The 144,179-nt window shown below is 43.7% G+C and overlaps 2 protein-coding genes and 1 pseudogene across 2 annotated transcripts; 1 reads left to right on the plus strand and 2 right to left on the minus strand.

Moving 5' to 3' along the window:
- Positions 1 to 42,271: 42,271 nt before the first annotated feature.
- On the minus strand, positions 42,272 to 44,979 carry LOC120031841 (pyrin-like). The gene is made up of 2 exons (XM_038977660.1): positions 44,974 to 44,979; positions 42,272 to 44,708 (listed from the first exon to the last, which is right to left on the minus strand). The coding sequence occupies exons 1-2, from the start codon at positions 44,977 to 44,979 to the stop codon at positions 43,887 to 43,889; spliced, it is 828 nt and encodes a 275-aa protein (XP_038833588.1). The 3' UTR covers positions 42,272 to 43,886.
- A 1,798-nt stretch (positions 44,980 to 46,777) lies between these two features.
- LOC120031744 lies at positions 46,778 to 50,164 on the minus strand (annotated as a pseudogene).
- A 3,193-nt stretch (positions 50,165 to 53,357) lies between these two features.
- Positions 53,358 to 114,185, plus strand: LOC120031842 (voltage-dependent calcium channel subunit alpha-2/delta-1-like). Its single transcript, XM_038977661.1, has 34 exons — positions 53,358 to 53,375; positions 53,761 to 53,779; positions 56,625 to 56,756; positions 58,233 to 58,302; positions 58,494 to 58,544; positions 61,579 to 61,678; positions 63,985 to 64,143; positions 65,285 to 65,395; positions 65,998 to 66,076; positions 66,334 to 66,383; positions 66,640 to 66,729; positions 71,850 to 71,930; positions 73,339 to 73,422; positions 73,537 to 73,611; positions 77,077 to 77,148; positions 77,260 to 77,331; positions 77,427 to 77,488; positions 80,970 to 81,046; positions 86,714 to 86,774; positions 87,378 to 87,475; positions 90,599 to 90,680; positions 90,931 to 90,993; positions 91,541 to 91,656; positions 91,828 to 91,899; positions 95,496 to 95,563; positions 95,646 to 95,684; positions 95,875 to 95,946; positions 98,028 to 98,183; positions 100,749 to 100,801; positions 101,213 to 101,268; positions 101,710 to 101,833; positions 105,395 to 105,507; positions 108,377 to 108,459; positions 110,048 to 114,185. Exons 1-34 carry the CDS (start codon positions 53,358 to 53,360, stop codon positions 110,168 to 110,170), a joined length of 2,781 nt encoding a protein of 926 aa, XP_038833589.1. The 3' UTR covers positions 110,171 to 114,185.
- The last annotated feature ends 29,994 nt before the right edge of the window (positions 114,186 to 144,179 follow it).

Genomic DNA, 144,179 nt, shown 5'->3' on the forward strand with positions numbered 1-144,179 from the left:
AGTGAAATAATCTGTCTGTAAACAATTGTTGTAAAAATTACTTGTGTCATGCACAAAGTAGAATTTCGAACCGACTTGCCAAAACTATAGTTTGTTAACAAGAAATTTGTTAGAAATTAGAAAAACGAGTTTTAATGACTCCGACCTAAGTGTATGTAAACTTCCGACTTCAACTGTGGGTCAGAAGTTTACATACACTAAGTTGACTGTGCCTTTAAACAGCTTGGAATATTTATATATATATATATATATATATAAAATCCCACCAAATTAATACACTAGGCCTTTATTACTCCTGTATGAGTGGAGAAAAATGCTTGCCAGCAGAGTGGAGAATAATTCTCCACAGCATGGAATGTGAGTGTGTGTGTAGAGTCTAGTGAGTGTGCATAGAGCCAGTACAAGAGAGTCAGTGAAAAAATAGCAATCTCTATGTGTATATATACTGAACAAAAATCTAAATGTGACATGCAACAATTTCACTGACTTACAGTTCATATAAGGAAATCAATCAATTGAAATAAATTAGGCCCTAATCTATGGATTTCACATGGCTGGGCAGGGGTGCAGACATGAATGGGCCTTGGAGGGCATAGGCCCACCAACTGGGGAGCCAAGCCCAGACAATCAGAATGAGTTTTTCCCCACATTTGGGCTTTATTACAGACAGAAATACTCCTCAGTTTCATCAGCTGTCTTGGTGGCTGGTCTGAGACCATCCCGCAAGCCGGATGGGGAGGTCCTGGGCTGACGTGGTTACACATGGTCTGCGGTTGTGTTGCTGGTTGGACGTACTGCCAAATTCTCTAAAACAAAGTTGGACGCAGCTTATGGTAAAGAAATTAACATTCCGTTATCTGGCATCAGCTCTGGTGGACATTCCTGCAGTCAGCAGGCCAATTGCATGCTTCCTTAAAACTTGAGACATCTGTGGCATTGTGTTGTGTGACAAAATTGCACATTTTAGAGTGGCCTTTTATTGTCCCCAGCACAAAGTGCACCTGTATAATGATCATGCTGTTTAATCAGTTTCTTGATATGCCGCACATGTCAGGTGGATGGATTATTTTGGCAAAGGAGAAATGCTCACTAACAGGGATTTAAACAAATTTGTGCACAAAATCTGAGAGAAATACGCTTTTTGCGCGATTGGAAAATGTCTAGGATCTTTTATTTCAGCTTATGAAACATGGAACCAACACTGTGCATGTTGTGTTTATATTTTAGTTCAGTATATTCTAATTGACTGATTTTCCTTCTATGAACTGTAACTGAATAAAATCTTTGAAATTGTTGCAGCACATTTGATTGTTCCGCTGATCATCGTCTTTTCTCTTTGATCATGCATCAAGTATGAATTGAAACAATGATCATATTTTGGGGCAAAGGTTCCTTACTAAGGATCCCCTCTTCATTCTTTCCTGTCTAAATAATGGATGAAGGGATGGATATGAGCGCTAAACGTGGGGAAACTAGTAGTCTGGATGTACTGTCTCAGAGGAGGGGAGAGGCTGGAGAGGCAGAGAGGGGAACACAAAGAAAGATATATCCCATGGGATTTATGTGTTCAAATTCACTTCAGATCTCGTCAACATAGATATTTTTCAGATAATTAGTTAAGTCTGTTTCCTCAATTGAATTCAGAACTGATTGAATTGATCCAAATTTTGCTCCAATATTTATTTGGCACACATAGGAGATTCACCCCAGATCCATAATCTAATCAAATATGGATTGGATACAGACATAGTTGTCAGGTCGACTTGTTTGGAGGGATGTTGAATCTTCAGAGCTCCTGTGTGAGAGTTGTAAATAATTTACCAGCCTGAATTTAAACGGTGGCTCAAAGCATTTAGTCCTCATTCAGAATTCAAGCACTTTGCTAGAGCTTTTAACAAAGTCAGAATTTATTTAACAACGTAACCCAAGGGGGTGTGATCATGCTGTGGATGACTGACCTTTTGAGTGTGTGTGTGTGTGTGTGTGTGTGTGTTGGGCTCCAACAGGCACAGTTTTGTTGGCATTTGTGTTAATCCTCACCAACACGGTCCATTCTTCCTGTCACACACACACACACACACACACCTGCATGAAGTCTCAAGTTTTTGTCCTCACAGCACCAGCAACTAAGATACACACCTAAAGCATGTTTCACATTTTCCTCTCATTGCATATCATATAGTACGTCCACATGACACAATAAAATTCACCTCTTCCCCCTTGCCACTCAGAATACGGGGTCCAGCCTGCCTGACAACCGTCGCTGAGATCCTCAGATAACAAGGCAGATACTTTTGTTAAACAGAAAACCCAAACCCATGGCAGCAGATCCACAAGGTCTGCCATTAGAGGTGGCTGTATAGTTCCCTTAATGAAAAGCACCTTTAGTCCATCTGCTTTCTCTGTGAGAGCTTCCCATGTCTGGACACACTGCCATCAGACACAGAACTGCACCACCTATCACACCTTCACACACAAACATAGACATGGCTAAAGGTCAATCAGACATAATCCCTAGCTGTATATTGTCACTTTCCATGTTGTCTGTAGCTTGTGAGGTGTGGAAACACTGTTGCTTTTATATATTTTGTTTTGTTGCTTTTTGTGTGATGTTGCTCTGTCTGCGTGTTACATGTTGCTTGTTCTATGTTGCTCTGCATGTGCTCACTACTCATTGTTTGTCTGTATTGTAATTATTTAAATAACCTACCCAGGGACTGCGGTTGAAAATTAGCCGGCTGGCTAAATCAGCACTCTTATTGAAATGTTGATTAATATGCACTGTCCCTGTAAAAATAAACAAATAAACTCAAACTATGGACATCGCCATGGCAACCACGTCAAACGGCGAGCTCACGCTCGCCTCAGTGTGCGCACAAGTCTCAAGTCACTCAGTATAATTAGCTGTCTGAAAAGACACCACTGTAACGGATTTCATTATCAAAACTTTGCATAAACATTGCAACACACCAGTTCATTAGGAAGAAACAGAGAGAGAAGGAGCTAAGCTCCAAATACAATTGTCTTTCATTCTGCATGAGAGGCGAACGTTGATCGGGTGTTGGCTCTTCAGGAAGGATCAGAGAGAGGTTTGAATGTGTCTGCACTGAGAGAAATGAGTGTCACAGTTATCACAGTAGGTTTTCCACTGATATATGTACAGTGAGGAACTCACCATGAGAGATCACGTTATGTGTTGTCAGATCTGCCCCATAATTGTCAGCCCAATAGGATTCAAACAGCTTAATTCAGACTCTTAGAGGAGGTGCTTCCACAATAACGTGATTTGTACCACATTCAAGTTAAATGAATGGATTCTTCACACATCACACTAATCCCATTCCATTCCTTTTTCAAGCTTTTTAAAAAATGATATGAAAACAAGCTTTGCTTTTATACTTACAAGACCATCATGCTTGATTGAGTGAGCTGTTTTGTCTTGCAGTAATGTGGTGCCTGCCTGTATTTCCTTAAACCTTTATTTTAGCAAGACATATCACTTTCATTGGTCAGTAGGTGTCCAACATAACAACAGGTGGTTGTGTGTTGGACACAGTCACTCATATATAGAGGTCTATAGAGCCTGTTTCCAATCCTGATCTATATAACCGTTAGCTTAGCTGTGTAATATTGACAAGCTCAGAAACACTTGTTTTACAAACATGGTCCTGTTTTATCAATGAGCAGCAGTCCAATCCCTGTACCTTTTGCAGAATATCAGTCTGTCCCTGATGTTTTTCCTGGAGAGAAGTGGCTTCTTTGCTGCCCTTCTTAACACCAGGCCATCCTCAAAAGCCTTTGCCTCACTGTGCGTGCAGATGCACTCACACCTGCCTGCTGCCATTCCTGAGCAAGCTCTGTACTGGTGGTGCCCCGATCCCGCAGCTGAATCAACCTTTGGAGACGGTCCTGGCGCTTGCTGGACTTCCTTGGGCGCCTTGAAGCCTTCTTCACAACAACTGAACCGCTCTCCTTGAAGTTCTTGATGATCCGATAAATGGTTGATTTAGGTGCAGTCTTACTGGCAGCAATATCCTTGCCTGTGAAGCCCTTTTTGTGCAAAGCAATGATGATGGCACGTGTTTCCTTGCAGGTAACCATGGTTGACAGAGGAAGAACGATGATTCCAAGCACCACCCTTCTTTTGAAGCTTCCGGTCTGTTAGTCGAACTCAATCAGCATGACAGAGTGATCTCCAGCCTTGTCCTCATCAACACTCACACCTGTGTTAACGAGAGAATCACTGACATGATGTCAGCTGGTCCTTTTGTGGTAGGGCTGAAATGCAGTGGATTTTTTTTTTGTGGATTCAGTTCATTTGCATGGCAAAGAGGGACTTTGCAATTAATTGCAATTCATCTGATCACTCTTCATAACGTTCTGGAGTATATGCACATTGCCATCATACAAACTGAGGCAGCAGACTTTGTGAAAATTCATATTTGTATCATTCTCAAAACCTTTGGCCACGACTGTACACTGCGCACCTCCTCCAGGACTGCGGCGCAGAGACGCAAGAGAGTGAACTTCACTGAGTACGCCCCATTAGTTTGCACGAAATAGATTTTAAAAAATCTGTGATCGAATCAGCATGATATCAAACCCTTTTCAATGCAACAAACCAAAACATATCTAACTTTGCAAGATTGAGCCTGTGATTTTGTTGTAGCCAGAGCAGAACGGAATATAATTATATTGGTGGGGGTTGCCCACGAGCGGTCTTTCAATCACCGGTGAGTGTATGCGCTTTTCAGATCAGAGCAAAGCCGCACGTGTTGTGTTGATGTGTTGATATTCTTTGCTATTTAGCGAGTTATTAGCACAGTTATAGATCATTATAGGTCAGCAATGTGAAGTTACTGCTTCATACAAGAGCACAACATGTGTAGGCTATATTTTAAGCTTGGGTAAAAAGTGTATGTCTTAAAGGGGTAGTGTTGTATTCTGAGACAGGCTTGAATATGCAAATAACCCAATAGGCAGAGGGGTAGCCTACATCGTCTAATTCTCCATATGGAAATAATAGTTAATTTAATTCATATAAAATGGTTTCTTGCATCATACAACACAAAACAATGCAATTTACAGTCACATATTTGGCCCATGGTGTTAGAGACCAAGTAAAACATCATGAATTAATGGCAAGTCCTTCATAATCTAAAAACGTTTTTAAAAGTCTAATGCAGTGTAGGCTTGCATTAAACACCACATATAGGCTACTGTAGGATATATCATAGAACTCAAAAGCTATTTCCATGTGAAAATGTTGTGGGATTTGCTCCATTGGTTTTGTTGGTAGGCCTACATTATGCTCAAATAGCCACAATAGCCTATTGGCTAATGTCTAAAACTGTAAGGGAACAGCCTCAGTGTTCACTGTAAACGTGTGCCGGAAGTTGCACAAAATTCTCACAACGTTCAAGTTTCCGCTCACCAGATCAAACATTTGCTCAATGCCTCCCAAAAATGTAGGGAACATTGCACTTCACCCTAAAAACATTACCCCTCCCTCTATACTCCATCTCTGTCAGTACGCTGTTCAATTTTGTCCATCAATTAGTCTTAGCTTTGATAGGGTCAGCAGGCCCACAAAGCTACAAGAAGCCCAGGGGAAGATGCAAGCCAATAACGCTAGCAGCGCTAAACACATTAGCTTTAGAATAGTGTTAGCCGCCTCAATGTATTCAGCGACGGACAGAAAAAAGAAGGTGCTTGCAAAGCACTCTGGCAGGCTTTTTAATTATGCACTTGTGATATCATTGTGTAGAGGAGATGATGTGATGCTAACACAGCCCTCTCATTGTAGCCAAATGGGGAGACTTAGCGTAAGCGTGTGGTAGCATCATGCAGTTCACCCAGCCTGCAGCGATAGCGTGGCAAAGAAAGACCGCATAAGTTCAGTGCATTTGTCTTTGGGATGCCAGGATCCAGGTCGTGTGGTTTTCTGAGCCAAAGAAAAGGGGACACTTGGCCTGCAGATCCGAGTTCTGATAGATACAGCACTTAAACACAAACTGCCATTGTGAAGATTGTAAGATCTCTGCACCCTGTGATTCGTCCTCAAAGGAAGCTCATTGTTTTGTTTTTCTTTGTTTGATTTTCTTGTTACTATCTCATCTCACTAACCCCCCACTTCGCCTTTATTCAATTAATTTAACTTATAACATTTATGGGTGAGGTTAATAACTCCCTTTCTGCAGTACTAGTAGCTAGTGACTGGAATTAGATTCCATATTTCCCCAGGGGAAATGAGTGTTACAGTGTGTTTCTAGACCAGTTTGAGATGAAAAGATGATCCTCATTAGAAACCCATTAACCTAGTCATTAGTGCCAGATCTGGGCCAACATGGAGTGGGGGGGATCTAATTTGAGCACAATGACGTCTTATACTGTGACACCCCCAGCCTCGTTTCACACCTGGGGGTGTCGAGTGAAAATGTGTTTGTTTAGATTTTCAGTCTAAAATAACTTCCTGTGTTGACGGCCTTACTAGTGGTTGTAGAAGTAGAGCCAATTGTATGAATTAGCCATGATAAGGTGAGCCAATTGTATGAATTAGCCATGATAAGGTGAGCCAGTTGTTTGAATTAGCCATGATAAGGTGAGCCAGTTGTTTGAATTAGCCATGATAAGGTGAGCCAGTTGTTTGAATTAGCCATGATAAGGTGAGCCAGTTGTTTGAATTAGCCATGATAAGGTGAGCCAGTTGTTTGAATTAACCATGATAAGGTGAGCCAGTGTTTTGAATTAGCCATGATAAGGTGAGCCAGTTGTTTGAATTAGCCATGATAAGGTGAGCCAGTTGTTTGAATTAGCCATGATAAGGTGAGCCAGTTGTTTGAATTAGCCATGATAAGGTGAGCCAGTTATTTGAATTAGCCATGATAAGGTGAGCCAGTTGTTTGAATTAGCCATGATAAGGTGAGCCAGTTGTTTGAATTAGCCATGATAAGGTGAGTCAGTTGTTTGAATTAGCCATGATAAGGTGAGCCTGTTGTTTGAATTAGCCATGATAAGGTGAGCCAGTGTTTTGAATTAGCCATGATAAGGTGAGCCAGTTGTTTGAATTAGCCATGATAAGGTGAGCCAGTTGTTTGAATTAGCCATGATAAGGTGAGCCAGTTGTTTGAATTAGCCATGATAAGGTGAGCCAGTGTTTTGAATTAGCCATGATAAGGTGAGCCAGTTGTTTGAATTAGCCATGATAAGGTGAGCCAGTTGTTTGAATTAGCCATGATAAGGTGAGTCAATTGTTTGAATTAGCCATGATAAGGTGAGCCAGTTGTTTGAATTAGCCATGATAAGGTGAGCCAGTTGTTTGAATTAGCCATGATAAGGTGAGCCAGTTGTTTGAATTAGCCATGATAAGGTGAGCCAGTTGTTTGAATTAGCCATGATAAGGTGAGCCAGTTGTTTGAATTAGCCATGATAAGGTGAGCCTGTTGTTTGAATTAGCCATGATAATGTGAGCCAGTGTTTTGAATTAGCCATGATAAGGTGAGCCAGTTGTTTGAATTAGCCATGATAAGGTGAGCCAGTTGTTTGAATTAGCCATGATAAGGTGAGCCAGTTGTTTGAATTAGCCATGATAAGGTGAGCCAGTGTTTTGAATTAGCCATGATAAGGTGAGCCAGTTGTTTGAATTAGCCATGATAAGGTGAGCCAGTTGTTTGAATTAGCCATGATAAGGTGAGTCAATTGTTTGAATTAGCCATGATAAGGTGAGCCAGTTGTTTGAATTAGCCATGATAAGGTGAGCCTGTTGTTTGAATTAGCCATGATAAGGTGAGTCAGTTGTTTGAATTAGCCATGATAAGGTGAGCCTGTTGTTTGAATTAGCCATGATAAGGTGAGCCAGTTGTTTGAATTAGCCATGATAAGGTGAGTCAGTTGTTTGAATTAACCATGATAAGGTGAGCCAGTTGTTTGAATTAGCCATGATAAGGTGAGCCAGTTGTTTGAATTAGCCATGATAAGGTGAGCCAGTGTTTTGAATTAGCCATGATAAGGTGAGCCAGTTGTATGAATTAGCCATGATAAGGTGAGCCAGTTGTTTGAATTAGCCATGATAAGGTGAGCCAGTTGTTTGAATTAACCATGATAAGGTGAGCCAGTTGTTTGAATTAGCCATGATAAGGTGAGCCAGTTGTTTGAATTAGCCATGATAAGGTGAGTCAGTTGTTTGAATTAGCCATGATAAGGTGAGCCTGTTGTTTGAATTAGCCATGATAAGGTGAGCCAGTTGTTTGAATTAGCCATGATAAGGTGAGTCAATTGTTTGAATTAGCCATGATAAGGTGAGCCAGTTGTTTGAATTAGCCATGATAAGGTGAGCCAGTTGTTTGAATTAGCCATGATAAGGTGAGCCAGTGTTTTGAATTAGCCATGATAAGGTGAGCCAGTTGTATGAATTAGCCATGATAAGGTGAGCCAGTTGTTTGAATTAGCCATGATAAGGTGAGCCAGTTGTTTGAATTAGCCATGATAAGGTGAGTCAGTTGTTTGAATTAGCCATGATAAGGTGAGCCTGTTGTTTGAATTAGCCATGATAAGGTGAGCTGAGGTGTGTAATGTACTCTCAGTATATGTTGTGTACGGTGGAGGAGTATGGTGGCTTTCATGCTCTTAAGACTTTCATGTCCGTGATCAATGTTAATGTACATTTGAACCATTCTTTCTTTCTTTCTTTCTTTCTTTCTTTCTTTCTTTCTTTCTTTCTTTCTTTCTTTCTTTCTCTCTCTGCTTGCCACAAGCACTATGTCAACTCCTTAATTGAAAGGAAATATGTGTTAAAATTCCAACTCTATTTCTCTGTTTTTTTGTCCAGACACTGGCATCCGCTGCAGAGGATTTTCAGATGTGGCATCGGTGGAAAAATGATCCTGAGGTGAGTGAGTGGTTGTGTAGATCAACATTATTAATATCCTCATTATCTCTGGATGCATTACCTATAGAAGCCTTGAACTCTATAAGAAGAGATTGATTTAATTCACGATCATGTATGATTGTTGTAATTGCCAGCAGCTTACCACCCTGCATCCCACTGCTGGCGTGCCTCTGAAGCTAAGCAGGGTTGGTCCTGGTCAGTTCCTGGGTGGGAGACCAGATTCTGCTGAAGGTGGTGCTGGAGGGCCAGTAGAATGCATTCTTTCCTCGGGTCTAAAAAACAATATCCCAATGCCCCAGGGCCAGTGATTGGGGATATTGCCCTGTGTAGCGTGTCTTCTTTCGGATGGGACATTAAACGAGTGTCCTGACTCTCTGTGGTCACTTATCGTAAGAGTAGGGGTGTTAACCTGGCTAAATTCTCAATCTGGCCCTCATACCATCATGGCCACCCAATCATCCCTATCTTCCAATTGGCTCATTCACCCCCATCTCCCACTGTGACTATTCCCCAGGTTGTTGCTGTAAATGAGAATGCATTCTCAGTCAACTTACCTGGTAAAAGAAACACATTGGATGATCATTTTTGTATAAAATCTCATTAGATTGACAATAGAGTTTTAATAGCGTTCAATTAAGTAGAATTCAATTACATTGCATTGGGACACATTCAGAGCCATGCACACACTGGGTCTTACTCTCTCAAATTCCCATTAAGCCAGTATACAGTGCATTCGGAAAGTATTCAGACCCCTTCCCTTTTTCCACATTCCACATTAGTCTTATTCTAAAATGGATTAAATAAATGTTTTTCGTCATCAATCTACACACAATACCCCATAATGATAAAGTGAAAACAGGTTTTTAGAAATGTTTGCAAATGTATTAAAAATAAAAAACATGAATACCTTATTTACATAAGTGTTCAGACCTTTTGCTATGAGACTCGAAATTGAGCACAGGTGCATCCTTTTTCCATTGATCATCCTTGAGATGTTTCTACAACTTAATTGGAGTCCATCTGTGGTAAATTCAATTGATTGGACATGATCTGGACAGGCACACACCTGTCTATATAAGGTCCCACAGTTGACAGTGCATGTCAGAGCAAAAACCAAGCCATGAGGTCAAAGGAATTGTCCGTAGAGCTCCGAGACAGGATTGTGTCGATGCACAGATCTGGAGAAGGGCACGAAAACATTTCCACAGCATTGGAGGTCCCCAAGAACACAGTGGTGTCCATCATTCTTAAATGGAAGAAGTTTGGAACCACCAAGACTCTTCCTAGAGCTGACCGCACGGCCAAACTGAGCAATCGAGGGAGAAGGGCCTTGGTCAGGGAGGTGACCAAGAATCTGAGGGTCACTCTGACAGAGCTCCAGAGTTCTTCTGTGGAGATGGGAGAACCTTCCAGAAGGACAACCATCTCTGCAGCACTCCACCAATCAGGGTTTTATGGTAGAGTGGCCAGACGGAAGCCACTCCTCAGTAAAAGCCACATGACAGCCCGCTTGGAGTTTGCCAAAAGGCACCTAAAGGACTCGCAGACCGTGAGAAACAACATTATCTGGTCTGATGAAACCATGATTGAACTCTTTGGCCTGAATGCCAAGGGTCACATCTGGAGGAAACCTGGCACCATCCCTACGGTGAAGCATGGTGGTGGCAGCATCATGCTGTGGGGATGTTTTTCAGCGGCAGGGACTGGGAGACTAGTCAAGATCGAGGGAAAGATGAATGGAGCAAAGTACAGAGAGATCCTTGATGAAAACCTGCTCCAGAGCACTCAGGATCTCAGACTGGGGCGAAGGTACACCTTCCAACAGGACAACGACCCTAAGCACACAGCCAAGACAATGCAGGAGTGGCTTCGGGACAAGTCTCTAAATGTCCTTGAGTGGCCAAGCCAGAGCCCGGTCTTGACCCAATCGAACATCTCTGGAGAGACCTGAAGATAGCTGTGCTGCGACGCTCCCCATCCAACCTGACAGAGCTTAAGAGGATCTGCAGAGAGGAATGGGAGAAACTCCCCAAAAGCTTGTAGTGTCATACCCAAGAAGACTCGAGGCTGTAGTCGCTGCCAAAGGTGCTTCAAAAAACTTTTGAGTAAAAGGTCTGAATACATACTGTATGTAAATGTGATATATCATATTTATTTATTTTTTATAAATGTGCAAACATTTCTCTAAACCTGTTTTCGCTTTGACATTATGGGGTATTGTGTGTAGATTACTGAGATAAAAAAAGATATATATTTTTTAGAATAAGGCTGTAACGTAACAAAATGTGGGAAAAGCCGATGGGTCTGAATACTTTACGAATGCACTGTATATGAACACGATTCCAATAACCTTTTCTTCTACTTGAACTCACTCCCCATCGGACACATTTCTCTACTGAGCAGCCTGGCTCTGCACTTGATTAGTAGGCCTCATCATGAATTATGATGCACTTCCTCAACTCCCCATGTCCAAACGTTCTTTGTCCAAGCCACAACGTTTTTCTAATGAATTAAAATTGTTAATTTACTTCTTCTACTTAGTAATGCGAAAGCCACTCACTTTCGGCAGCCATATTGAAAATGACAAATGACCTGTTTATACAGTGGGGCAAAAAAGTATTTAGTCAGCCACCAATTGTGCAAGTTCTCCCACTTAAAAAGATGAGAGAGGCCTGTAATTTTCATCATAGGTACACTTCAGCTATGACAGACAAAATGAGGAAAAAAAATCCAGAAAATCACATTGTAGGATTTTTAATGAATTCATTTGCAAATTATGGTGGAAAATAAGTATTTGGTCAATAACAAAAGTTTCTCAATACTTTGTTATATACCCTTTGTTGGCAATGACAGAGGTCAAACGTTTTCTGTAAGTCTTAACAAAGGTTTTCACACACTGTTGCTGGTATTTTGGCCCATTCCTCCATGCAGATCTCCCCTAGAGCAGTGATGTTTTGGGGCTGTTGCTGGGCAACACGGACTTTCAACTCCCTCCAAAGATTTTCTATGGGGTTGAGATCTGGAGACTGGCTAGGCCACTCCAGGACCTTGAAATGCTTCTTACGAAGCCACTCCTTCGTTGCCCGGGCGGTGTGTTTGGGATCATTGTCATGCTGAAAGACCCAGCCACGTTTCATCTTCAATGCCCTTGCTGATGGAAGGAGGTTTTCACTCAAAATCTCACGATACATGGCCCCATTCATTCTGTCCTTTACACGGATCAGTCGTCCTGGTCCCTTTGCAGAAAAACAGCCCCAAAACATGATGTTTCCACCCCCATGCTTCACAGTAGGTATGGTGTTCTTTGGATGCAACTCAGCATTCTTTGTCCTCCAAACACGACGAGTTGAGTTTTTACCAAAAAGTTCTATTTTGGTTTCATCTGACCATATGACATTCTCCCAATCTTCTTCTGGATCATCCAAATGCTCTCTAGCAAACTTCAGACGGGCCTGGACATGTACTGGCTTAAGCAAGGGACACGTCTGGCACTGCAGGATTTGAGTCCCTGGCGGCGTAGTGTGTTACTGATGGTAGGCTTTGTTACTTTGGTCCCAGCTCTCTGCAGGTCATTCACTAGGTCCCCCCATGTGGTTCTGGGATTTTTGCTCACCGTTCTTGTGATCATTTTGACCCCACGGGGTGAGATCTTGCGTGGAGCCCCAGATCGAGGGAGATTATCAGTGGTCTTGTATGTCTTCCATTTCCTAATAATTGCTCCCACAGTTGATTTCTTCAAACCAAGCTGCTTACCTATTGCAGATTCAGTCTTCCCAGCCTGGTGCAGGTCTACAATTTTGTTTCTGGTGTCCTTTGACAGCTCTTTGGTCTTGGCCATAGTGGAGTTTGGAGTGCGACTGTTTGAGGTTGTGGACAGGTGTCTTTTATACTGATAACAAGTTCAAACAGGTGCCATTAATACAGGTAACGAGTGGAGGACAGAGGAGCCTCTTAAAGAAGAAGTTACAGGTCTGTGAGAGCCAGAAATCTTGCTTGTTTGTAGGTGACCAAATACTTATTTTCCACCATAATTTGCAAATAAATTCATTAAAAATCCTACAATGTGATTTTCTGGATTTTTTTTTCTCATTTTGTCTGTCATAGTTGAAGTGTACCTATGATGAAAATTACAGGCCTCTTTCATCTTTTTAACTGGGAGAACTTGCACAATTGGTGGCTGACTAAATACTTTTTTGCCCCACTGTATATATATATTTTTTTTACTGCCTCTATGTGGGAGAACTCCATTGCCTCCTATTAGCTTGAAACTAACCTGGACCGTGTCATTATAACCGCCTCCAATACTCCTTTTAATGTCTCTTCTCCATTAAAAGTTAATCATGTCTGATTCCTACACGCTCACGGGAAGTGTGTGTGTGTGTGTGTGTGTGTGTGTGTGTGTGTGTGTGTGTGTGTGTGTGTGTGTGCTCCATCTGTGCACATGCGTGTGTATGGGACAAAGTAGAAACGTGTGGGGAACAAAGTAGTATCTGCTTCATGCTGCCGTGGTCTACTTCTTTGAGGCTTGGATGTTTGACTGGATGGAGATGCTTGGCTAGCTTGGATAATTATCCCTTGGCGAAGAGTCATTAGTGTGAGAGTCCAGCGTTTTCTGTAACTAACGAGCAAATATTAGCGCACATGTTAGTCTTGCCCAATTAAGCCTGCACCGATGAAAGGACTCGGAGGTTGGCTTTTTCAGATTGTTTATGTTGAGCTAGCTAATTGATCCCAAGTGTGTGTGTCAACCAGGCAACGACAAACGAGGCTGAATGTAGATTTCTCTATTCATTTCAGTTTCTTTAACCGCTGGCTTTCTCAGGCAATGTTGCGTGTCGTGAGGAGTGTCTTGGCTCCATGTGGCTCTTGCACGCGCTCAGTGAAAGTGTTAGGAGGAGAGCTCCGTGGTCCAGTCTGTCAGACAGCTGTGGTGTGACTACAGTCCGTTCCTCACCCCCCTCCTCACTCCTTCTCAATCCGTCCGTCCAACATCGCGGTTACAGCGTAGTCCTCCGTGAACCGGCCCATGTCCTTGCTGCACCCGTGGGTGCGTGTGTGTGTACGTGCGTGTGTATGTGTATTTGTGTACACAATCTGGTGTAGGAGATCAAATATCCCTGCACACACGCCTCATTTCTGTATGAAAGCCCAGAAGACGTCCTCCCTCCCTCAGGAGTTACATCACTTAAAAACATTTACCCCAGAACTCATTCACATCCATGCACGTAGATCACACACACACACACACACACACACACACACACACACACACACACACACACACACACACACACACACACACACACACACACACACCTAAGGAGGTGGGGAGTGTAGCCACAGTGCTTCAAAGCTAACATGAAGAGACCTCCTCATGATGGCTGTCAGGCCATCTTAATGTTGTGGAGCGACACACTAAGGTCACACTGTTTCACCCCTCAGGGATCTGAGTATATGAGAGATACAGTAGAAACTAAGATAGACAGACAGAGTGTGTATATGTGTGTGAGCTTGTGTGTAAGCTCTGCAAGGACTGCAGCCTGTCTCTCAGGAGGTGAGCAGATGCTGGAGCACCGCTGTCAGAACTGTCTATCGCTAACACCTAGCTCATCGCTAATGGCCTGGCGCTAACTATCGAGCCTCACACCACCAGCAGATCACAGGTGGAGGAACCGGCCTGTGTTTTATGTAGCGTTAGCCCATGTTGCAGCCCCGGGGGTGGCAGGCAGGTGGTGCTAACCAGTGAACCGGCTCCGTGTCCCCAAGGCGTCCATCTGTCAGCTAGGCTGGATAGGCTAGCTCGTTAGCGCCTGGCTTGCTCGTGCTCTGACAGGAAGCTCGCACAGCGGATGAAAGAGAGAGTTGGTTACAACACTACTGATGCTTTTGTGTCAAACACACACACACACACACACACACACACACACACACACACACACACACACACACACACACACACACACACACACACACACACACACACACACTGTATTAGGGGAGTACACACACACACACACACACACTGTATACACTGTATTAAGGGAGTACACACACACACACTGTATTAGGGGAGTACACACACACACACACACACACACACACACACACACACACACTGTATACACTGTATTAAGGGAGTACACACACACACACACACACACACACACACACACATACTGTATTAGGGTAGTACACACACTCCTACATGTGAGACACACACATAGTCATACGCAGAGAGTGAAGAAGTGCTTGAATTCACAAAATAAGAAAAAGAATACAACCACACTGAAGAAGGGAAAACAACATGAAATAGGAACACAGTTTCCACACGACTCTAACACTGTCTGAAAACTTTACAATGCACATTGATTTAAACCCCTACCAAAGACCTGCTAATGTTTATAAATCTGTGTTTTTCACATCTTTCTATTTCTCTCTCTTTCTCTTCCCTCCCGCCCTTTCTCCATAGCCTGATGACATCCATTACTACTATGCCAAAGAAAACGTGAGTACATTTCTACTGTTACTTCCTCCATGTATAACATGTGTTGTGAAGAGACTTGATCTGAGTCATATTGAGTCTGTATATTCAACAAAATCCCACCTGCACCCTCTGTCTTTGTAGCCGTGGTTACTAAACCTGTTGTAAAGCGCATTGATAGCCTTAAAGGATCCCCCCACATCCCCCAGCTGTGGCCCAGGCTCTAGAGCCCTGAAAAGACACAAAAAAGTTGCTACAGTACGCTAGGGTTAGTGTGTGTATTTGTTTGCATGTGCTTGTTCAAATGAGTGTGCATGCATGTTATGTCTAGTGTGTGTGTGTGTGTGTGTGTGTGCGTGCGTGCATGTGTGCGTGTGAGGGATTATCTCAAGAACACGTATCTGTGCCTGTGATATCGTCTGCATCCCTTGGCCTCTGAAGTCATCTGTCTGATTTGATACTGGGGATCAGATAGTAATTCCACAGGGGGTGTGGTGATGGAACACATGCAGGCAGGCACACACCTCTCCTGAACAACTGATGTCATTCTGGCTTTGACAGGCCAAGACACAGGAGATCAGTACTGTCAGGCATCTGAATACACGCCAATATTATTCACAGCCACAGGAGATGGAGCAAGCGCCACACAGACACACGCATGTGTTATCATACAACGCACCATAATGCAAAGTGACAGACACACACACACACACACACAATACTTTGTATTCACCAAATCCATGCAGTATACTCTCCATTGACCTCCAATTTGCGTCAATAATATCTCATTCCTTTGGTCTTTTTCCCTTATAGCTGGACTCAAATGATACAGAGGTCAAGAAGCCAAACCGGCTTTATCCAGAGTTTAAGGAAGACGAGCAATTTAGACGCCTCATCTCCTACAACACCACAGCAGTCCACATACCCACGGACATATACGAGGGCTGTGAGTACACACACACACACGCGCGCATTGTACAGTATTTATAGCATGTTTCCATGACATTTTGGTCAGTCAGTTTCTCAGAATGTAGTAGTCAGCTGATGGTCCGGCCAATGCTTGCAGTCTAAATTTAGCCCTGCCTAGCCCAACCATTGGGCAGCAGACCTGGCCTCCGAGTCACCCCGGTCACCAGCTGCTCCTCGCTCTCCCACCCACAACCTCATGAGAGAATCACATTGAATGTCAATGAAACTGCCATGATTTTTTTTTCTTGTGTGAAGCTTGTGTGGATACTTTCTGGGTCTTTCTCAGTCTTTCTGCGTCCGTGTCTTTCTCTAGTCTTAATTTTACTCCATCATGCTCTTCTTTAATGCTTGTCTGACCCGCCCTCGGCTCGGTCTGTCACTCGTCTTACCACCCTCGGCTCGGTCTGTCACTCGTCTTACCACCCTCGGTTCGGTCTGTCACTCATCTTACCACCCTCGGCTCGGTCTGTCACTCGTCTTACCACCCTCGGCTCGGTCTGTCAATCGTCTTACCACCCTCGGCTCGGTCTGTCACTCGTCTTACCGCCCTCGGCTCGGTCTGTCACTCGTCTTACCGCCCTCGGCTCGGTCTGTCACTCGTCTTACCGCCCTCGGCTCGGTCTGTCACTCGTCTTACCGCCCTCGGCCTGGTCTGTCACTCGTCTTACCACCCTCGGCTCGGTCTGTCAATCGTCTTACCACCCTCGGCTCGGTCTGTCACTCGTCTTACCGCCCTCGGCTCTGTCTGTCACTCGTCTTACCGCCCTCGGCTCTGTCTGTCACTCCTCTTATCGCCCTCGGCTCTGTCTGCCACTTTTTCTTTAACACTCACAATTTAACATATTATCTTTCATTGCTTGTCTGCCTCCTCTCACTCGTTCTCTCCTCTTTCTGCTTTAATTTCAATCTCTTTTATACTAGAACAGCTGGGCCTTGAGGGAGGCCCCGCTACAACATTCTAACAGTGTAATTAACACATTTAATATATGCTATTGCGAAAATAATAGTTTGGTTGTGTTTATGAAGATCTAAGGTACTTTTATTTCATTAGTTTGTGACTAGGCTATGTGTAAAAACAATAAAACATAACATTAAAATGTTCAATGCATTTTATTAATGGAGTGCCTTTGCTACAATTATGAAACAGAAGGCGTATGTGTTGGGACACGCTAACAGCTTATTTTTATAACAACAACACAAAAAAAATACCCCAAAATACAACATTCACCATGACGCATGGACAGTAAGACACGAGGTCAAATGATAGAAACATCAGTATCCTAAACATCATTATAAGTGACAAGTGTGCTTGAGAAACAGTAAAAATTATAATGAGAAACAGTGAGCATTATAATGAATATAAGTGTCAATAAGACAGCAGTAAAAAATAGTCAATTATTTATACGTTGGATACCATGGTGAATTTCTGTTTCTTTGTCATCAAAATGGAGGTAATGCATGATCTCTCTGAAGCGATCCCATGACATGGTTTCTCCAAAGAAAAGTATCTCATACATGTCTGACCAGAAGCTTTCCATACACTCGCTCTTTCCACCGAATACTCCACGGACATACAGGATTGAAATGAACACTTCCAGCTCATCAACAGACAGATCCCAGGCAGTGTGTCCTTGCTCCGTGTGCATCTTAGCCACTGTACAGTCTCTGAATGCTGTAGCATGTACATGTCACATAAACAACGACAGATGGTGAGTGCATTGCTGATGTTGTTTTTTGCTTGAGATGTAGAGCCTGCTATCTCAGTGATGACATTTTGTGCAGATAATCAGCCCGTAGTATTGTCACCGGCTAGTTCCATCTAAATGGTGTCGTCCCTTCCTCTCTCCTATCTCACTGTTTCATTTGGTGGTGGCGTGGGCGTGCACCACATTCTTGCTTTTTTGCTTAGGCCTCGGAGGTGTCTATGTTCATTATGCCACTAGGTGTCTATGTTCATTATGCCACTAGGTGTCTATGTTCATTATGCCACTAGGTGTCTATGTTCATTATGCCACTAGGTGTCTATGTTCATTATGCCACTAGGTGTCCATGTTCATTATGCCACTAGGTGTCTATGTTCATTATGCCACTAGGTGTCCATGTTCATTATGCCACTAGGTGTCTATGTTCATTATGCCACTAGGTGTCCATGTTCATTATGCCACTAGGTGTCCATGTTCATTATGTCACTAGGTGTCCATGTTCTTTATGCCACTAGGTGTCCATGTTCATTATGCCACTAGGTGTCTATGTTCATTATGCCACTAGGTGTCCATGTTCATTATGCCACTAGGTGTCCATGTTCGTTATGCCACTAGGTGTCTATGTTCATTATGCCACTAGGTGTCTATGTTCATTATGCCACTAGGTGTCTATGTTCATTATGCCACTAGGTGTCTATGTTCGTTATGCCACTAGGTGTCTATGTTCGTTATGCCACTAGGTGTCTATGCCACATTATGCCACTAGGTGTCTATGCCACATTATGCCACTAGGTGTCTATGCCACATTATGCCACTAGGTGTCTATGTTCGTTATGCCACTAGGTGTCTATGTTCATTATGCCACTAGGTGTCCATGTTCATTATGCCACTAGGTGTCTATGTTCGTTATGCCACTAGGTGTCTATGTTCATTATGCCACTAGGTGTCCATGTTCATTATGCCACTAGGTGTCTATGTTCATTATGCCACTAGGTGTCTATGTTCATTATGCCACTAGGTGTCTATGTTCATTATGCCACTAGGTGTCTATGTTCATTATGCCACTAGGTGTCTATGTTCATTATGCCACTAGGTGTCTATGTTCATTATGCCACTAGGTGTCCATGTTCATTATGCCACTAGGTGTCTATGTTCATTATGCCACTAGGTGTCCATGTTCATTATGCCACTAGGTGTCTATGTTCATGCCACTAGGTGTCTATGTTCATTATGCCACTAGGTGTCTATGTTCATTATGCCACTAGGTGTCTATGTTCATTATGCCACTAGGTGTCTATGTTCATTATGCCACTAGGTGTCTATGTTCATTATGCCACTAGGTGTCTATGTTCATTATGCCACTAGGTGTCTATGTTCATTATGCCACTAGGTGTCTATGTTCATTATGCCACTAGGTGTCTATGTTCATTATGCCACTAGGTGTCTATGTTCATTATGCCACTAGGTGTCTATGTTCATTATGCCACTAGGTGTCCATGTTCGTTATGCCACTAGGTGTCCATGTTCGTTATGCCACTAGGTGTCCATGTTCGTTATGCCACTAGGTGTCCATGTTCGTTATGCCACTAGGTGTCCATGTTCGTTATGCCACTAGGTGTCCATGTTCGTTATGCCACTAGGTGTCCATGTTCGTTATGCCACTAGGTGTCCATGTTCGTTATGCCACTAGGTGTCCATGTTCGTTATGCCACTAGGTGTCCATGTTCGTTATGCCACTAGGTGTCCATGTTCGTTATGCCACTAGGTGTCCATGTTCGTTATGCCACTGGGTGTCCATGTTCGTTATGCCACTAGGTGTCCATGTTCGTTATGCCACTAGGTGTCCATGTTCATTATGTCACTAGGTGTCCATGTTCTTTATGCCACTAGGTGTCCATGTTCTTTATGCCACTAGGTGTCCATGTTCATTATGCCACTAGGTGTCCATGTTCTTTATGCCACTAGGTGTCCATGTTCATTATGCCAGTAGGTGTCCATGTTCGTTATGCCACTAGGTGGTATGTTCTCCATGTCTTCACACTGAGCTCACTCTAGGCTAAGGCCTATTCTAGGGATATGTGTTGACTCCCTCCTCTTAACACTAGGTGAACGTCCCTATGTGGATAAAAAGTTTGTGCCTATTTATTTTTTATTTTTTATAGGGGACAACAGTGAAAACCACTCCAAACAGGGAACAGTGTGATCTATCATGATCTGTTCCCAGACCAGGGCTATTTCTGTAGGCTTTATCTAGAGAAGACTGGATGTCACAACACTCATTGATCCAGACTCAGTTTCAGTTCCAACAGGGTCGTGGTGTGAAAATGAACAGGAGGTGTGATTTGTGGGAATTATGATGGTGTTGATTGAGGTGATTTAGATGGCCTGGTTTTAGCTGTGTGTGTGTGTGTGTGTGTGTGTGTGTGTGTGTGTGTGTGTGGTGTGTGTGTGTGTGTTTGTGCACGTGTGTTTGTGTGTGTGTGTGTGTTTGTGCACGTGGTTCTGTGTGTGTGTGTGTGTGTGTGTTTGTGCACGTGGTTCTGTGTGTGTGTGTGTGTTTGTGTGTGTGTTTGTGCACGTGGTTCTGTGTGTGTGTGTGTGTGTGTGTGTGTGTGTGTGTGTGTGTGTGTGTGTGTGTGTTTGTGCACGTGGTTCTGTGTGTGTGTGTGTGTGCGCACGCGCACGCTCCATCAGTGTGTTGGTAATAGTGCAGGGAGGCTGCTGTGTATTGTGTTGCTCTGAATGACTAGAATGGGGGTTGCATACCTGAGGTTATGGATGTATTTATTTGTCATTTAGTTACTGGCTCAGATAGTGTGTAGTGGGCCAGTATAAGGTGAGCTTCAAAAGTATTGGGACAGTGACACACTTTTCGTTGTTTTGGCTCTGTACTCCAGCACTTTGGATTAGAAATTATACAATGGCTATGAGGATTAAAGTGCAGACTGTCAGCTTATATTTTGGGGGTATTTTCATCCATATCGGGTGAAACGTTTTAGAAATTACAGCACTTTTTGTTCATAGTCCCCCAATTTTAGGGGACCAAAAGTACTGGGACAAATTCACTTGTGTATTAAAGTCGTAGAAAGTTAAGTATTTGCTACTTTAATACACATATGTGAATTTGTCACAATATTTTTGGTCCCCTAAAAGGGGGGGAGGGACTATGTACAAAAAGCTACCACGTCTCAGTCTCACGTCAGAATTAGACTTTCATCCGTTTCTTAACCCTCAAATTTCGAAGTTGTTGCAAACGTCAAATTTCGAAGTATTTATAAGGTGATAATTTCAAATCCAAATTGCTAGAGTACAGAGCCAAAATAACAACACGTGTCACTGTTCCAATACCTTTGGAGCTCACTGTATAATCCTGCATATGATGGAGGTATTGATGAGTCTTTAGGTCTGTCCGTCCATCTACAGACGTGTTGATCATTATCATGCACAGGACGGATGGATGGACGAACGCGTCCAGATATTTTTACGAGTGGGAATGAGCAATGATGAAGGGGGGGGGGGGGGGGGGGGGGGGGGGGTGGGAGCGGGTAGGACAGGGAGGGGGAGTGGGTCCAGGAATGATTCATCCCTCTCTTTTCCTCTCGCTCTGGTGGTCTCATTCGCTCTCTTTCTCTGTCCCCTCTTTTTTTCGCTTTCTCCCTTCTCTTTCTCTCCTTTTCACTCACACATTTCCTCTCTCTAGCTTTCTCTCACTGTGGCTCTGAGGGGCTGATGGGGGATTTAGCGACGCACCCCACAGTCACAGCCTGTCTGTCCCTTCCTCTATTCGTCCGAATGTTTATGGCGGCGATCTTCTGTGTTACTCATCCCTCTATCCCTCTACCTCTACCTACATTCCTCTATCCCTCTACCTCTCCCTACATTCCTCTATCTCGCCACTTCTACCTACATTCCTCTATCCCTCTACCTCTCCCTACATTCCTCTATCCCTCTCTCTCTCCTAGGATGGGCTGCCACATCAATGCTACTTCAGCCGGCTGGTGCTGTCATCGTTGCCATGGAGGTGTGTGTGTGGGCGCCAGAGTGGGCTGGGTGGTGTGTGTGTGTGTGTAGATAGGCGGGGTGGTAAGTTGATTACAGGACATTGTCTAGACTAGGCCAAGTGTCCTTGTGGGTTTGATGGCTGAATCAAGGTTTGATGAGGTGTCCCACCCTCCCTCTCTCTTTCAATCTCTCTTTCTCTCACATTCTCTATTCTAATGTATCTTTTTACCCATATTTTCCTCCTTTGACTTTCACACCCCTCTCCTTTCTCTCTTTGTTTTGGTTTGTTCACTCTATCCATCACTTTCTCCATCTCTTCCTCTCTCTCTGTCTCTTTTCCATCTCCCCCCTCTGTCTCTTCGTCTTTTCCCTATGTCCCCCCCTCTCTCCGTCTCTTCTCCATCTCCCCTCTCTCCATTTCTTCCCTCTCTCCCCATCCTTCTCTCTCCCTCTCTTCCTGCTCTCTCTCTCTGCTCTCCAGTTCAGTCTAATAATAGCAGGGTGTAGAGGCTGTCACTCCTCCACAGTGGGGCCTGCTGATTGGAGCCTTTCTCCCTGCTGATTTGGTGTGGGTGGGGAATAGGGACATGTGTGTGTATATGTGTGTTTGTGTGTGCCTATTGGTATGGGTTTGAGATTGAAAATGAGTGTTTGTGTGCACGAGATTGAAATAGTATATGTGTGTGCATTTGCATCATGCAAGTGTGTGTGTGCGTGTGTGTGTGTGCGTGTGTGTGTGTTCTCACTCATTAGGAGGATTGGCGTGTGTAGTATGAGTGTTGGAGGCTCAGTTTGGAAATGGAACTCTGACTCGCCTGATGCCCGTTAGCGTCAACCCTGTGTGTCACCTGTCAACTCCATACATACACTGGCCCAGACGAGCTCAGACACTCTGAGGGTGTGTGTGTTTATTAGGGTGTGTGTATGAGTATGCAACAAAAAGTGTGTGTGATCTGTCTGTTGTGATGTCACAGTCCCTGTGGCAAAGTTCGTAGTGTACAAATATTTTTCCTCTGCTCAATACATTGGGCTTGTCGTCTGTTAAGCTGAGAAGAACACATTTCTTTCTCTCCATATCTCTCCCTTCTGTTTATCTCTCTCTCCCTCTGTTTATCTCCATATCTCTCCCTCCCTTCTCGGTATCTCTCCATCTCTCCCTCCCTTCTCCGTATCTCTCCCACCCTTCTCTATTTATCTCCATATCTCTCCCACCCTTCTGTTTATCCCCATATCTCTCCCACCCTTCTCTGTTTATCTCCATATCTCTCCCACCCTTCTCTGTTTATCTCCATATCTCTCCCACCCGTCTCTGTTTATCTCCATATCTCTCCCACTTTTCTCTGTTTCTCTCCATCTCTCTCTCTCCCTTCTCCGTATCTCTCCCTCTCTTCTCCGTATCTCTCCCTCCCTTCTCTGTATCTCTCCATATCTCTCCCTCCCTTCTCTGTATCTCTCCCTATCTCTCTTTCCCTTCTCTGTATCTCTTCACATCTCTCCCTCTCTTCTCCGTATCTCTCCCTCTCTTCTCCATATCTCTCCCTCTCTTCTCCATATCTCCCCCTCATCTCTGTATCTCCCTCTCTTCTCTGTATCTCTCCATATCTCTCTCTCCCTTCTCTGTATCTCTCCATATCTCTCTTTCACTTCTCTGTATCTCTTCACATATCTCCCTCTCTTCTCCATATCTCTCCCTCCCTTCTCTGTATCTCTCCCTCACTTCTCTGTATCTCTCCATACCTCTCTCTCCCTTCTCCGTATCTCTCCCTCTCTTCTCCGTATCTCTCCCTCTCTTCTCCATATCTCCCCCTCCCTTCTCTGTATCTCTCCATATCTCTCCCTCCCTTCTCTGTATCTCTCCCTATCTCTCTTTCCCTTCTCTGTATCTCTTCACATCTCTCCCTCTCTTCTCCATATCTCTCCCTCCCTTCTCCGTATCTCTCCCTCCCTTCTCTGTATCTCTCTCTCCCTTCTCTGTATATCTCCATATCTCTGTATCTCTCTCTCCCTTCTCTGTATCTCTCTCTCCCTTCTCTGTATCTCTCCATATCTCTCTTTCCCTTCTCTGTATCTCTCCATATCTCTCCCTCACTTCTCTGCATCTCTCCATATCTCTCCCTCCCTTCTCTGTATTTCTCCATCTTTGACACAATTGGCCCTCTGACTTACGGAACATTCTTATTTTGAACATCTTTTGGTGTGTTCACTGGTCACGATGGCAACACCCACCCGTAGCACGCGCTCCAGCAGGTGTATCTCACTGATCATCCCTAAAGCCAAAACCTCATTTGGCCGCCTTTCCTTCCAGTTCTCTGCTGCCTGCGACTGGAACGAATTGCAAAAATCTCTGAAGTTGGAGACTTTTATCTCCCTCAACAACTTTAAACATCTGCTATCTGAGCAGCTAACTGATCGCTGCAGCTGTACATAGTCCATCGGTATATAGCCCACCCAATTTACCTACCTCACCCCCATACTGTTTTTATTTATTTATTTACTTTACTTTTACTTTCTGCTATTTTGCACACCAGTATCTCTACTTGCACATGATCATCTGATGATTTATCACTCCAGTGTTAATCTGCTAAATTGTAATTATTCGCTCCTATGGCCTATTTATTGCCTACCTCCTCATGCCTTTTGCACACATTGTATATAGATTCTCTTTTTTTCTTTTTTCCCCCTACTATGTTATTGACTTGTTTATTGTTTACTCCATGTGTAACTCTGTGTTGTTGTCTGTTCACACTGCTATGCTTTATCTTGGCCAGGTCGCAGTTGCAAATGAGAACTTGTTCTCAACTAGCCTACCTGGTTAAATAAAGGTGAAATAAAATAAAAAGTGTGTCTGTATGTAGTTATTTAGTTAGACCGGTAAGCAGCACCAGAAAGGCCTGAGCACTAATTTGAGGGGATCTATTATCATGTTTGGCAACAATGGTCATCTCACAGAGATTCTATTAAATTCTCGATGTAATTCAAAGCCACGTAGTGTCATGTAAATGCATCATAGTGCAGAAACCACAATGACCCAACTCTCTCAATACATGGCTCTGATGTCATTCCCTTGGGCCAGCCTTGGGCACGTGTGGGTTTCCCTTACTTACCCTCCTTAGAAGCAGAATGATCCTTATTGTGGCCTTGGGTCCTGATTGGTCAGCCCGTCAGGTGGTGTGTACAGTCTGTGTGTTGGTGGTACCAGACCCAGTCACAGTGGACTTTGACAGATGGTGCCTTGGGCAGAGATGCCCAGGATGAACGAAGTAGCTTTAATAACAGTGTTAACACATCCCAGAGTGAATTAAGTAGCTTTAATAACAGTGTGAACACATCCCAGAGTGAATGAAGTAGATTTAATAACAGTGTTAACACATCCCAGAGTGAATGAAGTAGCTTTAATAACAGTGTGAACACATCCCAGAGTGAATGAAGTAGCTTTAATAACAGTGTGAACCCATCCCAGAGTGAATGAAGTAGCTTTAATAACAGTGTCAACACATCCCAGAGTGAATGAAGTAGCTTTAATAACAGTGTTAACACATCCCAGAGTGAATGAAGTAGCTTTAATAACAGTGTTAACACATCCCAGAGTGAATGAAGTAGCTTTAATAACAGTGTTAACACATCCCAAAGTGAATGAAGTAGCTTTAATAACAGTGTGAACACATCCCAGAGCGAATGAAGTAGCTTTAATAAGAGTGGGAACCCATCCCAGAGTGAATGAAGTAGCTTTAATAACAGTGGGAACCCATCCCAGGGTGAATGAAGTAGCTTTAATAACAGTGTGAACCCATCCCAGAGTGAATGAAGTAGCTTTAATAACAGTGTGAACCCATCCCAGAGTGAATGAAGTAGCTTTAATAACAGTGTTAACACATCCCAAAGTGAATGAAGTAGCTTTAATAACAGTGTTAACACATCCCAGAGTGAATGAAGTAGCTTTAATAACAGTGTGAACACATCACAGAGTGAATGAAGTAGCTTTAATAACAGTGTGAACACATCCCAGAGTGAATGAAGTAGCTTTAATAACAGTGTGAACCCATCCCAGAGTGAATGAAGTAGCTTTAATAACAGTGTGAACCCATCCCAGAGTGAATGAAGTAGCTTTAATAACAGTGTGAACACATCCCAAAGTGAATGAAGTAGCTTTAATAACAGTGTGAACACATCCCAGAGTGAATGAAGTAGCTTTAATAACAGTGTGAACACATCCCAAAGTGAATGAAGTAGCTTTAATAACAGTGTGAACACATCCCAAAGTGAATGAAGTAGCTTTAATAACAGTGTGAACACATCCCAGAGTGAATGAAGTAGCTTTAATAACAGTGTTAACACATCCCAGAGTGAATGAAGTAGCTTTAATAACAGTGTTAACACATCCCAAAGTGAATGAAGTAGCTTTAATAACAGTGTTAACACATCCCAAAGTGAATGAAGTAGCTTTAATAACAGTGTGAACACATCCCAGAGTGAATGAAGTAGCTTTAATAAGAGTGGGAACCCATCCCAGAGTGAATGAAGTAGCTTTAATAACAGTGGGAACCCATCCCAGGGTGAATGAAGTAGCTTTAATAACAGTGTGAACCCATCCCAGAGTGAATGAAGTAGTTTTATTAACAATGTGAACCCATCCCAGAGTGAATGAAGTAGCTTTAATAACAGTGTTAACACATCCCAAAGTGAATGAAGTAGCTTTAATAACAGTGTTAACACATCCCAGAGTGAATGAAGTAGCTTTAATAACAGTGTGAACACATCCCAGAGTGAATGAAGTAGCTTTAATAACAGTGTGAACACATCCCAGAGTGAATGAAGTAGCTTTAATAACAGTGTGAACCCATCCCAGGGTGAATGAAGTAGCTTTAATAACAGTGTGAACCCATCCCAGAGTGAATTAAGTAGCTTTAATAACAGTGTGAACCCATCCCAGAGTGAATGAAGTAGCTTTAATAACAGTGTGAACACATCCCAAAGTGAATTTTTTAAAATGTATTTTATTTCACCTTTATTTAACCAGGTAGGCTAGTTGAGAACAAGTTCTCATTTGCAACTGCGACCTGGTCAAGATAAAGCATAGCAGTGTGAACAGACAACAACACAGAGTTACACATGGAGTAAACAATAAACAAGTCAATAACATGGTAGAAAAAAGAGAATCTATATACAATGTGTGCAAAAGGCATGAGGAGGTAGGCAATAAATCGAATAATTACAATTTAGCAGATTAACACTGGAGTGATAAATCATCAGATGATCATGTGCAAGTAGAGATACTGGTGTGCAAAAGAGCAGAAAAGTAAATAAATAAAAGCAGTATGGGGGGTGAGGTAGGTAAATTGGGTGGACTATGTACAGCTGCAGCGATCGGTTAGCTGCTCGGATAGCAGATGTTTAAAGTTGTTGAGGGAGATAAAAGTCTCCAACTTCAGAGATTTTTGCAATTCGTTCCAGTCGCAGGCAGCAGAGAACTGGAAGGAAAGGCGTCCAAATGAGGTTTTGGCTTTAGGGATGATCAGTGAGATACACCTGCTGGAGCGCGTGCTACGGGTGGGTGTAGCCATCGTGACCAGTGAACTGAGATAAGGCGGCACTTTACCTAGCATAGCCTTGTAGATGACCTGGAGCCAGTGGGTCTGACGACGAACATGTAGCGAGGGCCAGCCGACTAGGGCATACAGGTCGCAGTGGTGGGTCGTATAAGGTGCTTTAGTAACAAAACGGATGGCACTGTGATAAACTGCATCCAGTTTGCTGAGTAGAGTATTGGAAGCTATTTTGTAGATGACATCGCCGAAGTCGAGGATCGGTAGGATAGTCAGTTTTACTAGGGTAAGTTTGGCGGCGTGAGTGAAGGAGGCTTTGTTGCGAAATAGAAAGCCGACTCTAGATTTGATTTTGGATTGGAGATGTTTGATATGAGTCTGGAAGGAGAGTTTGCAGTCTAGCCAGACACCTAGGTACTTATAGATGTCCACATATTCTAGGTCGGAACCGTCCAGGGTGGTGATGCTAGTCGGGCGTGCGGGTGCAGGCAGCGAACGGTTGAAGAGCATGCATTTGGTTTTACTAGCGTTTAAGAGCAGTTGGAGGCCACGGAAGGAGTGTTGTATGGCATTGAAGCTCGTTTGGAGGTTAGATAGCACAGTGTCCAAGGAAGGGCCAGAAGTATACAGAATGGTGTCGTCTGCGTAGAGGTGGATCAGGGAATCGCCCGCAGCAAGAGCAACATCATTGATATATACCGAGAAAAGAGTCGGCCCGAGAATTTAACCCTGAGGTACCCCCATAGAGACTGCCAGAGGACCGGACAGCATGCCCTCCGATTTGACACACTGAACTCTGTCTGCAAAGTAGTTGGTGAACCAGGCAAGGCAGTCATTAGAAAAACCGAGGCTACTGAGTCTGCCGATAAGAATATGGTGATTGACAGAGTCGAAAGCCTTGGCCAGGTCGATGAAGACGGCTGCACAGTACTGTCTTTTATCGATGGCGGTTATGATATCGTTTAGTACCTTGAGCGTGGCTGAGGTGCACCCGTGACCGGCTCGGAAACCGGATTGCACAGCGGAGAAGGTACGGTGGGATTCGAGATGGTCAGTGATCTGTTTGCTGACTTGGCTTTCGAAGACCTTAGATAGGCAGGGCAGGATGGATATAGGTCTGTAACAGTTTGGGTCCAGGGTGTCTCCCCCTTTGAAGAGGGGGATGACCGCGGCAGCTTTCCAATCCTTGGGGATCTCAGATGATACGAAGGAGAGGTTGAACAGGCTGGTAATAGGGGGTGCGACAATGGCGGCGGACAGTTTCAGAAATAGGGGGTCCAGATTGTCAAGCCCAGCTGATTTGTATGGGTCCAGGTTTTGCAGCTCTTTCAGAACATCTGCTATCTGGATTTGGGTAAAGGAGAAGCTGGGGAGGCTTGGGCGAGTAGCAGCGGGGGGGGCGGGGCTGTTGGCCAAGGTTGGAGTCGCCAGGAGGAAGGCATGGCCAGCCGTTGAGAAATGCTTGTTGAAGTTTTCGATTATCACGGATTTATCGGTGGTGACCGTGTTGCCTAGCCTCAGTGCAGTGGGCAGCTGGGAGGAGGTGCTCTTGTTCTCCATGGACTTTACAGTATCCCAGAACTTTTTGGAGTTAGAGCTACAGGATGCAAATTTCTGCTTGAAAAAGCTGGCCTTTGCTTTCCTGACTGACTGCGTGTATTGGTTCCTGACTTCCCTGAACAATTGCATATCGCGGGGGTTCTTCGATGCTATTGCAGATCGCCACAGGATGTTTTTGTGCTGGTCGAGGGCAGTCAGGTCTGGAGTGAACCAAGGGCTATATCTGTTCTTAGTTCTGCATTTTTTTGAACGGAGCATGCTTGTCTAATATGGTGAGGAAGTAATTTTTAAAGAATGACCAGGCATCCTCAACTGACGGGATGAGGTCAATATCCTTCCAGGGTACCCGGGCCAGGTCGATTAGAAAGGCCTGCTTGCAGAAGTGTTTTAGGGAGCGTTTGACAGTGATGAGGGGTGGTCGTTTGACCGCGGACCCGTAGCGGATACAGGCAATGAGGCAGTGATCGCTGAGATCTTGATTGAAGACAGTAGAGGTGTATTTGGAGGGCAAGTTGGTCAGGATAATGTCTATTAGGGTGCCCATGTTTACGGATTTAGGGTTGTACCTGGTGGGTTCCTTGATGATTTGTGTGAGATTGAGGGCATCTAGCTTAGATTGTAGGACTGCCGGGGTGTTAAGCATATCCCAGTTTAGGTCACCTAACAGAACAAACTCTGAAGCTAGATGGGGAGCGATCAATTCACAGATGGTGTCCAGGGCACAGCTGGGAGCTGAGGGGGGTTGGTAGCAGGCGGCAACAGTGAGAGACTTATTTCTGGAGAGATTAATTTTTAAAATTAGAAGTTCGAACTGTTTGGGCATAGACCTGGAAAGTATGACAGAACTTTGCAGGCTATCTCTGCAGTAGATTGCAACTCCTCCCCCTTTGGCAGTTCTATCTTGACGGAAAGTGTTATAGTTGGGTATGGAAATCTCAGAATTTTTGGTGGCCTTCCTAAGCCAGGATTCAGACACGGCAAGCACATCAGGGTTGGCAGAGTGTGCTAAAGCGGTGAGTAAGACAAACTTAGGGAGGAGGCTTCTGATGTTGACATGCATGAGGCCAAGGCTTTTTCGATCACAGAAGTCAACAAATGAGGGTGCCTGGGGACATGCAGGGCCTGGGTTTACCTCCACATCACCCGAGGAACAGAGGAGTAGTAGGATGAGGGTGCGGCTAAAGGCTATCAAAACTGGTCGCCTAGAGTGTTGGGGACAAGGAATAAAAGGAGCAGATTTATGGGCGTGGTAGAATAGATTCTGGGCATAATGTGCAGACAGGGGTATGGTGGGGCACGGGTACAGCGGAGGCAAGCCCAGGCACTGGGTGATGATAAGAGAGGTTGTATCTCTGGACATGCTGGTCTCAATGGGTGAGGTCACCGCATGTGTGGGAGGCGGGACAAAGGAGGTATCAGAGGTACGGAGAGTGGAACTACGGGGTCCATTGCAAACCAAAACAATGACAACTAGCCTGAACAACAGTATACAAGGCATATTGATATTTGAGAGAGACATACAGTAAGGCATAAAGTGATTGCAGGTCTTGATTGGGAGAGCTAGCTAAAACAACAGGTGAGATAACAGCAGCTAGTCAGCTAACACAGCAACAGCAGGTAAAAATGGCGACGACTAGGCAGAGAGGGTCGGATTAACTACACACAGAGCCTGAGTTAAAACACAGAGCCGACAGATAAAACACAAATAAACAGAATGGAGTACCGTGAATTAATGGACAGTCCGGCAGGCATCAGCTATGTAGCCAAGTGATCATAGTGTCCAGGGGGCAGCCGTAGATGGAGCAGGGAAGCCGCCACTACACTAGCACGCGGCGTTTAAAGTTAGTAGCCCGGGGGGTGGTCTGCTCAGACGGAGGGGGTCTGCTCAGACGGAGGCCGGTTGAGGGCACAGCGGATGGGGTATTCGTCTGCAGACCAGACGTGGTCGTGTCGACAGAGAATCCAAGCCGGATGGCGATGGCGAAAGAGGTATTGTAGAATTGTGTTTGCTAACTGGTGCTAGCTTCGTGGCAGTGGCCCTAGCTGCAAGCTAGCTGTGAGGATCAGAAGTAGTGGCTCAGGGATTACGGCAGGAATCCGGCGTTGTTGTGGAGAGACAGTCCGATGTTGGTAAATTGGTGAGTAATATCCAGGCTAATATCAGGGCTGGTGTCTGTGCAGAAGGTAAAAGCTGCTAGCAGCGGCTAAAAATGACTAAATAGCTTGTAGCTGATTAGCTGGTTAGCTACTGGGGGTTCTTGAATGTGTTCCAAAGTTAAAAAATAATAGCGATTCCGTATCACATTGGGTGAGGTAGGTTACCGGAAGGTATAATCGAATTAAAAATCGAAAAGAGATAGAATTTTTTTTTTAAATATATACAAGAAATACGAAAAATACAAACGTACACGAGAGGACGAAACAAAAACACGTCTACACTGCTACGCCATCTTGGATCAAATCTGAATGAAGTAGCTTTAATAACAGTGTGAACACATCCCAGAGTGAATGAAGTAGCTTTAATAACAGTGTGAACACATCCCAGAGTGAATGAAGTAGCTTTAATAACAGTGTGAACACATCCCAGAGTGAATGAAGTAGCTTTAATAACAGTGTGAACACATCCCAGAGTGAATGAAGTAGCTTTAATAACAGTGTGAACACATCCCAGAGTGAATGAAGTTCAGTGCCTTGTAAAAGTATTCATCCCCCTTGGCGTTTTTACTATTTTGTTCATTACAACCTGTAATTTAAATGGATATTTATTTTTGATTTCATGTAATGGACAAGGACATACACAAAATAGTCCAAATTGGTGAAGTGACGTGCCAAAAGTAAACTGCCTGTTGCTCAGGTCCTGAAGACAGGATATGCATATAATTGGTACCATTGGAAAGAAAACACTTTGAATAACAGTGTGAACATATCACAGAGTGAAGGAAGTAGCTTTAATAACAGTGTGAACACATCCCACAGGGAGGAACCACACAATCATAGGACTGTGACACAAACACACAATAACTCATTAATTCTCTCTCACACACATGAACACACACGCACAAACACACACACGAGGCAAAGGGGTGTTTGATAATCCCAAAGCCCTAACCTTTGTGTGTCTGTGGGTGTCTCTTACCCTCCAGCTGCAGTTATTCATTGAATAGCCCAGGCGAGAGCAGACATACAAACCCACATACACCGCTACTCACACACATACTGCTACACACACACAACTCTCCACTCGGTGACAAACCTCCTGGAAAACTCTCAACCTCATCTTACCCTTCTGGCAGAGCTTGAAGCCTGGGACAAAATTTGGGCTCTCGCCTAGCCGAGGAAGCCCCGAGTTGCGATGATTGGTGATATGTGATAGTCAGCTGACGGCTCAAGGCGAATATACAGAATTGGTCATCTTGAGAACCTGTTGCTTGTGTGAAAATAGCTTTAGGCTAAGCAAGTGGGCCAAATCCTAGCATGACATCTTCATTAAAATCTCCACGCAAATCTCCCATTGACTTCAATGCAAGATTGAGGCAAAAACCAAATGCGCTTGCGAAAAGGAGGGAAGTGTTGGAACAGGGCCCAGGGAGTGCAGTAGTAGTGAATGGTGAGTATCGTTGAGTGAAAGGCTCTCTCTGATAGGATGATTGCAGGCTTTCACCACAGCCCCTTTCTGATACTGTAATCACAGCCAAGTGGAGTAATTACAGTGCTGATAGGACCACGGCAGCTGGCCAAGACACAGAATGACTGTCATGTCATCTCTGTGATAGTCCCAGTTTTCTGATGGTTTCTTCTTCTCCTCTTTTCTCTTCATCAGTTCATCCTTTTGTCCTCCTCCATTCACTCCAGTCTCAGGACACTCCTCTGTCAACTCTCTTCTCTTCTCTACTTGGTTGTTTTCATGTCCTCTCTGTCTGTCCGCTCCCCTCATCCCTCTCTCCTCCTGACCCTCCTATGCCCTCTCCCTCTCTCCTCCTGACCCTCCTATGCCCTCTCCCTCTTGTTTCCCTCCATTCACCCGTTACAGAAAAAAGCACATGATTTCACGTGTGGAAAATCACATGATTTCCCATACATTTTTACATGTGAAAACATGTTTTTGGAACACTTCAGATGTGATTACGTTTTCACATGTTGTCACATGTTATCACATTAACTTCACACAAGATCACGTGATCACAGGAAAACATGTATTTTTTGAACACTTCACAAGTGTTCATGTATAATTCATGTGGTTTTTCCCTAAGGGTCCCATCCCTGGTTCTCTCTCCTTTCTCCCATCCCTGGTTCTCTCTCCTTTCTCCCATCCCTGGTTCTCTCCTCCTTTTCTGTCACCTCTTCCTCTCTTTTGATCATCCTCCTCCTTCCCTTCCTCCTCTTTGTTCATGTTCTCTGCTTTTTATTTTCTGGTGATTATGACCAGGCTATTCTCTGTCTGTTGTAGCCGGGCTGTGTTGAGAGAGAAAGCCTAATGTCCAGGTTGATTGATGTGTCCCCGCGGCAACACTGTTGTTGTGCTGTGACCCTGGTCAATTGGGATGCGTGGCGGCCATTAGTGATTTAACACCGCTCTGCCACACACACACAAGCATGCAGACACACACAAATGCACACACACATAGACATAGACATGGATAGGCACACACACACACTTCCCTGAAACTAGACCTGACCAGGGCTTGTGTTACCGTGGTGATCCGTCCCCTTCCTCTGTCTCCATCACGGCGACCTCGACCATCGCTGTGGTGACAGACACATTGCCGTGGAGATGAATTTGTTTACACGAAGCTGTGATTTGTTCTAGGCGTTTGGGTTTCATTAGGGCTCTAGGCCCCACCCCTGATGTGGCTGTTGAGGCTGATCAATGGTCCCCGGCCTAAACTCTCTCTTCTGTCTCCCCATTACTCTTTTTCTTCTTCCTGTCTTCCTATCCTTCTCTCTCTGTCTCTTTCCCATCTCTCCACCTGGTTTTATGTTCTATAATCTCCATGTTACTACCATGTTCAAAGCCCTATGTCCTCTGTGTCTGTGTTGGTATAGTGCACAGTGTGTCAGCTGCATCAGTGTGTATATTTCACTGGTAGATCACACAGCTGTGCTAGTGTTGACTCCATGAGATCTGACATGTGGCCCATTTGCTGTATAGATGAAGTGGGTTGTTATTTAGTCTGTCTCGTCTTTTTCCTTTCCTCTTTCATTCGTCCATCTCGTTCTGTCTCTCTCTCACCTATACTATGAGGCAGCAGCATTACCCCATCTCTCTTTTGTTGTCCTCTCTCCCCTCTTTTCTCACGTTCTCCTCTCTCTCTCTCTCTCTCCCCCCACCTCTTTCCCGCCCCACCTCTCTCTCCCTCTCTCTCCCCACTAGCACCCCTCTTCCCTTTCTCCTCCCTCCCCCACTCTCCCTCCCCCTCCCCTCCTCTCTGAGCGTAGCTATGTTGGTTTGCTGATGCTTTGGGCTGTGAATCATGCGTAACATCAGCTTGACATGCTGCCATCCCTGTGCCACTCTTTTGGGGAAAACACTGCATTTTTCAACCTAATTAGATACAGGGTGTATTAGCCAAATAGCATTCCTAGCTACTATTAAAAAAATCAGCTTTATCTCTCTGTCTCTCTTTGTATCTGTGGTCTCTCTCTTTCTCTCTCTCCGGTTGTCTCTCTTTCTCTCTCTCCGGTTGTCTCGCTCCCTCCCTCCCTCTCGGTCGTCTCGCTCCCTCCCTCCCTCCCTCCCTCCCTCCCTCTCGGTCGTCTCGCTCCCTCCCTCCCTCCCTCCCTCCCTCTCGGTCGTCTCGCTCCCTCCCTCTCTCCCTCCCTCTCGGTCGTCTCGCTCCCTCCCTCTCGGTCGTCTCGATCCCTCCCTCCCCTCCCTCCCTCTCGGTCGTCTCGCTCCCTCCCTCTCTCCCTCCCTCTCGGTTGTCTCGCTCCCTCCCTCTCGGTCGTCTCGATCCCTCCCTCCCCTCCCTCCCTCTCGGTCGTCTCGTACTCTCTCTCTCTCTCTCTCTCTCTCTCTCTCTCGGTCGTCTCTCTCTCCCTCCCTCTCGGTCGTCTCTCTCTTTCCCTCTCTTGTTAGCTCCCTCTCTACAGTTCTCCTTTTAGAGTCAGTGTGCTCTCTCTCCCTCAGTAAAACAGCATGATTATTGTAAACTCATTTTATTAAAATAATCCTACCTGGGAAGAGAACAATTGGCTATTTTAATGTTTTAGTTATTTTTCTTTGTAGGTTTTTTTCTCCAGATCTGAGCCACTGAATCAGTTTTAGCAATAGACTGCTGCTATTGGATACTTGTCATTGTCAATTATGCTTAAATAGATGTTCTGTGTATTACTGTGCTGTTATCTATGTAGCCATTAGGTGGTCTTGTAATTGACGCCCTCCCTATCACCACAGTTTAACCTCTAACCCTAGAAAATCAATGTTATAGGTGTCATGTTTGGCTGTGTACTTGTGGGTATGTGTCCAGTGGCGAACCGTGACTATAGGACCAAAAATCTTCCAACATGTTCTATCAAACTCAAAAATCAAGAAAATAACTGAAAACATAGCATCACCATTTTCGCCTGTAGAAGTGGGAGATTGCGTTGTAGCTCTCGCATGACTGTGTGGTCTAGAATGGGTTACAATGGCAGCCCACAGAGACCCTGGTTAAAAATGTGTTGTAAACACTTATTTGATAGCGAAGTACACATTCAACACGTGGAGTCGTAAGTATTGTTCCTAGAGAAACTGAATATGCCTATGACTGGAAATGTTATTTTGGTGGAACCGAATAGTTTAGATCTGGTTGCTCAAGGTTGCCAGGCTACGGAAGCTTCCGCAACGAGTCGTCTGTAAACAATGGCAACATGAAATCATAACAATACAAAAGGGCAACCATTTCATGTCCAAAATTAAATGAACAAACCAGCTATTTCTTCCCATTGCAAATCTATTTTATCACATTTATCACACTAACTGGTGATCTAAAGTTGAAATGCAACAATGTTTCTGTGTGTGTGTGTGTGTGTGTGTGTGTGTGTGTGTGTGTGTGTGTGTGTGTGTGTGTGTGTGTGTGTGTGTGTGTGTGTGTGTGTGTGTGTGTGTGTGTGTGAGAGTTAGTGACTACTAACTCAGCAATCAGTGTTCCAGTAGTTCTCTGATGTGACAACTCTTCCCCCGTTACATTAACGATCCCAACATCCATTTTCAGACTTGCTCTTTATGTCACTAAATGTGATTTAATCAGTGGAGTCCTATTAGTTTTGGCCCTTTTATTTGTGTCTTCCATTGTTTTATTCTGTAAAGACAAAAAGTGGCAGCCCCAGTTTGCAGCCCCGCCACTTGGTTTGTTATAAAGCTGAGGGATGGGGATTCAGCCAGCTGGGTTCTCCGTCCATCGCACAGACAGGAAGAAAGAACTCTCAGGGAAAAAGAAAAGTGGAGGTGTATGTTTTGTGGTTAACTACTCATGGTGTGATTGTGGTAAAGTACAGGAACTCAAGTCCATTTGTTCTCCTGATCTGGAATACCTCACCATCAAATGCCGATCGCATTACCTCCCGAGATAATCTTCTTCTGTCATTGTCACGGCCATATATTTCCCCCCGAAGCCGACCCTACGACGGCTCTATAGGACCTAGGCATATCCTCGGCCCAATTTATTGTGGCTGGGGACTATAATAAATGAAATCTGAGGAAAACACTACCAAAGTTTTATCAACACATCTCCTGTGCTACTCGCGGATCGAGCTCTCCCCCTTCGACAAGGCACTCCCCCGCCCTCCCTTTTGGCAAATCAGGTCATGCCTCCCCTTCTATAGGTAGAAACTTAAACGGGAAGTACCCATGGTAACGACTCTTGAACGTTGGTCTGACCAATCGGAATCTATGCTTCAAGACTAGGAAATGTTCTGCATTGCCTCTGAGAAGAATATTGACGTATACACTGACTAGGTGACTGAGTTCATCAGGACGTGCATAGAGGATGCTGTTCCCACTGTGATGATTAGAACTTATCCAAACCAAAAACCGCGGATAGATGGCAAAACTGAAAGCGCAGACCACAACATTAAACCACGGCAAGGCGACTGGGAACATGGACAAACAGAACAGCTATGCCCTCCGTAAGGCAATGAAAGAGGCAAAATGACAGTACAGGGACAAAGTGGAGTCCCAATTCAACGGCTCAGACATGAGACGTATGTGGCAGGGACTCCAGACAATCTCGGATTATAAAGGGAAAGCCAGCCACGTTGCGGACACCGACGCCGCGCTCCCGGACAAGATAAACACCTTCTTCGCCCTGTTTGAGCAAAACACATAGACACCGTCGTGGGCCAACGGCACTCATGAAGACTGTGAGCTCTCGTTCTCCGTGGCTGACGTGAGTAAGACATTTAAGCGTGTTAACTGTCGCAAGGCTGCCGGCCAAGGCGACATACGAAGCCGCGTCCTCAGAGCATCTGCAGACCAGCTGCCTGAAGTGTTAACGGACATATTGAATCTCTCGCTATCCCAGTTTGTTGTCCCCACTTGCTTCAAGATGTCCACCATTGTTCCTGTACCCAAGAAAGCAAAGGTAACTGAACTAAATCACTAAATTGCCCCGTAGCACTCACTTCTGTAATAATAAAGTGCTTTGAGAGGCTAGTTAAGGATAATTTCACCTCCCCCTTACCCGACACCCTTGACCAACTACAATTTTCATATCGCCCCAACAGATCCACGGATGATTATTTTACCTCTGGATAACATGAAAATAGCCTAACCAGCCCTGCTGGCAACAATTTCATTGTGCTTTTTTGCCAACGTTTTCTGACACCGGCCAAATTCAACAGGTGTTGTACACTTTGGCTTAAGACATGTAGCTAGCTACCTAGGTAAACAATTAACCTAGCTAGGTAAACAACATGTAAGATCACATCACACCACCTAACGTTAGCTAGGGAGCCAGCCAGCTAACGCTAGCTAACAGTACACTTTAGCTTGAAATTAATCAACTTTCTGTCAAAATTAGAGACGTGTAATATCTGAAAATGTAGCTAGCTAGACTATTTTACCCGTATACATCATCATGCATGGTGGACGCGTCTCCCTGTCATGGATCCATGCCACAAATGCCCTTAGTTTGAAGATGTAATCCGGAGACAGGTGTTTTCTCCATCTCTTTAGCTATAATACTCTAATACCACTGATTTCAAAACTCGATCCTCCAGGAAGTGGAGCGCAACACTTATGCAGCTACATTTTTAAAAAGCCGCGTTCGACAGGATTACCAACACAGACTGACCAGCTCAAATAGACAAAAGCCTTCTATACCAATCCGAACTTATCTCTCGGCATGTCCAGCCCACTCATTATCTCAGCCAATCATGGCTAGTGGGAAGGTTGCTGTGTTTTTCTGTGCTGTCTTTTTACGTTCAAACCGCTCTCCTGTGAAGTCGTGACTTGTGACATGCGCCTAGTTTCCTGAATCGGGTCACATACCTTATAACATAAATAGTCTTATAACCAAAGAATAGTTTAAACCTACCGTTGAAAAATAAAAAGGATTTGCACATTAAATACGGTAAAGGTTATCTGCAACTTAACTGTCCATTTTAAACTCTCTACTCACCTGCATGTGTTTGTGGATAATGTCTCTGTCCTTTCTGTGAGGCAGTAGACTCTGTGTGTAGCTATTTAATAGATATTTCTGAAGAGCTGGAGAGAGTTTAATCTCATACACAGCATACTGTATACTTACGTTTCATATCAGCAAAGTGAAGTTTCAATGGTCCTCCCCACCCAATACTACTATGCACTTTGTTATTCCTGGAAAGGTTAACCCCTTCGCCTAAACTCTTTGATGCAAGCTTACTATTGTCTGTAGGGTGCGGATATACTTATTTAGATTCATGTCAAGAGTACATTATTTAAGTCGAGGTGTCTGTGTGACTGACCACTGTCATATTTCTCTCAATCTCTTTTGTCTTTCAATAACTCATTCACTCACTAATTATTTAGCAATGAGTGCCATTCAAGTTATTAAAAGTTCCGACGGACAAACAAGATACCATAACATGTGATTTCGTTTTTTTGTGAAAATGTATCTTCGATAATTAGAAACCGTGATGATGAGTAGGGCTGTTATGGTGACCGTATTACCGGCAGTCACGAACCATGACGGCAGTAAAATTCCACATGACTGTTTAGTCACAGTAATTAGGCTTCTCCAAGCTCTGATGCTGCTGATGGTCATTAGTAGCCTACTAAACTTGCTAATTGCCTGGTACTCAGCACTCTATTGTCCCTCTAATCACTCTAATGCAAATGTAATGCAAATGTTATCGGAAATCTAATCAAACTCTTCATGAGAGCCCATGAGCTCATGTTGCGCAACATGTCTATAGGCTATGCAATTGCCTGAGAAAACAGAGCGATGGCCTCTATTAGAAACAGAAGGATCCCATCAGCTTTCTATAGGCTAGGCCTACTATATTTATTTCTAAACATTCCTAATATTAAGCACATTGCTTCTCTTTACAACAGGAGTATACCTTCTGGGGCTTCTCTCTCAGGGAGAGGAGGACACTTCTCCAGGTTTGGCAGGACATTGGCTTGGGCTGCTGGTAGCTTTCACTGGACTGACTTCCTGAACTGAACGGCGATCTCAGCAATCAAAGCATTAACAAAGAGATCTGGTCTCTTATCAAATATATTTTTACAGATGGGACTGGTATGTGTCACTGCTATCCCAATACTTCCTGATACAGGCCATGCAGAAGTTGTGTCCACATTGAAGAGACCGGCTCAGTGAACACATCCAGACAGACAGAGCACAGGAACTGCTCTTCAGACACGACACTGCTGGAGGACACCATATCTAGATGGAGAAAAGTCCTGCTTTATCGCCGATGTTTCTTCTTCGTCTGAGTGATCAAAATGCGAGTTTAACATAAAATGTCTCAAACAATTTTTTTCTCCACACTCTTAGTTCTACATAGAACCGTATATAATATTTCACAGCTCTATTGCAGAGATATTTTTAGAATAGTTTATTTTACTGTAATATCTGTACATTTATTGGTTAATACATTTTATGCTACACAGAGATAAATAACATACAGTTTTCTAAACTAATCCAATCTGTTAGTAATTTTGGTTGTTCCAGTTTAGATGATCGAGGTAGTCTTAGTTTTCACTATTCCCTACCCTAGCAGTCATTCTGAATGCAAGTTGCAGGTGATTAACAATTCCACTTGTTGGATTTGCTAACTCTGGCTTGATTCCAATATTGAATTATTGAATATTGAATCACTTTTCAAGCCAGCTTATTGTGACTTGCAGGCCTGATATGGCCTGTAAACCAGGAAATTATTAATAAACTGTGATAGGGTATACTGTAGTTAGGCCCTCAAAGAAAGGCCTTATTTAAGTGATAATGCACAAGAAGCCTGTGTTTGGAGGATATAATGGCACGGGTGTTGTTAGGCCCGAGACAAACACCGGCTTTGAGGGTTTTATCACTTTTATACAATGGGTTACCAACATATTCAAATAATGATTTACATATTTTCATTAAAGGTTTTAATTTATTCATACTATTTAATCCTTCCACAAGATATAGTACCGACACAAATCTAGGGTTGCTACCCAAGCCGGCTGGTCTATCGGTTCGGTTGCCAGAGACGCGCCCCAGTCGTTCATTCTAAATGTTCTATTGCCATACTTGCTGGCAACGTTCTTATCCCTTGCTTGCTAACTAGACAACTATGGATAACTTAGTCATGTCAAACAGTGCAGCCAGAATAACAGCAAAGTAGCTGCATTAGCATTTGTTTAAGGTGTTTTCTAGTGACATTTATTTGGATACATCCAAAACAATGAGCTAATGATGCGCGATTTCACCTGGCATAGAAAATGTGCTCTCTCCTCAGGACTCTGTTGTTCAGAGGAGCTAGCCAACAACACAGCTAACACAATCACTTCAAACTGAACCTGGAAAGACTGCAAACTAGCTGCACTTTGTTTCGTTTTACCTATTTTCTATTGATAGTTCTTTGTATATATCCATAAAAATTATGCCAGCTGATTCATGATTTCAACTGACTGAGAAAAGCTGCCTGCCTGTCTGTCTCATCCCGACTCCTGACTCCCGACACGTTTGCTGCTATGGAACAGCTGGAGAATGTATTTTAATATTGAAACAATGTTGCAAATGTCGGAGAGACCGACTAAATTTTATTCAGATCTCTACTGTTGTAGATGCTTTTTATAGTGGAGATCAAGTTTACAGATGGCATGGCTGGGCTGATGAGACGGTGGATTGCGCAGTCAGATGGAACAGAGTAAATTGGCTAAATCTATGACGTTAAAATGCCTGTGGTAACTTGTGGAATAGACAACAGCTGGAATACGGTTTTAACCAATCACCATTCAGGATTAGACCCACCCATTGTATAAGATACATGTAATGTATTGTCATAAATAATTTAATTTCAAAAGCTAATAAGGCTTGTGTGTTCCACCCGTTCATACAGGGTTCCAGGAAAAACTCTCCAAAGATAAGAGGATTCTCAATAGAACCCTTCATAGACGGTTCTAGGAAGAAACTTTAGCTGATAAAATGGTTCTTGGTAGAACCCTTCATAGAGGCTTCTAGGTAGAACCATATACAGGGGGTTCTACATAAAGTTTTTTCTTTTTGGGGGGGGATAGAACCTTCTACAAAGGGTTCTACCCAGCACCAAAAAGGTTGCCCAATGGGGACACACCAAAGAACCCTGTATGGTTCTTCTTAGCACCTGTTTTTCTTCAAGTGTAGAATCAATCAATTCAGTTGTAGTTTTAGCTTTAGAGTTTCCAGCATTGCATTATGGGCGGATACTAGCCAATCTTGATACAATGTGTTACCATATATTATTGAAAATAGTCTCCTAACCAAAGGATAAAGAGTTTAAACATACAGTTGAAAAAGTAAAAAGGATTTGCACACGGTAAAAACAAAAAAGTAAAAGAGGTAGTAAACACACTAAAGCTTACCTTTCAATTTGTCTGTCCATGTTAATCTCTCTACTCACCTGCTTGTTTGTGGATAATATCTCTGTTCTTTCTGTGAGAAAGTAGACACAGTGTATAGGTAGTGAATAGATATTTCTGAAGAGCTGGAGAGAGTTTGGTACCGTACACAATACACTGTATACTTTAGTTTTATTTCGACAAGGTGATGTTGAAATGCCGTGACAATGAGTCTTCAAAACCATAGAAACAGACGATTACAAACACCCCCATATAATATACCCCCCCTAAAAAAAATGACGTCCAATTCAATCATATTTCATAGAATAAGGCTGATGTCATAAATACCCACCACTATTCTAAAGCTCTGGTGCTGTGCTATACTGAATACCAATTATATCACTATTCAACTGAACTTAATTATCCAGACATCCTGAATGTTACTCAGTGTCCATTAAAGCTATTGAGGATCAACAGAGTATATGCATTGTATATATCTAAGTAAAACAAACATATAGTGCTGATATTATCAGAATTAAAACAATGCAACATTAAACATTTCGTCCTCCTCAATGATACCTCCCCTTCCCCCGGCAAATTCAAACTAGACTATGCTGATATTAACAAAATATGTGCCAGTTATAGTGCCACCTTGTGGTCGATATGAATGTTCTTGTATATGTTGGGTCTTGTTGACAGTGTTTTCAACATGTGTACCAAATTTGTTACAATACAACTATCTGTGACTGATTTATGTTTCGGACCACATGAAAGTTTATTGGCCATTACGGCCATGTTGTTTTTAGATACTAGTCTGGAATATGTTGCGTTGAGAGACGTGTGTACATACGTGTCGCATATCAAGTTTCTTGCAGATCGGTCATTCAGTGCCAGAGGAGTAGCGTTTTAAGTGTTTTTCACAAAATTCTAAATGGCATAATATCCATCATGGTGGACCTTATGGATCCCTGCTGCAAATTTGTTCCTTGTGAAGGAGGACCAATGTGCTGAATTTCATGATTTTTGGACAAACTGGTTGAGGGGCGTGACCTTTCAAAATGTGCATTTTCAATTGCTTGTTATAGTGCCTCCACCTGGCCAGTCTGTGTCATTTTAGAAAATGCCAGATCTCTACAGCAAGACACATCATACAACCAAGTTTCATCTAAAACAGGCCATCCAGTCTGAGATATCGCGTGTGACAAACATACAAACTTGCTATCGGACAGAGACAGAGCCAACGTCTACTCTCCGATTTCATCATGCGGGACAATAATCAGAACAACCTCTGAATTCTCTCTTCCAGACATGAAGTCATACCTTGTTGTGAGCCTCGGAGATATTGGTAATACAGGTAGACTATGTTACATTGCTGCTGCATTCTGCACTCATCATGTCTAACAGACTGACAATGTTATTTATAGGCTTTGGTTTTTCCATTTATATTTAGAGTTTGGACGTTAGCACGTGGGGCGCACTGATTGGCGTCCCCTCGTTACTCAGTATGTGTTACACCTGTGCTGGTTTGTCATCTCATTAGTGGGAAGGTGTTTCACCTGTGCTAGCCCAGGTGATATTGAAGAGTGGCCGGCCCAGTGCTCCGTTAAGATCAGATAAAGGATTGTTCTTTTAGAAGTCAAATAATAATAACAAACATCAGTTAATGAACTACAGTGAAATATTCTTCCTAGTGTTTGATGAAAGAGTGAACTCTAATTGAGGTATTAATTTTACAGGTCAGTTAATTTCAGGTTCAAACTCAGTCTGTGTGATTGACAGGAGAGATGATTAGAGGAGTAGAGTTTTTACCACCATCATTGAGCAAAGGGCTGAAGTATGGATAGAGTTTCTCAGTGAAGGTGTAGCCCGTGAAAGAGTAGATATGAGACCTGGCCTCCACATCATAGAATGAGACCTGACCCTCCTCATAATCCACAAACACCCCCACCTTCTGGGGCTTCTCTCTCATGCAGAGGTGGACACGGGTCGGGGCACAAGCTGTGTACTTACTCCCATCCCTCAGGATCACTGCCCAGCGTCCATTATCAGGGCTTAATGCGACAGTTCCCTTTCTGTTGATAGACTCTCTGGCCACTCCTAAATTCCACTCAGTCTTCCCTGTAACAGTTACCTCATAGTAGAATCTCCCTGAGGAGAAGCCTTTCTTTCCCAAGACATTAACGGCAGAATCAAACCTCTTTGGGTTATCAGGGAGCTTCTGTTTTTTTTCTCCAGTTCTCACTTCTTTCCCATTCTTAGACAGAATGAGCCAGGGGCTTGCTGTATCAGGGTCCAGAGTCACATCCACTGCATACTGCTGAATCCTCTTCAGCTCATCATCAAACAACCTCTTCATCTCACTCATGACTGTCTCTTCTAGCTGAGACACAGCTCTCCTCACAATCCCCACACACAGATCACTGTCCTTGGTGAGTGGAGGGCTGCACAGGGATGGGAAGCTCTGGAGGAGGTTTAGGTCGTCCTCAGTGTGTGAGAGCTGCTCCAGCTCAGTGCTTCTTCTCTTTAGCTCAGTGGTTTCCTGCTCCAGCTCTTTATTGAGCCCTTCAGCCTTCCTCAGTGACTACAGTACATCCAGACAGATAGAGCACAGGAATTGCTCTTCCTACAGGAGACTACTGGAGGTGGGCATATCTAGACAGAGAAAGAAAAGTCAACTGTAAAAAATACATAACATTGCGTTATGGAGAGAAAATAGTACTATAACCAAAGAATAAAGACTTGTAATATACTGTTGGAAAATAAAAAGGATTTACACACATCAAACATGGTTGAACTTAATCTTAATTTAACTTAATTTATCTGTCCATCTTAATCTCTCTACTCACATGCATGCGCTTGTGGGTAATATCTTTGTATTTTCTGTGAGAAGGTAGACTGTGTATTTAATAGATATTTCTGAAGAGCTGGGGAGTTTATTCCATACTCAATACACTGTATACTTAAGTTTCATTTCAGCAAAGTGCTGTTGAAATGCTCCTCCCCTCTTAACTCCTTACATGGCTGAGCTCGCTCAGATGCCAGTTTTCCATTGTCTGTAGATTATGAATTTTATAGCATGGGTATTTTTTTATTTAGATTAAAGTCAATAATACATTAAGTTAAGGTGCCTGTGTGACTGTCATGTTTCTCTTGATCGTTTTCATCATTCACTCACTAATTCTTTGCCTTTATTTTCACAATGAGTGTTATGTTATTATCAGTTCAGAAAGGCAGACAGACAAGGTGCGATAACATGTACATTTATTTTTTAGTCAAAAATTGTCTTTGAGAATTATATACAATGATGAGTCAGAAACACACCATTCATTACACACAACCCAATACCACATATATTTCCCCACAGTGGCATAAGTCTACTATTTCAAACTGATGTCATAAATAGCCATCACTATTCTAAAGCTCTCGGACTGTACTAGACCAAATACCAATTTGATCATTTTTCAACTGGATTTGAAAAATCCTGAATGTTACTCAGTGTTCATTACAGCTAATGAGGATCAACAGAGATATACAGTGTGCATAATATCTACACTCTTAGAAAAAAGGATTCCAAAAAGGTTCTTTACGGAGGGATAGGGTTCTACCACAAACTGTTTTGATCAGAAGAACCCTTTTTGGAAAACAATGGTTATTTGATGATTCTTTGGAAGGCAAAAAGGATTCTTTGGAAGGCAAGAAGGGTTCTACATAGAGCCATATATAATATTTCCCAGCATGCTCTATTGCAGGAAGATTTTCAGAATTGTTTGTTTTACTGTAATATCTGTGTTTTTGCATGTACATTGAATGGTTGATTAATTGTATGCTACACAAAGATAATATCTAAACTAATCCAATCTGTTTGTAATTGGATTTATTGCACCCGTTACTGAGATAGTTGTTCCAGTTTAAATGATTGACGTTGTCTCAGTATTCATCTTTCCTACCCTGCAGTCATTCTGAATGCAGGTTGGGGGTGATTAACAATTCCAATTGTTGGATATCCTATCACTGGCTGGATTTATGAATTACACATCACTTTGCAAGCCAGCAAAATGTGACTATCCGGCCTGATGTGGCCTGTAAACCAGGAGATTCCTAACCCCAATGTGTTATGGCATAACTAGGCCCTCAGACAAAAGCCTTATTATACATGCAATATATTGTCATAAATAATTACATTTTAAAGGCTAATAAGGCTGGTGGAACCGTTCATAGAGGGTCCTAAGAAGAACCCTCCAAAGATAAAAGATTTCTTGGTAGAACCCTTCATGGGCAGTTCTATGAAAAACCTTTAGACGTTAAAGTGGTTCTTGGTAGAACCCTACATAGAGGGTTCTAGGTACAACCATATAGAGGGGGTTCTTAGAAGAACCCTACATAGTGGGGTCTAGATAGAACCCTCTGCAAAGGGTTGTACCCAGCACCAAAAAGGGTTGCCCTATGGTTACAAACCGAAAACACCTGTATGGCTCTACTTAGTACTTTTTTTCTAAGATTGTAGGTAAAAAAAAACATGTAGTGCTGATATTATCTGATTAAAAATAATCAGAACATCCCCTGAAATCTCTCCCAGATATGAAGTAATAACTTGTTGTGAGCCTCGGAGATATTGGTAATACAGGTAGACTATGTTACATTGCTGCTGCATTCTGCACTCATCATGTCTAACAGACTGACAGATGGACTACTACTATAACAAACAACAAGCACATCAGTAATACTCTACAGTGAAATATTCTCCCTGGAGATTCATAAAAGAGAACTCTAATTTGAGGTACTTATTTTACAGGTCACTTACTTTCAGGTTCAAACTCAGTCTGTGTGGTTGACAGGAGAAATGATCAGAGGGGCAGAGTTTTTACCATCATGATTAACACTAGGGTTGAAGCATGGATATAGTTTCTCAGTGAAGATGCAGCCATTGAAAGAGTAGATATGAGATCTGGCCTCCACATCATAAAAGGAGACCTGCCCCTCCTCATAATCAACAAATACCCCCACCTTCTGGGGCTTCTCTCTCAGGTAGAGGGGGGTAAAGATGGGGGCACAAGCTGCGTACTTACTCCTATGTGTCAGGACCACAGCCCAGCATCCACTATCGGGGGACAGTGTGATATTCCCCTTCCTGTTTATGGACTCTCTGGCCACTCCTAAACTCCACCCAGTCTTCCCTGTAACAGTCACCTCATAGTAAAATCTCCCTGAGGAGAATCCCTCCTTTCCTAAGACAATAAGGACAGGATCAAACCTCTTTGGGTTATTAGGGAGATTCTGTCGTGTGTCTCCATATCTTACTTCTTTCCGATCCTCAGACAGGATGAGTTCACGTTGTGCTGTATCAGGGTCCAGAGTCACATCCACTGCATACTGCTGAATCCTCTTCAGTTTGATTTCAGGCAGCTTCTCAATCTCTTTATTCAGTGTCTCTTCCAGCTGAAACACCACTCTCTTCAAACTCATCACACAGAGATCACTGTGAACACTGATCTCAGACCAGTCCTTGGTGGGCGGAGGGGTGCATAAGGATGGAAAGCTCTGGACTAGATGGAGGTGGTCCTCAGTGTGTGAGACCTGCTCCAGGTCAGTGCTTCTCCTCTTTAGCTCAGTGATTTCCTGCTCCAGCTCTTTAATGAGTTCTTCAGCCTGCCTCTGCTGCTTCCTGCTTCTTCTCAATCACCTCAATGAGATCAGCCACGTTCTTTTCAATGGAGCGCATCAGAGCAGTGAAGACCTGAGCGCTGTCTGTGATCTTTCTCTCTGAGTTTCTCTTGCTGAGATCTACTGAGTGTTTGATCTCCTGAACCTTCTCTAGTTTCTCCTGGATTTGCTGTTGCACTTTTGCGTGTGTTTTTTCTAATTTACCCTTCCTCTCTCCAAACTCTTCCTCTAGAGGGACAGTATGGTGAGTCTTGTGGTCTGTTTTTATGCACAAGACACAAACACACATCTGGTCATTCCTACAGAACAACTCCAGGAGTCTCTCGTGTGTCTTGCATATTCTGTCTTCCAGGTTATCAACAGGGTTGATCAGCTTGTGTCTCCTTAAGGCTGCGACTCTGATGAGGCTCCAGGTGAGTCTCACAGTAAGAAGTCAGACACACCAGGCAGGACTTCAGTGCCTTGAGCTTCGTCTCAGTGCAGACATCACAGGACACTTCTCCAGGTTTTGCAGGGCATTGGTCTGGGCTGCTGGTAGCTTTCCTTTTAACTGACTTCCTGAACTGAGCAGCCATCTCAGAAATTAAAGCATTTACAAAGAGAACTGGTATTTTATCAAATGTATTTGTACACATGGGGCACTGGCACAGGTCATTGCTATCCCAGTACTTTCTGATACAGGCCATGCAGAAGTTGTGTCCACATTGAATAGAGACTGGCTCAGTGAATACATCCAGACAGATAGAGCACAGGAACTGCTCTTTAGACAGGACATTGCTGGAGGACGCCATATCTAGACAGAGAAAAAGTGAAACTAGTGTTTTTATCTATACTCTTAGAAAAATTGGTTGCACAAATGTTATTTGCGGAGGGATAGGGTTCTACCAAGAACCGTTATGATCAGAAGAACCCTTTTTGGAAGAAAACGGTTCTTTGTAAATCAAAGGGTTCTACCTAGAATGTGGAACATCCTAAGAACTGTTTTTTGGAAGAAAGGTTTTTTTGATGATTCTTTGAAAGGCAAGAAGGGTTCAACATAGAACCATACATAATATTTCACAGCATGCTCTATTGCAGGGAGATTTTCAGAATGTGTTGTTTTACTGTAATAATGTATCTGTGTTTTTGTATGTACGTTGATACATTTTATGCTACACAAAGATAAATAACATACAGTTTTCTAAACTAATCCATTCTGTTAGTTACTGGATTTATTGCACACATTACTGAAATGGTTGTTCCAGTTTAGATGATTGAGGTAGTCTCATTATTCAATCTTCCCTACCCTGGCAGTCATTCTGAATGCAGGTTGCGGGTGATTAACAATTCCACTTGTTGGATATGCTAACTCTGGCTGGATTCCAATATGAATTACACATCACTTTGCAAGCCGGCATAATGGGACTTGCAGGCCTGATGTGGCCTGTAAACCAGGATATTCCTAACACCGCTGCGTTAGGGTATAACCATGGCCTCAAAGAAAGGCATTATTATATATGTAATGTATTGTATTGGCTCCCGAGTGGTGCAGTGGTCTAAGGCACTGCATCTCAGTGCTTGAGGTGTCGCTACAGACACCCTGGTTCGAATCCAGGCTGTATCACAACCGGCCTAGGTTGGGTTGGGATAGGGCGGCTCACAATTTGGCCCAGCGTTGTCCTGGTTTGGCCGGTGTAGGCCGTCATTGTAAATAAGAATTTGTTCTTAACTGAATTGTCAAGTTTAAATAAAGGTTCAATCATTTAAAATAAAAAAAAATCAATTACATTTTAAAGGCTAATAAGGGTTCTACTCGTTCGTAGAGGGTTTTAGTCGTAACCCTCCAAAGATAAAAAGGTTCTCGGTAGAAGCCTTCATAGACGGTTCAAGCAAGAACCTTTAGCTGCACATTTTTGGGGGGTAGAACCCTTCCTAGAGGGTTCTAGGTAGAACCATATACAGGCAGTTAACTTATGGGTACAAACCAAAGAACCCTGTATGGTTCTACTTAGGAAAAAAAGGTGCTAGGAGTGTAGAATCAATCAATTCAGTTGTAGTTTTAGCTTTAGAGTTTCCAGCATTGCGTTATGGGCGGATACTAGCCAATCTTGATACAATGTATTACCATATAGCATTGAAAATAGTCTCCTAACCAAAGGATAAAGAGATTAAACATACAGTTGAAAAAGAAAAAAGGATTTGCACACAGTGAACACGATAAAGTAACTGAGTTATTAAACACACTAAAGCTTACACACAATTTGTCTGTCCATGTTAATCTCTCTACTCACCTGCATGTGTTTGTGGATAATATCTTTGTCCTTTCTGTGAGAAAGATATAGATATATCTGAAGAGCTGGAGAGAGTTTGGTACCGTACACAATACACTGTGTACTTCAGTTTCATTTCAGCTCAGTGACAGTGCAATGCTCCTCCCCATCCACATTTCTTCCCCATCCACTGTTCCTCATCCACTGTTCCTCATGGAAGTTAACCCATTACATGGCTGAACTCTCAGATGCCAGTTCTCCATTGTCTGTAGAGTATGAATTTTTAGCGTGTGTACCAGTCAATAGTTTGGACACACCTACTTATTCAAAGGTTTTTCTTTGTTTTTACTATTTTCTACATTGTAGAATAATAGTGAAGACATCAAAACTATGAAATAACACAAATGGAATCATGCAGTAACCAAAAAAGTGTGTATATTTTAGACTCTTCAAAGTAGCCACCCTTTGCCTTGATGACAGCTTTGCACACTTTTGGCGTTCTCTCAACCAGCTTCACCTGGAATGCTTTTCCAACAGTCTTGAAGGAGTTCCCACATATGCCGAGCACTTGTTGGCTGCTTTTCCTTCACTCTGCAGTCCAACTCATCCCAAACCATCTCGATTGGGTTAAGGTCGGGTGATTGTGGAGGCCAGGTCATCTGATGCAGCACTCCATCACTCTCCTTGGTGTGTTCCAGGTCATTGTCCTTTGAAAAACAAATGATTGTCCCTAAATGAGTGTCATTCATGTTATTGAAACTTCAGACAGGCAGACACACAAGGTGCCATAACGTGATTTTATTTGTGAAAATCTTTTGATAATTATATAGAGTGGTAATGAGTCAGCAACACTACAGAAATTGACCATTATAAACACACAAATATTACAGATTGTTTCCCCCAAAAAATGACATCCAATTCAATCATATTTCATAGAATAAGGCTACATCAACCACCACATAATCACATTTCCATATTACATCAACCAGACACCACAGTGGCATAAGCCTACTATTCCAAACTGATGTCATAAATACCCATCACTATTATATAGCTCTGGGACTGTGCTAGACTGAATAGTTATTTGTTTTTACTATTCAACTGGATTGTCAAAGACCGGAATACAAATATATATACATATAATGGTGTATTTTGAATGTAAACATTATTAAAGTGACCATTATTCAATAACTACGTACAGTCTGTAAGGTGTAGATTAGAGTACCGGGTGGGAGCCGGCTAGAACAGTGACTAAAGCTAGTGGTGACTGTTTAACAGTCTGATGGATTTGAGATAGAAGCTGTTTCTCACTCTCTTGGTCCCAGCTTTGATGCACCTGTACTGTCTTTGCCTTATAGATGATAGTGGGGTGAACAGGCCGTGGCTCAGGTGGCTGAGGTTCTTGATGATCTTCTTGGCCTTCCTGTGACAGGTGCTGTAGATGTTCTGGAGGGAAGGCAGTGTGCCCCCAGTGATGCGTCGTGCTGACCGTGCCACCCTCTGGAGAGCCCTGCGGTTGTGGATGGCACAATTGCCATACCAGATGGTGATACAGCCTGACAGGATGGTCTCAATTGTGGATCTGTCGAAGTTTGTGAGGGTCTTAGGGTCCAAGCCGCATTTCTTCAGCCTCCTGATGTTGAAGAGGTGCTGTTGTGCCTTTTTCCCCACGTTGTCTGTGTGAAGGGAGCATTTCAGGTTGTCAGTGATGTGCACGCCGAAGATCTTAAAGCTTTTGACCCGCTCCACTGCTGCCCTGTCGATGTGGATAGGGGCTTGCTCTCTCTGATTTCTCCTGTAGTCCACGACCAGCTCCTTCGTTTTGATGAGGTTATTTTCCTGGCACCACTCCACCAGGGATCTGACCTCCTCCCTGCTGTTTGTCTCATCGTTGTTGGTAATCAGGCCTACCACTGTTGTGTCGTCAGCACACTTGATGATTGAGTTGGAGACGTGCGTGGCCACGCAGTCATGGGTGAACATGGAGTACAGGAGGGGGCTGAGCACGCACCCCTGTGGGGCCCCCGGGTTGAGGATCAACATGACAGAGGTGTTGTTGCCTACCTTCACCACTTGGGGTCAGCCCATAAGGAAGTCCAGGACCCAGTTCAACATGGAGGGGTTCAGACCCAGGGCCCTGAGCTTAGTGATGAGCTTGGAGGGCACTATGGTGTTGAAGGCTGAGCTGTATTCAATGAACAGCATTCTTACATAGGTATTTCTCTTGTCCAGGTGGGATAGTGCAGTGTACAGTGCAATGGCGATTGTGTCATCCGTGGATCTGTTGGAACGATATGCGAATTGTATTGGTTCTAGGGTGTAGGTAAGGTGCAGGTGATATGGTCCTTCACCAACCTCTCAAAGCACTTCATGATGACAGTAGTGATAGTCATTTAGTTGAGTTAACTTTGCTTTCTTAGTTACACTTGAAGCAAGTGGGGACAACAGACTGGGATATGGAGAGATTGAATATGTTCATGAGTCTCACAGTAAGAGGTCTGACACACGAGGCATGACTTCAGGGCCTTGAGCTTCGTCTCAGTGCAGACATCACAGGACACGTCTCCAGGTTTGGCAGGGCATTGGTCTGGGCTGCTGGTAGTTTTCACTTGAACTAACTTCCTGAACTGAGCAGCCATCTCAACAATGAATGTATTGACTCGAAGGTCTGGTCTCGTGTGGAACTTATGCGTACATATTGGACACTGGCACAGGTCAATGGTTTTCCAGTATCCGCTGATACAGGTCCTGCAGAAGTTGTGTCCACATGAAGTTGTGACCGGCTCAGTGAATACATCCAGACAGATAGAACACAGGAACTGCTCTTCAGACATGGGATTGGAGGTAGCCATATCTAGACAAGAGAACAAAAGTGAAACTATTTTTAAACAATCGAGAATCAGTCAGCTTAGCTGTAGTTTTAGCTTTAGAGTTGCCATCATTGCGTTAATGGCAGATACTAGCCAATCTTGATACATGGCGTTACCAAATTACATAGAAAATAATCCTATTACAAAAGGATAAAAAGTTTAACATACAGTCAACACAGTAAAGTTCATCTTCAACTTAACTATAAATGTTAATCTCTCTACTCACCTTTATGTGTTTGTGGTAATTTAATATCTTTGTCCTTTCTGTGAGATAATAGACTCAGTGTGTACATATTTAATAGATATTTATGAATAACCTGAGAGTGTGGTACCGTACCCAATACACTGTATACAGTACTTTAGTTTAATTTCTGCAAGGAACGTTGAAATGCTTCTCCCCACCCAATACAGCTATGCACCTTGTTCTTCCTGGAGCAGTTAACCCCTTACATGGCTGAGTTCTCTCAGGTGCCAGCATACCATTGTCTGTAGAGCTTTTTTTTATAGCATGGATATATTTATTTAGATTGAATTCAAGATTCAGATACATTATTGAAATTGAGGTGTCTGTGTGACTGTCCACTGTCGTATGTATCATATTCTACTAAGCTATATGGAATTTTACAAAGGTCATACCAAGAACCATTTAGCTATTTAATTTTTTTTATTTTATGACCCCTGAAGTATCAAAAAAGTGTGTGTGTGTGTGTGTGTGTGTGTGTGTGTGTGTGTGTGTGTGTGTGTGTGTGTGTGTGTGTGTGTGTGTGTGTATATATATATACACATACATACATACATATACACACAAAAGTATGTGGACAACTGTCTAAATTTGTGGATTCTGCTATTTCAGCCACACCCGTATCTGACAGGTATATCAAATTGAGCACACAGCCATGCAATCTCCATAGACAAACATTGGCAGTAGAATGGCCCTACTGAACAGCTCAGTCAATCAATCAATCAAATGTACACTGCTCAAAAAAATAAAGGGAACACTAAAATAAACATCAATGCCTTCCTCTTGCAGGAACTGCTGACACACTCCAGCCACATGAGGTCTAGCATTGTCTTGCATTAGGAGGAACCCAGGGCCAACCGCAACAGCATATGGTCTCACAAGGGGTCTGAGGATCTCATCTCGGTACCTAATGGCAGTCAGGCTACCTCTGGCGAGCACATGGAGGGCTGTGCGGCCCCCCAAAGAAATGCCACCCCACACCATGACTGACCCACCGCCAAACCGGTCATGCTGGAGGATGTTGCAGGCAGCAGAACGTTCTCCACGGCGTCTCCAGACTCTGTCACGTCTGTCACATGTGCTCATGTGCTCAGTGTGAACCTGCTTTCATCTGTGAAGAGCACAGGGCGCCAGTGGCGAATTTGCCAATCTTGGTGTTCTCTGGCAAATGCCAAACGTCCTGCACGGTGTTGGGCTGTAAGCACAACCCCCACCTGTGGACGTCGGGCCCTCATACCACCCTCATGGAGTCTGTTTCTGACCGTTTGAGCAGACACATGCACATTTGTGGCCTGCTGGAGGTCATTTTGCAGGGCTCTGGCAGTGCTCCTCCTTGCACAAAGGCGGAGGTAGCGGTCCTGCTGCTGGGTTGTTGCCCTCCTACGGCCTCCTCCACGTCTCCTGATGTACTGGCCTGTCTCCTGGTAGCGCCTCCATGCTCTGGACACTACGCTGACAGACACAGCAAACCTTCTTGCCACAGCTCACATTGGTGTGCCATCCTGGATGAGCTGCACTACCTGAGCCACTTGTGTGGGTTGTAGACTCCGTCTCATGCTACCACTAGAGTGAAAGCACCGCCAGCATTCAAAAGTAACCAAAACATCAGCCAGGAAGCATAGGAACTGAGAAGTGGTCTGTGGTCACCACCTGCAGAACCACTCCTTTATTCGGGGTGTCTTGCTAATTGCCTATAATTTCCACTTGTTGTCTATTCCATTTGCACAACAGCATGTGAAATTTATTGTCAATCAGTGTTGCTTCCTAAGTGGACAGTTTGATTTCACAGAAGTGTGATTGACTTGGAGTTACATTGTGTTGTTTAAGTGTTCCCTTTATTTTTTTGAGCAGTGTATTTATAAAGCCCTTCTTACATCAGCTGATGTCACAAGGTGCTGTACAAAAACAAATCAAATCAAATCAAATGTATTTATATAGCCCTTCGTACATCAGCTGATATCTCAAAGTGCTGTACAGAAACCCAGCCTAAAACCCCAAACAGCAAGCAATGCAGGTGTAGAAGCACGGTGGCTAGGAAAAACTCCCTAGAAAGGCCAAATCCTAGGAAGAAACCTAGAGAGGAACCAGGCTATGAGGGGTGGCCAGTCCTCTTCTGGCTGTGCCGGGTGGAGATTATAACAAAACATGGCCAAGATGTTCAAATGTTCATAAATGACCAGCATAGTCAAATAATAATAATCACAGTAGTTGTCGAGGGTGCAGCACCTCAGGAGTAAATGTAAGTTGGCTTTTCATAGCCGATCATTAAGAGTAGCTCTACCGCTCCTGAGGTCTCTAGAGAGTTGAGAACAGCAGGTCTGGGACAGGTAGCACGTCCGGTGAACAGGTCAGGGTTCCATAGCCGCAGGCAGAACAGTTGAAACTGGAGCAGCAGCACGGCCAGGTGGACTGGGGACAGCAAGGAGTCATCATGTCAGGTCGTCCTGAGGCATGGTCTTAGGGCTCAGGTCCTCCGAGAGAAAGAGAGAATTAGAGAGAGCATACTTAAATTCACACAGAACACCGGATAAGACAGAAGTACTCCAGATATAACAAACTGACCCTAGCCCCCCGACACATAAACTAATGCAGCATAAATACTGGAGGCTGAGACAGGAGGGGTCAGGAGACACTGTGGCCCCATCCGATGATACCCCGGACAGGGCCAAACAGGAAGGATATAACCCCACCCACTTTGCCAAGGCACAGCACCCACACCACTAGAGGGATATCTTCAACCACCAACTTACCATCCTGAGACAAGGCCGAGTATAGCCCACAAAGATCTCCGCCACGGCACAACCCAAGGGGGGGCGCCAACCCAGAAAGGTAGATCACGTCAGTGACTCAACCCACTCAAGTGACGCACCCCTCCTAGGGATGGCATGAAAGAGCACCAGTAAGCCAGTGACTCAGCCCCTGTAATAGGGTTAGAGGCAGAGAATCCCAGTGGAGAGAGGGGAACCGGCCAGGCAGAGACAGCAAGGGCGGTTTGTTGCTCCAGAGCCTTTCCGTTCACCTTCACACTCCCGGGCCATTCTACACTCAATCATAGGACCTACTGAAGAGATGAGTCTTCAATAAAGACTTAAAGGTTGAGACCGAGTCTACGTCTCTCACATGGGTAGGCAGACCATTCCATAAAAATGGAGATCTATAGGAGAAAGCCCTGCCTCCAGCTGTTTGCTTAGAAATTCTAGGGACAGAAACCCAGCCTAAAACCCCAAACAGCAAGCAATGCAGGTGTAGAAGCACGGTGGCTAGGAAAAACTCCCTTGAAAGGCCAAAACCTAGGAAGAAACCTAGAGAGGAACCAGGCTATGAGGGGTGGCCGGTCCTCTTCTGGCTGTGCCGGGTGGAGATTATAACAGAACATGGCCTAGATGTTCAAATGTTCATAGATGACCAGCAGGGTCAAATAATAATAATAATAATAATAATGTGTGTGTATGTGTATGTGTTTGTCTATCCCACAGCCACCATTGTGCTGAATGAGCTGAACTGGACAGACGCATTAGAGGCCGTGTTTAGGAAGAACAAGGAAGAGGATCCTACTCTACTGTGGCAGGTGTTCGGCAGCGCCACCGGATTGGCTCGCTACTTCCCAGGTGAGTAGCCAGCCAGCCAATCGGCTTACGCCCTCAGCCCATGACCTTAAAGTGGCTATTGATGGAGACGTAATGCGCTGGGCCACTTTGTCACGTTGTATTTACTCAGCACTCACACACACATCACTCTCTCTCTCGGCTGTCTCTCACACACACACACACACACACACACACACACACACACACACACACACACACACACACACACACACACACACACACACACACACACACACACACAAACACACAATAGAGCTCTCTCTCACACACACGCGGAGGTTGGGAAAACAGTGAGTCACGGCGATCCCTGTGTTTGTCACCAAGGCCTGGGTAGCTGTGGGCTTGTTGACACACACAGAGGGACGGGGACAGAGACGGGAACAAGGACACGGGGACAGCCATCAATAGCCTCCTTATGCCCTACCTCTGACATGACCGACCTGAAAAGCACTTTGTGAAAATTGTTAATGTAGAAAGTTTTTTTTAAATATACAGTACCAGTCAAAAGTTTGGACACCTAATCATTCAAGAGTTTTTCTTTCTACATTGTAGAATAATAGTGAAGACATCAAAACTATGAAATAACAGATGGAATCATGTAGTAACCAAAAAAGTGTTAAACAAATAAAATAAAAAAGCCAGTCTTTGCCTTGATGACAGCTTTGCACACTCTTGGCATTCTCTCAACCAGCTTCATAAGGAATGCTTTTCCAACCATCTTGAAGGAGTTCCCACATATGCTGAGCACTTGTTGGCTGCTTTTACTTCACTCTGCAGTCCAACTCATCCCAAACCTTCTCAATTGGGTTGAGGTTGGGTGATTGTGGAGGCCAGGTCATCTGATGCAGCACTCCATCACTCTCCTTGGTCAAATAGCCCTTACACAGACTGGAGGTGTGTTCCAGGTCATTGTCCTGTTGAAAAACAAATGATAGTCCCACTAAGCGCAAACCAGATGGGATGGCGTATCGCTGCAGAATGCTGTGGTAGCCATGCTGGTTAAGTGTACCTTGAATTCTAAATAAATCACAGACAGTGTCACCAGCAAAGCACCATCACACCTCCTCTATGCTTCACTGTGGGAACCACACATGTAGAGATCAATCAATCAATCAAATGTATTTATAAAGCCCTTTTTACATCAGCTGGTGTCACAAAGTGCTATACAGAAACCAGCCTAAAACCCCAAACAACAAGCAATGCAGATGTAGAAGCACAGTGGCTAGGAAAAACTCCCTAGAAAGGCAGGAACCTAGGAAGAAACTTAGAGAGGAACCAGGCTCTGAGGGGTGACCAGTCCTCTTCTGGCTGTGCCGGGTGGAGATTATAACAGTACATAGCCAAGATGTTCAAACATTCATAGATGACCAGCAGGGTCAAGTCATAATAATCAACTGCTTTTACTGTGAAGTGTGTTGTCTTTTCAAATGCACTTTAAATAAAGTTTGATTTGATTTAAATTGTCTTTGTACCCAGCATCCCCTTGGATGGACTCGCGAAAAACGCCCAATAAGATCGACCTCTACGACGTCCGGCGGCGACCGTGGTGAGTGGAGACATACACACACACACACAAAGATGCATAACCCTGTTACTTTACAATTGACATTTAAAAGTCAGACTGCTTTTGACAATATTTTTTTCTTCTGTTCGTCTATTTGTTGGAATCATAAGACATAAGGTAAAAGTTTCAAGTGTTTTTTCACCGCTGTATTTATTTGCTTGTTTGTTTACCAGGTACATCCAGGGGGCAGCGTCGCCTAAGGACATGCTGATCCTAGTGGATGCGTGAGTGACTCTCTTTTTGTATTTACAGTCAGAATCATGACCGGTCTAAAAAACAAGTTCTGACGTCCCCCCACCACCAGCCTGTAATGCTGAGCTTAGAGCTGCATCAGCACTCTCATGACTTGGAGAGACTGAGGAAATAGAATACATCATGAACTATAGCGAAACCATCATTTGTTTTGCTGTGAATGTACACTACCGTTCAAAAGTTTGGGGTCACTTAGAGGGTTTTCTAATGATCAATTAGCCTTTTAAAATGATCAACTTGGATTAGCTACCACAATGTGCCATTGGAACACAGGAGTGATGGTTGCTGATAATGGACCTCTGTACGTCTATGTAGATATTCCATAAATCTTCCATAAATCTGCCGTTTCCATCTACAATAGTCATTTACAACATTAACAATGTCTACACTGTATTTCTGATCAATTTGATGTTATTTTAATGGACAAAAAATTAGCTTTTCTTTCAAAAACAAGAACATTTCTAAGTGACCCCAAACTTTTGAACTGTAGTGTATACCTAAGAATTCTCAACCACAATTACACGTTTGTTTGCATTTTTATATTTTACTAATCTTGTTCAAGGTGAATTACAGTCAGTGGCTAGTATTACACAGACCTTACACATAGGGGCTCCCGAGTGGCACAGAGGTCTAAGGCACTGTGCTAGAGGCATCATTCCAGGCTTTATCACAACCGGCCGTGATTGGGAGTCCCATACGGCAGCACACAATTGGCCCAGCGGCATCTGGGTTTAGCCGGGGTAGGCCGTCGTTGTAAATAAGAATTTGTTCTTAACTGACTTGTCTAGTTATATAAAGGTTAAAGAAAAAAGAAATGAAACAACATCGGAACAAGCTAATAAGTACACAATTTTCATTGTTTTGAACAAAAAATATAAAGCAATACGACAATAGGAATTGTCTGTTGAAAAATGGGAAAACCCTGTAGGTGTCGTAATGGAGTGCCTACAATTCAGGAACTCACTTATTTGTTTTCTTGTTGAACTAAAGTGACAGTGGTTGTGTAAGTGCTGCTACTACCTGTAGCCTGCTTTACACACCTGATACAAGGCAATTACAAGAGTCCCTATAAACTCCCACAATACTCCCTGGGTATATGGCTATTTAATGCAAAGTACATCAGAAATCACTTGGAAACTTGGAAAAGTAGAGCAAGACAGCAGACTACTTTATCTTAAAGCTGAAAGATGAAACTTTTTGGGGGGACCCAACCCAAATTCACATAGAGTTATTGATCTGTCATTCTCACTGAAAGCAGGTCTAAGAAATGGTACACCAACTTCAAAAAGCTGAAAATATAATATTTTGGGTTATGTGAAAGATATTTCACAGCGGTTTAGATGGTACAATGATTCTCTACACTAGACTTGCTTGTTTTGTCACCTAAATAGAAATTAGGCAAACTATTACAATTTTAACAACCAGGAAATGGCGGAGTGATTTCTGCATAGTGCATCTTTAATCAAACCACTATATGCTATTGTATCAACTACACACTAGGCTATCAATGTCATGGTTATCAAGTTCATCAGCAAATCCCTGCTATATACTGTACATAACATACATAACGGTATCATCTTATTATGTGCTAATGAGAATTGCCTATAGGGAGTTTTTTTTTTGGTCATTGAACTAAAAGGATTTGTCTATATTAGATGGGTAAAGCCCGTGCCACCGCGACACACCCTGATTAATCGGCTGTGCCTGGAATGGAAAGGCTGGCACCGCGCCAGCACCTAAATGAGAACAATAAAAAAGATATATATGAAAAATCCATTTCGCCCCCTTAGCTCTTGACGCGAGGTAGATAATTGGCGGGCCCGACTGACAGGCTATTTCAACATCAAAGCTGTGCCGCTGCCGTCGTGGTGATGCCCGAGCAGAAGGAATATAAAAGACCCTTCACTCCTCCTTTTTTCCGTTTGGTGCATTTTGTCTTTACCTGCACCCTGCATGTCTTTATATATACACCATCTGCTCTCTACTTCTCTCACATCCAATTTTAACTTGAGTGGTGCTATGTTCAAGTGTAGGCCTATATCATTAAATGTCCAATTCTCGGCGCCGCTACGACAACACGAAATGTCAGAATTAAAGTGACTCACTCTATGCTAATGTTAGCCTTTCATGTAGCGTTAGCGTCGGCTAGAGGAGGCATGGTGATAGCGCTTTAAGTCCACTGCTGGGTTAGCCTAATGACGCTAGCCACTTACCCTCACATGTTTATCCTGATAGGCCTATATCTAGAGAGCCTATTAGTGTTAGCTAAAAGCCTAGTAGTCACGCGGCCTGTGGTTGTTTTAATGCCTCTTTGTCTCTGTCTGTGTCCCAAATGGCAGCCTATTCCCTATAGTGCACTACTTTTGACCAGAGTCCCATAAGGCGCTAGTAAAAAGTAGTGCACTGTATAGGGAATAGGGTGCCATTTAGCACACGACCCATGTCTCCCACTTCATCACACTCAATGTTAGTTTTATAGCTTCAGCCGTGGCAAATTTAAAGGGCAATGTCTTTCTGGGCCCCTGAATGCTAACAGGCTAGTTAGTGGTCTTATTGCATATGTAATGATGGCACCACACTTAGGCCTAGTGCTAAATATGAATTACAGTATGGGTGTGTTGGTTGAGTCAGATACATGTGTTGTTTATGTGGTCTGATTCCCCTTGCTCAATACCCTGCTGCGGATATTGATGTGTTCATCTAAGAGATATTCAATTGAAATTCCTCAACACAAACAAGAGAAATACAACAACAGACTATTTTAGCTCTTGGCTGAAGGAAGCAATCCAGTTCAAGTTAAATCCAGATCAAACAAACACATATTTGTCTGGAGAACACAGTCATAGATGTGTAACATCTGGTAATAACCTGCTCCTGTGGTACTTAATGGCCTTTCTCTCCTTCCTGTAGGTGTCTGAGTTAACGCTCAAACTGATCCACACCTCCAAACCAGACAATGACTGTTGTCATAGATATGTAATAACAGGTTATAACGTCTGTCCGTAGGAGTGGCAGTGTCTCTGGCCTCACCCTGAAGCTAATCCACACCTCTGTCAGCGAGATGCTGGAGACCCTGTCTGACGATGACTACGTCAATGTGGTCTATGTGAGTATCCAAGGCAGTTGGCAGAACGTGGTCTTTACACATAGGCCATTTATAGGACGAATGGAATGACTGTGATCTTTACCCATTATAATTATAGGACGAATGCAATGACTTTGTGCTAGTTGTTATTGTGTTTGAGGAATGGGTTCTTGGAATGAAAAGCCAACTGACATTTACTCCTGAGGTGCTGACCTGTTGCACCCTCTATAACCACTGTGATTATTATTTGACCCTGCTGGTCATCTATGAACGCTTGATCATTTTGAAGAACGATCTGGCCTTAATGGCCATGCACTCTTATCTCCACCGGCACAGCCAGAAGAGGACTGGCCACCCCTCAGAACCTGGTTCCTCTCTAGGTTTCCTCCTAGGTTCCTGCCTTTCTAGGGAGTTTTTCCTAGCCACCGAGCTTCTACATCTGCATTGCTTGCTGTTTGGGGTTTTAGGCTGGGTTTCTGGCCTTTTGGTTAAAGTGATCTGGATGAGTGGATGGATTTGTATGTCTTTAATCAGATATGGGCTTGAATGCACACATGAATGTAGTGTGTGTGTGTGTGTGTGTGTGTGTGTGTGTGTGTGTGTGTGTGTGTGTGTGTGTGTGTGTGTGTGTGTGTGTGTGTGTGTGTGTGTGTGTGTGTGTGTGTGTGTGTGTGTGTGTGTGTGTGTGTGTGTGTGTGTGTTAGAGAGAGACTGGTTGTGATGCAGATGGTGATGCTGATATCATTGTCCCCACAGACCCCTCCCACCCCAGATGTTCGAAACGTGACAGTGACTAATTTCTCAGTCTCCGTGTGCTTCACACACACACACACACACACACACACACACACACACACACACACACACACACACACACACACACACACACACACACACACACACACACACACACACACACACACACACACACACAGCAGAGAAGTAGACGCCTTTGTTTGCTGTTGTGTGTGTCTGTAGCGGTAGTTTGTGCACTGATCTCTGTAACTGGAGTGTCTGTAGCAGTGATCTCTGTTACTGGAGTGTTGGTAGCAGTGATCTCTGTAACTGGAGTGTCTGTAGCAGTGATCTCTGTAATTGGAGTGTCTGTAGCAGTGATCTCTGTAACTGGAGTGTCTGTAGCAGTGATCTCTATAACTGGAGTGTCTGTAGCAGTGATCTCTGTAACTGGAGTGTCTGTAGCAGTGATCTCTGTAACTGGAGTGTCTGTAGCAGTGATCTCTGTAACTGGAGTGTGTGTAGCAGTGATCTCTGTAACTGGAGTGTGTGTAGCAGTGATCTCTGTAACTGGAGTGTCGGTAGCAGTGATCTCTGTAACTGGAGTGTCTGTAGCAGTGATCTCTGTAACTGGAGTGTCTGTAGCAGTGATCTCTGTAACTGGAGTGTCTGTAGCAGTGATCTCTGTAACTGGAGTGTCTGTAGCAGTGATCTCTGTAACTGGGGTGTCTGTAGCAGTGATCTCTGTAACTGGAGTGTCTGTAGCAGTGATCTCTGTAACTGGAGTGTCTGTAGCAGTGATCTCTGTAACTGGAGTGTGTGTAGCAGTGATCTCTGTAACTGGAGTGTGTGTAGCAGTGATCTCTGTAACTGGAGTGTCTGTAGCAGTGATCTCTGTAACTGGAGTGTCTGTAGCAGCGATCTCTGTAACTGGAGTGTCTGTAGCAGCGATCTCTGTAACTGGAGTGTCTGTAGCAGCGATCTCTGTAACTGGAGTGTCTGTAGCAGCGATCTCTGTAACTGGAGTGTCTGTAGCAGTGATCTCTGTAACTGGAGTGTGTATAGCAGTGATCTCTGTAACTGGAGTGTCTGTAGCAGTGATCTCTGTAACTGGAGTGTCTGTAGCAGTGATCTCTGTAACAGGAGTGTCTGTAGCAGTGATCTTTTCTTGTGTATGTAAATGTGTACAGAATGATATCAGTGCCCCTTTCAAATGACTAATATTAGTATTTCTAACAACAGACTGTACCAAACATCAATGCCTTAAAACGCAGAGCCGTATTCCCTGTTATGTGTGTGGGTGTGTAGGAACGTATATGTATGGCTCATCCTCTGTCTCAATGGGAGACTTTTCTATTTCTCTCATTCAGTTCGATGATAATTCAACAACTCATCCCTCCTCTCTCTCTCCCTCCCCCTCCCTCTGTCTCTCTGTCTGGTACAGTTCAATGATAATTCAACAACTCATCCCTCCTCTCTCTCTCCCTCCCCCTCCCTCTGTCTCTCTGTCTGGTACAGTTCAATGATAATTCAACAACTCATCCCTCCTCTCTCTCTCCCTCCCCCTCCCTCTGTCCCTCTGTCTGGTACAGTTCAATGATAAAGCGGTGAAGGCGGCGTGCTTTCAGAACCTGGTCCAGGCCAACGTGCGGAACAAGAGGTTCCTGAAGGATGCTGTGCGGAACATCTCAGCCAAGGGCATCACAAACTACAAAGGCGGCTTCGAGTTGGCCTTCGAGCAGCTCTCATCGGTAGGGGATGAGAGTGTGTGTGTGTGTGTGCTATAGTTTGCTGTGTTTGAATGTATGCACGTACATGCGTGTGTGCATGAGGTTGTGTTAGTTAGGAGGGACTGTGGTGTGGCGTGTGTGAGTGTGAGTGTGTGAGTGCATTCAAGAGAGTGAGCGAGAAAGCGAGAGGAAAAGAAGAGGGAGGGAGAGAGGCATGGCCAGTGTGTCTACAAAACATTAAACATATCCCTTGTATTTTTCCATTCCAACTCTTCAGACTTTGTGTCGCCTGGGTTTTCCCTGTTTTCCATTAGCCCACGTGGTTGATGTAACTCGATGAAATTGAGACATTAGATTAGCTTGAATGATGAGAATAACAATGGAAACACAAGCTATAGTACTAGTAATCGCCCCAGAGGAGACCACCTGTTATTGTTGTCACGTATCGCCATCTGCTGGTGATTTTGGCCATTTCACTCTTCTATTTGTTTCTAATCACTTGGGTCGTAATTCATTTGGTCACACCGTAGCAAAACGTTTGTTATTGGACAAATTCAGGTAGTCTCTCTCCCTGTTTCAGTCCATTTTCCTCCATTTGGTTCCTAATAAATAGGACCCTAATGGCGATACATTAAACCTTTTTCCATCAAACCTTATTTTGATGGGGTGCCCACTTTCATAAATTAAATTAAATGATTTGTAAAAAGGAAGGTCAGCACTCTTAGAATGAAGTTTATTTAAAGTAAAATAAGTGGATTTAATTGGCAATGTTTTGTTCAGGTCTGACCTTTTCAATTCAATAAATCTTAATTGTCCCATCCTAAAGGTCAATTAGTTTGAGTACAACAAATACAAGACCTGGGGAAATATTGGTTCAAGACGCAATAAAATGATCTTTCAATAACTGATTTATTTTCTGATGGTTTGTAAATACACAGTGCATCGTAAACCTAATCACTGTGCTTCAGTCATTTAAATTACATAAAATGTATGTTGTGTTGTTTTCTCCCCCCCCCCCCCCCCCCCCCCCGTCTCTGTGTCCCTACTCGTCCTCTCTCTCGTTCTCTCTCTGTGCTGTGTCCCCACTCCCCCCTCTCTCTCTTTCTCTCTCTGTGAACCCACTCTTTCTATCCCCCTCCGTCATCCCCCTCTCTCTCTCTAGTTGAACGTGACCCAGGGCAGGGCGTTGTGTAACAAGATCATCATGCTGTTCACTGACGGAGGAGAGGAGAGGGCCCAGGAGATCTTCCAGAAGTATAACGCTGACAAAAAGGTTGTCTGAGAGATGGAGACGTCTCCTACACACAGACATAAGGAACCCTCAGGAAGAGGAGGTTCTGTGGATAGTTTACATGATCCTGGGGAAGATCTCCATCAGAGGAGTTGCTGCTACAGGATGCATTCTGTTGTGCATAAATCAAAGCGCTTCAATTACTCAATGATACAGATGTGTTTATCACGGGGGGCTGGTTGCACCTTAATTGGGGAGGACGGACTCATGGTAATGGCTGCAACAGAATCCATGGAATAGTATTCGAACACATCAAATACATATTTTCCTAGTGTCTGATACCATTCCAGTCACTCCATTCCAGTCATTATTATGAGCCGTCCTCCCCTCACCAGCCTCCTGAGGTGTGTATATTTCTTCATAATCGGCCGTATACTGTGTAAATGTGTTTGGTAAGCAGAGTGTAGAAATCCCAGGGCAACGGGTGGACTAGTGTTTCCATCTCTTGCTAGATAATACACACCAACATATACTGTACATACTGTAGAGATATACAAGTCATATGCATACACTGAAACATACTGTACACAGATACATACATGTTAAATCTATTTATGACCCTTGACCCTATGTTGACCCTTTAGGTGCGGATATTCACGTTCTCAGTCGGCCAACACAACTATGACAAAGGACCAATCCAGTGGATGGCCTGCACCAACAAAGGTACGCAACACACATACGTCATGGCCCTGCCTGAATACTACATCCTTCCTACCTATTTCATATGATTAGATTAGGAAAAGCAATGTGTCCACACTAATGCTTTTACAGTAGGACCATGTCAGACAAGAGACTACTTCCAGGAAGAGAACAAGGATGCATTGTCATGGAATTCAATCAGAGCCAAAGTCTGCCATACTGTGTCCTGGTATGTTATATTGTAAATGATGACGTGTAAAGGTGAAATACTTGCGTTCCAGGGTACTATTATGAAATCCCCTCCATCGGTGCTATCAGGATCAACACTCAGGTAAACAGTAATCAAATAGATCTTAAAACACTGAAGTCTAAACTCAACTATAAGATGCAAACCTTGCTTTGGTGCAAATGTTCAGTAAATCTGGCACGTTGTAGTAATGCTATACAGCGTTTCTACAGTTCTTTAGAGTTTGTGTCTGATGCCCTCTAGTGGTCATATGATACACCTCTCTATATAGTCATGCTATTCAATGCACAGCAGTGATTGTTTCATTGGTTTGGTCTGATTCCTCTCTCACACACAACAGGAGTACCTGGATGTACTGGGAAGGCCCATGGTCAAAGCAAACAACAAGGCCAAGCAGGTTCAATGGACCAACGTTTACCAGGACGCACTGGTACGTTACACCAACTGACACAATATTGAACGGGGGATCAAATATGAACCAACAGCAGTGGTGTGAATATAGTTACAGTATCAGAAATAGTGTGAAGTTGTATTCTGAATGGTTACAGTGAAGATGGGTGAAGTGTGTACACTTCAGGGTTGGAGTCAATTCCACAAATGCAATTCTAGATCAATTCTCTCCCTGTAAATTCCATTGAATTAAATTCAAAATACAGGTCAGTCTTTGAATTCAGAGATAATTCAATTCCTCTCAATTCCAAATTCCAAGAATTAAATTCCCTAATTCAATATTATCCCCAACAATTCCACAAATTCCAACTCAAATTCAATTCCCTCAGACTTTCAGGCTGGTCATGTCACTGTTCAGACAGCCTAGCTGTACAGGAAATATAGGAACACAGGTTGAAATGTTTCAGAACAAATCCTACAGTACACTTTTACACCATCCACTCCATTAACCCTTGTGTGGTGTTCATGTTTTTCTTATTGATGGACCCACATTATTGGGTTTTTAAAGTGTACCGGAGTTGGGATCAAGTTTACATTAAAGTGTACCAGGGTTGGGGTCAAGTTTACATTAAAGTGTACCAGAGTTGGGATCAAGTTTACATTAAAGTGTACCAGAGTTGGGATCAAGTTTACATTAAAGTGTACCAGGGTTGGGGTCAAGTTTACATTAAAGTGTACCAGAGTTGGGATCAAGTTTACATTAAAGTGTACCAGAGTTGGGATCAAGTTTACATTAAAGTGTACCAGGGTTGGGATCAAGTTTACATTCAAGTGTACCGGAGTTGGGATCAAGTTTACATTAAAGTGTACCAGGGTTGGGGTCAAGTTTACATCAAAGTGTACCAGAGTTGGGATCAAGTTTACATTAAAGTGTACCAGGGTTGGGGTCAAGTTTACATTAAAGTGTACCAGGGTTGGGATCAAGTTTACATTCAAGTGTACCAGGGTTGGGGTCAAGTTTACATTAAAGTGTACCAGGGTTGGGGTCAAGTTTACATTAAAGTGTACCAGGGTTGGGGTCAAGTTTACATTAAAGTGTACCAGAGTTGGGATCAAGTTTACATTAAAGTGTACCAGAGATGGGATGAAGTTTACATTAAAGTGTACCAGGGTTGGGGTCAAGTTTACATTAAAGTGTACCAGAGTTGGGATCAAGTTTACATTAAAGTGTACAAGGGTTGAGGTCAAGTTTACATTAAAGTGTACCAGGGTTGAGGTCAAGTTTACATTAAAGTGTACCAGGGTTGGGGTCAAGTTTACATTAAAGTGTACCAGAGTTGGGATCAAGTTTACATTAAAGTGTACCAGGGTTGGGGTCAAGTTTACATTAAAGTGTACCAGAGTTGGGATCAAGTTTACATTAAAGTGTACCAGAGTTGGGGTCAAGTTTACATTAAAGTGTACCAGGGTTGAGGTCAAGTTTACATTAAAGTGTACCAGGGTTGGGGTCAAGTTTACATTAAAGTGTACCAGAGTTGGGATCAAGTTTACATTAAAGTGTACCAGAGTTGGGATCAAGTTTACATTAAAGTGTACCAGAGTTGGGGTCAAGTTTACATTAAAGTGTACCAGGGTTGGGGTCAAGTTAACATTAAAGTGTACCAGAGTTGGGATCAAGTTTACATTAAAGTGTACCAGGGTTGAGGTCAAGTTTACATTAAAGTGTACCAGGGTTGAGGTCAAGTTTACATTAAAGTGTACCAGGGTTGGGGTCAAGTTTACATTAAAGTGTACCAGAGTTGGGATCAAGTTTACATTAAAGTGTACCAGGGTTGGGGTCAAGTTTACATTAAAGTGTACCAGAGTTGGGATCAAGTTTACATTAAAGTGTACCAAGGTTGGGGTCAAGTTTACATTAAAGTGTACCAGGGTTGGGGTCAAGTTTACATTAAATTGTACCAGGGTTGGGGTCAAGTTTACTATAAAGTGTACCAGAGTTGGGGTCAAGTTTACATTAAACTGTACCAGAGTTGGGGTCATTTCCAATTTAAACTGAAATTCCAATTCAATTCTTGAATTCACTCGTGGAGAATTTACTTTGAAATAAATTTGAATGACATTTTTTCAAGTTATGTAATTGGAATATTTTTACTTTTTTATTGGAATTGAATTGGAAATGTAAAAACATTTAATATTTTGGAATTTAATTGGAATTCAATATTTGTACATATTTGTACAACTTTACCCCAACCCTGGAGGGTAGAACTAAACTTGGGTGTCAAAGGCTTCAAATAGTGAAGCAAATGTACTTCCCAATACTACAGTACCACCAGCCAAGACACTGTTGACTATGGTTAATGCACATACTGTATATAAACTTGCTAAGGGTGTCCGAGAGTCCAACTAGTGACGCAAATACAATTTTCCAATACAAACACCAGATACCTAGTTCTAGAAATATCACGTATCAAGTTCATATTTTACATGAACACACACTTTCTGGTTCTAGAAATAGCTCATATCAAGTTCAAGTTTTGTATGAACTTCAACAGTGGATAAGGCAAGGACCGAGTGCACTGAAACAAGCTGTCAAAATATACGTGTAATATAAATCAACCAGTATTGATTTCTATTGAACAGCAGCGGAGCCAAGTCAGAAACAACCCAGCACACACGGTGGGACGTTGGCTTCAGAACAATATTTATACTGAACAAAAATATAAACGCAACATGCAACAATTTCAAAGATTTTACTGAGTTACAGTTCATATAAGAAAATCAATCAATAAAAAATGTCACTAGGCCCTAATCTATGGATTTCACATGACTGGGAATACAGATATGTATCTGTTGGTCACAGAGACCTTAAAAAAGGTAGGGGCATGGATCAGAAACCAGTCAGTATCTGGTGTGACCACCATTTGCCTCATGCAGCGCGACACATCTCCTTCGCATAGAGTTGATCAGGCTGTGGATTGTGAACTGTGGAATGTTGTCCCACTCCTCTTCAATGGCTGTGCGAAGTTGCTGGATATTGGCAGGAACTGGAACACGCTGTTGTACACTTCAATCCAGAGCATCCCAAACATGCTCAATGGGTGACATGTCTGGTAAGTATGCAAGCCATGAAAGAACTGGGAAATGTTCAGCTTCCAGGAATTGTGCACAGATCTTTGCAATATGGGGCTGTGCATTATTATGCTGAAACAGGAGGTGATGGTGCGAATGAATGGCATGACAATGGGCCTTAGGATCTCGTCACGGTATCTCTGTGCATTCAAATTGCCATCGATAAAATGCAATTGTGTTCGTAGTCCGTAGCTTATGCCTGGTCAGACCATAAACCCACCGCCACCATGGGGCACTCTGTTCACACAACATTGACATCAGCAAACCGCTCACCCACACAACGCATACACGTGGTCTGCGGTTGTGAGGCCGGTTGGACTTTCTCTAAAATGACGTTGGAGGCGGCTTATGGTAGATAAATTAACATAAAATGATCTGGCAACAGTCAGCATGCCATCTGTGGCATTGTGTTGTGACAAAACCGCACATTTTAGAATGGCTTTTTATTGTCTCCAGCGCAAGGTGCACCTGTGTAATGATCATGCTGTTTAATCAGCTTCTTGATATGCCACATCTGTCAAGTGGATAGATTATCTTGGCAAAGGAGAAACACTCAGTAACAGGGATGTAAACAAATTTGTATACAAAATCTAAGAGAAATAAGCTTTTTGTGCCAACGTAAAATTTCTGGGATCTTTTATTTCAGCTCGTGAAACATGGCACCAAAACTTTCCATGTTGCGTTTATATTTTTGTTTTGTATATAACGTGAAGTTGGAGACATAGCAAGATGGATGTATAGTGTCAAATCCAACAGCATGACACAGTCTCAGTGCAATAAGGACATCTGATTCCAGATTGCACCATGACAGATTCAGAGGTCATTGCACATTTCCAGTTAGCACACATAACACGATGAAGACCATCCAGACACACTAGAGAGATGGTGTCTTCCCTGTCGTGGTGATGGAGGCTGTCCACCTCATTACTGGAAACAGATGCTTCTCCAGCCACACGTCACAATAGCGGCCCACTGTGTGTGCTCACACACACACACACAAGCAAACCGGCACTCACACACATACACACACACCACATGGCCCTGTGTCTGGTTACCTGCAAAGACATGTCATTTTGAGTCCATTCATTTCGGGGAAGATTTATTTTTCGTTTTTTTTCCGGATCGTTCCATAGTAAACAATGTTATATGATGGAACATGGAAACGTGACGTTTTCTCTATCGGATGCACTTTCATCCCTTATCCACTGTTTAAGTCAGGACGCAACTTGACTTTGATATGAGCTACTTTTAGAACTAGACAGCTGGTGTTTGTATTAGAAGGGTGTTTGCGTCACTAGTTGCACTCTGACACACAGAGCAAGTTTATAATACAGTATCTACACTTACCATAGTCAACAGCTTGACACCCTGTGTATGCCTTGTTGTCCCCAAATTCACACTGTAAATACTACCCTGCACAGCTTCCCATTATTTCTGCTATTTGTATTTATAACTAGATAGCTGGTGTTTGTATTGGAAAGTGTATTTGCGTCATTAATTACCCTCTCTGACACCAATGGAAACTTAGTTTTATGGACTCTCACTCTAATCAGTCTTGTGGTCTTGCTCCACAGGGCTAGTACATTAGCCTGGTCCCATATCTGCTTGTGCTTGAGTTTACAACACAAACAGATATGGGACCAGGCTACTATTTCATTACAAGTACTATTCTTACCCATAGACTATAGTACATGAACACAACCTACACCAGTATACAGTACATGTGCATAGAGAATACATACCAGAGGAGGCTGGTGGGAGGACTTATAGGAGGATGGGCTCATTGTAATGGCTGGAATGGATTCAATGGAACGGTATTAAACGCATCAAACATATTGAAACCACATGTTTGTCTCCGTTCCATTGATTCCATTCCAGCCATTACAATGAGCCCATCCTCCTATAGCTCCTCCCACCAGCCTCAACTGGTGCATATTATACCTGTTGTTATCAGTCTGATAAGACCGGTAGGGGTGTTGACATGCTGTTCTAAAGGAGACTGACTGAAAATACATGTGATCTGGTTTACAGGAGCTGGGTCTGGTGATCACAGGAACACTTCCAGTCTTCAACAAGACCAACACCAAAGCTGACAAAGAGAGGGGACTACAGGTACAGCGCTGACTGGCTGGCTGGCTGGCTGACTGACTGGCTGGCTGGCTGATTGATTGACTGGCTGGCTGGCTGGTTGACTGGCTGGCTGGCTGGTTGACTGACTGGTTGACTGACTTGCTGACTGACTGGCTGGCTGACTGGCTGGTTGACTGACTGGTTGACTGACTGGCTGTATGACTGACTGACCGACTGGCTGGCTGGTTGACTAACTGACTGGCTGGTTGACTGCTTACTTGCTTACTTACTAATTTACTTGCATTCCCGCAATGAGCTTTCAGAAGTGTGTTTGATTTGCACAGCAGTATGTCCCAGAAGCAGGGAGTTGATGACCTCTCAGCCAGGTTCACCTCCAGAACTGAACGCTGGGTCACACCACAGGACTGGGAACAGTGCGTTAACTGCCTTGCTCAGGGGCAGAACAACATGTTTTTACCTTGTCAGCTCGGCAGTCGATTACGATGTGGGTCCTTTCTTCCTCTACTATCTCCTTGTTGAGGTACTTGTCAGCCATTTTGCTGATATAGTGTCACTCTTCAAAGGCTGCCCACTCTGTGCCACAGGAAGCAACGGCATCTGATAACAGTAGCTAACTGCTTCAAGATGATGCTATTTGGTATTTTGGTATTTTATTAGGATCCTCATTAGTTGTTGTGAAATCCTCAGCTACTCTTGCTGGGATCCACACAAAACATAGACAATTAGTGGACAAGAACAGCTCATGGACAGAACTACATACATTTAAAAACAGCACACATAGCCTACGTATCAATACATGGATGGTGTTTGATGGACCTGTAATGACTAAAGCCAGGCTGAGAATGACTCGTTAATGAGTCACAGTAACAACAAGGATTTCTAAAGGACATTTTTTATCTCCACTGTGCTCTTTACTTTGGAAATGTTTTTTAAAGTCGCCAAGGGACTTGAGTCATCGGAGTAAAATTGTTTTTGTGAATGCCTGATGTGTGTGTGAAGCACTAGGGGTCCCTCTGAGTGATATACTACTGTGTGTGTGAAGCACTAGGGGTCCCTTTGAGTAATATACTGCTGTGTGTGTGAAGCACTAGGGGTCCCTCTGAGTGATATACTACTGTGTGTGTGAAGCACTAGGGGTCCCTCTGAGTGATATACTACTGTGTGTGTGAAGCACTAGGGGTCCCTCTGAGTGATATACTGCTGTGTGTGTGAAGCACTAGGGGTCCCTCTGAGTGATATCCTACTGTGTGTGTGAAGCACTAGGGGTCCCTCTGAGTGATATACTACTGTGTGTGTGAAGCACTAGGGGTCCCTCTGAGTGATATACTACTGTGTGTGTGTGAAGCACTAGGGGTCCCTCTGAGTGAGGTACTATATAAGGCTTTGTTTTGGTCTCATACCACTTTTCCTTGTTTGTTTTTTCTCCCAGAGGCCCCAAAACCAGCTGATTCTGGGAGTGATGGCTATCGATGTGTCTCTGGACGACATCAAAAGACTAACGCCAAGATTTACAGTAAGTACACACACACACTAACACATACCCACATAGCCTATGTTAAGTATCCAGAACACCATCAATACCATCGACACACACACTAACTATCCCGTCTCTTTCTATCTCTTGTAGTTTGGACCAAATGGCTATTACTTTGCCATTGACCCCAACGGTTACGTCTTGCTGCATCCCAACCTCTGCCCAAAGGTACAGCACACACACACACACACACACACACACACACACACACACACACACACACACACACACACACACACACACACACACACACACACACACACACACACACACACACACACACACACACACAAAACTACAACACTCATCTGTTCCTTTAATCACAGTATGCTGCACAACCTTGTTAAGCAAAGCCCCAATATATCTGTTAGCAAGGCATGGGAGATTTAGCAGCCTGGCGTTAGCCTACCGTTAGCCTAGTGTTAGGCTAGCATAGCTTAGCATTACCCTAGCGTAGCCTAGCCACCCTTAGCACTAGGGGAAGCTAGCCAAACAAAGCTATCTCGGAAAAGGTCACCATATGGGTTTGTGTAGAGAAGGTTTGCGAGGGACACTTCATGATTTCCACACAACAAACAGAGGGAGAACATGGAGTTTACGCCTACGTAGCCATGTGTTTCACATCAGTCTTTAGTTTAAGGTCTGCCTCACAGCTTTCCCGTAAACTGCCCTGAGGAAATATGTCACTGGTGTTCTTGTATCAAAACATCATTACTGTGCATTAAATAAAAACACAAGTATGGGTAAAGACTTCAGATACATGCTGTGGTTTGGTGATATTAACTGACTTGCCTAGATAAAGAAAGATCTAATTAATTATATATACAGCTCCACATTGATCTGGTACTCCCTGTATATAGCGCCATTCTTGTGTATTTTGTTTAATTCCTCGTGTTAGTTACTATTTTATATTATTATTATTTTAACTCTGCATCGTTGAGAAAGGTTAGTTAGCAAGCATTTCACTGTAAAGTCTACACAAGTTGTTTTCAGCACGTGATGAATATAATTGTATTTGATATTTGGTGAAAACTTGAAGGTGACAACTTGTGGTTTTCCCAACAATCTTTCAATCCAATCCAAGTCACTTTAAGAACAAATTCTTATTTACAATGACAGCTTAGGAACGGTTGGTTAACTGCCTTGTTCAGGGGCAGAACGACAGATTTTTAACTTGTCAGCTCAGGGATTCGATCTAGCAACTTTTCTGTTACTGGCCCAATGCTCTAACCACTAGGCTACCTGCCGCTCTATATATATAGTGAGTACCAGTACCAGATCAATGTAGAGCTATATACAGGGATTACCAGTACCAGATCAATGTGGAGCTATATACAGGGAGTACCAGTACCAGATCAATGTAGAGCTATATACAGGGAGTACCAGTACCAGATCAATGTGGAGCTATATACAGGGAGTACCAGTACCAGATCAATGTGGAGCTATATACAGGGAGTACCAGTACCAGATCAATGTGGAGCTATATACAGGGAGTACCAGTACCAGATCAATGTGGATCTATGTACAGGGAGTACCCGTACCAGATCAATGTGGAGCTATATACAGGGAGTACCAGTACCAGATCAATGTGCAGAGGTACGAGGTATTTGAGGTAGATATGTACATGAAGCCAGGGTAAAGTGACTAGGCATCCGGATAGATAATAATAAGGTATTTGAGGTAGATATGTACATGAAGGCAGGGTAAAGTGACTAGGCATCAGGATAGATAATAATAAGGTATTTGAGGTAGATATGTACATGAAGCCAGGGTAAAGTGACTAGGCATCCGGATAGATAATAATAAGGTATTTGAGGTAGATATGTACATGAAGGCAGGGTAAAGTGACTAGGCATCAGGATAGATAATAATAAGGTATTTGAGGTAGATATGTACATGAAGCCAGGGTAAAGTGACTAGGCATCCGGATAGATAATAATAAGGTATTTGAGGTAGATATGTACATGAAGGCAGGGTAAAGTGACTTGGCATCAGGATAGATAATAATAAGGTATTTGAGGTAGATATGTACATGAAGCCAGGGTAAAGTGACTAGGCATCAGGATAGATAATAATAAGGTATTTGAGGTAGATATGTACATGAAGCCAGGGTAAAGTGACTAGACATCAGGATAGATAATAATAAGGTATTTGAGGTAGATATGTACATGAAGGCAGGGTAAAGTGACTAGACATCAGGATAGATAATAATAAGGTATTTGAGGTAGATATGTACATGAAGGCAGGGTAAAGTGACTAGACATCAGGATAGATAATAATAAGGTATTTGAGGTAGATATGTACATGAAGCCAGGGTAAAGTGACTTGGCATCAGGATAGATAATAATAAGGTATTTGAGGTAGATATGTACATGAAGGCAGGATAAAGTGACTTGGCATCAGGATAGATAATAATAAGGTATTTGAGGTAGATATGTACATGAAGCCAGGGTAAAGTGACTTGGCATCAGGATAGATAATAATAAGGTATTTGAGGTAGATATGTACATGAAGGCAGGATAAAGTGACTAGGCATCAGGATAGATAATAATAAGGTATTTGATGTAGATATGTACATGAAGCCAGGGTAAAGTGACTAGGCATCAGGATAGATAATAATAAGGTATTTGAGGTAGATATGTACATGAAGGCAGGATAAAGTGACTAGGCATCAGGATAGATAATAATAAGGTATTTGAGGTAGATATGTACATGAAGGCAGGATAAAGTGACTAGGCATCAGGATAGATAATAATAAGGTACCTGAGGTAGATATCAAATTGTATTTGTCACATGCACCGAATACAACATGAGCCAGACCTTACAGTGAAATGCTTACTTACAAGCCCTTAACCAACAATGCAGTTTTAAGAAAAATAAGTGTTAAGAAAGTATATACTAAAAGAAACTGAAGTAAAAAATGTATAAAAACAAAATTAAAAAGAAGAAAATAGAAAAATAACAGATAATTAAAGAGCAACAACAAAATAACAGTAGCGAGGCTGTATACAAGGGGTACCGGTACAGAGTCAATGTGCGGAGCACAGGTTAGTTGAGGTAATATGTACATGTAGGTAGAGGTAAAGTGATAAGTACATGAAGACAGGGTAAAGTTGGCACATAGCTTATCTTTGTATGTTTGTGTTTGTACCTTGTCTGTATTAAATGGTTTGTTTAGCTCCTGTTAATATCTCAACTCCTATTTCATAAAGTTTGTTTTGGAGTTCTGGTGCTGTATCTGTCTAGGCTCATGATGAAGGGTTCACGGACAAAGATTGAGACAAATCCTGACTGGAAATCATTTTAATCTGGACATAGGGAAATGTTTGCATGACTAATTGGCAGTAAGCAAAATAACCATAATATTTCAAATAGACAGGTAGGCTGTTTTTTTTCACAGGTCTGTTCTCTATTGCATGACTAATGCCACCCTTAAAGGTCATTTCACATAGACTGTCTTAAATAATTCCTGGGTGAACTCTTTCCTGGGTTGATTCAATCTATAAAACACTCTCTGCACTCTCTGTCTCTCTCTCACTCTCTCTTACTCTGTCTCGCACTTTCTCTCTCGCTCTCTGTCTCTCGCTCTCTGTCTCGCACTCTCTGTCTCGCACTCTCTGTCTCGCACTCTAGAATCCTAAATTTCAGGAGCCTGTAACTCTGGACTTCCTGGACGCTGAGCTGGAGGATGAGATTAAAGTAGAGGTAAGATGGAGACCACTGACGGTCTTCTTCAATGCTTCCACCTTTGTGTCCACATTCTATCCTGTTGTGGGTTGAACTTGCTCCTAAGAGCTAAGTGTTTTTTGTCCTCAGATAAGAACGAACATGATTAATGGAGAAACCGGCCACCGCACCGTACACACACTAGTGAAGTCCCAGGATGAGGTAAACTAAAACATGATGGAAAAACAAAAACACATTTTTAGACTATTTCGGGGTGAGCTGTCCCTTTGGTGACAAATGTGTGTTCTGCTCCACAGCGGTACATAGACCGAAGCGAAAGATTGTACACATATGCCCCTGTAAAGGGTACAGATTACAGGTAACAGCTACATGTACTGTATTTGTACCCCTACCTGTGTATACCATGTACAGTATTCATTTTTAGGGCCTTGAGTTTTTATTCTGACCACGTGACTTGACCAAGAAAACTCTCATGGGTCAAGAGTCTGGAGTTTTACCTGGTCAAGGCATATAACTAGGTTCCATAAAAACTCAGGGCCCTATCTAGAAGAACAATAGGGGTCACTGTTTTCATCTCTTATGACTACTAGTAGTGCACTGACACCTGATCAATGCAACCGCTTGAGAGGTTGTGGCCATAGAGAATAACAGGGGCTTCTAGTGGCCAAAAGGCAGTTTTAGCACAGGTAGCGCCATTGAGGGCTTCCAACATTTTAACGCAGATAGAACAATGAGCCAGATTTTTCACCGGAAGTGTAAATTTGAAGTTTCCTGGTGACATTTCCACTCGCCACCAAAAATGGTGATGAGAGGAAGCCCAGTGGCAGGCAGTGGGAGAAGATGGAGCTGGATGGATTTTGGCCGACATTCTGATAATTTCTCATCGATTTTTAAGCATTTGATACAGTTTTCTGTCCCCAAATCTAGAATATTTTACAGAGTGGACTATGTTTTCTAGACTACCCTTTGCCAAGGTTTCAAAATGTTTCGTTGTTTAGAAGGGGTGTAAGGGCGAATTGAGCTATTGCACATGCACACTTCAGAGTATGTGTTCCCTAAGGGAAATATTCAAATACATGCTAGAACACGCCAATGGGATCTCGCTAGCTCGTGCTTGTCTCTGTCCACCTCCTTGCTTGTTCTGCCCACTATAATGAATTTGCTCCCATTGGAAATGACAGTCTGTGGTCTATCTTGGGTTAGTTATGCAAATCTCAGATTTTAATGTAGTCAACTGGGTGGACATCCAACTTCATTGACTGATCCCTCCTGGTGACCCTGTTGGAGTCATGTCCAACCGGGTCATCAGGAGGAATCAGCCAATTGTGAAGAAGAAAATGTACTACTTCGAAATGGAGATTGCCTCAATGACGCTGCCCATGCTGTAACAGACACAATAATGGCACAGATACAAAGATGAGTCCTCTATCTATCTCTATGGTTGTGACTAGACGGAGTACAGATATGCCCGGAATTGACTTTTCGTAGCAAGTTAGGAGAGCGTTTTAACTAATCCTAACCTTAACCCAATTCTCTTAACCTGTTAAGTGAATTCTCCTAACCTGCTGCGTAAGTTCTCATAACCTGCTACAAACAAAGTAACTTCTGGTTGTAGCTGTGTACCACCTAGTCAAAACCGTCTTGAGACAGTCCTAAATGTGTGTACCACCTAGTCAAACCCTCTTGAGACAGTCCTAAATGTGTGTGTACCACCTAGTCCAAACCCTTTTGAGACTGTCCTAAATGTGTGTGTACCACCTAGTCCAAACCCTTTTGAGACTGTCCTATATGTGTGTGTACCACCTAGTCCAAACCCTTTTGAGACTGTCCTATATGTGTGTGTACCACCTAGTCAAAACCCTCTTGAGACAGTCCTAAATGGTTGTGTACCACCTAGTCAAAACCCTTTTGAGACTGTCCTATATGTGTGTGTACCACCTAGTCAAAACCCTCTTGAGACAGTCCTAAATGTGTGTGTACCACCTAGTCAAACCCTCTTGAGACAGTCCTAAATGTGTGTGTACCACCTAGTCAAAACCCTTTTGAGACTGTCCTATATGTGTGTGTACCACCTAGTCCAAACTCTTTTGAGACAGTCCTAAATGTGTGTGTACCACCTAGTCAAAACCCTCTTGAGACAGTCCTAAATGTGTGTGTACCACCTAGTCCAAACCCTTTTGAGACTGTCCTATATGTGTGTGTACCACCTAGTCCAAACCCTTTTGAGACTGTCCTAAATGTGTGTGTACCACCTAGTCCAAACCATTTTGAGACTGTCCTATATGTGTGTGTACCACCTAGTCCAAACCCTTTTGAGACTGTCCTATATGTGTGTGTACCACCTAGTCCAAACCCTTTTGAGACTGTCCTATATGTGTGTGTACCACCTAGTCCAAACTCTTTTGAGACTGTCCTATATGTGTGTGTACCACCTAGTCCAAACCCTTTTGAGACTGTCCTATATGTGTGTGTACCACCTAGTCCAAACCCTTTTGAGACTGTCCTAAATGTGTGTGTACCACCTAGTCCAAACCCTTTTGAGACTGTCCTATATGTGTGTGTACCACCTAGTCCAAACCCTTTTTGAGACTGTCCTATATGTGTGTGTACCACCTAGTCCAAACCCTTTTGAGACTGTCCTATATGTGTGTGTACCACCTAGTCCAAACCCTCTTGAGACTGTCCTATATGTGTGTGTACCATCTAGTCCAAACCCTTTTGAGACTGTCCTATATGTGTGTGTACCATCTAGTCCAAACCCTTTTGAGACTGTCCTATATGTGTGTGTACCGCCTAGTCCAAACCCTCTTGAGACTGTCCTAAATGTGTGTGTACCACCTAGTCCAAACCCTTTTGAGACTGTCCTATATGTGTGTGTACCACCTAGTCCAAACCCTTTTGAGACTGTCCTATATGTGTGTGTACCTCCTAGTCCAAACCCTTTTGAGACTGTCCTATATGTGTGTGTACCACCTAGTCCAAACCCTTTTGAGACTGTCCTATATGTGTGTGTACCACCTAGTCTAAACCCTTTTGAGACTGTCCTATATGTGTGTGTACCACCTAGTCCAAACCCTCTTGAGACTGTCCTATATGTGTGTGTACCACCTAGTCCAAACCCTTTTGAGACTGTCCTATATGTGTGTGTACCGCCTAGTCCAAACCCTTTTGAGACTGTCCTAAATGTGTGTGTACCACCTAGTCCAAACCCTTTTGAGACTGTCCTAAATGTGTGTGTACCACCTAGTCCAAACCCTTTTGAGACTGTCCTAAATGTGTGTGTACCACCTAGTCCAAACCCTTTTGAGACTGTCCTATATGTGTGTGTACCACCTAGTCCAAACCCTTTTGAGACTGTCCGTAATGTGTGTGTACCACCTAGTCCAAACCCTTTTGAGACTGTCCTATATGTGTGTGTACCACCTAGTCCAAACCCTTTTGAGACTGTCCTATATGTGTGTGTACCACCTAGTCCAAACCCTTTTGAGACTGTCCTATATGTGTGCACTAAACTGGAGCATGCAGATATCTGGAGCAAAATAAGAAATATTGCATTTGAATGGGGAATGATAACATTTACAAAGTTGCGAGGAGTGAACTGTACATATGATAAATGTACTTGTAAAAAAAAGTTACAAAGCAAATGTGTTTTTTGTTAGAACTGTGCAAAATATGAAAATGTCGTGGTGTGTGTGTGTGTGGCATGTAAGTGTGTGTGCACCTATTCATCTCTGTGCGTGTGCACCTATTCGTGTGTGCCTATTATTCTGTGTGTGTGTGTGTGTGTGTGTGTGTGTGTGTGTGTGTGTGGTGTGTGTGTGTGTGTGTGCTCCTCCCAGTCTAGCCTTGGTCCTTCCAGTGTACAGCCTGCATTACATCCACACTACTATCGGAGACACCATCACCCAGGCCAAATGTAAGTAGCATTCTAAATCACTTTAACCTCCAGACCTATATCAAGGCACAACCTTTTATGCAGTAAACATTTCCTTTGCATATACAATCGTGGCCAAAAGTTTTGAAATGACACAAATATTAATTTTCACAAAGTCTGCTGCCTCAGTTTGTATGATGGCAATTTGCATATTCTCCAGAATGTTATGAAGAGTGATCAGATGAATTGCAATTAATTGCAAAGTCCCTCTTTGCCATGCAAATGAACTGAATCCCCCAAAAACATTTCCACTGCATTTCAGCCCTGCCACAAAAGGACCAGCTGACATCATGTCAGTGATTCTCTCGTTAACACAGGTGTGAGTGTTGACGAGGACAAGGCTGAAGATCACTCTGTCATGCTGATTGAGTTTGAATAACAGACTGGAAGCTTCAAAAGGAGGGTGGTGCTTGGAATCATCGTTCTTCCTCTGTCAAACATGGTTACTTGCAAGGAAACACGTGCCGTCATCATTGCTTTGCACAAAAAAGGGCTTCACAGGCAAGGATATTGCTGCCAGTAAGATTGCACCTAAATCAACCATTTATCGGATCATCAAGAACTTCAAGGAGAGCGGTTCAATTGTTGTGAAGAAGGTTTCAGGGCGCCCAAGAAAGTCCAGCATGCGCCAGGACCATCTCCTAAAGTTGATTCAGCTGCGGGATCGGGGCACCACCAGTACAGAGCTTGCTCAGGAATGGCAGCAGGCAGGTGTGAGTGCATCTGCACGCACAGTGAGGCGAAGACTATTGGAGGATGGCCTGGTGTCAAGAAGGGCAGCAAAGAAGACACTTCTCTCCAGGATAAACAAAAGGGACAGACTGATATTCTGCAAAAGGTACAGGGATTGGACTGCTGAGGACTGGGGTAAAGTCATTTTCTCTGAATCCCCTTTCCGATTGTTTGGGGCATCTGTAAAAAAGCTTGTCCGGAGAAGACACAGTGAGCGCTACCATCAGTCCTGTGTCATGCCAACAGTAAAGCATCCTGAGACCATTCATGTGTGGGGTTGCTTCTCAGCCAAGGGAGTGGGCTCACTCACAATTTTGCCTAAGAACACAGCCAGGAATAAAGAATGGTACAAACACATCCTCCAAGAGAAACTTCTCCAAACCATCCAGGAACAGTTTGGTGACGAACAATACCTTTTCCAGCATGATGGAGCACCTTGCCATGAGGCAAAAGTGATAATAAAGTGGCTCGGGGAACAAAACATTGATACTTTGGGTCCATGGCCAAGAAACTCCCCAGACCTTAATCCCATTGAGAACTTGTGGTCAATCCTCAAGAGGCAGGTGGACAAACAAAAACCCACAAATTCCGACAAACTCCAAGCATTGATTATGCAAGAATGGGCTGCCATCAGTCAGGATGTGGCCCAGAAGTTAATTGACAGCATGCCAGGGCGGATTGCAGAGGTCTTGAAAAAGAAGGTCAACACTGCAAATATTGACTCTTTGCATCAACTTCATGTAATTTTCATTAAAAGCCTTTGACACTTATGAAATGCTTGTAATTATACTTCAGTATTCCATAGTAACATCTAACAAAAATATCTAAAGACACTGAGGCAGCAGACTTTGTGAAAATTTATATTTGTGTCATTCTCAGAACTTTTGGCCGCAAATGTAGACAGAATGACAAAACACATTTGTCAGATGGCAATGACATTTAAATGTATACCACATAGGGGTTAAAGGAAGCCTCACTTTTCAGCTTGTCTGTGAGCACAAACACACTCCCTCTCTCTCATTCGCTCTCTCTCACACACTACACTTATTGTCACATGTGTACAAACTCCCCTCTCATGTCCCCTTCAAGCTGTGAGATTCCCATTAGTCAAATCATTGTGTGTTGTTAGTCAGTCATTGGGTTAGGATGATGGGTCTTCCATAGGAAGGTCTGTGTTTCTGTCTTCGTGGTCTGGTTATCTCCTGTGGGTCTGTTTTATTCCCCTCTCCACACTCCACTGTCCCTTAACACTGGGATACACATACACACACACACACACACACACACACACACACACACACACACACACACACACACACACACACACACACACACACACACACACACACACACACACACACACACACACACACACACACACACATACATACATGCACATATACACACATATACACAGGTCTTCCTGGGAAGTTCAGTTTGTCTGGGTACCTCCTGTGGGTCTGTTCGGTCCCCCATGCGCACACACAGACACACAATCTGTCTTACTTTCCTACCAGTCAGTCCCTTAGCTGATTGGGACGGTCCCTGAGTTGATCATCTGTCTTCTGCAGTAAAACGGGAAACCCGTTTCTCATACATCCTGTTCAAGCTGCAATGTTCTTATTCAACATTCAGAAGAATAAAATATTGTGTACCCCTGTTTGCTTCTTTCCTGTCCCCTTCTCTTTCCCGCTCCCCCTTCCCTCCTTCCTCTCCTCTCCTGCTGACCTTCTCACCCCTGTCTTCTCCGTGTGTTGGAACCCCCTCAGTGGAATTGGGCAAGTATTCTCCTCCTGTACCTTACCTCACACCTTCCCTGTCCTCCTGCGCTCACACCTGTAACATGATGAACTACAGTACCCATAATGCTCTGTTGTATCTTAGTGAAGACGTTCCTGGAACTAACATAATTGTGTCCCATCTCCTTACCAATACAACACCCTTCCTCTAGGCACACTGTCTATCTCTCTTCAACACTAGATTTGCAACTTTTCTGTTTACACTAACCTTCATGTGGTGTGGCCAAAGCCACATTCTTGCTTCCTGTGTAAGTGCAGATATTAGCATACCGTAAATACTGTAGTATATAGGCAAACCAAATGCTGTCTGCTGGTATTAGGGTAATGAATGTAATTTTTGCAGGGACATGTGGTGTGGGGGGGGGGGGTATGTCATGTAGTTGCCTCCCTCACTTCCTCCGGAGGTAGTGTGGGAGACATCTCCTAAAGAGAAAATCTAGATCTGTCTCTTTACACTACAGTATCTCTCCTGGACCTAGATTGTGTCATCAAAGTAGTGTAGTGTAAAGAGGTCCATAGTAGTGTAATGATGTTGTGACATACAAGAATCTGAGTCATGTAGATAGGGGTCTTATAACTGATTTAGATAGTGTTTGATCACACTGATTCAGCCCCTAGTCTGACCACACACAAGGAGAGCCTTGCATGCGATGCTGCTGCCCAATAGTGAGTGTGTGTATAAGTGTGTATTTTCACAAGCCTCTGTATGCATGTTGTTTATCCCACCTGCCCCAATGGCACTCAGATGTGGCTTTGCACTAACCCTCTAGAGTCTAGCTAGCAGGAAGAACAGAGGGGAGGATGTTTGCATTATTTTAAGGTGAACCCATAAAAGAGAAAGAGATGAGTGTTTGCCCAAAACATGACTGGACGGTTTCTCCCTTTTTTAGTTTCTCTTTTTTAATCATTCAGAGGTTTACAAGCTCGTAAAATAGTAGTCTTAATGAAAGACAGAAACCACCTCGTCCCCACAGAGCACCACCTCTCTCTCTCTCTCTCTCTCTCTCTCTCTCTCTCTCTGTCTCCCTCTCTCTCTGTCTCTGTCTCTCTCTGTCTCTCTCTGTCTCTCTCTGTCTCTCTCTGTCTCTCTCTCTCCTTTTGTGTGCACCAGTATCCTTTGCTATTGTCTCCCCTGTGTGTGGGTGTGTGTCTCATGTGGTCGCTGAGTCACATAACAGACTAACAGTCTACTTTATTGAGAGAGTGGCCATCCAAAACACATTTGGTTGGGGTAGGCTCCATTTAAATTCAGCCAGAACCGGAAGTGATTTGAAATTCCAATTCAAGAATCGAAAAATCCTTATTGACAATAATGACGCTGATTCGATTTGTGATTTCAATTCACTTCCTGGTTTGACTGTCTTGTAATGGTATCGGCTTGCCCAGCCCTGTAACTAAACTCTCCAACCTTTCACCTTTCACCCCTAATTGTACAAATACTGTACAATTGAATATCACTCTAGGTTGCATGTTGACATTCTAAGTGTATGTGATTGCCATGGAACGTTTGCTTTCAACATGGTTTCCACATCTTTCAGTGGAGTTCCCTAAAACATGTCTCTGGTTCATTGAAAATCTGTGTATCTGTGTGTGTCTTTTGTGTTTGTATACATTCATTCACATTCTTAAAGACACTGTAGGTGGAGGCAATCTATGATTTCAAAAAAAGTGACAAAATAAACATGGGGCTGTCATTAATGTCTTTTAAATTAGACTTCATGTAATTGAAGTATTGACGATGTACCAAGAATCTACACATGGACATCATTATTTTCCAACAATTACTACCAAAGACCTCACGTACTAGTCTAAAGTCTAGCCCATGAGGTCATGACGAATACCGCACCACAATATAATAATAATAAGCACCATATTTTAAACAATATCAAGGTAATATCCAAGCAATACAACAGGATGATGTTCCATGATGAATGTCTCTTCTATTCCTTTCCATGGCATTGTCGTATGAATACATTACTCAACACTAATAACCCCATGGATTCATCATTACCACTGTATTACAGTACAGAAAATATGATGATAATGGTAATTGAAATCAGTGCATTGAAAGCAATGCAATGTTATCGCTAGAATGCTCATTTTAAACCCTCTCGTTGCGTGCCCCTTGTAGCTTGATCTGTCAACATTTACATTTTGAGAAGAAACCTTTTGATGGGAATGCAATATTTTTATTCAAGGCCTCGCTCTGTGAATAAAATATATTGTTGACCTTTGACCCTTGTGGTTTTACCCTGTTTTTTTCTACTTTCCTTCCCTCCTTCCTTCCCTCGTTCACCCATGGGGACGCATCTCTCTTTCACATACTCTCTCTGCGGGGATTTTGTCCACTCCAGGGGATGAGGGCAAGTATTTTTTTCTCCTCTTGTCTCTCTCCTCCTGTTCTAAGAGTCGTGTCTGTCTGCTGTTTTTCCCAGCATGCATAGGGAAGTCATTCCCACGCCAAGGTTCCATGTTGCCCACACGACCTGATTTACATCTGTTCATTAGAGATTGTCTCATACTTTCTTTTTCTCTGCTGTGCACTGCTATCCGTAGATTTTTCTAGACCTAGTTCTAGTCACAGTCAACAAAGTATAAACCCTTTACATAGAGTGTATTTCCTGTATCGTCTTCTATGCTACCTAACCTCGTCTTTACCATAGTATTTACCACCTTTAAGATACAAACTTCTAAGAGCCAAGCTCCTTGGGTGGGGGGGTACGGTCACCCTGTGACGATGGACAGAGGAATGTATACCCCCACCATGCTTTAAAATGAGGAGTTGACAGACAACACTTAACTTACATTCATCAAAGCTGTATCTCTCTATCAGACATGGAGTCATGTGTCTATACAAACTGTGGACCGTCTAGGACTGGGGATTGTCTTCATGATGTCTGAATCACCATGGCCCATCAGTTGGCAGTCTACTATTACAGTCAACAGAAGTCATTTATTCCATCAGCCATGAATCTCATCAGCATCTGTATCAATCAATGGTCATCATGTTAACTTGACATGAGTTATGTGTGATACTCTTCTTCCGGTTCCAAGGTCTGTGTATATGAATGGCACAGAGAGATGTTTGTAGGACTCACAGCTTTCTGCTCTTCTACAGTCTCTGAAAGCCTGCAGGAAGACAAGTTTGAGGAGTATGGATACACTCTCATTGCACCAAGGTAAGAAGAGTGACTGTTCTTTTTAGAAAGGTTTATTTACAGGTAACTGACAAAATCAAGGAAACGCCTGAGTAAATGAGGGATAACAAAGTATATTGACAGCAGGTTCTTTCACACAGGTGTGGTTCCTGAGTTAATTAACATCCCATCATGCTTAGGGTCATGTATAAAAAATGCTGGGCAGGCCATTATTTTGGCTACCATGGCTATGCCCCCATAGGATGACAATGCCCCCATCCACAGGGCACGAGTGGTCACTGAATTGTTTGTTGAGCATGAAAACCATATTCCATTGCTGTCTCAGTCACCAGATCTCAACCTAATTGAACACTTATGGGAGATTCTGGAGCGGTTCCTGAGACAGCTTTTTCCACCATCAACAAAACACAGAATTATGGAATTTCTTGTGCAAGAATAGTGTCGCATCCCTCCAATAGAGTTCCAGACACTTGTAGAATCTATGACAAGGCGCATTGAAGCTGTTCTGGCTCGTGGTGGCCCAACGCCCTATTAAGACACTTTATGTTGGTGTTTCCTATATTTTGGCAGTTACCTGTACATATAAATGTATAAGATTTGAGTTCGTTTTTTTTCATCCCATAGGGAGTATTGTAAGGATCTGAAGCCGTCTAAAAACAACACAGAGTTCCTGATGGACTTCAACGAGTACATCGACAGGAAGACTCCCAACAACCCACTGTGTGAGTAGCTAAGACCAGGGACAACCAAACACCTTCCCTGGGTTTCTCCCTTCCAACAAAGAGTAGCTAAGACCAGGGACAACCAGACACCTTCCCTGGGTTTCTCCCTTCCAACAAAGAGTAGCTAAGACCAGGGACAACCAGACACCTTCCCTGAGTTTCTCACTTCCAACAAAGAGTAGCTAAGACCAGGGACAATCAGACACCTTACCTAGGTTTATCCCTTCCAACAAAGAGTGGCTAAGACCAGGGACAATCGGACACCTTCCCTGGGTTTATCCCTTCCAACGAAGAGTAGCTAATACCAGGGACAACCAGACACCTTCCCTGGGTTTCTCTCTTCCAACAAAGAGTAGCTAAGACCAGGGACAATCGGACACCTTCCCTGGGTTCATCCCTTCCAACGAATAGTAGCTAAGACCAGGGACAATCAAACACCTTACCTGGGTTTATCCCTTCCAACGAAGAGTAGCTGAGACCACGGACAACCAGACACCTTCCCTGGGTTTCTCCCTTCCAACAAAGAGTAGCTAAGACCAGGGACAACCAGACACCTTCCCATGGTTTCTCACTTCCAACAAAGAGTGGCTAACACCAGGGACAATTAAAACCTTTCCTATGTTCCCTCTTCCAGCCACTAACCAACCACCATCCATGGGTTAACACTCACTGCTCAGAACTGGTGGTGAATAGATTGAGACATCAGTTACATTTTTACATTATTATTTTTTAACATATACATTACATGTAATGAAGCACTCTGAAATCAATTTTATGATGATCCTTTAATAATGATAATTTAGGCTCAACAAGTTACGTGAAACATTTTGGTTGTTAGACCGTTGTTCAGTGGGCACTAGAAGAGCATGGGTCTTGGACAGTATTGATGTCTTCATAGGAGGGATAACTGAACCTGTTCCCTGGGGTGCCTATAGTGAACCATAGGTCTGGATGTCTGGAGTGACTGCTAAGTGCTATGCAGTCTACTGTATACAGAAGAAAGACAGTCAGGTCTCTCAATCTGTAGAACCTCTCCCTCCTTGTGTTGGCCTGTTTGATCCTAACTCTAAAAGTCTGACCATCATACGTCTCAGGGCACATGTGTTAGATGCCTCGGCTTTGCCGCAACACACACACACAAACACACACACTCCACCAAGTTATATACCCCCACATACCCCACCTACTGGTCCAATTACTGTGTGTTTGTGAGAAAGACCAGAACCCCGTCGAGGTGAGAGTGCGAGCGGAGCAATAAAAGGGCCAAATCAGGCTTGCGCGCCGGAGCTTTCAGACCGATGGAGACTGAGTCTCCGACATCTGACCAATGCATTAGCAGTACATCACTCTCTGATATAATAGTAGACGTTAATTACTCGCCTCATTCCTTTCTTTTCCCCCTCAAGTGTTTCCTAGAAATGTAGCAATGTCACTCAAAGCTCATGTTTATTGGTCTGATGTGTTGGTTTGAAAAGTAGTACTCCGCCATCTCAATTGGAAAGATACTCAGTCCTTTTTTCTCTTTCAAGTTTGTCCTAGAAATGCAGCAATGTCTCTCAAAAGTAACGTTTATAAGCTTGATGTGTGGTCTAGTCAGATTTTTAGATTTGAAAAAAGTCACTTGAAACAATCAATTGGAAATAACCCTGTACAATTGGGATATTAGTTCACCGTAATTAGGATATTAGTTCCCTTAATTGTCCATTTCTGCTTGGGAGATTGATGGCCGTTCTCTGCAGGACTATAGACTGCTGTGTATACAGACCTTGTGGGATGTTTGGCATGGGTGGAGAGTGGGACATTACATGCTTTACTTGTTTAAGCCACTGCAGTGGCGGTGAAGTACATTAGAATTCCTGGCCTGCCTTCAATCAGAGGCCCCTAATGAAAACCACTGGGGCAGGTGGAGGGAACGGAGGGGGGGATAAAGTGTTACACCAGCTGTTTTCTCTGATGTGTGTGTGGTGTGTTGTAAATGGAGGGTTACTGAGTCTCAACGTTAATGGACTGGAGCAGCGAAGGCAACGGGTTCAAAGTGCGGCTCGCGACAAAAAAAACGGTCCCCCTTTGATCGCGTAGTAGTCTGTGTTCAGTTGAGTACGTTTGTGTTGTATTGGTCATGTCGGACGTCTCTGAAATGACTTGTTACATTCCCCCAAACACACTCCAAGTGCACTTCTTTATTAAGTACTAGTTAATGACTTTACCTCATAATAATATGGTGGCTCACGTTACAGGCTCACGTTACAGAAGATTCAGAGACTTGTTCTGCTATCATGACAGCATTGGATGACACCATTGGAGTGCATGACCTCACACACAACTTGGAAAACAAGATGGGAATGTGTTTTCCCATTTTATTCTTTCTATCCATAATCTGATACATCGTCTGATCCATCATCTCTTTATTTTATCCCTCTCTTTCTCTCTCTCTCTCTCTCTCTCTCTCTCTCTCACATTAATCTCTCTGTCACCATCTCTCTCTACCTCTCTCTCATCTTTACCTCCCTCCCTCCCTCGCTCTCTCTCTTTCTCTTGGTCTCCCCCTCTCATCCAACTCCTCCCACATTACTCTCTATCTCTCTGTCCCTTCCTCTTTCATCCCTCCCTCTCTATCTCTCTGACTCACGGTAGGCCTCTTGGTCAGCGTCTCAAAAACCAAAGGCAGGTTGACGTTTATTGTCATGAGTCTTGCCCTGAAGGCAGAACTGAGCAATATCCACTAGCTGGGCTAGCTGCAAAGTCAAAATGTGTGCTTTTTAAAATTTAAGGTTAGGATTAGGCATTAAGTTTAGCAGTGTGGTTAGGGTTAGGTTTACAATCGGATTTGCTGACTTTGTGGCTGTGGCAGCTAGTGAGCACTCTGCAGAGACGCCTCCAGGTCAAGATTCATGACAATAAATTCCAACCTGCAGACCAAACACACTGCTCTTATTAAGATGACTCAGTTTCATGGCCACTGTCTGAAGGTCAAAGAATAAAGCTAAATTGAATTGAAAAATAACGAAAATCCTCTATACCGACAAAGATCAGATACTGATCACTCAGCAGGCAGGTCAATGGGTTTCAGCCTTCTGTTATTATTGAATCAAGCCCAAGTGATGTTGGTTCCTTGTCTTTCAGGCAACGTGGATCTGGTGAACAGATTGTTGCTGGACGCTGGGATCACGTCAGACCTCGTCAAGCAGTGGAGAGATCAGATGCCGTGAGTCAACCAAACTATGCGCACGAAAGCACACAATCCACACACAAAAGCATCATTCTTGTTTTAATCAAGTAGATTTAACTAAAAGGTTGTGGTTTGTGAAAGTTTATTCCACCTAGCTATGAACACAAACAAGGAAAAACAGATACACATTGTCAGCTTGCATGATTTAAACATACATTTTTGTGTTGTAACATGATGCACTGAAGGACTGGATACTTTTGTCATTGAATTTTCCTATTCCTTTCAGAAATGGAGTCCTGGCCAGGTTTGTGGCCACTGATGGAGGAATCACTCGCATTTATCCCAAGAGGTATTCCTCAAGTTGATATGTGATGTTTTATCGCTCTATCTCCTTTTCTCTCTCAGCTCTCTCTCTCTCTCTCTCTCTCTCTCTCTCTCTCTCTCTCTCTCTCTCTCTCTCTCTCTCTCGCCTCTATCTCAGCGCTCTCTCTCTCTCTCTCAGCTCTCTCTCTCTCTCAGCACTCTCTCTCTCTCTCTCTCAGCTCTCTCTCTCTCTCAGCACTCTCTCTCTCTCTCTCTCGCCTCTCTCTCTCTCTCTCTCTCTCTCTCTCGCTCGCTCGCCTCTCTCTCAGCTCTCTTCCTCTCTCTCTCTCTCTCTCAGCTCTGTCTCTCTCAGCTCTCTTCCTCTCTCTCTCTCTCTCTCTCAGCTCTGTCTCTCAGCTCTCTCTCTCTATACATTGTTCTAATGATGATAACTACCTATAAAGCTTCATGTAGAGCAGTTCAACTTGATCAGTAATTTACATTCAGTATATTATGTTCTGTAGGAATGTTTGCTCACTTGATAAATCTGTAGTATTAATGTTGATGCAGCTGAGTATGTGTGTGTTTTTCAGTGCTGGACTAGACTGGACAGAGGACCCAGAGACGTACGAGTCTAGCTTCTATAAGAGAAGTCTGGACAATGACATCTACATCTTCACACCAACACCCTACCAGGAGGACACCAACAGTAAGTCAAGGGAGTGTGTGTGTGTGTGTGTGTGTGTGTGTGTGTGTGTGTGTGTGTGTGTGTGTGTGTGTGTGTGTGTGTGTGTGTGTGTGTGTGTGTGTGTGTGTGTGTGTGTGTGTGTGTGTGTGTGTGTGTCCTAACTGACCCCTTCTGTTCCCTCTCTTGTCTAAGTGACTGAGGACTCAGTCCTGGTGAGCAGAGCAGTGAACCTGGACATTGATGGAGTCAGACTCAAACCAGCAGGTAAAGACTCTACACACCAGGGTCATCTTTAATTGGGCACACAACCGTAAAAAATGTTTTAAACATTTGCAACGGAAAACTGTCCTTGTAGTCCCCCTTCAGTGACTTGTTTCTGTCCAAAGAATAAAATGTTGTGGTGGTTGTTTAGTTCAGACCATAATGGAACTGTAATGTTGTGGTGGTTGTTTAGTTCACACCATAATGGAACTGTAATGTTGTGGTGGTTGTTTAGTTCAGACCATAATGGAACTGTAATGTTGTGGTGGTTGTTTAGTTCAGACTATAGTGGAACTGTAATGTTGTGGTGGTTGTTTAGTTCACACCATAATGGAACTGTAATGTTGTGGTGGTTGTTTAGTTCACACCATAATGGAACTGTAATGTTGTGGTGGTTGTATAGTTCACACCATAATGGAACTGTAATGTTGTGGTGGTTGTTCAGTTCACACCATAATGGAACTGTAATGTTATGGTGGTTGTTTAGTTCACACCATAATGGAACTGTAATGTTGTGGTGGTTGTTCAGTTCACACCATAATGGAACTGTAATGTTGTGGTGGTTGTTCAGTTCACACCATAGTGGAACTGTAATGTTATGGTGGTTGTTTAGTTCACACCATAATGGAACTGTAATGTTATGGTGGTTGTTTAGTTCACACCATAATGGAACTGTAATGTTGTGGTGGTTGTTTAGTTCACACCATAATGGAACTGTAATGTTGTGGTGGTTGTTTAGTTCACACCATAGTGGAACTGTAATGTTGTGGTGGTTGTATAGTTCACACCATAGTGGAACTGTAATGTTGTGGTGGTTGTTTAGTTCACACCATAATGGAACTGTAATGTTGTGGTGGTTGTTTAGTTCACACCATAATGGAACTGTAATGTTGTGGTGGTTGTTTAGTTCACACCATAGTGGAACTGTAATGTTGTGGTGGTTGTTTAGTTCACACCATAATGGAACTGTAATGTTGTGGTGGTTGTTTAGTTCACACCATAGTGGAACTGTAATGTTGTGGTGGTTGTTTAGTTCACACCATAGTGGAACTGTAATGTTATGGTGGTTGTTTAGTTCACACCATAATGGAACTGTAATGTTGTGGTGGTTGTTTAGTTCAGACCATAATGGAACTGTAATGTTATGGTGGTTGTTTAGTTCACACCATAATGGAACTGTAATGTTGTGGTGGTTGTTTAGTTCACACCATAGTGGAACTGTAATGTTGTGGTGGTTGTTTAGTTCACACCATAATGGAACTGTAATGTTGTGGTGGTTGTTTAGTTCACACCATAATGGAACTGTAATGTTGTGGTGGTTGTTTAGTTCACACCATAGTGGAACTGTAATGTTGTGGTGGTTGTTTAGTTCACACCATAGTGGAACTGTAATGTTATGGTGGTTGTTTAGTTCACACCATAATGGAACTGTAATGTTGTGGTGGTTGTTTAGTTCAGACCATAATGGAACTGTAATGTTGTGGTGGTTGTTTAGTTCACACCATAGTGGAACTGTAATGTTGTGGTGGTTGTTCAGTTCACACCATAGTGGAACTGTAATGTTGTGGTGGTTGTTTAGTTCACACCATAGTGGAACTGTAATGTTGTGGTGGTTGTTCAGTTCACACCATAGTGGAACTGTAATGTTGTGGTGGTTGTTTAGTTCAGACCATAATGGAACTGTAATGTTGTGGTGGTTGTTTAGTTCACACCATAGTGGAACTGTAATGTTGTGGTGGTTGTTTAGTTCACACCATAATGGAACTGTAATGTTGTGGTGGTTGTTTAGTTCACACCATAGTGGAACTGTAATGTTGTGGTGGTTGTTTAGTTCACACCATAATGGAACTGTAATGTTGTGGTGGTTGTTTAGTTCACACCATAGTGGAACTGTAATGTTGTGGTGGTTGTTTAGTTCACACCATAATGGAACTGTAATGTTGTGGTGGTTGTTTAGTTCACACCATAATGGAACTGTAATGTTGTGGTGGTTGTTTAGTTCACACCATAATGGAACTGTAATGTTGTGGTGGTTGTTTAGTTCACACCATAGTGGAACTGTAATGTTGTGGTGGTTGTTTAGTTCACACCATAATGGAACTGTAATGTTGTGGTGGTTGTTTAGTTCACACCATAATGGAACTGTAATGTTGTGGTGGTTGTTCAGTTCACACCATAATGGAACTGTAATGTTGTGGTGGTTGTATAGTTCACACCATAGTGGAACTGTAATGTTGTGGTGGTTGTTTAGTTCACACCATAATGGAACTGTAATGTTGTGGTGGTTGTTTAGTTCACACCATAGTGGAACTGTAATGTTGTGGTGGTTGTTTAGTTCACACCATAGTGGAACTGTAATGTTGTGGTGGTTGTTTAGTTCACACCATAATGGAACTGTAATGTTGTGGTGGTTGTTTAGTTCACACCATAGTGGAACTGTAATGTTGTGGTGGTTGTTTAGTTCACACCATAATGGAACTGTAATGTTGTGGTGGTTGTTTAGTTCACACCATAATGGAACTGTAATGTTGTGGTGGTTGTTTAGTTCACACCATAGTGGAACTGTAATGTTGTGGTGGTTGTTTAGTTCACACCATAGTGGAACTGTAATGTTATGGTGGTTGTTTAGTTCACACCATAGTGGAACTGTAATGTTATGGTGGTTGTTTAGTTCACACCATAGTGGAACTGTAATGTTATGGTGGTTGTTTAGTTCACACCATAGTGGAACTGTAATGTTGTGGTGGTTGTTTAGTTCACACCATAATGGAACTGTAATGTTGTGGTGGTTGTTTAGTTTACACCATAGTGGAACTGTAATGTTGTGGTGGTTGTTTAGTTCACACCATAATGGGGTGGTTGTTTAGTTCACACCATAGTGGAACTGTAATGTTGTGGTGGTTGTTTAGTTCACACCATAATGGAACTGTAATGTTGTGGTGGTTGTTTAGTTCACACCATAGTGGAACTGTAATGTTGTGGTGGTTGTTTAGTTCACACCATAATGGAACTGTAATGTTGTGGTGGTTGTTTAGTTCACACCATAATGGAACTGTAATGTTGTGGTGGTTGTTTAGTTCACACCATAATGGAACTGTAATGTTGTGGTGGTTGTTTAGTTCACACCATAATGGAACTGTAATGTTGTGGTGGTTGTTTAGTTCACACCATAGTGGAACTGTAATGTTGTGGTGGTTGTTTAGTTCACACCATAGTGGAACTGTAATGTTGTGGTGGTTGTTTAGTTCACACCATAGTGGAACTGTAATGTTGTGCTGGTTGTTTAGTTCACACCATAGTGGAACTGTAATGTTATGGTGGTTGTTTAGTTCACACCATAATGGAACTGTAATGTTGTGGTGGTTGTTTAGTTCACACCATAGTGGAACTGTAATGTTGTGGTGGTTGTTTAGTTCACACCATAGTGGAACTGTAATGTTGTGGTGGTTGTTTAGTTCACACCATAGTGGAACTGTAATGTTGTGCTGGTTGTTTAGTTCACACCATAGTGGAACTGTAATGTTATGGTGGTTGTTTAGTTCACACCATAATGGAACTGTAATGTTGTGCTGGTTGTGTGGTTGTGTGGTTGATTGCAGTTGTGGGAGTGAAACTGGACATCAGTACCTGGATGACCAACTTCATCAATGCTACTCTGAAGATGAACGTAAGTAGATTAACATTATTTCATAATGACTCTTAATTAACTCTTTATGTCTGAAATGAAAACCGTTTCTTGTCTCCTACAGTGTAAGGACGAGATCTGTGGTTGTCAGAGGAATGATGAGGTAAGATAATTTGATTGATTATACAGTTATATTAAATACGATTATTTGATTGGCGATAGAATTTTAAGACAAATACAAGTATTAAATTAAAGATGACTTGATTAAGCATGCAAATAATGATTGAGAATGATCCAATTCTACCTCCCCCTATATGATGATGGTTTATCCCATTATCTCTATATGATTCTAGCATGTGGACTGTGTCATCCTGGATGATGGGGGATTCCTAGTTATGGCCAATCGGGATGAATACATCGGTCAGGTGAGTCACTCTCATCCAACTCTTATTCCATTGATATTACCTTGTTCAGCCCTACTCAACCCATAGTCAACACTGGCCCAACTCAAATCAACCTGATCCCGAACTAAGTTTACCCAACATGTCCCAACCTTATACAACCTAACCCCATGTGCACTTCAACTTCAACCCACTCAAACCCTATCTGAACCTAACTTCACCATACCCCCCCCCCCCCCCCCCCCCCCACACACACACACTACACCCAGTGTGGGCCCCTTACCCTACCACTTGAATAAATGTTTTTCATGCTGCCCAGGCTGCAGGCCCCAATCAGGGTGTGCGCTGGATAAATCAGTTCCCTTTAGATGTTTGGCAGGAGCACTAAAAAACTAAGGTTCCTTGTTTGGAGAAGGCCGCTCGACCCTAAATCATGTTTCCTACAGGAGGTACGGCTCTCCCTCTCCAGGGGGTCCTGGCGGGTCCCAGCCGACAGATCTGTGACTGTTAATTCATTATTTGTGTTATTCTACAGGGAAAGGGGAGACAGGTTTTTATAGAAGCATTGATTTATATTTCCTTGTGACAGACGTGGTGAGCCATAACCAACTCTTTCTCAGAATCTTGGGGTTTCAGGGTCCAAAATGAGGGGAGCGGTGTGATTTTGGGGTCGTTCACCGCGACCTTGCATAGCGGAAGAGGAAGGCGTTTTTTTTGTTCTTGCAGACACACACACACACTATCACGTACGCTTGCTCTGACGTACGCACATACACACGCACACTCACATAAAGTGCTATCACACCGAAGGGGTGTCTAGACGTGCCATGACCACTTCCTCCATATTTATTTAGGCTTCCTGGTATACTGTGTTAATTTGATTCAACTGAATCCCGCTGCTACATATCAGCTGGGTGAGCCAGGGGTGATTTTCTGACTGTGTGTGATTGTGTGCGTGCGCGGGAGTACATGTGTGGGAGTGTGTGTGTGTGTGTGAGAGCACATTCATGTGTGCGTGTGTTTTAAAAACGTGTGTGTGTGTCCGATTGGTCATGAGAGCTGAGATGACTTCACCCAGATTAAAGCCTTTGGGTTTTTATCTCCTCAACAACAACATACTAAGGAAATCCTTTTTCAAATGGTGAGCCACACTAGCCTATCAGAGGGGGTCATTTCTGGACTGGGCAGTCCTGGACAGGATTTTTACTCAAATCACCTGGGTTATACTCTGAGTGTACAAAACATTAGAAACACCTGCTCTTTCCATGACATAGACTGACCAGGTTAATCCAGGTGAAAACTATGATCCCTTATTGATGTCACCTGTTAAATCCACTTCAATCGGTGTAGATGAAGGGGAGGAGACAGGTCAAATGTGTGCCATTCAGAGGGTGAATGGGCAAGTCAAAATATTGAAGTGCCTTTGAATGGGGTATGGTAGTAGGTGCCAGACGCACCGATTTGAGTGTGTCGCGTGTGTCAACAATGATGGTCCAACACCCAAAGGACATCCAGTCCACTTGACACAACTGTGGGAAGCATTGGCGTCAACATGGGCCAACATCCCTGTGGAACGCATTCGGCACCTTATAGTCCTTATAGCCCCAACGAATTGAGGCTGTTCTGAGGGCAAAAGGAGGTGCAATTCAATATTAGGAAGTTGCTCTTAATGTTTTATACACTCAGTGTATATCCGTCAATTATAAAGAGTGGCAGGTAGCCTAGTAGTTAGAGCTTTGGGCCAGTAACCGAAAGGTGGTTGGTTCAAATACCTGAACCAATAAGGTGAAAAATCTGCCGATGTGCCCTTGAGCAAGGCACTTAACCCTAATTTCTCCAGGGGCGCCGTACTACTATGGCTGACCCTTCAGAACAACACACCTATCTGTTTTATTTGTATTTATTTTCATAAATGTTATTATAAATGTTTATATGGGCACTGGGAACCCACAGGTGGTCGCAGATGTGTTGTGTGTGTGTTGTGTGTGTGTGTGTACGTCCGATGTATCTGCGTCAATCTATGTGTGTTCATGTGCATAAGTGTCTGTTCTGCGTCCATTGGCACTTACATGTGCAATGCGCTTGCACATCCCCCCCCCCTACAGATCGGCCAGTTCTTCGGGATGATCGACCCTATCCTCATGGTCAATCTGGTCAACATGTCTCTGTTCACGCTCAACAAGACATACGACTACCAGTCGGTCTGCGACCCCAAGAGGGAGAGCAAGGGGTCCGCGGCGGGCCTGCGCTCAGTCTACGTGGTGAGTTACATAAGCCAGAGACACACACACATACACACACACACACACACACACACCGTCACCAGAGGACCGTAAATAACCATAAATACAGATTAGACGGACACCAGGGGAAATGCGGGGTAACGAGTAAGAGCCGTTTGAGCAGTTAAAGGCCTGAAAATAATGGATTAGTCAGAGTAATGTCTTTGGGTAACACTTGGAGTGGACTGAGTGTTAGGTAGCTCTAAGACTATTTTGAAGCTGTTGTAATATGGGCTCTTAAAGGGGTAGTGAACATTTTGAATAACAAGCCACAGAATTGTAGTTTAAAGTGATGGTTCACTCTAAAATCAAAACTTGTCAGATGTTTTTAGACATCAAACGTATTCTAAGATCAAGGTGGTATGTCTCAAGCAATTTGTTGTATAGATCTGGTTATTTGATAAGGTGATAAGTCCATGTTTAAAGCCATGTGTTGTGTAGATCTGGTTATTTGATAAGGTGATAAGTCCATGTTTAAAGCCATGTGTTGTGTAGATCTGGTTATTTGATAAGGTGATAAGTCCATGTTTAAAGCCATGTGTTGTGTAGATCTGGCTATTTGTGCGCGTCTTTCCCATTCGTTTGAGGCAATCTAATTTAAGGTATATACACATGTACAATCTTAATTTGGCTAGGAAATTTAAATTTTTAAAAAACATTTATTTAACCTTTATTTAACCAGGTAGGCCAGTTGAGAACAAGTTCTCATTTGCAACTGCGACCTGGCCAAGATAAAGCAAAGCAGTTCGACACATACAACAACACAGAGTTACACATGGAATAAACAAACATACAGTCAATAATACTCAATAATACAGTAGAAAAGTCTATATACAGTATGTGCAAATGAGGTAGGATAAGGGAGGTAAGGCAATAAATAGGCCATGGTGGCGAAGTAATTACAATATAGCAATTAAACACTGGAATGGTAGATGTGCAGAAGATGAATGTGCAAGTAGAGATAGTAGGGTGCAAAGGAGCAAGATAAATAAATAAATACAGTATGGTGATGAGGTAGTTGGATGGGCTATTTACAGATGGGCTATGTACAGGTGCAGTGATCTGTGAGCTGCTCTGACAGCTGGTGCTTAAAGCTATTGAGGGAGATATGAGTCTCCAGCTTCAGTGATGTTTGCAGTTCGTTCCAGTTATTGGCAGCAGAGAACTGGAAGGAAAGGCGGCCAAAGGAAGAATTGGCTTTGGGGGTGACCAGTGAGATATACCTGCTGGAGCGTGTGCTACTGGTGGGTGCTGCTATGGTGACCAGTGAGCTGAGATAAGGCGGGGCTTTACCTAGCAGAGACTTGTAGATAACCTGTAGCCAGTGGGTTTGGCGACAAGAATGAAGCGAGGGCCAGCCAACGAGCGCGAACAGGTCGCAGTGGTGGACAGTATATGGGGCTTTGGTTACAAAACGGATGGCACTGTGATACACTGCATCCAATTTGTTGAGTAGAGTGTTGGAGTCTATTTTGTAAATGACATCGCCGAAGTCGAGGATCGGTAGGATGGTCAGTTTTACGAGGGTATGTTTGGCAGCATGAGTGAAGGATGCTTTGTTGCGAAATAGGAAGCCGATTTTAGATTTAATTTTGGATTGGATATGCTTAATGTGAGTCTGGAAGGCGAGTTTATTTGTTAATCCTGCAGCAACAGGACATGTGGATTATAATTAATGGGCATTTTTGTAGTGGTTGATACATTTTTCGTTAGGACATATCAAGTCTGGAATTTTGTAGAAATTACAAACTTTAGAAGCCTTTTTAAACCTACCTAATTTGCAATGGAAAATTCTCTGCAAAAAAATGTTGATCAAATTAAGATAGCACATCTAAAGCTGGATCTACACAACCAACAACTTTTGTGGTCTGTAGTCTTCTGACACACTTTTGGAGTGATCTATCACTTTAATTTAATGTCATTTACAGAATTATTTAGGTCGATGTTGGTTCTAGATTTGTATCATACGTTTGTATCAATTAACAGACTTTGATCTACATTTTCATCGTTACTCACAAATAGATGTTGACTACAAATTTAGATCAAAGATGTAGATAATAGCTTTGGATTGGAATTTGATATGACTTTTAACATGGTTAGTTAGCTCCCCTTGATGACCAAACTCTATCAACCTGGAAAGAAAGGACACAGGCCTGAGTCACTAGACCAGAGCATTGCATGCTAATCATAATCAAAACAACATGGCTGTTATTTCAGTCAAACCGGAACCTACTTGTTGTTCCTTTTCACTTTGTAGATTTACACTAGCATCTGTTGTGGTGGGCTCTGTGCTAATTCCCTTCCAAAATCTTGTCTGAGTCGGTGTCCGTGCACTTGGCAAATGCCTCGGCTCGAGACTCGCTTTGCCAGCACAATCAGGATGTTTAGAAAAGGTTTAAGCCCAAGTTTAAAATGTGCTGTTTTACATGGAATGTTTAGTTATTGGGAGTTGTTTCGATTACCTGAAGTTACGCTTGGGCTTCACCATGTGAAAATATGTTTTGCAATGTGTTTTGTAATACCCAACCTTTTTGTCCCTTGCAGCCCACCATAGCAGACATTTTGAACGTTGGATGGTTAGCATCAGCAGCAGCCTGGTGAGACCCAACTCTTGCTTCTTTAACACTGTTCCCAGTGCAGATGTAAAGATACAGAGGCAGTCTGTGGGCCATCTGTGTAAGCATTCTACAGGTCCCAGAGCACTTTGTTTACACTAGCTCGCCTTCTGTCCTGATTTCATTAGCTGTGTGTCTTAAAATATGTCCAATAAAATTAGATTTGTTTACAGGGAGGCTAACACACTGTCATATTTTTCCACACAAAGGCTTTTTGATTATGACATTTGCGTTTCCTTCGCTAAAAGCCAATAAACTCGCCATCTGAATGAAAATCTGTAAGAAATGTGGGTTGTGATGATACAGTATGTGAGTATTTATCCTGTCACGGACAGAAGATTTGTTGGATGTTCTGTCAAGAGGTAATAATTTGTGTACTTTGATTCCCTACAGGTCGATACTACAACAGTTGTTGGTCAGCATAGCGTTCCCTAATTTCCTGCACGCAGGTGAGATTTCCGACTCTTCTAAAACATTTTTTTAAATTAGGTTGTTAAGTATGATCCCATATAAATTACGTTGTAATAAAATGCCCTTTTCTATTTCGCATGACGGGCCCTTAATAAAAAGTATTGACGCTGTTGTTATGAAAGCAATGACGGTATTCTCAGAGCATGGCAAGTTATTCATCAAGCTCAATGATGAGCTATGCCAGGAATATTAATTGAGAAATAACATTGTTCAAATGTAGATGGATTTCTGTATGTTTTGGCTACCAGAGCAACTGAACAGTAACTTGTCTTCTCAGAACTTGAGAATGTACACAGTGTTTTCTATGGACATAACCCATACCTTGCTGGATCCTTGACAATCTGTTTGTTTGTTTGTTTGTGTGCGTGTGTGTTGTGCGTGTGTGCTGCATTTGTGTGTGCGTGCTGTGTGTTCCACAGCGGACACTGATGAGGAAATACCTGACATGTCCAAGGAGAGCTGTATCACGGAGCAGACTCAATACTTCTATGACAATGAGGAAAAGTCCTTCAGAGGAACGCTAGACTGTGAAAACTGCTCCAGGTGAGAGCTGTCAGTCACTGCAACCTATTTTACACACTCCAGGGTCCTTTTTTTAATGGGTAGGCACTACCTAAACTTGTCCAATAACAACATAGAATTCCATTTTCCATTGCAAAACGTTTTGGTATGGCGTACCCAACTGAACATAACCTTGGTAAAACCTCATGGACAATGTTCCCTCTAAACTCCTCTGGGACTGCAACGCAGAGCACAAGATGGAACTTCACTCAACATTCTAGTTCTCTCCTTTAGTTAATACTATCAACATTTCCCTTTAATGTGGGAATTGTGATCAAATCAATACAATATTACCCACTTTCAATGCAACATACCGAAACTAAACGAACTATGCAAGAGATTTTCTTGTAGGAAGAGCGCATTGGAGTAGGATTCTATTTCATTGACAGGCACGACTCCGGTCCATACTCCACACTCTATTCTACGGTGCGGCATAACCAATCAGAACTGCAGTAGACCTTTGCCATATATGGATCTGTGCCGTTCACTTTCAACTGGACTGTGCTTAGCATGAGGTTGGGAGTGGATACGCTTGTTTTAAGATCAAAGCATCATTTGTCTGATTCTCTGTAATAATGGTATGGGAATAAAAATGCATTTTATTTTGTTAGGTGGTTTCTTGCATCAAACAACACATTTTCAGTCACCTTGTCTGAAGGACAAGTGGATAAACAGGTTAATGTCAAGTCCTGCATGTTTTTTTTCCAAAAGTCTCATGGAATGTAGGCCTAAATTAAACACCACACATTGGCTGCTACTGTAGGCTGAATGATAGAACAGCTATTTCAATGTTAAAATGTTATGGGATGCATTTTCTCCATTGTTTTTGATGGTAGACCACTCTGATAGGCCTACATTATGATCAAATAGCCACAGTAGCCTACTTAGCCACTGTTATAACTGTAACTTAAAGCAGGTACAGCCTCAGTGTTCACAGTAAACACACACCAGATGTTGCACGGAAAGTTTGCGCTCAGCAGACCTGAAATTTGCTCAGTGCCGAAAGAAATTAGAGGGATCATTGCTCGTCACACTTATTATATATGAACCCACCAAGAGCCAAGTACAACTCTACCTCAATAGAATAAATGATTATATGTGGCTCAGTGGGGAAAAAGCACTGGCTGATTGCTATCAGGCCTGCTCTAAACCAGCTGTGCAGATTCAAGACAGTGGAATGTGCTTGGCCCATATTACCTCTGACAGTTTAGTTCCAATAATAGGGCATAGGATCCTATCTAAAGATGGTGCGGCCATACAATTGGTTTTAATGACTGTGGATACATCTGAAATGGCAATGTGGTAGGACACTACGTTTGGCCAGGCTGGAAGGCACAGTGGGTTGAATGTAGGACGCAAAGAATCTTGGGAATCAGAGCCCCTCATTTGAATACAAGCACCTCCACCCCACCACATAGCTAAATCACTGAGACTACAAACAACTTCTTCACACAGGTTATGTGCGATTTCATTCTAAAGTACTCTTGTTATATAGTCTTGGTGTGCTCTGCTAGTGGTCTGCTAGTGGTCTGCTAGAGGTCTGCTAGAGGTCTGCTAGTGGTCTGCTAGTGGTCTGCTAGTGCTGCTAGAGGTCTGCTAGTGGTCTGCTAGTGCTGCTAGAGGTCTGCTAGTGGTCTGCTAGTGCTGCTAGAGGTCTGCTAGTGCTGCTAGAGGTCTGCTAGTGCTGCTAGAGGTCTGCTAGTGCTGCTAGAGGTCTGCTAGTGGTCTGCTAGTGGTCTGCTAGTGGTCTGCTAGTGCTGCTAGAGGTCTGCTAGTGCTGCTAGAGGTCTGCTAGTGCTCTGCTAGTGGTCTGCTAGTGCTGCTAGAGGTCTGCTAGTGCTCTGCTAGTGGTCTGCTAGTGCTGCTAGAGGTCTGCTAGTGCTGCTAGAGGTCTGCTAGTGCTGCTAGAGGTCTGCTAGTGCTGCTAGTGGTCTGCTAGTGCTCTGCTAGTGGTCTGCTAGTGGTCTGCTAGTGGTCTGCTAGTGGTCTGCTAGTGGTCTGCTAGTGCTCTGCTAGAGGTCTGCTAGTGGTCTGCTAGTGGTCTGCTAGTGCTGCTAGAGGTCTGCTAGTGGTCTGCTAGTGCTCTGCTAGTGGTCTGCTAGTGGTCTGCTAGTGGTCTGCTAGTGCTCTGCTAGTGCTCTGCTAGAGGTCTGCTAGTGCTCTGCTAGTGCTCTGCTAGTGGTCTGCTAGTGCTCTGCTAGTGGTCTGCTAGTGGTCTGCTAGAGGTCTGCTAGTGCTCTGCTAGTGCTCTGCTAGTGGTCTGCTAGTGGTCTGCTAGGGGTCTGCTAGTGCTCTGCTAGTGGTCTGCTAGTGGTCTGCTAGTGGTCTGCTAGTGCTCTGCTAGTGGTCTGCTAGTGCTCTGCTAGTGGTCTGCTAGTGGTCTGCTAGAGGTCTGCTAGTGGTCTGCTAGTGGTCTGCTAGTGCTGCTAGAGGTCTGCTAGTGGTCTGCTAGTGGTCTGCTAGTGCTCTGCTAGTGGTCTGCTAGTGGTCTGCTAGTGCTCTGCTAGTGGTCTGCTAGTGGTCTGCTAGAGGTCTGCTAGTGCCGCTAGTGGTCTGCTAGTGGTCTGCTAGTGCTCTGCTAGTGGTCTGCTAGTGCTCTGCTAGTGCTCTGCTAGTGGTCTGCTAGTGCTCTGCTAGTGCTCTGCTAGTGGTCTGCTAGAGGTCTGCTAGTGCTCTGCTAGTGGTCTGCTAGAGGTCTGCTAGTGCTCTGCTAGTGCTCTGCTAGTGCTCTGCTAGTGGTCTGCTAGTGGTCTGCTAGTGGTCTGCTAGAGGTCTGCTAGAGGTCTGCTAGTGCTGCTAGAGGTCTGCTAGAGGTCTGCTAGAGGTCTGCTAGAGGTCTGCTAGAGGTCTGCTAGTGGTCTGCTAGTGGTCTGCTAGTGCTGCTAGTGCAATTGCACTCAACCGAATAAATCCGGCACTCTAATGACAAAGTGGAGTCCCCTGGGCCGAGGAGGTAGTAAACTCCACATGCCTTAAAGGTGAGGTACAGTCAGTATGCTGCAAGGCAGACCACAATTTTGGCGGTGCGTTTGCTGTTTTAAGGCTCCCTCGTGCTGTCTAATGGGGTGCCTGCCGCACTGTGTTGCTGTGCATTAGCTTCACGTACGTCTCCAGTTAACAACCACCATAAAGAAGGTCACTTTCTGTCCAAACTCAAAACTATGGTCTGCTATGGTCCGCTATGGTCCGCTATGGTCTGCTATGGTCTGAGGCCGGTGTAATTTAGGACTAGAGCTTGGACCATATATCAGCAGACAGTGTTGCCCTCACACCGACCCTTCAAGGTTGGATGCAGCTTATGTTTGGTAGGTAGACTCAACTCATTCAGACAATTATGTTTTCATTGGAACATACGGGTATTTCACTTGAAATATGAAATAGAATTAGATTCCGGGAATCTTCCAACCGGGATTTCTGGAAAACATGTAAACATTATGGAAAGTTTCAGGAATTTTTCAACCGTAGTATTGTAGTACCCAGTCTTTCCCAATGCCAGACTGTCTCATGGCATCTCCTCTGTGTCTCGTTTCTGTCTCGATCCAGGATGTTCCATGCTGAGAAGCTGTGGAAGACCAACCTGGTGTTCGTCATCGCCGACGCCAAGCTCACCTGCATGTCATGTGACCACAAGCCCTTAATACAGGCGGAGCAGCCTTGTATCCTTTAAACATACAGTCAATAGAGCACTAATGTTTCATATTGTAATATAGTAGTAATATATTCATGTCTAGTGTAGTTCATCTGTACTACTTACAGTCTGTTAGTTCTAGTTTACTGGTCTTTGTATATACAGTGACTCTAATTAAAATAATCACATCTAACTAGATTATTATTTTTTTAATTATTAAAAGGTGTACAGTTGTAAAAGTAAGTTGTACAGGCTTTTTTCTTTTATCCTACTGGTCCCTATATTCTTGACTTTTACAAGCAGAGTACAATATGTTTCATATTCCACAATGGATCAGAACTTCCTCTATGGCTAAGTGAAACTCAGACCTGTACTTACTGACTGGCTTCTCTCTCTGTTACAGATGAACCAAACTCAGATCTGTACTGACTGGCTTCTCTCTCTGTGTGGCTGTTGAACCAAACTCAGACCTGTACTGACTGGCTTCTCTCTCTGTGTGGCAGATGAACCAAACTCAGACCTGTACTGACTGGCTTCTCTCTCTGTGTGGCAGATGAACCAAACTCAGACCTGTACTGACTGGCTTCTCTCTCTGTGTGGCAGATGAACCAAACTCAGACCTGTACTGACTGGCTTCTCTCTCTGTGTGGCAGATGAACCAAACTCAGACCTGTACTGACTGGCTCCTCTCTCTCTCTGTGGCAGATGAACCAAACTCAGACCTGTACTGACTCAGTCTCCTGTCTCTCTCTATGGAAGATGAACCAAACGCAGACTTGTACTGACTCAGTCTCCTGTCTCTCTCTATGGCAGATGAACCAAACTCAGACTTGTACTGACTCAGTCTCCTGTCTCTCTCTATGGCAGATGAACCAAACTCAGACTTGTACTGACTCAGTCTCCTGTCTCTCTCTGTGGCAGATGATAGCGAAGGCTAATCCACTCTGAAAGGCTTACAATCAAATCCATCATATCCCCTCCAACACCCCAGGGCTGTAGCCAATTATGCAAGGAGCCTAATGAAAATTCACATAAATTCAAAATGGCAGCCAAAAGGGTTTCAGATGAGGCTATTTGATTTGCTCCAAAAATGACGTGGTTTTTCCATGTCTTTCTGAAAGCATCTGTTCCGATTGTTCTTTCACATTTAGATTAGTGTTATGGCTTGATATTTAATTTGATATGGTCATTTACTAGTTGCTTTCATTCACTTCTATCCAAAGTGGATAGTGATACCGATTGGGTATGTGTGGCCACAATGTGGGTTACACACAGCCATAGAGATACAATGTAATAGTGTTCCATTTAATTCTGTGCCCACAATATCTGGTGATGCAAGAACTGCACTGAACAAAAATATAAACGCAACATGCAAACATTTAAAAGATTTTACTGAGTTACAGTTCATATCAGGAAATAAGTCAATTGAAATGAATTCATAAGGGCCCTAATCTATGAATTTCACATGACCGGGAATACAGATATGCATATGTTGGTCACAGATACCTTTAAAAAAAAAAAGAAGTAGGGGCGTGGATCAGAAAACCAGTCAGTATCTGGTGTGACCACCGTTTGCCTCATGCAGCACGACACATCTCCTTCACATAGAGTTGATCAGGCTGTTGATTGTGGCCTGTGGAATGTTGTCCCACTCCTCTTCAATGACTGTGCAAAGTTGCTGGATATTGGCGGAAACTGTAACACACTGTCGTACACGTCGATCCAGAGCATCCCAAACATGATCAATGGGTGACATGTCTGGTGAGTATGCAGGCCATGGAAAAACTAGGACATTTTCAGCTTCCAGGAATTGTGTACAGATCCTTGCGACATGGTGCCGTGCATTATTATGCTGTAACATGAGGTGATGGCGGGTGATGAATGGCACGACAATGGGTCTCAGGATCTCGTCACCGTATCTCTGTGTATTCAAATTGCCATCGATAAAATGCAATTGTGCTCGTTGTCCATAGCTTGGGCCTTCCCATACCATAACCCCATCTCCACCATTGGGCACTCTGTTCACAACGTTAACATCAACAAACATCAGTCTGCTATCTGCCCGGTACAGTTGAAACCGGTATTCATCTGTGAAGAACCCACTTCTCCAGCGTGCCAGTGGCCATCGAAGGTGAGCGTTTGCCCACTGAAGTCGGTTCCGATGCCGAACTGCAGTCAGGTCAAGACCCTGGTGAGGACGACGAGCACGCAGATGAGCTTCCCTGAGACCGTTTCTGATAGTTTGTGCAGAAATTCTTCGCTTATGCAAACCCACAGTTTCATCAGCTGTCCGGGTGGCTGGTCTCAGACGATCCCGCAGGTGAAGAAGCCGGATGTGGAGGTCCTGGGCTTGGCGTGGTGGTTACATGTGGTCTGCGATTGTGAGGCCGGTTGGACGTACTGCCAAATTCTCTAAAACAAAGTTTAAAGCGGCTCATTGTAGATTTAATAAACATTACATTTTCTGAAAACAGCTCGTGGACATTCCTGCAGTCATCATGACAGTTGCACGCTTCCTCAACTTGTGATATCTGTGGCATTGTTGTGTGGCAAAACTGCACATATTAGAGTGGCCTTTTATTGTCCCCAGCACTAAGTGCACCTGTGTAATGATCATGCTGTTTAGTCAGCTTCTTGATATGCCACACCTGTCAGATTAATAGATTATCTTGGCAGAGAAATGTTCACTAACAGGGATGTAAACAAATTTGTGCACAAAGTTTGAGAGAAATAAGCATTTTGTATGAATGGAACATTTCTGGGATAACTTATTTCAGCTCATGAAACATGGGACCAACACTTTTCACATGTTGCGTGTCTATTTTTGTTCAGTAGATATATTCTAGCCAATTGAGCTACCAGAACCAATGGTTTATTTCCTAAATGGGTTGATGTAGCTGGGGGACCAGACCCATGTGAAATGGCTGAGAAACCAAGGTTCCGAAAAGGTCCAGATGCCTGTTTCGACAACAACGAGAGGGTAGGTCACGTCATTATTTTGTCATCCTCTGTGTTTAAAAATGGCAACCGTCAAATTTAACGTCACAATGTCAAAACTCACAATACACTAATATGTTTTCACAATGCATGTGCTTTTCTCTTTGTGCATAATTCTCTTGTTAATGTTCCATCTTTTACTCAAAATGGCTGCCTCTTTCTCTACTCTTGTCTTTGGATTACTATATGTGCAGAGATTTCCCACACAAATACAAGTTATTGCCAGGTATTGACATACTGCACTGTATGGTTCAAGAGTAAGCAAATATTTAGTGTATATGACTAAACTCCTTTGTGTGTGAAATCTCTGCACTTGAATGCTTTGGTTTGTTTTTCAGACTAGTCCTATCCCAGTGGCAAACCTTTTGGTTTCTCAAAGTTTCATGATGGTGTTAACTTCTTCTGCTTGCACTCTTTCTCTTACATACACACACACACACACACACACACACACACACACACACACACACACACACACACACACACACACACACACACACACACACACACACACACACACACACGTAGACACACACACTCGTAGACACACTCACACATTCATATGTAGACACACACAGACGTAGACACACACACACCTTCCTTCTATTTAGATGCTTCTCTCTGTTTCTCTCTCTTCACCTTTCCACAAAGTGTTCTGTTTTCTCCGTTCTTCTGCCTATTCACTTTGCACATGGACTTTCTAACTGCTAACTGTGGAATGTTTGCTGCATGACTTTCTCTTTCTCTCTGTTTCTGTTTCTTTCCTGCTCTTTGATTGGCTGTTGATGGTTAGGATGAGCACATGTGCCCGACTAGCGCAGGCTCTCCATTGGCCTCCTCTCTGCTCATGTTACTGCTGCCACTGTTCATGTGCTGTCTCGGGTCAGTCCCATCAAGCACTCTCTCTTTCTCTTACTCTCTCTCTCTCTCTCTCTCTCTCTCTCTCTCTCTCTCTCTCTCTCTCTCTCTCTGTCTCTGTCTCTGTCTCTGTCTCTGTCTCTGTCTCTGTCTCTCTGTCTCTGTCTCTGTCTCTGTCTTTCTTTCTTTCTTTCTCTCTCTTTCTTTCTCTCTCTTTTTCTCTGTATCATACTATGTATTTCTGTCCATCTCTCTTTATCTGTCTGTTTGTCAACTGACGTGCTTACTAATCTAGATGCTAGCTAACGCAGGCCCTTGCTTCCTAATTTAACTCTAAAAAATTATTATTTATTTTATGATGTAGCAAATTATATATGTCTGAAAATGTTTTGTTATTACATTCCACTCTATAGAGCTGTACAGATTATCAGACATCAGATAATCCAACATGGATTATTCCATACTCAGATTACAATTATTCCATACATACCCCATTCTCTATCCAATGTGGATATGCAGTCTAGTACCATTATACCTTGCTATTATGTCATCAAACATAGCTTTATGAATATGTAAGACATACTGGGCTGTTGTACCCCTACTGAACCCATTATCTTTTAGTCAGCAGGGTCAGACGGTCATCAACTTGGTTGTGTCTGTCACTAACTTGTCCCCCTGCCACCTTCCTCCTCCCCTCTTGTTGCCGTGGTCAGGAGGAGGACTTTGACTGTGGCGGGGCGTCGGCTCTGAGCCCGTCCCTATTGGCCATGGTGGCGCTGCAGCTGGCCCTGCTCTGGCTCCTGGCTGGCTCAACTCACCACGCCGTCCCCTCGTGACCTCTGAAGACCTCGGTTGCAACCGGCAAGCAACGCCGCCTCAAAACGACGAACGCTAAAACAAAAAAACATCTGAAACCACTTCCTGACAGATCTTCTTTTGGGATATTTGCGTTTTTCAAGGGTTTCGTTACATTTCTTCACCCAGGGGTGGGAGAAAGTGAGGAAAGTTAACGTCGGTGGGATGTAAAAAAAAATTCTAAGCGAGAACTTTCATCCCAGACCCCTGACTTTTCCCCTCCAGCCATCTGAGCTTCCAGCCATCTGAGCTTAGGGAGATCGAGGTGATTGAGTGGTGAACTTTGACCTTTGTTTGGCTCGACGATGACAACCCTGCGAATGCTACAGGTTGGACTGCCTTACAGTGCCAGGGGGAAAGTGAAAGGACTGCCTCTTCCTTTTGGGTTCCTTTTAGGTTTTTGTGATGTTCTAAAAGAGATCCCCGTTGATTTTTATTCAACACTGCCAGAAACAGTGCTGCCCTTCGCAACCGTCCCGTTGTGTTTGTCACAAAGTTATTTATTTCAAAGCGTTTTGCAGTGGCTTGTTACTCAGAATTGAAATGTGTGTTTGTTTTGTTCAAGTTGCAATAAGTTGTTTAATAGGAAGTCAGAAATCAGAATGTTTTTTATTTTACACTGGGGTGCTGTTGGCATTATTCTGTTTGTTTCAAGTCCCATTTAAAAGTAGCAACACATTTACATTGACGCTGCTGTCCTTGTATAGATGTGGTGTATGACCATCATATTCATTCACATACATGTGGTCACATATGAACCCTTTTGCCCCCACCCTGTTTGAACTGATGGATCCCTTTCTGTTTGCGGTCAACCACTTGTCCCTCAACCTTGACCACAAATGGTCAATGTCGGGTCCTACCATCTTGGTATCTGGTCCCTCTGAACTAACTATTATTGCCAAAGTGCAGTTGACCAATCAGGGCACCCCGGCTGGCCTCTAGTGCGCTCATTGGTCTAATCTCTAGTGCCATGTTGATTCTTAGTCAGACAAACCCTTTAGCTTTATTTATTTGACTGTGTGGCTACTGACCTGAAGGAAACTTGATGTGTTTGGTATTCATTTGAATATTTAAGTTTGTTTTTGTTTTTTATTAGGATGAAGGGCATAGCTGCATGCTACTGTGTTATGTTGGCTTTAATGCCATTATTTTTTGATTGATTTCAATGCGTCAATGCAATGGATATAAAATGAAGAGAAAGAGTAGGAGGGATGTAGGAAATGTAGACTTTGGTACATGACAGTTTATTTGTGCTTGCTTATGTATCACTTCTTGATTTGAGTATCGTTGAATACGTGACTTGCAACTACAAGAATCTGTCTTTCTCACAATGTTCTGCCCGCTATTGAAGAGAACATTTCCCCAAATCAAAAACAATTGCACCTCGTTGCAAAGTGAATTAAAACGGAAATTGCTTTAAGACCTATTGAGAATGTCTATCAATACAATACAATATAAATTCATTCATGTCAGTGTGGATATCAGTCCTACTTTCTTAGTTTTTGTGTGCCTTGTGGTTCTGGTACTTTAATAACTTTATGAATTAGGGATTCAAGACAGATTGACAATAGGATACTGTCTTTCTGAGTGTACTATACTATGCTATACACCTGTTAACTCAATTCTCCACAAGAACAGCCACCAAAATACTACATAAGAAATAACAGAAATGTGCCTCATTTTATTCAGGACCAAATCTGGACCCGTCAATCATCCTAGCCAAATGATTATGCAGTGGAATAACTTTGAGTGGAAGAGACATAAGGTTAAGTTTCTTTATTCAATGTTGTAGAAAAACGGTTTTATTAAAAAACGGTTTTATTATCATGTCAGAATATTAACAATTCCTCTCTAAATGTATTGTATTCGTTTCATTTTTGAACATGGTTCAAAAGAGGGACATGGTAGATATGCTGTGCTTTAAAAAAAAAAAAAACGTTTTTTCTTTGATGCAATTCAGCTAGTTGGACTGGGACGTGATCTGATGGTCGATTAGTGTTACTGATCTGTTGTAGAGCAAATATACAGGAGTTCCTGGCACTGAATTCACCTCTTAAGCACTAAAAAAGATCATTTCAGACAATCGATTCGATAACAATTGACAATCATAGTTTCCGATAACTTGCTTAAGAGTAGTATTAGTAATACTTCATTGAATTAATTGCTGTAAATGAAAATGCAAACAACTGCCAAAACAGGGACTTTAAAGGAGCCTTGGGGTAATGTCAGAAACATTCACGCAGTGTTTCCTTTGAAAACAGGGACTTTAAAGGAGCCTTGGGGTAATGTCAGAAACATTCACGCAGTGTTTCCTTTGAAAACAGGGACTTTAAAGGAGCCTTGGGGTAATGTCAGAAACATTCACGCAGTGTTTCCTTTGAAAACAGGGACTTTAAAGGAGCCTTGGGGTAATGTCAGAAACATTCACGCAGTGTTTCCTTTGAAAACAGAGGCATATGGACTCAGGAAACCACATAGGCAATTCAGTGTAGAGTTGGGAAACTACATGATTACGCTGTGTGGTCTCTAGTGCCATTCAAATACTTCTCCCACACCTCATTATCATTGCTTAAATTATAATTACAAAGCGTTCTTACGTCATCCAGAATAAAATCCTTCTGGGCTTTTTTCATTTCTCTGAAACACTGAAGAGGAAGGGGACTTTTGTTATGATCCCAGTCTTAAGCTATGATTATTTGCCAATATGTTATGTGGCGAAACTCAAGCACCATCACCAAAGGCGGACTGCTGTCATGTCCGAAACTATACGAGTGGTCTGAGGTGACATTTAGGGTCCCGTAATGGTTGTTTCAATGTTCTGTGGGGAAACTAACTAACATACTGGTATTTAAGACCCTCAATATCTAAGAACATTCAAGAATACCAAGTGCCATAGGACTCTCTTTCTCTGTTTACCGGGAAACCTATTACTAACGTTTATGCAACGTTTAGGATTGAATAAATGCAAATCTCATCTATTTTCCCTGTGTTGCATGATAATGCCATGATACTGTATCAGTGGCAGGCAATGAGATAAAGTACACTCTATCTTCTCCTGCTTTGGTGTGTAACGTTGGGATGGGAAGCATAATACCGTGGGTTTGTTGGGTGTTTGTTTATGATATGATAACGATACAGCTTCTACTGCCTTTCTCTTGAGGAGACAGCATTTGGTACCGCCCTGGTCTGACTGAGCGCAGTGGCCTAGCGGTTAGAGCGTTGGGCCAGTAACCGAGATGTCACTGGTTCGAATGCATGAGCCTACAAGGTGAAAAATCGGTCAATTTGCCCTTGAGCAAGGCACTTAACCCTAATTTGCTCCAGGGGCGCTGTACTACTATGGCTGACCCTGTAAAACAGCACAATTCACTGCACCTCTCCGGTGTATGTAACAATACATATCTTTTCCTCTGTCACAGGTTGTCACATTCAAGACCAGACTAGACCCTTGGGAAATGGTGTCTGGTTATTTCATGCCACTCTAAGGGCTAAAATCAGATGCTGTCACCTCAGGAATAACATATTAGCAGAGTGATTGGAAGTGTTTTTCGATGCTGTGGTGCTCTCTGTGTGGATTGTGTGGGTTATGCTTTTTCTGGACTCTTTTTTTTCTCAAGAACGCTCGGTGTGTTTTAAGGGGAGTGTCCCATGCCTGCCACACTATGTCAGGCTATTGGTGGGACCGCCCTCCAATCTTTCTCTGCCAGCGTTTTCATGGCAGACCATTGGTGGACCTGTCCACTAATCTCCCCTTGTCAGCCTCCCTTTTGACAGGCTATTGGTGGGCCTCCCCGTCAATCTCCCTTGATTGTGCTTTTAAGATGTTACACTTTTGTGGAACTTGATTCGCCTGAATCAGTCATGTATAAATTTGTACGATACTGTTATTATTCTCCGACGAAAGAAAGAAAATAGTAATGTTTATAATCCTGGAAAATGCTTATTCATGTGCAAATACAGTATATTCAGAATAAAACTTTCTCATTAGCTATTGAATGGTGTCCTCTTGCAGTTCTGGGCCCTTTCCTCTCCAACCCAAAATGACTTACTGTTGCTGTAACGTTGCCAAAACATATTTCCCACTTTTCCCCACAATGTGTGTGAGAAACTGAAAGAGGCTGCAGTCTGCTATCCCAGTGTCCCCCAGTGACTCCCACCGGCCAATCAGCGATGAGAATTGAGGCCGGGCCAACAGCAACATCCAGGAAGTGAAAGTGAAGAATATCTATATTTTTCTGTGGTTATGACACTGAATTTGCTTAACGGACACATTTACAGTTGAAGTTGGAAGTTTACATACACCTCAGCCAAATACATTTAAACTCAGTTTTTCACGATTCCTGACATTTAATCCTAGTAAAGATTCCCTGTATTAAATCAGTTAGGATCACCACTTTATTTTAAGAATGTGAAATGTCAGAATAATAGTAGAGAGAGTGATTTTATTTCAGCTTTTATTTCTTTCATCACATTCCCAGTCGGTCAGAAGTTTACACGGAATTAGTATTTGGTAGCATTGCCTTTAAATTGTTTAACTTGGGTCAAACGTTTTGGGTAGCCTTCCACAAGCTTCCCACAATAAGTTGTGTGAATTCTGGCCCTTCCTCCTGACAGAGCTGGTGTAACTGAGTCAGGTTTGTAGGCCTCCTTGCTTGCACATATTTTTTTCAGTTCTGCCCACAAATTCTCTATGGGATTGAGGTCAGAGCTTTGTGATGGCCATTGTCCTTCAGCCATTTTGCCACAACTTTGGAAGTATGCTTGGGGTCATTGTTCATTTGGAAGACCCATTTGCGACCAAGCTTTAACTTCCTGACTGATGTCTTGAGATGTTGCTTCAATATATCCACATCATTTTCCTCCCTCATGATACCATCTATTTTGTGAAGTGCACCAGTCCCTCCTGCAGAAAAGCACCCCACAACATGACGCTGCCACCCCCGTGCTTCACGGTTGGGATGGTGTTCTTCGGCTTGCAAGCCTCCCCCTTTTTCCTCCAAACATAACGATGGTCATTATGGCCAAACAGTTCTATTTTTGTTTCATCAGACCAGAGGACATTTCTCCAAAAAGTACGATCTTTGTCCCCATGTGCAGTTGCAAACTTTTTTCTGGCTTTTTTAAGGCGGTTTTGGAGCAGTGGCTTCTTTCTTGCTGTCGATATAGAACTCATTTTACTGTGGATATAGATACTTTTGTAGCTGTTTCCTCCAGCATCTTCACAAGGTTCTTTTGCTATTCTTCTGGGATTGATTTGCACTTTTCGCACCAAAGTACGTTCATCTCTAATAGACAGAATGTGTCTCCTTCCTGAGCAGTATGACGGCTACGTGGTCCCATGGTGTTTATACTTGCGTACTATTGTTTGTACAAATGAACGTGGTACCTTCAGGCATTTGGAAATAGCTCCCAAGGATGAACCAGACTTGTGGAGGTCTACATTTTATTTCTGAGGTCTTGGCTGATTTCTTTAGATTTTTCCCATGATGTCAAGTAAAGAGGCACTGAGTTTGAAGGTAGGCCTTGAAATACATCCACAGGTACACCTCCAATTGACTCAAATTATGTAAATTAGCCTATCAGAAGCTTCTAAAGCCATTACATAATTTTCTGGAATTTCCCAAGCTGTTTAAAGGCACAGTCAACTTAGTTCATGTCAACTTCTGACCCACTGGAATTGTGATACAGTGAAATAATCTGTCTGTAAACAATTGTTTGAAAAATGACTTGTGTCATGCACAAAGGAGATGTCCTAACCGACTTGCCAAAAATGTAGTTTGTTAACAAGAAATGTGTGGAGTGGTTGAAAAGCGAGTTTTAATGACTCCAACATAAGTGTATGTAAACTTCCGACTTCAACTGTATGTAGATTTGAGAGTTTTTTCATGTACAGTGTAATCCCCCCTTCTCCGACGGTATGTTTATCCAATGTAAATTGACTTTGTCGGTAGCAGAGATCCTTCTCAGACTTGAACCTGAAACCAGCTGCTGTCAAGTCTACACCCATAGCCACATACTCCCTCACAGCCCCCCAAAGACAGACTACATGCTCATTTTACCCCTTATGATCAACGTTAAAATTGTCCCTTTTACTGTATGATATACTGCAGGCCCCAAGAAGGAACGCTTAAGTCTCTCTGGTGCTAAGGGACATTTTAATGAGTCCAATTACAATGCCTTTAGTATTTATGATTAATAAAACAGTCTTTATTACTGGTAGCACAGCTGTGGAAATGACTAAGCAGAGAGCAATAATATGAAATTACATATTTTACAGACCCCGAGCAGGAAATTGACCATAACAATTACGACCAAAGCACTATGGAACGGCTCAGTCGTTCCCTCACTATCTCTTTGTAAGAAGTTGTAATAATATCATAAACTATAAAGATAAACCATAAACATTGTATAGAGTCTGTGGTAGGGCGTAGTGAAGGTCAAACTCAGCAGTGAAATGCCATAGCTTTCAGCAGCAAATGGCAGAGCTGAGCAGAGTCCCATAACGTTAGTTGGCAAGCGTTCATTGGACATATCACTTCACATTTTGGCTGACCTTTTGACACGTGACACATCCAATCCCTTGACCTATATTTCAAACTAGACTGCATGCTCAGTCTGCAGTCTCTACTCTTTCTCTGGAATATGTTTTAGTAAATAGATGCTTGTGTACCTTGCTAAAAAATGGGTAACACTTTACCTTAATCATCCAGTTATAATGCATTATAATGCATTGTAGGACTTGTTATGAGCATGTATGAGCCCTTTTATAATGTCAGTTTAAGAACCGTTGAAAATGTAACGTATAGTGCAGGGGTAGGCAAATAGATACAGCCCCAGCCCATTTTTGTCAGAGCAGATGGTCGGGGAGTCAGAACATAATTATACTAATTTGTACACTGCAACTTGACCACAACTAAGCCCCAACTAAACCCCCTTTCATGCCTGTATTACATTGAGACACGATCACATATCTCTCTTTTGTGGGAATATATGGGAATACATTTTCTAAATTAAACAAATGTTTAGCTCAATTCCTGGTGGTTTTTGTCTTTTTTGACCCAAAACTAAACCCCGCGGGCCGGTTTTGGCCCGGTTTTCAGCCTATTACCGACTCCTGATATAGAGAGACCTAACATATTATAAGCCTTGTTATAAGACAAGGTTCACATGTGCTTATACAAAATGATAAAGCATTATAGCTGGATGGGTAAGTGTTACCAAAACTTGCTTCTGGGTATGCTGCATCTGCATGTCATTGGTTTTCTATTTCTATTTGGACTCCACTTCACAGGTAGAGTTTCTTCAGAAAGTGTTTTTTAAGCCAGATATGGTTGAGTGGTCACCCCGGGGGCGTCATGCACCACAAAAATCTGAGGGGGCACAAAGTACGTGAGGATGGTGGGGGGTGGAAGGGGGACTAATCCCCCTGTCCGGTAGTTGGAGAATTTGGGATTTTTCAAACACCTGAAACAGCTTTTTTCATGCATTCAAAATTCTATGTTAAAAATGTATGTTTTTCTGCATATCTAAGCACACCTCTTGAGCTGTCTGTATCCTCCTGCTCTCTGTATCCTCCTGCTGTCTGTATCCTCCTGCTCTCTGTATCCTCCTGCTGTCTGTATCCTCCTGCTGTCTGTATCCTCCTGCTGTCTGTACCCTCCTGCTGTCTGTATCCTCCTGCTGTCTGTATCCTCCTGCTGTCTGTATCCTCCTGCTCTCTGTATCCTCCTGCTGTCTGTATCCTCCTGCTGTCTGTATCCTCCTGCTGTCTGTACCCTCCTGCTGTCTGTATCCTCCTGCTGTCTGTACCCTCCTGCTGTCTGTATCCTCCTGCTGTCTGTATCCTCCTGCTGTCTGTACCCTCCTGCCAGTGGTTCTTTTTTTAAAGAAACATAATAAAATGCTTCTCTGCTAAGATCTGGGTAAAATAATGAAAGGAATGTGAGTCTTATTCAGTACATTTAGTTATTGCTTGCTTTTATAAATTCTACCAACCTTGCCAGCAGGCAGGCCAGCTAAAATACAGGTAACTACCAAAATAATGGAAATGCTTGAGTAAATGAGGGATACAAAGTATATTGAAAGTTAATTAAGCAATTAACATATCATTATGCATACGGTCATGTATAAAAATGCTGGGCAGGCCATCATTTTGGCTACCATCCACAGGGCACGAGTGGTCACTGAATGGTTTGATGAGCATGAAAATGATGTAAACCATATGTCATGGCTGTCTCAGGTATCAGATTTCAACACACTTGAACACTTATGGGAGATTCTGGAGCAGTGCCTGAGACAGCATTTTTCACCATCATCATCAAAACACTAAATGATGGAATTTCTCGTGGAAGAATGGTGTTGCATCCCTCCAATAGAGTTCCAGACACTTGTAGAATCTATGCCAAGGAGCATTGAAGCTGTTCTGGCTCGTGGTGGCCCAACACCCTATTAAGACACTTTATGTTGGTGTTTCCTTTATTTTGGCAGTTACCTGTAGTTACACAAGCTAGCTACTCTAACTTGATTGATAGCCTGAAATGGCATCTGAGTAGCAAGTTATGAGTTTGGGAGATTGGGTACCTATAAGGGGTAACTAAAGCAAACTTCATAAAATTGCTATGTGGCTAGTAATATCAGAGGGAAACAACAACAACAACAACAATATATGGCCATGACACCTCTGGTCACCTCGACATGACACTAGGTACTCGGTGCCAGAGGCTCTGCTTTCTGTGTCTGGTTTCCAAGATGGACCCTCCAGTTTATGTTCTGGCTCGGTCATGTTGGGTTTTTGATTGTTATCTGAGTTTCGGCTTGCAGCTTTGTGTTGATCCATATCTGACGGGAACTGCAGTCACTGGATGACCCACGATATGTTCGCATAAACAAATGTATTTCATTACTAGTGAACAGAAATACAGATTCAAAATGGGTGCCAAGCATCACAGAGATGGTGGAACTGCACATTAGTGGTGGTTTAAGTGAGTTAACCCTAATACACTGTTTAAATGGAGTCTATTAGTTGCACTTCACTGGTGAGAAGGAATGTTGGCACAATATTTACATGCTGATAGGCTGTTACGTAATCCCTTTAGAATGAGCTAATGCATTCACCTTAACATTCACTCTTAACAACTGTAACACTGGCTTATGGGGATACGGTCAATCGTTTAAGACTATGTCATTTGAAATATGTCTATAATTGAGAAATGTGTTAAACTATATGTGTTGATGGTGATGAAATGGAGACAACCAAAGACTTAAGTACCCACAGTGAAATCCTACTGAGCCCCCAAAACTGACACAGAGATACATGAAGATACATGTGGTCCAGTGTAGTTGTTGTGGGGATAGATGATGAGAGAACAGCTTTGTGGGAAGCTGTCGAGAGCTGCAGAAAAAGCCACATTCTAAACCTCAACCAACAAAAGACAGAGAAGATCAGACCACCTAGACTTTGATGAGGTTTTGGTTGAGCCCATTTCAAAACTCTGAGTCTCCAGGCTTCTCAGTGCAACTTCAAGGCATTATCAACATCCCTATTGAAGTCCATTGTGTTTCTATAGAACCGTGTTTGTTTGCAGATCTCCTGACTTGACATAGCTTCGGATTTCCTTTTCTAAAGGCCTCGTAAGCAGGTTTCACTTGCCTTTTGTCGGGACGACCATTACGGTCTTGTGACTGTGGTCAACATCTTAACCCTATGAGATTTGAACGGGAATGGGGATTGGGACCCCAATTTAGGAGAGCTGAGACGTTTATATTTAGATTGTGTTTGTTTTTCCCAAGGTCTGTTAGTACATCACCTCTCTCATGTACTGTAGCTGGCCAGTGACCTCAAGGTCCTTGGTCCCCAGCTCGCAGCTCCGCAGCTCACTCTTCCAGTCATCATTAGAGATTAGATGACGTGTAAAAGAGAGAAGATTACAGTAAACGTTTACACAGGGTTCCTGCATCAGGGGGCCCATCGGGATAGCATACAGGGGCCAGGCAGCCTTTTTAGAACAGGCACTGCCTATTGAATACAGTGGAGGCTGGTAAGAGGAGGAAGACTCATAGAAATGACTGGAATGGAACGGCTGAAATGGTATTAATACCATTCCATTTATTCCATTCCATCCATTGAGCCTGTCCTCCGATTTAAAGAGATACCAGCTAGGGCTGTGGCGGTCATGAAATTTTGTCAGTCTGTGATTTTCAAGCAAATAACTGCCGCTCTCACGGTAATTGACCGTTAATTAACATAAACACATTTAGCATCTCCTGGCTTCCACACACAGCCTACAAGCCACTGATGTAGACCATTGGAACATCTACAAAAAATCTATGTAATATAGCCTACACCATCACAATAAATCCATTATTTACTTTAGACAGGTCAAAAGAAACATGAGATGAAGAAAATGTAGTCTATTTCAGAAGAGCAGAATAGCATACTCTGAGTTGTTAAGCCCTGATCTGACTATGCCGTATTGCTGTGGGCTACACTCGTTTATTTAGCAGACAAGATTTGCTTTGAATTCCATGGTATTATTTTATAGTATGAAGAATACAATTGAACAAAGCTGAATAAAATAGAAAGGATATTTTCTCCAAACTATTTGAGGGAGGACGCACATGCGGCTATTCTGTTTTGAGTGGTTAACAAAGAAACAGGTACTTCTATATGCTTAATTTTGTCACGACTTCCTCCGAAGTCGGTCCCTCTCCTTGTTCGGGTGGCGTTCGGCGGTCGACGTCACCGACCTTCTAGCCATCACCGATCCACTTTTCAGTTTCAATTTGTTTTGTTTTTGTTTTCTACACACCTGGTTTCAATTCCCCCCATTACATGTTCATTATTTAACCCTCTGGTTTCCCCCATGTTTGTGTGCGTGTTTGTTTTATTGTTAGGCTGTATTCTGACGGCTGGTATTATTGTTGCCGGTTTTGTTGTTACGCCCGTTTATTTCGTGGTACCGGTATTTTTCCAGCACCATAGTATTGTGTTTGTACTGGTGTTTTCTTGTATTAAATACCTTGTCCACGCATCTCAGCTCTCCTGCGCCTGACTCCTTTCACCAGTTACCCACAGCCTTGACAAATTTAGAGTTATTTTTGTAACTTTAGTTGTGATAGAAATGTTGGGCTATATTTAAATTTTTAATACAGTCTAAGGCTGCATGATGCGACTCTAATGGTGAATTGAAAATAGTCGCATGAAAGGCTTTGTTTTTTGCGCAGGCTGTGCACACTTCATCATTCTCTCATTCACAATTTGACAAGCACTTGATATGCTTCGAATTTCCCTGCTGCATCCCCTTTGTGTGGCCGTAATGCCTTTTCTAGCCAGCGAACATTGGCCCTACAATTCCCTTCTCCTGGCTGGTGCCCAAGCACCTCTCACTCACATGGTTCTCTGTCATGCGATACGGTCTTTCTCACAGGATACAAGTGAAGACACACATCAGGGATGTAACTGTGCGTGTTCTTATCAAGGCGCATATTGAAGATATTGGATGTCCACATTTACTTTTCGTCAGCCAACAAGATGAGCAGGCCTAACGAACAACAAAACCACTAGCCTATGTCAATCTACTATCCCCCATAGTACAAAAGTTGACCTATTCTGTTCATGAAATAATTATTCCAGACAGTCTGGGACAGTTGTGGGATGTGATAGATTCCAAATTAATACATCCACTAGTATCAAAAAACCTGTTTTAAGCAATGAGCTTGATGCAACAGATCAGAACATTTAGCTTAAAATGTTGATAAACTATTAGGCTATTCACATTATAAGCGCAGCAATGCGCACACGGCAGTAGGCTATAATGTTCCATTAGCAGGAAAACACCATTCTCAAAAGTGACTGCAAATGTGATTATACATATAATGCTTTTATTCTGAAGGTGCATTTTTATGGTGAAAACTATCTTCCAAACTTTAAACTAACGCGCTGGGTATATATGCAAGTAAGGCTCTACACCAGTTGTAAAGCGGATTAATGTGCTTCATTTTAAGAAGTTATTTGGCCAAACATAGGCCTATGGGCTAGGCTACATGAGGTGTGCGACTATGATTTGAAAGAGTCGCCAAAAAAAGGAAATCGCTGTTTCTTGCCTTAAGGATATACGCTGCACCGGCTAGATAGAACAGCACACTCCGGTAAGACAAGGGGGAGGGGGTGGTCTATGCATATATGTAAACAACAGGTGGTGCACGAAATCTAAGGAAGTCTCTAGATTTTTGTCACCACACTATTTGCCAAGAGAGTTTTCATCTATACTTTTTGTGGTTGTTTATTTACCACCACAGACAGATGCTGGCACTAAGACCGCACTCAGTCAGCTGTATAAGGAAATAAGCAAACAGGAAAATACTCACCCAGAGGTGGCGCTCCTAGTGGCTGCAAACTTTAATGCAGGGAAACTTAAATCAGTTTTACCTAATCTCTATCAACATGTTAAATGCGCAACCAGAGGGAGAAAAAATTCTAGATCACCTGTACTCCACACACAGAGACGTGTACAAAGCTCTCCCTCGCCCTCCATTTGGTAAATCTGACCACAATTCTATCCTACTGATTCCTGCTTACAAGCAAAAATGAAAGCAGGAAGCACCAGTGACTCGGTCTATATAAAAAGTGGTCAGATGAAGCAGATGCTAAGCTACAGGACTGTTTTGCTAGCACAGACTGGAACATGTTCCGGGATTCTTCCGATTGCATTGAGGAGTACACCACATCAGTCACTGGCTTTATCAATAAGTGCATCGAGGATGTCGACCCCACAGTGACTGTACGTACATACCCCAACCAAAAGCCATGGATTACTGGCAGCATCCTCACTGAGCTAAACGGTAGAGCTGCCACTTTCAAGACACTAACCCGGAAGCTTATAAGAAATCCTGCTATGCCCTCCGACGAACCATCAAACAGGCAAAGCACCAATACAGTGCTGAGATTGAATCATACTACACCGGCTCCGACACTTGTCTTATGTGGCAGGGCTTCAAACTATTACAGACTACAAAGGGAAGCACAGCCTTTGTAGTCTGCCCACGGACACAAGCCTACCAGACGAGCTAAATCACTTCTATGCTCGCTTCGAGGCAAGCAACACTGAGGCATGCATGAGAGCATCAGCTGTTCCGGGACGACTGTGGGATCACGCTCTCCGTAGCCGACGTGAGTAAGACCTTAAAACAGGTCAACATTCGCAAGGCCACGGGGCCAGACGGATTACCAGGACGTGTGCTCCGGGCATGTGCTGACCAACTGGCAGTTGTCTTCACTGACATTTTCAACATGTCCCTGACTGACTCTGTAATACCAACATGTTTCAAGCAGACCACCATAGTCCCTGTGCCCAAGAACATTAAGGCAACCTGCCCAAATGACTACGACCCGTAGCACTCATGTCCGTAGTCATGAAGTGCTTTGAAAGGCTGGTAATAGCCCACATCAACACCATTATCCCAGAAACCCTAGACCCACTCCAATTTGCATACCGCCCAAACAGATCCAAGGATATGCAATCTCTATGGCTCCCCACACTGCCCTTTCCCGCCTGGACTAAAGGAACACCAACGTGTGAATGCTATTCATTGACTACAGCTCAGCGTTCAACACCATAGTGTCCTCTCATCACTAAGCTAAGGATCCTGGGACTAAACACCTCCCTCTGCAACTGGATCCTTGACTTCCTGACGGGCCACCCCCAGATGGTGAGGGTAGGTAGCAACACATCTGCCACGCTGATCCTCAACACTGGAACCCCTCAGGGGTGCATGCTCAGTCCCCTTCTGTACTTTCTGTTCACCCACGACTGCGTGGCCAGGCACGACTCCAACACCATCATTAAGTTTGCAGATGACACAACAGTGGTAGGCCTGATCACCGACAACGACGAGACAGCCTATAGGGAGGAGGTCAGAGACCTGGCCTGGTGGTGCCAGAATAACAACCTCTCCCTCAACGTAACCAAGACTAGGGAGATGATTGTGGACTACAGGAAAAGGAGGACCGAGCACGCCCCCATTCTCATCGACGGGGCTGTATTTGAGCAGGTTGAGAGCTTCAAGCTCCTTGGTGTCCACATCACCAACAAACTAGAACGGTCCAAACACACCAAGACAGTCATGAAGAGGGCACAACAAAGCCTATTCCCCCTCGGGAAACTAAAAATATTTGGCATGGGTCCTCACATCCTCAAAAGGTTCTACAGCTGCAATATTGAGAGCATCCTGACTGGTTGCCTCACTGCCTGGTACGGCAACTGCTCGGCCTCCGACCGCAAGGCACAACAGAGGGTAGTGCGTACGGCCCAGTACATCACTGGGGCTAAGCTGCCTGCCATCCAGGACCTCTACACCAGGTGGTGTCAGAGGAAGGCCCTAAAAATGGTCAAAGACCCCAAGCCATAAGACTCCTGAACAGGCAATCAAATGGCTCTTTTACGCCAACCCCTCTTTTACACTACTGCTACTCTCTGTTTATCATATATGCATAGTCACTTTAACCATACCTACATGTACATACTACTTCAATCAGCCCGACTAACCGGTGCCTGTATATAGCCTCGCTACTGTTATTTTTCACTGTCTTTTTACTGTTGTTTTTTTATTTTTTACTTATCTGTTTTTCACCTAATACCTATTTTTTACTAAAAATTGCACTGTTGGTTAAGTAAGCATTTCACTGTAAGGTCTACACTTGCTGTATTCGGCGCACATGACAAAAAAACTTTTAAGCTGGGCATCATTCACAAGTGATAATATATCATTCACTAGTGATAGGCTAATATTGTCACCCATCAGACTATTCTTGATTTAATCTTGTCTTTCCATATACTAAATAATATGTGTGCAATTTTTATTTATTTAGAATGGACCATTATCATGCACCTGTCTCGAAACAGGGGCAGGGCGAAAAACACTTAAATAGCGAATGGAGGATGCTTTTCCCATGGTTCATTTTCATGCCAGCCAGGTAGGCTATACTCCTTTTGTAAAGAGAAGCAATGTGCTTAATATTAGGAAAGTTAATACATATAGTAGGTCTAGCCTATAGAAAGCTGATGGGATCCTCTTTTTAATAGAGTCCCTCACACTGTTTTCTCACTCAAAATGTATAGCCTATAGACATGTTACGCAACGTGAGCTCATGGGCTCCCATGAAGTGTTTGATTAGATTTTCTATTAAATTTGCATTGATGTCAGCGTGATTAGAGGGACAATAGTGTGCTGGGTACCAGGCCGTTAGTAAGTTTGGTAGGCTACTAATTACCATCAGCGGCTATAGAGCTGGGAGAAGCCTAATTACAGTGACGACGCGGTCACGTGGAATTTGACTGCCATCATGAGTCGTGACCGCCGGTGTGGTGGTAATATGGTCACGTAACAGCCCTCGTACCTGCCACCACTGACAGGCAGAAATATTGAGGACATCATATCCATGCCAGAATACTTTTGTTTGTGGAAGTGGGCCTCTTCGAGTTAGCCACAGAATTGGAGACCAGTTATATTTACCTATAATGATTACAAGTCATGTTTCAAGCTATAGGGCACAGATGCTTTGTAGCAGCCCCTTATTTTGGGCCACCTGCCACAGTAGGTAACCTGCCAAGGGCCATGTGCTTTAGTTAGTAGCTCTACCTTCAGCTGTCACTAACTCTCGCTGGGTGACTCGTCTGCTGGTTGTTTCAGCACACTCTTGGCTGTAAATTGCTGCAGTCTGGTAGCGCTCCCTTTTCATGTTCCTTTCATGTTTTGGTCGTCGTGAAAGTGAATCGCCCTCCCAAATGTATCGTACCCCCAGGCAGATGTGGTCCAGCCTGGCCCAGTCCCGCCTCATTGAGCAGCATGACCAGCGCTGATAGTTTGATGTGGTTCTCATTACACTGACAAAAATCACCGGCGTGACTGGCGCTCGCACGTCAACTCTCTTAGCTGGAATAATGACTGGAGGCCAGCCGGTCATAGAGACGAGGACAGAAGAAGTGGTTTGTGTACAGACGTAAAGGAAAAGGGAAATACCCATTGTGTTGTGAAAAAGTATGGTATGTGTGATAAACTGCTGAACCACTGATAAACAGCAAGACACAATCATATATCTTTACTATGTGGATGGGTAAACAGAGAGAGATGGATGGGTGGGTGGCACAGGAGGTTGGTGGAACCTTAATTGGGGAGAACAGGCTGTTGGTAATGACTGGAGCGGGATCAGTGGAATGGTATCAAATACATCAAACACATGATTTCCATTTGTTTGATGCCGTTCCATTTGCTCTGTTCCGGCCATTATTATGAGATTTTCTCCCCTCAACAGCTTCCACTGGTGGGTGGGTGGATTTAGGGATTGAAGGATGAATGGACAATCATACAGGCAGAAGACAAACAATACCAATAATACCCGGCATTATACCTAAAGCGGACACGGCCATTGGCTGCACAGAGTCGCATTAAGAGAAATTACATGCAGCCTTGTTTACGAGTTCAACCACTGGAATGTGAGATGTAATTACAGCTCCATTAGGCTGATAGAAATCATTTTTTGTTTAATGATTTTCAATTTGAGTGTCATTATTTCTATATAGCCCACACTTTCTCGTTCTGAACTTCTAACGCGAGTGGGACGGGTGTGGCTTCTTGACAATAATCACAAGAGCAGCTTCTCACCGATGTGACCGTTCTAAAGCAGTTACAGCTTGTACACCGCCAAAACACCAGCTTTGCGGGTGTCGGCTATCGCAGGTTAACGCTTGATCTGCATGAATCTAGGACTTAGACACTGACATGACACAGGCAGACAAAGAACAGACAGCCAGACATCTTTGTGATCAAGCAGAGTGAGTTATTTCCTCAGCTGTGAGGGCCAGGTGTGTGTGACTGGGATTTGGGCTGAGAGGCAGCAGTTCTGGGGCGTAGAACGTAATAACGTGCCTGTGATTAAGAGGCAGAGACTGGGGCATACAGGGAGCTGTCTGCTCATTCAGATAAACATCTTCTGACACGATAGCCCTGTATACCATGTTTGTGTGTGTGACTCCCAGAGAGGGCCCACAGCTGCTTGTTTTGGAGAGAAGATACTACACACACACACTGTCTCCCCTGCCTTAGATCACTTAGTGCGCTGACTCATACACACAGTCCCAATGCCAGACCCCCCCCCCCCCCCCCCCCCCCCCCGCCTGGACCACTCACACAACCATAAACCCCACAGACTCACACACACATATTCACTCACAAAGACTTACAGACACAGACTCACACACACGGGGGGGAAACAAACACACGCAAGTCTGCCTCCCTCACAGCAGCTCTCAAAAGGTTGGCCAGTTTTGAAACGTGACTGTTTGCACATCAGGTGTTAATGTGTTTGTTTGGTTAGCAGGAGGTGTACAGACGTGCGTGTGGAGAGAGTTGCATTTTGTTAGTGTATGTCTTTTGAGGGTGGGTGGCTGAGGGTGGGTGGAATGTGGGTGTGTGGGTGTGTGAGTCTGTGTCTAAGTCCTAGATTCATGCAGATCAAGCGTTAACCTGCGATAGCCGAGGGGTGTGTGTATTCACATCTGTCCGGGTGTGTGTGTCATTCCAGGAGTGTGTGTCTGGGCCAGGAGTGTTGCAGGGAGGTCAAACCCCGGTCCAGGTAATTTGCCACAGATTAAACCCTACGCCATTCCAGGGGACCCACACAAACAAACGTTTCAAAGCTGCAGGAAATCTATTAGCACCTGGTGGGACTCTCTCCTCCCTGTCCCCCTCCCCAATCTCACCTCTCCACGCCCCAACCCAGTTAATAAAGCCACACAAGACCACAGCAGTCCCGCTGTGCCAATAAAAGGGCCTTGCGCCAAGGGCAGGCGTGGGTGGGGGTCTATGGTGGCAGGGGTTGAAGGGGAGGCTAATTTATTTAGGCTTGTCCTCCAACACACGTGGAGCCCGTTAGCAGTGAATGAGGTGCCAGACAACCTTGCAGCTGCGGCCACACCAACTAAGAGCTTTTATAGTGATGGTCAGTGATGGTCTCCCAGCTTAGCCTTGCATTGTTGGTAGAAGTTGCCCATAACTACTGGTCCAGAGTCAGATGTTTGTGTTCAGTATAGGTGTTAGGGTTTGGGTGATCTGATCCTAGATCTGTGATTAGAGGTAAAGTATTGGATCTTCACCCAGACTTTCTGCTGCCCCCAGAGAAAAGGATGCTCACCCTCGTTTAGTCAGCCAGCATGTGTTCAACACCCTGGGTTTTACAACTCAACTTTACAACTGGTGACCACCAGCTATGGGTCTGTCTCATGCTTTGACAACTTCCAGATAAAACAGTGACGCGTGTGAATAACCACGGCAGTTTACTTTAGCTTACATCAGCTTCCGCGTGCTAAATCAATTAGCCTTTAGCCTTGACGTAGGCACAACGCAGACTGTCTATATCTCTCCATCCTCTGTTGTTCGTCCTTCTAACTACATTTACCTAAGTCAACTGGATTTGGAGCGGGCGGTCGCCTGCCTGCGTCCAGTTTTCAAGTTAATTGGATTTATGTGCAGGAATGTTTTCCGAAGCCGTACTTGTGAAATACCTCCACATCTGCTCTCCATTAGCTAGTGGATGAAACACACCACCATATGGAGAGGAGAGCCCCTAACACCTTGATTCACTGGGTTAAGATTCTGTGATTGTGATTTTATTATGGGGACGTTAGGGGAAAGACTTGGCGTCTGCTCAGTGAGCAAAGCTTTATCGCTTTCTGTCTGTAAGCTCTCCTCCTGTCTGTCTAGTGCTCTCTTGCTGTGCCATATGAACAGTGGTCCCTCCTTCTAAAACTCTCCATCTCCCTGTCACTCTTCATCTGTGTGCCCCATTGGTTTCAACTCAGTGAGCACAAAGCTTTATCGCTCTCTCTCTCTCTCTCTCTCTCTCTCTCTCTCTCTCTCTCTCTCTCTCTCTCTCTCTCTCTCTCTCTCTCACTCTCTCACTCTCTCACTCTCTCACTCTCTCTTTGTCTATCTCCCTCTCAATTCAATACAAGGCATGGGAAACATATGTTAACGTCATAAACAAAAGTGAAATAAACAATAAAAATGAACAGTAAACATTACACTCACAGAAGTTCCAAAAGAATAAAGACATTTCAAATGTCATATTATGTCTGTATACAGTGTGGTAACGATGTGCAAATAGTTCAAGAACAAAAGGGGAAATAAATAAACATAAATATGGGTTTCATTTACAATGGTGTTTGTTCTTCATTGGTTGCCACAACAGGTCACACATATTGCTGCTGTGATGGCACACTGTGATATTTCACCCAGTAGATATGGGAGTTTATCAAAATTGGGTTTGTTTTCAAATTATTTGTGGATATGTGTAATCTGAGGGAAATAGGTGGCTCTAATATGATCATACATTTGGCAGGAGGCTAGGGAGTGCAGCTCAGTTTCCACCTCATTTTGTGGGCAGTGTGCACATAGCCTGTCTTCTCTTGAGAGCCAGGTCTGCCTTCTCAATAGCAAAGCTATGCTCACTGAGTCTGTACATAGTCAAAGTTTTCCTTAAATTTGGGTCAGTCACAGTGGTCAGGTATTCTGCCATTGTGTACTCTCTGTTTAGAGCCAAATATAATTCTAGTTTGCTCTGTTTTTTTGTAATTCTTTCCAATGTGTCTTTTTGTTTTCTCATGATTTGGTTGGGTCTAATTGTGTTACTGTCCTGGGACTCTGTTGGGTCTGTTTGTGTTTGTGAACAGAGCCCCAGGACCAGCTTGCTTAGGGGACTCTAATTCTGCTCTGCATGCATTATTTGGTGTTTTACGTTGTACACTGGGGATATTTTTGCAGAATTATGCATGCAGAGTCTCAATTTGTTGTTTTTCCCATTTTGTGAATTAGTGGTTGGTGAGCGGACCCCAGACCCCACAACCATAAAGGGCAATGGGTTCTATAACTGATTCAAGTATTTTTAGCCAGATCCTAATGTGTATGTCAAATTTTATGTTTCTTTTGATTGCATAGAAGGCCCTTCTTGCCTTGTCTCACAGCTCGTTCACAACTTTGTGGAAGTTACCAATAAAATTGATGTTTAGGCTGAGGTATGTATAGTTTTTTTGTGTGCTCTAGGGCAAAGGTGTCTAGATGGAATTTGTATTTGTGGTCCTGGCAACTGGACCTTTTATGGAACACCATTATTTATGTTTTACTGAGATTTACTGTCAGGGCCCAGGCCTGATAGAATCTGTGCAGAAGATCTAGGTGCTGCTGTAAGCCCTCCTTGGTTGGTGACAGAAGCACCAGATCATCAGCAAACAGTAGACATTTGACTTCATATTCTCATAGGGTGCTGAAGACTGTTCTAGTGCCCTCGCCAATTTGTTGATATATCTGTTAAAGAGGGTGGGGCATAAGCTGCATCCTCTCTCTCTCTTTCTCTTCCTCACTGTTCTCCCTTTTTTGCTCTCTAACACATTCTCATCATTCCTTTTGCCCATTTGCTCTTTCCCTACATTTCCGTACCTCTCTCTCTGGAATGTATTCTTTCTCTCCTCCCCTTCCTGCTTCTCCACCTGTCACTATTTTCCTCAAAGTCAACACTACTTTCTATGTTAAGTCAACACTACTTTCTATGTTAAGTCAACACTACTTTCTATGTTAAGTCAACACTACTTTCTATGTTAAGTCAACACTACTTTCTATGTTAAGTCAACACTACTTTCTATGTTAAGTCAACACTACTTTCTATGTTAAGTCAATACTACTTTCTATGTTAAGTCAACACTACTTTCTATGTTAAGTCAACACTACTTTCTATGTTAAGTCAACACTACTTTCTATGTTAAGTCAACACTACTTTCTATGTTAAGTCAACACTACTTTCTATGTTAAGTCAATACTACTTTCTATGTTAAGTCAACACTACTTTCTATGTTAAGTCAACACTACTTTCTATGTTAAGTCAACACTACTTTCTATGTTAAGTCAATACTCCTTTCTATGTTAAGTCAATACTCCTTTCTATGTTAAGTCAATACTACTTTCTATGTTAAGTCAATACTACTTTCTGTTTAACCTTTGATATCCTCACCGCTAAAGCTGTTTATGTTGTCCAGTTACTTTCCATGCTTCACTGGACCCAGAGAGGGAAAACTAACATGTGGGTCCTCCAACCCCCGTGACCTCTCATCTGTAACTGGAGAGGGGAAACAGGACCCACCTAATTGGGGCGAAGCTTTGGGGGTGGAGGGAGTTGTTAGGGGTGGAGGAGGATTGTTATTCTAGCATCAGGGGGTCAGAGGTGAAAAAAAGGAGATCACACAGACCAATTAGCCCCCCTCTGGGGTGTGAGTGGAGGAATGGGGTGAGGGTGGTGAGATGAGGTGAGGGAAGTGGGATTAGGTGAGGGGAGTGGGATAGGGTGAGTGTAAATAAGGTGTAAAGGGGTGGGACGGGTATCGCTATATTACCCAGGTGGCCTAGATGCGGGGTGTGTGTGTGTGTGTGTGTGTGTGTGTGTGTGTGTGTGTGTGTGTGTGTGAGTGTGTGTGTGTGTGTGTGTGTGTGTGTGTGTGTGTGTGTGTGTGTGTGTGTGTGTGTGTGTGTGTGTGTGTGTGTGTGTGTGTGTGTGTGTGTGTGTGTTTGCCCATGCGTGTGCTCATGTGTGTATTTCCAAACATATTTATGTACAAATGGCACATACACGTTCACATACAACATATATACTGTATATGACTGTGTGTGAGTAAATGCATAAGCATGTACAGTACAAGTCAAAAGTTTGGACACACCTACTCATTCCAGGGTTTTTATTTATTTTTACTATTTTGTACATTGTAGAAAAGTAGTGAAGACATCAAAACCATGAAATAACACATATGGAATCAGGTAGTAACCAAAAAGTGTTAAACAAATCAAAATATATTTTATATTTGAGATTCTTCAAATAGCCACCCATTGCCTTGATGACAGCTTTGCACACTTGGCATTCTCTCAACCAGCTTCATGAGGTAGTCACCTGGAAAACATTTCAATTATCAGGTGTGCCTTCTTAAAAGTTAATTTGTGGAATTTCTTCCCTTCTTAATGCATTTGAGCCAATCAGTTGTGTTGTGACAAGGTAGGGGTGGTATACAGAAGATATCCCTATTTGGTAAAAGACCAAGTCCATGTTATGGCAAGAACAGCTCAAATAAGCAAAGAGAAATGACAGTCCTTCATTACTCTAACTATCAAGCTCTATGATGAAACTGGGTCTCATGAGGACCGCCACAAGACCGGAAGACCCAGAGTTACTTCTACTGCAGAGGATAAGTTCATTCGAGTTAACTGCACCTCAGATTGCAGCCCAAATCAATGCTTCACAGAGTTCAAGTAACAGACACATCTCAACATCAACTGTTCAGAGGAGACTGCGTGGATCAGGCCTTCATGGTCGAATTGCTGCAAAGAAACCACTACTAAAGGACACCAATAAGAAGAATAGACTTGATTGGGCCAATAAACATGAGCAATGGACATTAGACCAGTGGAAATCTGTCCTTTGGTCTAATGAGTCCAAATATGAGATGTTTGGTTACAACCGCCGTGTCTTTGTGAGACGCAGAGTAGGTGAACGGATGATCTCTGCATGTGTTGATCCCACCGTGAAGCATGGAGGAGATTTGATGGTGTGGGGGTGCTTTGCTGGTGACACTGTGATTTATTTAGAATTCAAGGCACACTTAACCATCATGGAGATACGCCATCCCATCTGGTTTGCGCTTAGTGGGACAATCATTTGTTTTTCAAGAGGACAATGACCTAAAACACACCTCCAGGCTGTGTAAGGGCTATTTGACCAAGAAGGAGAATGATGGTACTGCATCAGATAACCTGACCTCCACAATCACCTGACCTCAACCCAATTGAGATGGTTTGGGATGAGTTGGACTGCAGAGTGAAGGAAAAAAAGCCAACAAGAGCTCAGCATATGGGGAAACTCCTTCAAGACTGTTGTAAAAGTATTCCTCATGAAGCTGGTTGAGAGAATGCCAAAAGTGTGCAAAGCTGTCATAAAGACAAAGGGTGGCTACTTTGAAGAATCTAAAATCTAAAATATATTTTTATTTGTTTAACATGTTTTTGGTTACTACATGATTCCAGAAGTGTTATTTCATAGTTTTGATGTCTTCACTATTATTCTACAATGTAGAAAATAGTAAAAATAAAGAAAAACCCTGGAATGAGTAGGTGTGTCCAAACTTTTGACTGTATATGTTCATTTCAGGGAAGAATGACTGCTCCCTCGTATTGAAGCCACAGATGTTCAAGACAGAAAACAGGATCCCCATTATAATGACTGGAAAAATGGCAATCTTTTTACCTTTTTATAATTTATTATACTACACCAGATATATGTCCTTGAAGCGACTATTAAAAAATCAGACAAAGAAGAAGTTATTAGGATAATTTACTGTATTTGCTAATGGCAGCCTGCATTACCCCGGCCGGCCTTCAACTTGAGTTACACAATGAGAATGGGCAGCACTGAGCTAGCATGCAACATCACTTCCTGGAGTAGCTCAAATTGATCATGTTGTCTCTATGAGACGCCCTCTTAACCAACTCCATTTGGCTTCAATGCTCTATTGAGTCCTCACATGGGAATGAATGGGGTCACGTGATCGAAGGCTTTGTCTGGCTGGTGCTGACAAGGTCGGTCCTTGTGGAGTCCAAGGTCCACCCTCCTTTTATCCTCCTGGTGAGGAACACCACCCATCCCTCTGGCTCTCTCCCTTCCTCCTCTCCTCACCTCTCCTGTCCACACCTCTCTGCTTAGCTCAGCACTCCTGTCCACTGGGCACTGTGTGTGTTGGTGAAAGGGAGTGAAAGGGAGAGCAGCAGGAAGGATATAGACAGTGTCGCCAGAAAGAGAAAGGAAGGAGGTGGAAAGGGAAGATGGAGGGCGAGAGAGAGAAAGAGAGAGAGAAAGGGGAAAGATGTGGAGAGAATCGGAGCGAGAGGTGAGCAGATGTGGGTAGAATGAGAGAAATATTGACGGAAGTTGTTTTCCGGCCAGACAACCCACTGGGCACAGACGTCAGTTCAACGTCTAGGTGAAAACATTGTTAGAATTATTTTCGGAACTCAGTCATGGTCTCAACTTAGTATTGAGAGTAAGAATAGTAGAGTAGACTAGATGCAATTTGCATCCACAGTGTTTCTCCTATGTCAGTCACCGACAGTCACTCAATTAGCCATGTCAGCTAACAATTTTTTGATTGGTAGTTAGCTGGCTAGACTATCTATACTTGTAGTAATCATGGCTGAATACCGATTGGGCATACAGGGCATGTGCCCAGGGGCCCTGACCTCCAGGGGGCCCCATTGATTTTGTTAGTCTTTCTCACTCAGATATCATAATTTCATGGCATAAATTACTACAAAATGTGTAGAATGGCATGAAATTATCTGTAAAACTGCAACAACAAAAAATATCTCTCCACCCTATTGCAAAATGTGTAGAATTGCAGAAAACTTGCTTTAAAGGTTCAATGAAGCTGTTTTTTTCTTATTATCTTAATATCAAATAATTTCTGGGTAACAGAATGTTTTCAATTCAAATGGTCAAAAATAAACAAAAATTGCCCCATGGCAAAATTTGTAGAATTGCAGAAAATTCACTTTAAAATGTACATTTTTCTCTCCACCATCAAGAGGGGGCCACTAAAATGTTTTTCTGCGAGGTGGGGGGGTGGGGGCCCTCAAACAATCTCTCTTAGGGCCCCCAAAAGACTACAGTCTGCCCTGTCTCCATTTCTCATTTGACAGGTCCACTCATTATGTTGTATTGCATTATAATGTTTTGAGCTTTTAGCCTCCCTCTCCGGGCCTAGAACACACAGAGACTGTCACTGACTATGTCCTGACAAGGAGAGAGTGAGCCTAGGCAGTGGTAGGTGGGCCTATAGCAGGGAGAGCTTTGGCTCTGGGGCTGAGAGAGTTAGCTATGGGAGGGGAGTGAAGGACTGACTGATGGGGTTTTAATGGGGTGGTATATAACAGAACCCGATCTCGCGAGCTGGAAGGAGATCACACACATGGTCCCGGTCCAGCTCTTCCCGCCAAATGAACCGTAGTGTATCATAGCCAGGAGGCCGCTTCTAACCGTGAGGTCATCCCAATTTAGGGAAATGGAGTGGGGAATGATGCTTTGTTTTCAGTTGTTGATGTGATTCCAAAACCCGGCTATATTCCAATTTCTCTGGAGTAGATAGCCTACAGAAGTGGATACTGGAACATACTATTAGAAGTCGACCGATTAATCGGAATGGCCAATTAATTGGGGCCGATTTCAAGTTTTCATAACAATCGGTAATCTGTATTTTTGGACACATTTTTTTACACCTTTATTTAACTAGGCAAGTCAGTTAAGAACACGTTCTTATTTTCGATGACGGCCTAGGAACGGTGGGTTAACTGCCTTGTTCAGGGGCAGAACGACAGATTTTTACCTTGTCAGCTCGGGGATTCGTTTTTGCAACCTTCCGGTTACTAGTCCAACGCTGTCACGTTCTGACCTTTATTTCCTTTGTTTTTGTCTTTAGTTAGTTGGTCAGGGCGTGAGTTGGGGTGGGCAGTCTATGTTCTGTGTTTCTATGTTTAGGTTTGTCATTTGGCCTGATATGGTTCTCAATCAGAGGCAGGTGTTTTTCATTGTCTCTGATTGGGAACCATATTTAGGTAGCCTGTTTTCACTGTTGGTTTGTGGGTGTTTGTTTCCTGTATCAGTGTTTGTGCCACACGGGACTGTTTTCGGTTAGATTCTCTTTGTTATTTTGTATTGTGTCATGTTCAGTTTATTATATTAAAACATGGACACTTACCACGCTGCGTCTTGGTCCGATCCCTGCTACACCTCCTCTTCAGACGAAGAGGAGGAAATCTGCCGTTACAAACGTTCTAACCACCTGCCTTACATTGCACTCCACGAGGAGCCTGCGTGACAGGCTGACTACCTGTTACGCGAGGGCAGCAAGAAGCCAAGGTAAGTTGCTAGCTAGCATTAAACTTATCTTATAAAAAACAATCAATCTTAACATAATCACTAGTTATCTACACATGGTTGATGATATTACTAGTTTATCGAGAGTGTCCTGCGTTGCATATAATCGATGCGGTGCCTGTTAATTTCTCATCGAATCACAGCCTACTTCGCCAAATGGGTGATGATTTAACAAGCGCATTCGCGAAAAAAGCACTGTCGTTGCACCAATGTTGTCACGATCGTCTTGAGGATAATGAGTGGACCAAGGCGCAGCGTGTGAAAAATACATTCTCTTTTATTAGAGATGAGTGAAACACGAAACGAACACTTAAAACAAAACTAAACAAAACAACAAACGACCGTGAAGCTACAAACGTAAGTGCAATACAAAAGCTACAAACGTTCTACATAGACAATTACCCACAAAACCCAATGCCTATGGCTGCCTTAAATATGGCTCTCAATCAGAGACAATGAACCACAGCTGCCTCTTATTGAGAACCAATCTAGGCAGCCATAGACATACAAACACCTAGACAAGACACTGACCCATTTAACATACAAAACCCCTAGACAATCCAAAAACACATACATTCCCCATGTCACACCCTGACCTAACTAAAATAATAAAGAAAACAAAGATAAGGCCAGGGCGTGACAGTACCCCCCCCCCAAAGGTGCGGACTCCGGCCGCAAAACCTGACACAGAAGGGGAGGGTCCAGGGTGGGCCTTCTTATGGCGGCGGCTCGGGTGCGGGACGTGGCCCCCACTCCACCATTGTCAATACCCGCTTTGGTGGCTCTGGTAGATCCTGGCTGACTGGCGGCTCTGGAAGATCCTGGCTGGTTGGCGGCTCTGGAAGATCCTGGCTGACTGGCGGCTCTGGCAGATCCTGGCTGATTGGCGGCTCTGGCAGATCCTGGCTGATTGGCGGCTCTGGCAGATCCTGGCTGACTGGCGGCTCTGGCAGATCCTGGCTGACTGGCGGCTCTGGCAGATCCTGGCTGACTGGCGGCTCTGGCAGAACCTGGCTGGCTGGCGGCTCTGGCAGATCCTGGCTGGCTGGCGGCTCTGGCCGATCCTGGCTGATTGGCGGCTCTGGCAGATCATGGCTGATTGGCGGTTCTAGCTGGTCATGGCTGGCTGACGGCTCTGGCAGATAATGGCTGGCGGAAGGCTCTGGCTGCTCATGGCTGGCGGATGGCTCTGGCTGCTCATGGCTGGATGACGGCTCTGGCTGGTCATGGCTGGATGACGGCTCTGGCTGGTCATGGCTGGATGACGGCTCTGGCTGGTCATGGCTAGATGACGGATCTGGCTGGTCATGGCTGGATGACGGCTCTGGCTGGTCATGGCTGGATGACGGCTCTGGCTGGTCATGACTGGATGACGGCTCTGGCTGGTCATGACTGGATGAAGGCTCTGGCTGCTCCTGTCTGGCGGAAGGCTCTGGCTGCTCATGGCTGGCTGGCGACTCTGGCTGCTCATGTCTGACGGAAGGCTCTGGCTGCTCCTGTCTGACGGAAGGCTCTGGCTGCTCCTGTCTGGCGGAAGGCTCTGGCTGCTCCTGTCTGGTGGAAGGCTCTGGCGGCTCCTGTCTGGCGGACGGCTCTAGCGGCTCCTGTCTGGCGGACGGCTCTAGCGGCTCCTGTCTGGCGGACGGCTCTGAAGGCTCAGGACAGACGGGCGGCTCTGAAGGCTCAGTACAGACGGGCGGCTTTGAAGGCTCAGGACAGACGGGCGGCTTTGAAGGCTCAGGACAGACGGGCAGTTCAGGCGGCGCTTGGCAGACGGACAGCTCAGACGGCGTTGGGCAGACGGGCAGTTCAGGCGCCGCTGGGCAGACGGCAGACTCTGGCCGGATGAGGCGCACATTAGGCCTGGTGCGTGGTGCCGGAACTGGTGGTACCGGGCTGGGGACACGCACCTGAAGGCTAGTGCGGGGAGAAGGAACAGGGCATACTGGACCCTGGAGACGCACATTAGGCCTAGAGCGTGGTGCCGGAACTGGTGGTACCGGGCTGGGGACACGCATCTCAGGGCTAGTGCGGGGAGAAGGAACAGGGCATACTGGACCCTGGAGACGCACATTAGGCCTAGTGCGTGGTGTCGGCACTGGTGGTACCGGGCTGGGGACACGCATCTCAGGGCTAGTGCGGGGAGCAGCAACAGGACGCACAGGACTCTGGAGACGCACAGGAGGCTTGGTGCGTGGTGCCGGAACTGGTGGTACCGGGCTGGAGACACGCACCATAGGGCGAGTGCGTGGAGGAGGAACAGGGCTCTGGAGACACACTGGAAGCCTGGTGTGTGGTGTAGGCACTGGTGGTACTGGGCTGGGGCGGGGAGGTGGCGCCGGAAATAAAGGACCGTGCAGGCGTACTGGCTCCCTTGAGCACTGAGCCTGCCCAACCTTACCTGGTTGTATGCTCCCCGTAGCCCGACCAGTGCGGGGAGGTGGAATAACCCGCACTGGGCTGTGTAGGCGAACCGGGGACACCATGCGTAAGGCTGGTGCCATGTATGCCGGCCCGAGGAGACGCACTGGAGGCCAGATGCGTTGGGCCGGCTTCATGACATCCGGCTCAATACTCAATCTAGCCCTGCCAGTGCGGGGAGGTGGAATAACCCGTACCGGGCTATGCACACGTACAGGAGACACTGTGCGCTCTACCGCATAACACGGTGTCTGCCCGTACTTTCGCGCTCCACGGTAAGCTCGGGGAGTTGGCGCAGGTCTCCTACCAGACTTCGCCACACTACCTTGTAGCCCCCCCCCCCCAAGAAATTTTTGGGTTTGACTCTCGGGCTTCCAGCCTTGCTTCCGTGCTGCCTCCTCATATCGCCTCCTCTCGGCTTTAGCTGCTTCCAGCTCTTCACGAGGGAGGCGATATTCTCCCGGTTGAGCCCAAGGTCCCTTACCTTCCAGTATCTCCTCCCAAGTCCAAGAATCCTTTATGCGCTGCTCCTGCTGCTGCTTAACACGCTGCTTGGTCCCGTTACGGTGGGTAATTCTGTCACGATCGTCTTGAGGATAATGAGTGGACCAAGGCGCAGCGTGTGAAAAATACATTCTCTTTTATTAGAGATGAGTGAAACACGAAACGAACACTTAAAACAAAACTAAACAAAACAACAAACGACCGTGAAGCTACAAACGTAAGTGCAATACAAAAGCTACAAACGTTCTACATAGACAATTACCCACAAAACCCAATGCCTATGGCTGCCTTAAATATGGCTCTCAATCAGAGACAATGAACCACAGCTGCCTCTAATTGAGAACCAATCTAGGCAGCCAGACATACAAACACCTAGACAAGACACTGACCCATTTAACATACAAAACCCCTAGACAATCCAAAAACACATACATTCCCCATGTCACACCCTGACATAACTAAAATAGTAAAGAAAACAAAGATAACTTCTACTTCCTCAGAAACCCGGGTCCGGGAGCACCCCCCACCACCCCCACCAGTAAAAAAGCTGACTAGCATAGCGTCACAAGTAAATACTAGCATCTAAATATCATTAAATCACAAGTCCAAGACACCAGATGAAAGATACACTTCTTGTGAATCCAGCAATCATTTCTGATTTTTAAAATGTTTTACAGGGAAGACACAATATGTAAATCTATTAGCTAACCACGTTAGCAAAAGACACCATTTTTCTTAGTCCACCATTTTTTCTCTCCACCAGTAGCTATCACCAATTCGACCAAATAAAGATATTGATAGCCACTAACCAAGAAAAAACTTCATCAGATGACAGTCTGATAACATATTTATTGTATAGCATGGGTTTTGTTAGAAAAATGTGCATATTTCAGGTATAAATCATAGTTTACAATTGCACCCACCATCACAACTCGACTAGAATAAATACAGAGAGCAACGTGTATTACCTAATTACTAATCATAAAACATTTCTTAAAAATACACAGCGTACAGTAATTGAAAGACACAGATCCTGTGAATCCAGACAATATTTCAGATTTTCTAAGTGTTTTACAGCGAAAACACAATAAATCGTTATATTAGCATACCACATGTGCAAACATTACCCCAGCATTGATTCAAGGCAAAAAGAGCGATAGCGTTATCACCTCCAAAATATATTAATTTTTTCACTAACCTTCTCAGAATTCTTCCGATGACACTCCTGTAACATCATATTACAACATACATATAGAGTTTGTTCGAAAATGTGCATATTTAGCCACAAAAATCGTGGTTATACAATGAGAATAGTAGCCAAACTGGCCAGAAAATGTCGGGCGCCATCTTGGAGAGTGATCTAGTCTAATCAATAAATAATCATAAACTTGACTAAAAAATACAGGGTGGACAGCAATTGAAAGACAAATTAGTTCTTAATGCAATCGCTGAATTACATTTTTAAAATTATCCTTACTGTGCAATACAGGGTGCGCCAAAGCGAAGCTACCCAAAATAAAATGGCGGCATATGCGTTTAACATTTTTCAACAGAACAACGATTTATCATCATAAATAGTTCTTACTATTAGCTGAGCTTCCATCAGAATCTTGGGCAATGTATCCTTTCTCCGGTCTAATCGTCTTTTGGTCGAAAGATGTCCTCTTGTCCTGTCGAAATGGCCACTAACGTTCGGCATGTACTGGAAAAGTGTCCAACTCTTGAAAGTGCGTCACAAAGAAATGCCAGAAAATCGCAATAAACGGATATAAATTGCTATAAATCGGTTTAAATTAACTACCTTATGATGTCTTTAACACCTATAACGAGTAAAAACATGACCGGAGATATATTACTGGCTAAACCAAAGCTTGGAAGGAGGCCAGTCCGACGTCCATCGTGCGTCAAGCGCAGGGCAGAAAAGAAAGGTACTTCCGCATCTTGGTCTTATATAAAGTCCCAGATTGCGCAATCGACCCCATTCAAATTGTCACCACTTACTGACATCTAGAGGAAGGCGTAGGCAGTGTTTGTAGCCCCACAGCATTCACAGGGACTTATAAACTGACCTGGGAACAGAGGCCAAGATTTCTGAAATCTCACTCCCTGGCAGGAAAAGTGCTGTAGAATGAGTTCTGTTTCACTCAGAGACATAATTCCAACGGTTTTAGAAACTAGAGAGTGTTTTCTATCCAATAATAATAATAATATGCATATTGTACGAGCAAGAATTGAGTACTAGGCAGTTTAATTTGGAAACGTCAAGAAAAAAATAGTGCTAACAGCTCCCCCTATTGACAAAAGGATAACTAAGGCCAGGGCGTGACAAATGTGTACCGAACCATAAACATCAATGCCTTTCTTAAAATCAATACACAAGTATATATTTTTAAACCTGCATATTTAGTTAATATTGCCTGCTAACATGAATTTCTTATAACTAGGTAAATTGTGTCACTTCTCTTGCGATCCGTGCAAGCAGTCAGGGTATATGCAGCAGTTTGGGCCGCCTGGCTCGTTGTGAACTGTGTGAAGTCCATTTATTCCTAACAAAGACCGTAATTAATTTGCCAGAATTGTACATAATTATGAGATAACATTGAAGGTTGTACAATGTAACAGCAATATTTAGACTTAGGGATGCCACCCGTTAGATAAAATACGGAACCGTTCCGTATTTCACTGAAAGAATAAACGTTTTGTTTTTCGAAATGATCGTTTCCGGATTCGACCATATTAATGACCAAAGGCTCGTATTTCTGTGTGTTATTATGTTATAATTAAGTCTATGATTTGATATTTGATAGAGCAGTCTGACTGAGCGATGGTAGGCAGCAGCAGGCTTGTAAGCTGTCACACCCTGGCCTCTGTTATATTGATTTTCTTTATTAGTTTAGTTAGGTCAGGGTGTGACATGGGAAGTCTGTGTGTTTTGTCTAGTTTAGGGTGTGTGTATTGTTTAGGGGGTTGTGTATAGTGTATGGGGTTGTGTTCAGTAGAGAGGTTTAGGAAAGTCTATGGTTGCCTGGTTTGGTTCTCAATCAGAGACAGCTGTTTATTGTTGTCTCTGATTGGGAGCCATATTTAAGGCAGCCATAGGCTTTAGGTGATTGTGGGTAATTGTCTATGTCTAACGTTAGTAGCTGTGTGTGCACTTTCGTTTGTAGCTTCACGTTCGTGTTTTTTTGTATTAGTTTGTATAGTGTTCGTTTCGTCTTCGTCTCCAATAAAAGAAGATGTATTCATATCACTCTGCGTTTTGGTCCGATCCATGCTCCTCCTCAGACGAGGAGGAGAACGAACGTGACAGAATTACCCACCAGAACGGGACCAAGCAGCGTGTAAAGCAGCAGCAGGAGCTATATACACAGGATTCTTGGACTTGGGAGGAGATACTGGATGGTAAGGGACCTTGGGCACAACCGGGAGAATATCGCCTCCCTCGTGAAGAGCTGGAGGCAGCTAAAGCCGAGAGGAGGCGATATGAGGAGGCAGCACGGAAGCAAGGCTGGAAGCCCGTGAGTAAAACCCAAAAATGTCTTGGGGGGTGGCTACAAGGGAGTGTGGCGAAGTCAGGTAGGAGACCTGCGCCAACTCCCTATGCTTACCGTGGAGTGCGAGAGTACGGGCAGACACCGTGTTATGCGGTAGAGCGCATGGTGTCTCCTGTACGTGTGCATAGCCCGGTGCGGGTTATTCCACCTCCCCGCACTGGCAAGGCTAGATTGGGCATTGAGCCAGGTGCCATGAAGCCGGCTCAACGCGTCTGGTCTCCAGAGCGTCTCCTCGGGCCGGCATACATGGCACCAGCCTTACGCATGGTGTCCCCGGTTCGCCTACACAGCCCAGTGCGGGTTATTCCACCTCCCCGCATTGGTCGGGCTACGGGGAGCATACAACCAGGTAAGGTTGGGCAGGCTCAGTGCTCAAGGGAGCCAGTACGCCTGCACGGTCCGTTATTTCCGGCGCCACCTCCCCGCCCCAGCCCAGTACCACCAGTGCCTACACCACGCACCAGGCTTCCAGTGTGTCTCCAGAGCCCTGTTCCTCCTCCACGCACTCGCCCTATGGTGCGTGTCTCCAGCCCGGTACCACCAGTTCCGGCACCACGCACCAAGCCTCCTGTGCGTCTCCAGAGTCCTGTGCGTCCTGTTGCTGCTCCCCACACTAGCCCTGAGATGCGTGTCCCCAGCCCGGTACCACCAGTTCCGGCACCACGCACTAGGCCTAATGTGCGTCTCCAGGGTCCAGTATGCCCTGTTCCTTCTCCCCGCACTAGCCCTGAGATGCGTGTCCCCAGCCCGGTACCACCAGTTCCGGCACCACGCACTAGGCCTAATGTGCGTCTCCAGGGTCCAGTATGCCCTGTTCCTTCTCCCCGCACTAGCCTTGAGGTTCGTGTCTCCAGTCCGGTACCACCAGTTCCGGCACCACGCACCAGGCCTACTGTGCGCCTCAGCAGGTCAGAGTCGGCCGTCTGCCCAACGCCGCCTGCACTGTCCGTCTGCCCAGCGCCATCTGAGCCATCCGTCTGCCCAGCGCCATCTGAGCCATCCGTCTGGACAGCGCCATCTGAGCCATCCGTCTGCCCAGCGCCATCTGAGCCATCCGTCTGCCCAGCGCCATCTGAGCCATCCGTCTGCCCAGCGCCATCTGAGCCATCCGTCTGCCCAGCGCCATCTGAGCCGCCCGTCTGTCCCGAGCCGTCAGAGCCGCCCGTCAGCCAGGATCCGCCAGAGCCGCCAGTCAGCCAGGATCCTCCAGAGCCGCCAGTCAGCCAGGATCCTCCAGAGCCGCCAACCAGCCAGGATCCGCCAGAGCCGCCAACCAGCCAGGATCCACCAGAGCCGCCATCCAGCCAGGATCTGCCAGAGCCGCCAACCAGCCAGGATTTGCCAGAGCCGCCAGTCAGCCAGGATCTGCCAGAGCCGCCAGTCAGCCAGGATCTTCCAGAGCCGCCAGTCAGCCAGGATCTTCCAGAGCCGCCAGTCAGCCAGGATCTTCCAGAGCCGCAACCAGCCAGGATCTTCCAGAGCCGCCAACCAGCCAGGATC

Source organism: Salvelinus namaycush, chromosome 38, assembly GCF_016432855.1.
Source record: "Salvelinus namaycush isolate Seneca chromosome 38, SaNama_1.0, whole genome shotgun sequence".
Taxonomy (NCBI): domain Eukaryota; kingdom Metazoa; phylum Chordata; class Actinopteri; order Salmoniformes; family Salmonidae; genus Salvelinus; species Salvelinus namaycush.

Excerpts from the sequence above, each read along its gene's own strand:
- LOC120031842 (XM_038977661.1), top strand. Across the intron at positions 66,077-66,333 it reads GATGGCCTGCACCAACAAAG|GGTACTATTATGAAATCCCC; the intron begins GTACGCAACACA and ends CTTGCGTTCCAG. Across the intron at positions 95,947-98,027 it reads GGGATGAATACATCGGTCAG|ATCGGCCAGTTCTTCGGGAT; the intron begins GTGAGTCACTCT and ends CCCCCCCTACAG.